The sequence below is a fragment of the Podarcis raffonei genome, chromosome 15, assembly GCF_027172205.1.
Source record: "Podarcis raffonei isolate rPodRaf1 chromosome 15, rPodRaf1.pri, whole genome shotgun sequence".
NCBI lineage: Eukaryota > Metazoa > Chordata > Lepidosauria > Squamata > Lacertidae > Podarcis > Podarcis raffonei.
In genome coordinates, this window is record NC_070616.1 from 13,447,581 (window position 1) to 13,562,327 (window position 114,747).

General features: G+C 47.6%; 2 protein-coding genes across 3 annotated transcripts; one reads left to right on the plus strand and one right to left on the minus strand.

Moving 5' to 3' along the window:
• Positions 1-8,216: 8,216 nt before the first annotated feature.
• On the minus strand, positions 8,217-114,371 carry SRRM3 (serine/arginine repetitive matrix 3). 2 transcript variants are annotated; one of them, XM_053367813.1, is made up of 16 exons: positions 114,041-114,371; positions 81,699-81,819; positions 65,109-65,380; positions 49,598-49,699; positions 45,006-45,140; positions 43,895-43,975; positions 39,252-39,281; positions 38,441-38,509; positions 37,133-37,168; positions 35,751-35,819; positions 34,322-34,426; positions 31,248-31,425; positions 15,626-15,975; positions 14,714-14,929; positions 13,481-13,618; positions 8,217-9,341 (listed from the first exon to the last, which is right to left on the minus strand). In XM_053367813.1, exons 3-16 carry the CDS (start codon positions 65,330-65,332, stop codon positions 9,152-9,154), a joined length of 1,923 nt encoding a protein of 640 aa, XP_053223788.1. In that variant the 5' UTR covers positions 65,333-65,380; positions 81,699-81,819; positions 114,041-114,371; the 3' UTR covers positions 8,217-9,151. The 2 variants fall into 2 exon arrangements, with proteins under 2 accessions (XP_053223788.1, XP_053223789.1); XM_053367814.1 differs by having other exon boundaries at positions 35,751-35,801; positions 114,041-114,370.
• On the plus strand, positions 73,794-79,578 carry LOC128403154 (kelch-like protein 4). The gene is made up of 4 exons (XM_053367815.1): positions 73,794-73,942; positions 75,510-75,588; positions 77,126-77,353; positions 78,058-79,578. Exons 1-4 carry the CDS (start codon positions 73,849-73,851, stop codon positions 79,517-79,519), a joined length of 1,863 nt encoding a protein of 620 aa, XP_053223790.1. The 5' UTR covers positions 73,794-73,848; the 3' UTR covers positions 79,520-79,578.
• Positions 114,372-114,747: the final 376 nt, after the last annotated feature.

Below are 114,747 nucleotides of genomic sequence, written 5' to 3' on the forward strand. Positions count from 1 at the left end.
AACCTGAAGCATATGTAACCCGAGGTACCACTGTATTCACATCCCAGATGGCTCAGGAGTCGCTGGCCTTCCCTCCTCTGCCTTACTTATAAGAGGCAGAGAATCTTGGAAACCTGAGGGCTAAATCCAGCCTGCCAAGCCTCTCATAACCATAGAATCATAGAATTGTAGAGGTGGAAGGGACTCCAAAGGCCATCTAGTCTAGCCCCCTGCGTTGCAGGAATATTTTGCCTGATGTGAGGCTTGAATCCATAGCCCTGAGATTAAGAGCCTCATGCTCTACCGACTGAGCTAAAAGGTAAAGGTAAAGGGACCCCTGACCATTAGGTCCAGTCGTGACTCTGGGATTGTGGCGCTCATCTCGCTTTATTGGCCGAGGGAGCCGGCGTACAGCTTCCGGGTCATGTGGCCAGCATGACTAAGCCGCTTCTGGCGAACCAGAGCAGCACACGGAAACACCGTTTACCTTCCCGCCGGAGCGGCCCCTATGTATCTACTTGCACTTTGACGTGCTTTCGAACTGCTAGGTTGGCAGGAGCTGGGACCGAGCAACGGGAATTCACCCCGTCACGGGGATTCGAACCGCCGACCGTCTGATCAGCAAAGTCCTAGGCTCTGTGGTTTAACCCACAGCGCCACCCGCAACCAACTGAACTAAAAGCCATCAATAGCCTTTTCCTCCATGAATTTCTCTCATCCTCTTTTGAAGCCATCGCTGCCTCCTGTGGGAGGGAGTTCCATAGTTTAACTGCCCTGCATAAAAGGAGGACTTTGTTTTACCTGGCTTCAATCTTCCAGTGTTCACCTTCATCTTCCAAAGTTGGTTCTTGCAACTCTCTACAAGCCACACCCCTCTGTGCAGGCCACACCCCTTAGTGGTTCTAGAGCATCTCTGCCTCCTTCTCTCCCTCCCTGGTGCTTTGAGTGGTTCAACAGTACCTTTCCAGCTTCTGGGAGTCCTTGGAAAGACCATTTCCCCAGAGTACCTGAGTCTTTCGTATGTATGTCATAGGGAGCTGCCTTAGACCAAGTCAGAGCAGGGGTTCCTCTGGCTCAGTGCTGTTTACACTGGCTGGCAGCTGCTTTCTAGCATTTCAGGCAAGGATGTTATGAGTTTGTGGGAGCCAGTCACCTATATTCCTATATATTCCCTGTATGTATTTCTGACCCATGTAGGACCAGTCTCGAAAGTTAGCCTTGGTGAAGACTTGACGTTATCATCCCCCCAAAAGTTTTTGATTTGAGTTTCCATTGAAATGAGGCTATATTTTAATCTTGTTTTTAAGTTGTATTTCAATCAATTTGTTTTTATATTGGGTGTTAGTCACCCTGAGCCCGGTCTTGGCTGGGGGAGGGCGGGGTATAAATAGAAATTATTATTATTATTATTATTATTATTATTATTATTATTATTATTATGTGTTAGAAGCAAATCAAGCCTGGCTAGCTTCCTGTGTTTGGGTGATCACCTGGGCGATGGGCCATTAAGAAAGCAAACGAGAGGCGGCTCTGTGCCAGGTGGCAAATGGGTGAGGCCCTTCCCTCAACTCCCAAATAGCAAGAAGGGCAATGCCTGAGTTGGAGAGCAGAGTTTGCTGTTATGGAAGCTGGAGAACAAACCAGCAAGCAGACAGGCAGAGAGCAAGGCTTTGATTTCTGCTTGAACCCAAGGCTGCAGCTATGGAAGAAGAAACTGGACCTTGGAATGCTGTTAACCTCTCCATCCTAGGCTCAGATTGCATATATGTATCCAATACACCATACATCCTAAAGACACCACAGTTTCCACTGTGCCACATTTCCAAAGGGAAACACGAACTCTGGGGAAGTGCCTGGAAACCTTAGAATCTCTCATCGCTTGGAGATAGCAGGCAACACAAGAGATGTCATAGGAAGCTGCCTAAGAACAAGTCAGATTATTGCTCCGTCTGGCTCAGGGTTGTTCACACTGACTGGAAGCAGTTTAAAGAAGCCCTTTCTTTTATCTGTCCTGAATTTCCCAACATTCGGCTTCATCAGATCTCTACCAGTTGGAGTGAAAGGAGAGAGGGAGAAAAAAAACCCAACTCACATTCTCCATCATTTGGTACCTTCCCATCAAGGCCTTGCCACTTGCCTTCCAGGAATTGCAGACTCCAACTCCCATCATTCCCAGCCAGCCTGATGAATGGCCAGGGAAGATGGGAGTGCATTTGAGCACAGTGGTACCTTGGTTCGAAAACCAAGGCATAGCTTCCGATTAGCTGCAGGAGCTTCCTGCACTCAAGCGGAAGCCACATTGGATGTTTGAAAAACGTTCGCAAACCAGAACATTGACTTCCGGGTTTGCAGCGTTCGGGAGCCGATTTGTTTGACAACTAAGCAGTTCAGGAACCAAGGTACCACTGTCGTGGGATGGCTGCGAGGCAGAATCAAGGCAGCTGGTGAGGAGAAGGTGACCGAGAGAAAGATCTTTCTCTTTCTCGCTGTCTCGGCGACGATGAGTCAGCGAGGGAAAGCAACTGCTTGAAGATTATGAAGAGGCCCACCCCCCGCAGCCCACCCTGAAGTTGTAGTCATCCTTGGCCACAGGCCAGAATAACCCCTGGAGGTTCTGAGAGTCTCCAGAACATTTTTTGGCCTTGACACCTGACACCCAAAAAAAGACACGGAGAGAGAGCAGAGAAACATTTCCTAAGCAGAGCTCATTTTCCCCTCTCTCACCCAGGCTGGCCGGAGGGAAGTCCACTTCGGCCACATTCATGGCAGAGCAAGGCAAAGTGTGTGACTTCACTTGAGTGACCACGGAGGCAGGGAATTCTATAGGCTTGTATTGTTTCATTAGATTTTTAACAATGTATTTCTCATTTTGTATTTCATTGGTGTATAGAGCTTTGGAGAGAGCCGGTGTAGAGTTGTGAGTGCTGGCCTAGGATCTGGGAGAGACCAGCGTTCAAATCCTCCCCTCCCCGCCGCCCCCAGTTTGTCTTGAAGCTGGCTGGGTGACTACGCGCTGCTAATTCACTCTCAGCCCAACCTACCTCACAGGGTTCTCGTGAGGATAAAATGGGACGGAGAAGAAAGGTTTCGAAATGAGTAAATAAATTAAGTGTGGTTGTGGTGGTTAGAAAGTCAACAGCAAGGCCTGAGAGGTCAAGGGTTCAGATCCCCACTCATCCTTCTCAGCCTAACCTTCCTTAGAGGGCTGTTGTGGGGATTAAATGAGGAGCTGGAAAACTATGTCTGCCACCTTGAGCTTCTGGGATAAAAAATGGGGAATCAATCAATCAATCAAACAAACAAACAAACACAAGTAATGCTTGGTGTTTAGTTGTGTTTTTATACTATGTCAAATGAGCGGGATAATTAATAATAATAATAATAATAATAATAATAATAATAATAATTCCATTTTCTCTGCTCAAAGGCCTCCCAAGTTGTATGCTAGTTGCATTCATTCTAGTTGCAGTCTACATATTTTTTTATCTCTTGTATTATATTGCATTTTAAATGTTTGCTTGTTTGATTCTTTGCAACACACTGTATTTTGAGTGTGTGTTTTAATGCTCACGTCTTACTCCCTGCATGCCCTGTTTTAGCAGGTCTGTGACCGTATAATACATAACAATAGTGGCGAAATATTAAGGGGAGGAGGAGGACATAGGCGCTCCTGCAACAGAAAGGACGGCAAGGTCAAAAGCAAGGCGAAGTGGCCATGGCTGTGCGTTCCTTCCACCCGTGCTGGCTGCAGGATCCCAGGCTCAGCGCAGAGCCAAAGGCCGGGCTGAGCAGACAGCCGGGCAATAAATATCTCTCTTGTCTCAATTACTGGAGATTGACGGGCCCCATCTGCTCTGCTGCGTGCCCGGATCCCCCAGCTGCAAGGATAATGGAGCATGATGAGAAGGGCTGATTGCGCAGGGGAAGAGGGAGGGCGAAGCATCCGGAAGACTCCCTCCAGATTCCCATTCCTCCTGGCCGGGCGTCCGACAGGCCAGGGAAAAGCTACCCTCCAGCTCCTCCTGCTGGCCAGATGCTTGTGCTACAATGGGGAAAGGGGAAACGGCAAATGGAGCTCCCTACCTTCCCCCCAGGAACGTAAAAATACAATGTTATGGGTTGTTGTTTTTTTGTGCAGTCTGGATGATGCCCTGTGCCTGTTCCAAGCCTGTGATCCTGTGGTAAGGAACCCGTTCCTTTGTTAAGGTAAGGGAATGGCTTTGGCTGGTTAGGTACCACAATTTACACATCCAATGAAGTCGCTCTGGTCTGTAGAACAAATGGGTGGGCCTTTCACCTCACACCCCTCGCCCAGCTGCCACATAGGATAAAAACCGAGAGCCAGTGTGAGGAAGTGGTGAGAGTGTCAGACTACAAGCTGGGATGGGAGAGACCTGGACGACTTTGGGCTGCCTCTCAGCATAACCTACTTTGCAGAGTTGTGGGGATTCCATGAGGAGGGGAGAGACCTAGTGCTATTTTTATAGAAACAGAGGCACCAGAACTCATCCCAAATGCCTCCCTTGTTCTCTTATAAAGGCAAGGGTGCCCACCTGAGAGGTGCTGGAACTGAGTTCTGGTGGGTTCCAGTTGAAAACAAAACAAAAGCCCTGGAGAGACCCACATACTCTGCCTTCATCTCCTCAGAGAAAAATATGGGATATAAATACAATCAATCAATCAATCAATCAACAAACAAACACACACACAGAGAGAGAGAGAGAGAGAGAGAGAGAAGAAAAGAGGATTGGACAGATTTCCTGAGGCATAAGGCTCTCAATGGCTGTGTTGTCCCTCTACTGTCGGGAGACAGCGTACCTCTGAAAACCCGTTGCTGGGAATCACAGGTGAGAAGAGGTGCTACTGCATTCAGATCCTGCGGGGGGGGGGCGTTTCCAGTTGGCCAACTGGGTGAGAACAGGATGCTGGACTAGGATGCGGATCCAGGCTCTTCTTGTATTCATTACAAATATTAGCTTACATTGTGTTAGGGAGGTTACATAGATAACAGCTCCACCTCATTGTTCTACGACAAAGTGAGACCCCAAATATATTTGCACATAAGAGGTGTCTGCATAATCCGAAATGAACTGGGTCACCCTGAAGTGCTAATAAAGAGAGTAAGTCCATGGCAGAGAGTAGAGGTTTGTGGGCTCCTTTGCCTGCCCAGACCAGGGAAGTAGGTTTCGCCTATGTAAGAGGATGAACCCTTTTCCAATCTTGTATTCCAGCATGCTTTTGTGATTTTTATTATCATGTCCTTACGTTGGTTTTTAAATTGCTTTGAGGCTTTTGTAGCGCAACATGGGAATATAATAACCCAAACCGAATCCTAATCTGGCTCAGCTCTCTAGGGATGGGCAAATCTGAGAAAAGGGCAACATCTGGAAAGATGTACAATTGCAAACACATTGATGCAGCTTCAACTCCAGAGCCACATCTTTTCAGCTCTGGCCTCTCTCCCACTGAGACGTGGCCCTTGACAGATAACCTTGATGCACTTAAAAAATAAATAAATCTTGCCCACCCTCCAGCTGCACTGACTGACAATGACTCTTTCGGTTTTCAGGCAAGGGATATTCCCAGCCTGCCCTCCCTGGAGTTGCCATTGGGGAATGAACCCATGACCTTTTGCATGCAAAGTCAGATGCTCTCCCACTCAGCTAGCCCCCCGCACCGCCCTCAAAAATAGGCTCTACTTCAGGAAGATTCCATTACAATATATATATTGTATATTTTATTATCATTGAACCAGCTCACTGAATCTACAGCTCAACTTCACAATTCAGAGAAAGAGAGAAAGAGAGATTAAATTTTTTTTCCTCTAGAGAATGGTTTGTTCTGGTTTGCTAACGGCTGCAGAGACTATGCAAGGATGCTAGGAAGACTGGACATGTTTTTCCCTGATAATGCCATCTTTCTACACTTGCTGCTGCTTGGAATTGGAAGGGAATCCCAAAAGCATCTCAACACTGCAGTCCTTTGGAGACCTTCCTTTGGAGACTGATGCACCACTAAACCGCCGTTTGCTGGCACGGAGTCATAGATCTGTAGAACTGGAAGGGACCACAGGGGTCATCTGGTCCAACCGCCTGCAATGCAGGAATCTTTTGCCCAGTGTGGGGCTTGAACCCACAACCCTGAGAATAAGTCTCTTGCTCTACTGACTGAGCTTCCCCAGCTGTCCATCATCTTTGGAGAGCCCCACAGAACCAGTATTTGCTGTTGCTCAGTCGTCTTCGGAGAGCCCAGGCAGCACCCTGGCGGCGACTGTGTTTCAGGTGTGAACTAATAGGAGGAAGATACTTTGGCTCTGCCTGCTGCCAGTGTGAGCTTTCAGCAACTGGTAGGGATGTAAAAAAACCAACAACCAACACCTGGATATAGGTTAGGGGTTTCTTCTGCAATACCAGGGTCCAACAGTATAACCTTTGGGCGGACTAAATTAGAAGCCTAGTCTTCCCTCCTTCCTTGATCCTAGTAGGACCTATTGCCTAGATTTAGACTAGAGTTCACTCTGGAAGCTCTTGCTCCAAAGACCTCCAAGGGTTCTTGATTGTCACGTCCAATTGCCAGCTGCCTGGGACTGTGGAGCTGAAGGGAGGCATACTATGGTCTCTGCCGCTAGGATGGGGAGGGAGGGGCATGCACCTCCCAGGAAGAACCTCACGGTCAGGGGAGGGCATCTTGGCCCCATCTCTCAGCTAGTAAGGAGCAGCTTGCTTTCCTCTTCCCTCCCCATCCCCTTTTTCCTTTTGTGTTGTGTCCATTCTGCTGCAAGACCACAGGCAGGGACTCTCTCAGCTTTTAATATATGACGGTGCTTAGAAAACATTAGGTGCTTTATAAGTGTTAAATAAAGATCGTAATATCTGGATCCACAATCACAACTCAGCAACAGGCAGGTGTCATTTTGCTTCAAAAGCCTCCCAAATCCAAATTTGCCAAGTAAGTCACGGACTGTGGATCTCCATAGTTTAAACGTGTCACTGGAAGAACTGGGTGGATCTAATGTCAGATGTCCCTAAAAAGAATTGTCCTTCATTCCTCTCTCTCTTTCTCTTTCCCTCCCTCTCTGCCTCACCTGCAACATGGCCACACAGAGATCCAACGCACTGCTTCTTCTGAATCCAGTTTTTCACATATGGCCAACAAACCACAGAATTCATGTATGGAGTCTCAATCCAAAGAATCGGGAGGGTGTCTACAGCATCTGAATTTGAATGGTGGGGCTTAAATAATATGTGGGTGGCACCTCTGCAGAACCAGGAGGTTTTCTTCCAAAGGTGTTGTGGCTTCTCTATTTTGTTCATGCTACGCTAATTGGAGAATGATGTCCAATGGGCGATGCTCCTCCTTACCCAGTGCATTTTCTGCCCTTCTAGCACAGGCCATGTCAGGATGCTAGTCCTTTGTGAGTTTTACATCTTTACATTTGACATCTGATAGAAGGAGATTTGGACACTCAGACTGATTTTTGGAGGTTTCATGGGCTTGCCAAGGGAGATCTGATTCACAACTTCCTCTCTCTCTTCCTCTCTCCCTTGGTTTGAGGCAAAGGTCTGATCAGGTGGTGTCCCTGAACTTGCTCTATTTATTTTTCCCCCCACCTCATATATGCAAGGGAAACTGATCCGGTTGTGCTATCTGGTTATACAGAAAGGGCGCTAAGTGACGTGACCCTCGCCTGGCTGACCTTTGCTCTCTTGCAGAAAGCAAAATACCCCTTTGTGCTAAGATACGTCAGGGGTCATCCTGCAAAGCCGGGGGCTGGAAGCACCTCACTCTCTCTGCAAGCTTCCATACAGCCTGGGGCGCATAGATGTACGTTTATATGAAAGTGCTGCCTTAGACCAAGTCAGGCTGATGGTCCGCCCAACTTGGCAAACCAGCCCACGGCATTTGAGCCCCATCAGGTGTCCCTCTTGTCTTATCAACTGCTTGTCCATCAAGCCTAGAAGCATCAAAGTTGAACAACAACTGCTCTCCAGGGTCTCACGCAGAGATGGGGCTTTGCTATTACCTGCCGTGGAACCAGATGGACATGTTGTCAGGCAGGGGTTGATTCTGGGGCCTTTCCTAGGTCGTTGCATCCTCCAGGAAGTGCTCTCTGTGTGTGTCTTCATTGGTGGCAAATGCTGTTTGTACCCACAAACTTCTGAACACCAATCCTGTGCGCTGGGTTCTAGCGTTGAGTTGAGGTCCTTTCCTGGGACGCAGATTAGTTCTGCATTAGTTCTGCTCTGAAGTAGTCAATCCAGTAGTCATCTTTGCAACTTTTTGGAAGTGATCAGCTTCTATCTGCCTTCCTTCCTTCCATCCATCCATCCATCCATCCATCTCCATCCATTTCCTGGGTTTTACACAACCCTCCAAACTCCCAAGTAAGCTTTCTTTCGGAATTTCTCCGTCTGGAAATTAACAGAGTTGTGCTCCCCTGCCACCCACCCATCTCCTTTCTGCCTCCTAAAATAAATTAAACATTAACCTCTCCAGGCTGCTGGAGTCGAAATAAATAAACACTACAAATAAATTAGGGGGTGGACAACAACAACAACCCTCAAACTCCCCTCGAGGAAGAATCTTCTGTGAGCTGTTTGTTCGAGGCTGGGTGCGATCAAATAGCGAGGACTCCTATGTTCTAGAGCCCAAAGTTCAGTGGTGGGTTTTGGTGTTTGTTCATATGCTCTGTGCGTGATCCTGAACCCTGGAGGCGTTATTCCCCGGGAGACCCTCCCTACCCTTTTGTCAGTAGAAACTAGCTTTTTTAAAAAAACAACAACAAAGCAAAACGGAGTCCACCATCAGGCCTCTTGTCCGTGTGAGCAGCCAGACGATTGGGGTCCTTGCCCACAAAACCTCAATCCTTTTGCAACCCCGAACTTCCAGCGAGTGTCTGGCCTCCTCCGCCACGATGCTGCGTTCTAACAGGTGACTCGGCAGTTCTCTCCCCCACCGACAAGATTTCCTGACTCCCCGGTTAATGGCTGGGCCAGCTCCCAGCTCCTCGCTGGCTGGACGCACCCAGCAACTCCAGAGTCACGAGGAAGGAAGAAGGAGCGGAGGCTGGCGCTGGTTGAGGAATTAAAACTGGGCATGCCTTGGAGGGGTGGGCGGGTGGGGAGGGCAGCTGGGCAGGGCCAGCTCACTCCGGCAACCGGGCAGCTGGCCCTCAAAACCCAGCGCTCTCAGAACTGCTCCGGCTGTTGTAGCTTGGGCTGCGGCTCTGGGTGCGAGTCCGGCTGCGGCTGCTGCTGTAGCTGTCGTAGCTGCGGCTGCGGCTGCGGCTGTAGGAGTAGCTCGTCAGGGAGCTGGAAGAGGACGGGCTGGGCCGGTAGTAGGGGATCGGGCGCTTGCGGGCACTGGAAGAGAAGGAAGACATTTTTAGTGCCTTTAGGCAGAAGCAGAGCGGACTGAACTGGATTTGATTAGGAAGAGGGCATTGGCTTCGGCACTGAGGGCCAAGAAACACCTGTTTTCTTTTTTCTTTTAAATACAGAGCTGAGTGAAAACCAAGTTTGCAAGGAAGTATGAAGACGGAATCTTAGAACGTTGAACACTGCTGGGATAGCTCAGTTGGTAGAGTGTGAGACTCTTAATCTCGGGGTCGTGGGTTCGAGCCCCGCGTTGGGTGAAAGATTCCTGCATTGCTGGGGGTTGGACTAGATAACCGTCGGATCCCTTCTAATGCTACGGATCTGTGATCCTAGAAATAGAGTTGGAAGGGGTCCTCATCTGGTCCAACCCAACCTAAATTCTACACTTAAAGGACAGGAGGGATGTATGCTCAATATCAGGAGCGGGGAAACGTGGCGCTCCAGATGTGGCTAGACTCCAGCTCAGATCAGCCTTAGCCAGCAAAGCCAATGGTCAAGGATAATAGGCTTTGTAGTCCAACAACATCTGGACATGCCTCAACCAATCAGGGATCTCATAATAAGTACACTTTCAGAGGAGAGGTTGGGAAGCCTGTGGCCTTCCAGTCGCTTGCTAGATCACAACTCCCATCAGTCCCAGCCAGCAGAGCTGGTGGTCAGGGATGATGGAAGTTGGAGCCCAACAACATCTGGAGGGTCAGAGCCACTGTCAATTTCTTTGTACAAAGCATTTCCCACAAATAAGCAGTACATTATACTGGTTAACTTAAGAATCTTGCTTTCCCCCTCTTCTGTCTCTGTCCTGCTTTCCTTTTGTGCTGTGTCTTTCAGATTATAAGCCTACAGGAAGTGACTGTCTTGTTTTCATTGGTTGTATGCTCAAGGAACCTTTTTGACTGAAGACCTGGGTCCAAATGTACTAAAAAAAAAACCCATAACTAATCTGTTGCAGCTGAAATCTCAGCTTTTGGGCTTGCTCTTTTATTATTATTTAAATGAGCTCTGAGGAACACAGTCACTCCCAAACAAAATTCTTCCCAGCAGCCTTGCCTTCTTGCATAAGTTTGACATTTTCAGTTCAAAGCAGAACATTCACAAATTCTAAATTTTCAGTTCAATATTGGTTTTCGCTCCGCATAAAGGGAATGCCGTCAATTTGGAATCTTGCAAACATGACCCAAGTTCATGGGTACAAGCTTGGACAACCCAGCCAGATGGTTGGAGTAAAAATAATAAACTTGTTGTTCTGCCCCACCCCAAGCACCTCCCTCCAAACCTGGAGCCCTCAGTGCCAAAGCTGTTGCCTCTCCAGTCGTTAGTCCTGGATTAGCCAGCTAAAACAACCGAGCATGAAAGGGTTAACAGCGCTTGTGTGTTTTTGCTCCAGACACTGGAGAATTAAAGCTGCAGGAAAACAGAGATTAGGTGTTAGTTGGAGGGCACACTTTGCCTCGGAGGCAGCCCACACACCCCATCAAGAGCTATTGTAATTTCTTGCCAAAGTACCAAAACCAACCACCTCCATACCAATGCACCCCCAGCCAACCATTTCAGACATTATGTTTCTTGCTGTTTAAGCAACCTAGCTGTGATGGTGGGCCCGTTTATGCTTCCTCTTCCCTCTCTGTCCCTTCTTCCTCTTGTTCCGTGCCTTTTAGGCTGTAAGCCTGTGGGCAGCGACGGCCTCGATTCAAGCGTTTGTGAACTGCTCTGAGAGCCCTTTCTGAGGGGCCGATGATCAGGATTTGGGGAGCTGCAGTATGTCAAGGAGACCCTCCTATTCCCCTCCCAGAGCGATAATCCTTAGAGTTCCCTGCAAACAGGGAATGACTTACGAAACCCATCTAGGAATTGCAGTTCTGTGAGGGGAACTGGAGTCTTCTTATCAATTCTCTGCTACTTTAGAAAACTACAGCTCCCAGAATGCTTTGGGAGAAGCCATGGCTATCTAAAGCAGTATTGCGGTGTTTTAAATGGATGGTGTGAAGCTGGCCTGAAGCTGTTGTGGAGAAGGGAAGAGAAGAGAAGTATTCAGGGAGGTGCATGATAAATACCGTATTTTTCGCTCTATTACACGCACCAGACCATAACACGCACATAGTTTTTAGAGGAGGAAAACAGGGAAAAAAATATTCTAAACGAAACAGTGGATGTATGATTTTTGTGGCTCATGCTGTGGCCACAGACATGTGATCTGACAGTGAGTTTGGGGTAGCCCAATGCAAAAATCCTGAGGATCCATGTGGATCCATGCTTTGTAAGCGGCTCCTCTCCTCTCCTGCTTTGCTCCTTTAAAGCAAGCAGGCTCTCTGTCCCTCTCTCCTCCCCACTCAGCGGCTCTTCTCCCGCTTTGCTGTTTCAAAGCGAGCCACGGAGGAGGGAAGGAAGGGGAACCATGGATCCTCTGCTCACGACTGCAGCAGATCCCCCCCCCGCCACCCATAGGCATTCCCTCCATAACACGCACAGACATTTCCCCTTACTTTCTAGGAGGAAAAAAGTGAGTGTTATGGAGCAAAAAATACGGTATTTTGGAGGTAATGGGGAGGAATTGGCTTGCTCAGCCATCTCTGAGGTACCTGTCCCCCTTTCAAGAGTCACCGGCCTCACCATTGACCCACCAAACACACCCACCCAGCCTCCAATTTATTATCTTCCTTGTTAGCGAGACTGACAGAGAGGGAGAGAGAGAGACACGACAAGAGAGACGCAGTTTAGTTCCACAAGGCCTCACAGAGTGGCGGATTCAAGGAGATGCACAGCGGGGTCCTGATGGGAGGCAAGGTTACCATGGTAACCCGGCCCTGCAGCTAGAGGCTTCTGCTTGATGTGTCTCCAGGAGGAACCTTGAGACGGGGTGGGAAAAGGGAGAAATTTGCATCATTAACGGAGGAGGAGGAATAGGCAGGCGGAGGAAATGGACAGAGAAGCCCAAACACACAGGAAATAGAGGAGCAGCTTACATATATGGCTTCCTTTGCCACCTTAGAGATTTGGCTGGTGTTCCTCATTGGGGTGAGGAGACATGACCATCAGCCCCTCTGGCAGTGGACTGAGGCAGCTGAGGGCCAATCATTTCGGAAGCGAAAAACACTTGAAAAACAAGGTGGCGGCTTCTGCATATAATGAAGATGTTCTAGGACAGGCATCCCCAACCTTCGGCCCTCCAGATGTTTTGAACTACAATTCCCATCATCCCTGACCACTGGTCCTGTTAGCTAGGGATCATGGGAGTTGTAGGCCAAAACATCTGGAGGGCCGCAGGTTGGGGATGCCTGTTCTAGGACATGGCTGGGCAGAGTATTTTGTGTGTGAGAGAGAGAGACAGAAAGAGAGGGAGGGAGGGAGAGAGAGAGAACCACACTAAATAAACTAAAAACAACTAAAATTAACAAGGCAGCAGTGGAACTTCTGTAAAATAAAACAACAGTTAAATTCAGTTAAAACTGAAGTCAACAGAACTCAGAGGTTTAGTTTACATCCTTCAAAATAATGATAATAATATTTTTTTAAAAATCCTGTTCTAAACCACAGGTGTAGGCATTACATGTAGAAACAGAACAATGCCTAAGCCTTAAACAGTAAGTCTGCAACTTATCCGCATTTAACTTGTGTGCATTCAGCTTTAAAAGGTAAAGGTACCCCTGCCCGTACGAGCCAGTCTTGCCAGACTCTAGGGTTGTGCGCTCATCTCGCTCTATAGGCCGGGAGCCAGCGCTGTCCGCAGACACTTCCGGGTCACGTGGCCAGCGTGACAAGCTGCATCTGGCGAGCCAGCGCAGCACACGGAACGCCGTTTACCTTCCCGCTATAAAGCGGTACCTATTTATCTACTTGCACCCGGGGGTGCTTTCGAACTGCTAGGTGGGCAGGCGGCATTCAGCTTTACAAGCATTTAAATGTAAAAGGGTGCAGAAAGGGGCTGAGGTTCCGGGGGAAATGATTTTGGCAAGCCCACCCACCCTTGCACCCAATGGGTTTTGATTATACCAGCAATCACGCTGTAGTATTCTGTACTAGCTGCAGCTTTTGGATCGAGTGCCTGGGCAGCTCCACAAAGAGCGCATTGCGCCAATCCAATATCGAACGCACCAATGCGTGAACTCCTGTGGCCAAGTTTTTACCTGGTGATTCTTCTGGGCTCCATGAAGCTTGGGGAGTCACGCCTTCTCTTTCGGATGGGGGAGTAGCTCCGGGAGCGACGCCGGGCACGTGTGGGTTCTGTGTCGCTGTGGCGCGTGCGCGGCTCATTGTCCTTCTCTCTGGATGAAAACAACAACAACAACCACAGCAGCCCTGTGGTCTCATTTCCACACACATTGTGAGAGTCTCCAAAGCGCAACTGGGAATCTGGGTCTTGGGAACTACAGTTGGCTGTGTGAACCAGCTGCAGCGCCCCCTTCAGGCATCAGAAGACAATGGCGGCTTTTGACACCGGCCCCTGGGATTGAAAGGCAGCAAACCCCTATCTTGCAAACACTGAGGGACATAGGAATCTGCCTTGTATAGAATCAAACCATTAGTCCATCTAGCTCAACCTTCATAGTATAGGTCTCCATGGTTGTGGGGTAAGGGGGTGGGATCAAGACACTTTGTGCTGATTGGAGCCAATCAGGGTGAAAGGAGGCGAGTCAGTCACTGGGGACGAGCTCCTAGGGTCACTCTGTGTCAGGGAATGGCTGGGTGACAAAGAGCGGTGGGAGGCACCAGCCCAAGAACCCCCCAGGGATGACACAGAGAAAGAAGACTTAGACCCAGGTCAGTGTGTCAAGGAGCTGTCAGGCAAGCACAGGTCATCCACAGGGCAGGAAGAATGTGAGGCACGAGATGCAATTAGCTTTTATTCACAGAAAGTAACATCACAGCAGAATTACTGTGGCTTGACTCATTCAGCTTGTGCTGAAACTGACTACGGGCACCGCCCTTCCCCTCTAGCCTGTCACTCATCCCTCCCAAGCAGACAAAGGCTGCAGAAATGGGGTGGGCTCCTCCTCTGGGCCTGTGTGGCCCAGTGCTCAGCAACGTGCAGGACTCTCCTCGATCGGGGTGTCAGAGCGGGAGGAGAGCCAGCTGTACCGGGACTTCCCTGGTGCTGTGTAGCAGGGGAATCTCTGACTCCTCTCTATCCGAGTCTGCGCTCACACTGCAACTCTCAGCCTCCAGCCCTGTCCTGGAGGGGCCTCTTTCTTTTGACCCCCTCCCTTGATTGCCCAAATCTCCTGCTTCCAGCACCTCCCACCTTGTCCCTTACCCAGCCTGCTTTCCAGTGTCCCACAACCACGATCTGGGGTCTAAGTCACCGTCTTCTATGCTGCTGCTGCCCCCAGTGTAAGAACTGGGGATTACAAGCCCCTTACCTGCTGCTTGTTATTTTTTTCTGGGATCCAGACCGGGTCCTGCTGCGTGCAGATCTCTTCTCCCGGGATCGGGACCGAGATTTCGACGGGGACCGGCTGGAGCTCCAGGAGCTGCTCCGAGACAGGCTCTTCCTTCGCTCCGACTTGTGCCTGGAGTGTTTGGCTGGGGCTGGAGAGCAACTGCCCAGCCTACCGCGGTGGTGCCTCTCCTTTGCCCTGAAACATGCAGTGGGCGGAGATTAGCAGGGCCAATCAGAGCGCAGAGGGGGAAGCAACAGAGGGGGGCATTTGGTGTGGGCGTCAGGTTCAGACAATGGTTAATTCAGGGGGATTTGATTTCACCCTGCCAACAAAGGTCCGTATAGTTAAAGCTATGGTTTTCCCAGTACTGATGTATGGAAGTGAGAGCTGGACCATAAAGAAGGCTGATTGCTGAAGAATTGATGCTTTTGAAATATGGTGCTGGAGGAACTCTTGAGAGTCCCATGGACTGCAAGAAGATCAAACCTCTCCATTCTGAAGGAAATTAGCCCTGAGTGCTCACTGGAAGGACAGATCCTGAAGCTGAGGCTCCAATACTTTGGCCACCTCATGAGAAGAGAAGACTCCCTGGAAAAGACCCTGATGTTGGGAAAGATGGAGGGCACAAGGAGAAGGGAACAACAGAGGACAAAATGGTTGGACAGTGTTCTCGAAGCTACCAGCATGAGTTTGACCAAACTGCGGGAGGCAGTGGAAGACAGGAGTGCCTGGTGTGCTCTGGTCCATGGGGTCACGAAGAGTCGGACATGACTAAACGACTAAACAGCACAGCAACGGGTTGTTTTTCTGCACATTGGACCAAACCTGGGCCCTGTTGGAGGGTATGGTATATGGGCCACTCCCAAGCATGCACCCCATTCTGGTTCTTACGTTTTTAGGTGCACCCCATGGTTCTTTTCTGTCCCGGCCACGGTGTGGTAAGGGTGCGAGCAGGTGGACCCTTCTGAGTCACTGCTGTAGCCTGTGTGGCTGACAGATCGCGGGGACTCCTTGGCGGCTGAGAGCTTGGCCCTGCCACGCCCTTTGTGCTTGTGGGTTGACATGGACCTCGCATGGCGCCTGTGGAAGCGCTTATCTCCACCCGAGCATCTCCCTGGAGGTGAGGCGGACCGGCGTGAGGCCTTGACGCCATATTTGCTGCACCGGCCTTCCTTGGAGTGGGGCGACGGGGCTTCGGACTTGACGTGGGCCCTCGTGGAAGGAGACGTGGAATCCAGCCTCTAGCAGAATGAAAGACGCGGAGGGACGGGGAGAGATACAGAGAGAGGGAGGGTGGGGCGAAAAGAGAGAAAGAAGGAAAGGAGAGGGTTTTTTAAAACAACAAAGAGAGACCCCTCACCAGCAGGAAAAAGCTGCAATTTCACAACAGCGATGCACAATGATTTGAATAAAGGCAGGCTACACAGATACTACTCTGCACCTCTCTCCCCTGTTCAACCTCTCGACCTTAAACGATGCAGCTCATGCAAAATCTCTGGCATGCAAAAACAGGAAATAAACCAAAATGAAAAAATGAAACAGGGAAGGGGAGGCGGAGAGTTTCAAACGGGGCGGGAGGGAGAGGGTCACCTTGGAAAAATGAAAAGTATATAATATGTGCATGTGTATGTGTATGTGTGTGTTCTTTTAAAAGAAAAGAAAGAAGACCCCAAAATTATATTTTGTTGGAAAAAACCAAAGAGAGAGAAAGAGAGAAAGAAAAGGGAGGGTGCTCATATCGGTGGAAGAGGGGGTACATTATGGGATGGTGGGGGGGAAAGGATAAGAAGCCAGGGATCGGGTGGGGTGGGGTTTGGATAGAAATGGATTTCTTTGTGGGGAGCTTGATCAAGGCATGTAGAAGAGAAGAGAGAGCTATGTGTAGGTGATGGGGATTGGAACAGGGGCTGGGTTGGGGATGGAGAAAATAAAATCTTAAACCAAAAGAAAACTCCACAAATGTCATCAGTACTGGAAAAAAAAAAGGATATTAAAAAAAAGTTTCTGAACTCTTCCTGGGTTTTGAAAATTTGTGCAGAGTCTCCACCAGCGTTCTATTCTCTTCCCTTTTTTATTTTATTTTATGTTATTTATTTTTGTTAAATTTCCACTTTTTTTTTTTTAAGTCCGTCCTGGTTAACGTCCACTTACCAAGAAAGTGGTATTTCCTCCTTTAGTAGGTAAGGTATGAAGAGAAGGGAAAAGTTGGGCAATATAAGTGAATCATTAGATTGACAAAAAATGCAAGAGAGATCGAGAGAGAGAGAGAGGAAGAGAGAAAGAAAGAAAGAACGAGAGAGAGAGAGATAGAAAGGAGAGGAATAAAAAACCAAACCACCCTGGTCTCCTAAGCTCTTGCAACACACAGCCATGAGGCGGACCCTGTGTGCAGTCCCCTCTTTTGTTTTTAGAACAAACGGAATGCCATTTGGATTTCCCTAAAATTAGTGGAAATGACAGGGTGGGTTTTCTTTTAAGACGGACATCCTCTCAAGGCTGCGGGAGCCCAAAGTAGGTTTGCCAACTCATTGGAGTTTAGCTTGCCCCTCTTTGGGACTAGTGTTTTCCCACCAGTACTGGGATCTCAAAAGCAGCCATCTTTGCCCAGGCACCAACCACAACCCTTAACCCTCTGATTGTGGCCTGTTTCTGCCCCTTACCCCAGAGATTCTAATCTGGTTCCATGCTCATCCTGAGTATTCTGTCCTGAATCTGCTTCTAACTGATCAGATTCTTCTAGGTCAGTGTTGAGGCCCTCCCAATGGTGTTAGACTACAACACCCATTGTCCATGGCTACTGTTGGGCATGGGAGTCCAAAAGATTCCCTCCCCACCTCTCCTCATTTAGTTCTGTCCAGGATCTATCTGCTCCATCTCTCTCAGACCCACACAAAGGCCCAGTTTTACGGAAATTAAATTTAAGACAGTGGGAAGATTGTAGGGGGAAACGAGCCGTGTCCTTCCTGTGGACTTTTCCCAAAAGTCCATGATGGGAATTGTTCCCATATTTGGTGATATGCAGGAAGCTGCCCTATGCCCAGCCAGGCTGTGATGGGTCCTTGTACTTCAATATAGTCAAGTTGGCTGTTCTCCAAGCTTTCTGGAGAAGAGACATCTTTGTCCTCACCTGTGACTTAATCCTGTTGCTCACTGCAGATGCTTCTGCAGGCCCTGGACTACTGAGCTATGCCTTTCCTGCAAGGGGCACACAGTTGTGTAGGACAGCCCCATAAGAGAATCATTCAACATGGAATTGTTCTTATACAGAAGGAGGCTGAAACAATTCTCTCGGCGGAGGCAGAACACTGATGGATTGGTGGATTTAGGGCTGACCATGTGACAGACATAGATCAGCTTTATAACCCTTGCAACTTCTCTCCACGTGCCCAGAATCCAGCCTGTGGGCCAAACATAGCCCACCAGATGTTCAAATTTGGACTGCAGGCTGTTTCCTCAAACCATGCCCACCTGCCCCACACCTATGCCATGTCATGTGTGGGGCAGGTGGAGATACAGCTGAGAGTGAAAATCAGAAGCCTTAAAGGGTGCTGTGGGAGCTAGTTCCCCACGGGAACCCAACTCCTCCACTGTACTACAACTCCCAGGATTCCTTGAGAAGGCCAAATGACTGCTCCAGTTCAAATCTCCCTTGAAGAGATGCCCATAAGCAAGGCAGGTGAACATTTGGGCAACAGGCGGCTTTGAAAAGGCAACAGAGGGTGTATCTACTGTGCAACCTCTGGGCTGAGTGAGAGCTGGGGACTTTAGCTGAGCCTTCTCCATCTTCTGGTACCCTCCCGATGTGGCTGATGGGTGGAAGAGTCCCACAACATCTGGAGGGCCACTGATCCATTGCATAGCTTCCCTCCACCTGCTACCTTCCAGATATTCTACTCGCATCATCCTTGACCATTGCCAGCTGAGACTGATAGTAGCCCAGAACATCTGGAGGGCACCTGATTGTAGAAGGCTGCCTTAGACACAGAGAAAAGGAAGGAACCAAAGACACCCAAAATCAGCAGCTAGGCTGGCATCTTAAACGTCCCACGTCAAAAAAGCTATGGGGATCAAATGTAGTGGGAAAAAATGTCTCCCCCCACCCCCTCCAAAAAGGGTAAAAGGTGTTTGAGTAAGACAGGCATCACAGTCTGTAAAAACATTTACTTCTCTTAGCTGGGTGGGTACATGGGTGCATGTGCCATATGATGGTCATGGCCTTTATACTCTGGCCTGATCTATTTGCCTGAAGAAGAAGAAACCCTTTAAACTCTGGGTCTGCTAGTTCTCACAAAACCCACCTATTTTAGGAAAAGGAAGTGAGCTGAGAGGAAGTGGGGTCTGCAACAAAATGTTGCAGTGCGGGGTGTGCTCCTGTTTAGTGTTCAACCCATCCATCCAGCCCTGCCTACTTTCAGAACACTCTGTTCCATTCTGCTCCCCTGCCCATCAATTTTTGGCATCTCTGGCATTTGGTCATTCATTCTGTAGCTACTGGGCATGGTCAGTCTTCGTTGGATTGGGTTTTTTTGAGGGGGGGGGATTTGCTTCCTTAGGTCTCCCTGACCAGTGAATATTTATCTACTTTTGCAAAACTTTCCCAACTACTCTAATTCCACCCCACCAAAAAACCAAAACAAAACCCCACCCTGTTCTATGGCATTCAAGGTCAGTACAGTGGTACCTCGGGTTAAGTACTTAATTCGTTCCGGAGGTCCGTTCTTAACCTGAAACTATTCCTAACCTGAAGCACCACTTTAGCAAATGGGGCGTCCTTCTGCCGCTGTGCCACCGCTGCACGATTTCTGTTCTCATCCTGAAGCAAAGTTCTTAACCCGAGGTACTATTTCTGGGTTAGCGGAGTCTGTAACCTGAAGCGTATGTAACCTGAAGCGTATGTAATCCGAGGTACCACTGTATTAAAATACAATGAAAAAGAGGAAGGGTTCCTTCCTACCCAGGTGTGAGCTTGTTCCAAGCTTTCAGGGCTAGCACAGGAGAGGGTTAGGTCTTAGGCCTCTCCCCTTTGCTGACATTTAAACCAACCCCCTTTTTTTCTGGTTCGCTACTCTCAGTTCATTCCGCTCTTGCTTTCAGTAAGAAAGAGTGACTCAGAAGAGAACTGGCAATAAGAATGTGAGAAAAAGCCTCCTGGATCAGGCCCGTGGCCCGTCCAGCCCAGCACCCTGTTCTCACAGTCGCCAACCAGATGCCCCAAAGGGAAACTTGTATTCAGGGTTCAAAACATCCTCGCTGTCAAATTTTGTGTGTGCAGTTTCATTTCCTTTCAGGGGTGCTGGTGTGGGATGGGGGGCAGCCCTCTCTTTCTCCCCTTTCCTATTTGATCAAAATAAATACCACCAAACACTCTCCAACTTCTCGCAGGTGAAAACAGCAGGGTCAGCCTTGGATTTTGTAAAATCCCACCCCTAGTTCTCACAAAGAGCATCACTTCCTGAGATTCTCTCCCATACTAAAGACTTCCCCCTGCCTGGTACACAATTTTAGACCTGTGTGCCTGCCTCTTGACATCCTGTATTCACCGAATTTTCGAGTTGGAAGGGACTCTGAGGGTCACCTAGTCCAACCCCCTGCAATGCAGGAATCTCAACTAGATCTTTCATGACAGATGGACATCCAAACTGTGCTTAAAAACCTCCAATGAAGGAGAGTCCACTACCTTCCAAGGGAGCTCATTCCACTGTCAAACAGCTCTTACCATTAGAAAGTTCTCCCTGCTGTTTAGTCAGAATCTCCTTTCCTGACATCTGAAGCCATTGGTTCAAGCCCTACCCTCTGGAGCAGCTCTGCCTTCCATGTGACAGCCCTTCAGGTATTTGAAGACAGCTATCATATCACCTCTTAGTCTTCTCTTCTCCAAGCCAAACATACCCAACTCCCTCAACCGTTCCTCAAAATGCTTGGTTTCCAGACCCTTGATCATCTTGGTCACCCTCTTCTGCCCACCTTCCAGCTTATCAATATTAGGGTTGCCATAGGTCTGGAAATTCCCAAACATAGCTGGAAATAGGCCGTTGGAAACTTTGGCTCAACAACTTTGGCCAAAAAACGCTCAACAACTTTTCTGTCTGGATTTTCACTTTTTGAAATATGCCAACTCTAATCAATATTCTTCTTAAATTGTGGTGTTCAGAACTGGACACAGTTCTCCAGGTAGGGTCTGACAAAGGCAGAATAGTGTGGTGCTATTACTTCCCTTGATCTGGACACTATGCTTCTGTTGACCTGGCCTAAAAAGGTAAAGGTAAAGGGACCCCTGACCATTAGGTCCAGTCGTGGCTGACTCTGGGGTTACGGCGCTCATCTCGCTTTATTGGCTGAGGGAGCCGGCCAGGAATAGCATTAAATATTTTTTGCTGCTACATCACACTGTTGATTCTGCTTCTGGGCAGAGAAACTGAGGGGATGGTGATGAATTTCTCCAGGGGGAAGAGAAATTATCCAACTATTTCTTGGGTATTGAGGGTCACCATTAGCAGGAACACAACTCCCCTCCCATCAAAGCTTTTGTCGCTGCAAGCGATGACAGCAGCAACTGCATGGATAGCCTAGCAATCATCTTGCATCCTCCACAATGCCCCAGAGACCTGACATAGTTCTGGTGTGTGTGTGTGTGTGTGTGTGTTTGAGACAGAGAGAGAGAAATGGTGACTACCACTTACATGCACACAAAAATGGTGGGGAATATTTGGAGAAAATTTTGCAAGTGACCTTCTTTGTCTAAGCAGGTGTGAAAAATAAAAATCTCTCAGGGGGAAAAAGTATTGTCAGCTCTGATCCCTTTCCTTTCTTTTTGAAAAGATGTCACCATATTTAACCTCACGGTGGGTCTGGTTATACACACAGTTGCTATTCATTTGTCAACATTTAAGACAGGAAGTCATAGCTGGGTAAAGGCAGAAAGGTTCGAAGTGGACCTCTCCAGCTGCTGTATACTCAGTGTTCCACTTCCAGGTGTACAATTACCTACGTATACCCTAGAATTAAGATGCCTCCCCTCCTTCATTGGCAGAATTAACTTCTAGAGACCTGGAAAAGAGACCTTGAGCTCTGACCCAGGGCAACTTTGATGCATGTGTGTACATAACTATTTTTTGAAGGCATCTCCCCCTACATAGACTGCAAGAAAATGCCAAACCATGGCACTCATTTACCTTAGATGGGAGACAGAAAACCAGAACTGACCCTGGTAAACAGGGATAACTGGAATATATGGGGCCAGAGCATTGGAAGAAGGGTGGATCGGGGTTCCCTCAGGCACCTTGGGCAGGATATGGAAACACCCCCTGTTAAAACTGAAATGGACTTTCCCTGCCCATGCGTCCAGAAAATATTATCCCCTTGCAAGAAACGGTTGCTGATTTTCTGCAGCTTTCTTGAGGTGTACAGTGGGTAAGCAACATCTCTGAAATTTTCAGGAGGGAGTTGGTGGTTTCCTTAGAAAGTACAGCTAGCGGGAAGCAGTGGGGAGAGCCTCAGGCTACTTCCTGCCAGCAGCACTTCCCAGAATGCCTTGGGTATCCCATGAGGGCAGCCATGAAGTGTGGCAGTCGAGGAGCTATGGGGAGAGCTTTGCGCTGCCATGTGTGTTTTAGTGCTTAAAAATAAAAAGCAAGGGGGAAAATGGGAAACTGTTGGCCAGCTTGTTAGCAAGGGGGCCCCTCCTGAAAATGCCAGAGAAATGCCTTCATTTTCACCCACACAACAAACGGTCAAGAATATTGTTTTGGTATTTTCTGCCATCAACCCAGGAAAGTCCAGACCACTTGAATTCTGTATACACTGGAACAAAACCATTTCAGATCTTGAGATTTGCCTTTGAACAGCATGAATCACACAGAGCAACACATTGAAGGTTTGTCTTTTGCCTTGTGGGTGGCCACGAGGCCAATTGCAAGGGCGTTGGGTCAACCGCAAGGGATTTGAGGCTGCTGGTGGTCAGGGGCAGAGCCTCTGGGTCTCTGCCCAGATGCAAACAGTGGCCAGTCTTGCCCGTTCAAAGCATGCCCAGCTAAATCTGAAGAGAGTTAGTAATCCTTCTAGATACACATATACCTACCAGCGAGAGACCCTATGGAGGCTTCAGCATGAATAAGAAAACAAAAGGAAATCAGTATTTCGGTCTAAAATGTTAACATTCCCCACCTTCACCAAAGCACCTAGCAGAGTTACCACCGTGGCCTTAGGGAGCAGCACCCATCATCATAGTCCCTTTAAGTGGAGGTAATTATTGGATTTTCGGGTGGGGGGAGATGGTGAGAAAAAAGGGGTCTGATTCACACCAGGGAGAATGGAAGGACAACCAGAACCGGGGTCTTCTACACAAAAGGCAATGCACTTGAATCCTGGTGTTACCATTAACCCCAGTGTTCCTTTACAAGGGAAGAGTTGACTGATGGATTTGGCTCACGTTCCAGGCCTAACTGGTCTGTCTTGGTCAAGCAGTGATGCCCAAACTGATCAAGGAGGTGATGGGCACATCACCCACCTCTGAACTATGATGGGATTACCTGCACACCCACCCAGAGTCCATCACCTGACACTCCCCAGGTTCTTTTACAAACAGGCTTGATTTCAAATCATTTCCATGCTTCCATTTGAGACCTTGCAGGTCAGGGGTCCCCAAAGTGACTGGTAATGCCCCCAGGGGGCAGTAGGATTACTGGTGGGGGGGCACTGGAGGTATACCTAAATGACTACCAGGCTTTGAAAAGCTGGTATCACTGAGTCAAGTTCATCAGATGTGCTGAATTAGTTAAATTAGGTAGTTTTAACTGAATTTTGAATCAATGGTGCAATTAATTGTTGATGTTGGTGAACAGATTTGCCAGAATTGGAGCCCCCCAGTCAATGTCTCTCTTGAGTAACTCTGGGTTGGAGGACATAATCACAGCCTGGGGCCTGACCCAATTAATTTGGTTTACCAGGTCAATTACCTCAAGAGACAGGGACAGGGGACCATTCAGGTAAAGGATTTCATTTTATCCTATTTCATCCTAATAGACACATCTGGATAATGCCTCTTATTTTGCCTCTTTAACGCTGGTTGTTGACCCTAAAGATTTGATTTGGAATCAGTGGTGACCTTTTTTTGCACGTTTTCTGACATGGACAGAGGACTCCATATGGTACATTTTGTGGGAGATCTTAAATGAATGACTACAGTTCCAGAGCTACAATTCCCAGAGTCCCATGCAAAGTGGGACTGGTTGTGAACCTGTAGCTCTGTGAATTCCTTGGGGGAAAGCCACAATTGTTCAAATTGGAATCATAATGCTTTAGGGCACATAAAACTGCTAGCACATTTGCAAAGCTAAGCAGGGTCCAGTATGGTTTCAAATTGGATGAGGGAGCTATGTGTTGAGACCCCTGCATTGCAGGGGGTTAGACTAGATGACCCTTGGGGTCCCTTCCAAATCTATGGTTCTAAGTCTAAACGCATGGGATGAATGTGGTCTGGAAGCATTGTGCGGCTTGTAAGTCTTATGGAAGCTGCAGAGCGTCTGGGAACTTTTAGGGTTGCACCAATACCAGGAACAGATTTCTGAAATCCATTGTACAAAGTCCAGTGTTGGGCAGTGAGTTGCGGGATACACTCACATGTCAGTTTATTCCATTTTCCTGCTGTTTTCCTAACTGTTAAATTACGCATTATGTCTGAGCTTCTACACAACATTTTATTCCACATGACATAAAGACACTTTCTGGAATATAGCCAGTTTGCAAATAACACAGTCCCAGTGGTGGAAGGTCACTGGAATTAGGCAGAGTCACTCTCCAGGTGGCCCTTCTGAGGATAGGGGGAGCTTTCATTATTTCTTTCGATGTCTTTTGCGTTACACACTACCAGTTTCCTCACTTTGCAGAGGTAAGGAAAGGGGGCTGCCTGATCTTCTTCTAATAAGTCCTCATAAGTTCTTCCTGCTCTTTGTGGAATCTCCACAGTAGCCACAAATCTCAAAACTCAGTGACTCCCACTTCCCAGATTATGTACAGTACAATCACATCTTATGTGGGTGTTCGGATGCATGGATTCCACATATATGCAAAAGTGCATATAAAACTGCTTCTGAAAGAGTGTCCAGTGGCTTCCACAGCTGGTGTACTCAGAGGGCCTTGCAAAGAGCTTGTAAGATCTCTGTCTTGCATGCATTTAACTTTCAACTAAAGACCTCCAACTTCGTATGGTTGAAATCACGCAAGTTAGACGTCTGTAAGATGTGATCGTACTGTACTGCAAACCAACACCACCCCCTGCCTTAGATTGTATATATTCAATGTCATTTTAAACATCTTTTCACTTCTGTCGAAATCCCCTTGGATGTTGTTGCCTATAGATAAAGGCTCCATGTATATACAGTCGTACCTTGGAAGTCGAATGCTTTGCGAGATGAACGGTTTGGCTCTTAAATGCTGCGAACCTGGAAGTGATTGTTCTGGTTTGTGAATGTTCTTTGGAACCTGAACGTTCGTTGCAGCTTCCTATTGGCTGCAAGAGCAATTGGAAGCCGCGCCTTGGTTCCCGAACGTTTTAGAAGTCAAACAGACTTCTGGAACAGCTTCTGTTCAGCTTCTGAGGTATGACTGTATAGAGAGAGAGGATTTTGCTGCCAAAATTCAGTGACCACTGTAACTGGAACTGTCTTTTTAACACCATCTACAAAACTCATAACCACCCATGTGATCAAGGTAGAGAAAGGATAATTCCAATTGTATGGAGAGTCTCCCTCAGCTTTAGTGATTTTACTTTGGCAATAACAATTAAATGGCTTGCATAGTAAGCCGTCTTAATAATAATAATAATAATAATAATAATAATAATAATAATAATATCACAAAAAGGAAATCAAATCAGCTGGATATGACTGTACCATTTATGGAAACAAACACAAGATTGAAGAGCAGAAAAAACACACAGAAATGCATTCTAACAACAGAACGAGGATTATTATTTTTAAAGAAATTAAATAAATTTCCATGGGGGGAAAAAAGGATAAGAGAAGCATGACTTTGTAGCTAATTGTAAGAAAATAAATAAAAATTGTACAGAGCCACCAAAAATAGACAAGCATTAGGAGATAGACAGAGAGAGAAAGAGGAAGAGAGAGAGAGGAAGAAAGAGAGAGAGAAGATAGAAAAAAATCACATTTAATCAAACTACGGTGCTTTTCAACAGGCTGATCTGTAGAAGTGAACGTGCGGAGGGAGAGAAATACCTACCTTCGGAGTGGTGAGGAATGCAATAATAAAAAAAGAAATGGTAATCTCCACATTTGGAGGGCAGAATGGGGAAAAAGACAACGACTCTTTAGTAACGTGCTTCAGACCCCTTTTGCTAATCAACTTTTGCTTTGCTTTGACCACACTTTGGATTTCAGGCCCCATTCACACCATAAATTTAAAGCACTATGGTACCAATTCAAAGACTTATGGTTTTCCCCAAAGCATTCTGGGAGCTGCAGTTCATTAGGGGCTGCTGAGAGTGTACTATGGTACCATTTTAAACAGTCATGGCTCCCCGCAAGGAATTCTGGGAGCTGTATTTTGTTAAGGGCTGTCTGGGAGCCCCTCCGTTCACCTCACAGAGCTACTGTTTCCAGAGAAGTCAAACAATCAATCCCTCTTCACAGGGAACTCTGGGAATTGTAGCCCTGTGAGGGGAACAGGGGTCTCCTAAAAACGCCCATCACCTTTAACCAACACCTACAGTTCCCAGAATCCTTTGGGGGAAGCCACAACCATTCCGAGTGGTGTGATAGTTGCTTTAAATTTATGGTGCAAACGTGGCCTTGGTCAATTCAGGCAGCCATCATTCTTCATTATTTTTTAAATAAAAAAAATTATATGCATATGGATAACCAGTAGTTGTCTAAATAGCGGCAGCCATTGGAAAATGAAACAATTTAAAAAGTTTCTCTGTAACATTTAAATATTTTTGAAAGGAAAAAAAAAGTCCCAAAGATCATGCAAGAAAGGAAGCGGATGAAGGCAGAAAATGTCAAGTTGGGGGGTGGGGGTGGGGACGGGAATCTGTTTGTATTGGGATAAGCTAGAAGGGGCCCCGTTGAAAGAGGGAGAAATTGTAAAGTGTGTACATGAGAGGGCGAGGAGGAGGAGGAAAGAGAAGCTGAGAAACAGAGAGAGAGAAATATAGAGAGAGAGAGAAATAGATATAGAGTACCACCAAGGAAGCCCACCGGCATGAAAATATGGCATGAAAATTGAAACCACCTTTTTAAAAGGGAAGTCAACTTCATTTGAGTTTGATTCTACTCAGGGATAACTAAAAATATTTTGAAGCAGAGAAGCAAATGCTGCCCACCCGTTGCCAGACCCTGTGAGCATCACCTAAGGCCCTTCTGCAAGTACCTCCTACATGGGAGGTCTGGAGGGTGGCAACACGAAAAAAAGGCCTTTTTGGTGGTGGCTCCCCTGTTTGTGCAATACTGTCCTCAGGGAGGCTCTCCTGGTGCCATCATTGGCCTCATCAAGTGGGTGGGATGTTTTAATCCTGCCTTTTAAAAGTAGTATTGTCTTTTAGATACGCCTTCATTGTGTGATAAGTCACTCTGCATGACTTTTGTAAAAACAAACAAACAACCCAACTAATAAAGTTAATTTATTGATATCATTATTATTATATACAATAATTAAATATCAATAAGAAGAAGTCAAAGTCAAGGTATCAAGGCCAGCAGAGTTATTTTGGGAGCTGCGACAGAATATCCCACTAGCATCCCCCCTGATTACCTGGCAGTAAAAATAGAAGAAGAAAATAGTGAACAACTGGCAATTTGCTGCCTTTTCATGACACCAATCTGCTGCCTGAGGTGCCTGCCTCACTCTGCTCAATGGTAGAGCTGGCCTTGATACTATTTCTTTCCCCCCTGCATCCTAGCCTGCAGAATTTATTTCCTATGGACCCGGGGAATGGGATGTATGAGGAGGTAAAAACCCTGCTTGAAACCATGGAAACTTGCTGCCAATACCCATCGATGATACTGAGCTATGTGGACCAATGGTCTGGTTCAATATGAGGCAGCTTCCTGTGTTCCTAGGAGACAGAGGTTCCAGCTTGCGATTGGAGGAGCCATCATCACATGTGCAATATCCCGACGTCATGAGTGTGACATCAGAACGTTGGGAGGAGCCGAATGCGGCTCCTCCTCTTCCTCTCTTGGCACTGCCACCGGTTGGAAGCTACTTCGACCCTCCTTCCTTCTGCGGCTGGAGGAGGACTACGATCAGTTCCACTCTTCAGTTCCATGTTTTTAGGGCATGGGGGGCAGCCCCTACCCCCAAAATATAGGGGGGATCCAAAAGGGATTGGCCCCTAGGAGCCGGCGCCCCTGCTAGGAGAAGTTCTCTGTTTTCTGCCACACAAGAGGAAAACCCTTGTCTTACATCAGGGATGGGGAACCTGCGGTCCTCCGGAAGTCGCTGGACTCTAAACATGAACCCTAACCTGGCTCCCATCAACTCTGGCTGTTGGGGTTGATGGGAATTGTAGTCTAGATACATCTACCATCCCGTCGTACATGTTGCTAACCACCTGGGCTTTACTAAGAGTACTGAGATTAAAAAATAATGATAATTTAAGCCTTCTGATGGATTAATTGGGGGCAACAAATACTCCTTTTTAATCTAAATAGTTGGTTGACTAAAATGTGGTGGCTGGCACAAGTAAATAATAATTACGATAACCAGGGATCCCCCCCCCCCCAGTTCTGGCACCTCTCAGGTGGGCACCATTATAAGAGAACCAGGGAGGCGTTCATGGTGAGTTCTGACACCTGTTTTTCTAGCAAAAATAGCACAGATGATAATGATTCTAGTATCAAACTGGCCTGATAATTTTCTCATTTTCTTTACAGGCATAGCACCAGATTCGTTTAGGGGTTTCATTTGAGCCACCTCAAACCCACCACTTTCTGTGGGAGAGGGAAATGGTTTCTGCTTTGCCTCAGATAATATTTAAAAAAGGAATAGGATACACAGTTATCTTCCCTTTTAAATGTGAAATTTAAACAGACAACAGAGTTCAATGGTTGTAAAGAACTAAAGAAAGACGTCTGTGCATTTCTTAATTGGCCGGGAGGGTTCCACACTTACACACACAAAGAAACGAAACGGAAGGGGGAAATTGTAATAATAATAATAATGATAATAACAGAAGAAATAATATTTATTTTCTAGATCCACATGACAACAATGGAAGAAAAAGAAAAAGAGAAAGATATAGTTTGCATTTCTGTACATTACAAAAAGGGAAGAAAACAAGAAAGAAAATGCAGGAATCCGAAAGGCACACCCCAGTCACCCTCCCGCCCAGTCCCCTGATTTCTGCCGAGCAAGAAATTGAACTTTTATATTACCACATTTCGAACGGGAGGCTAAAGAAAAACACAGATTGGGATTAAAAATGAAAAATAAAATAAAAGTTGCACAGGACAGCAGGAGCCGCAATTGACAACCAAAGGAAACGTGTGTTGACTCGAGTATTATCAGGGAATTTGGAGAAAAGCTGGCTCTATTATTCATTTCCCGAAGCATTAAAATACATTCTGCTTTGTTTCCCACACTTCTGAGACATGAAGCACACTGTATGACTAGTTTTAGAGTGTGAGAGAGGAAACAACCCCTGTTCACAAGAGTGCTCATCTCTGATGCCTCTGTGTGAGTTGCTGTTCTGGGAGTGAATTTTCAGAGGACACAATTGTGCTGATGGATCCAGTCACACATGTAAGCCCGGAGTCATAACTGACTCCAAAGTCAGTTTGGGAAAAATGAGTCCGAGGGAAGGGGAAATGATCCACCCAACACCAGAACGGTGACTCATGCAGAGACCCAGGCAACCTCTGCAACCAACTCCTTGGTGTCTTTCACATTCTTCCCTGGCACACTGTATGGCAATCCCTGGATTAGGAAACTTTGTGCAGGGATGCATGCAGCCCTCCTCCAGATGTTGTTGAGCTACAATTCCCATCAGCCCCAGCCAGCATGGCCAGTGGTCAGGGATGGTGGGAGTTAGAATCCATCAACACCCTTGGGGGGGGGTCACAGAGCCCTCACCTTTCATTTAATGCCATCTTTTTCTGAACTGGGGCAGGGCAGGGGGAAAGGCTCACATAGAGATGAATAATGGAATAAACAAACTACAGTGATTTGGGGTGTGTGGGAAAAAGAGGTAGAATCACATGGTTAGGAAAATAAATAAAAATGTGTATATATGTTGTTTATAATTTCTTTTTAAAAAAGAGGGAGAAAGAGACGGATGAGCAGAAAGAGACAATGGAATGGATAAACTTAGAGTGGATTGGTCTAGTAAACTCTCTGGGGAAGACTGTACCAGGAATTCCTTCCTTTCAAGATGCTCAGAAATTTGGAGGTAAAATGGTAGGGGGAGGAGGAGGGGAATGGAGAGAGGTAATCCTAATGGAGAATGCTTAAACTGAAAGAACTCATCTTGTTTTGAAGCATTTTTATCATGGGGAGGGCTGCTTTCAGGGTGGGGAAGCCTGGAATTGGCTGTAGGTGATCTTGCATTAAAACACAAACTGAATCCATTCCTTCCCCATCTCTGCTCTTTAAAGGCACGGCGCTGTTGTCAAGCTAAGCCATGGAGGGCATCGCTTCCTAGTCATAGGAAGCTGCCTTAAACCGAGTGTGACCTTGATCCATCTAGCTAAATATTGCCCACACTGACTGGCAGCAGCTCTCCAGCAGGGTCTCCAGCAGGCATCTTTGAGACGCCAGGGATTCAGCCTGTGATGGCCTGTTCAAAATGTGTGCTCTACCACCGAACTGCAGCCTGTTCCTGCCTTCAGACAGCTTACATGTGGGTAAAAGGAGGCAAAAAGACTCCCAGCAATAGCCAGGATCGGGACCTTTCCTGCGGACCACAAATAGGCAGTGAGAGGTGGTGATAAAAGCATGGAGAGAAGAGAAGTATGGAAACCTTTGGCGTACAGACCCAAATCCTCGGACCTGAAAACATTTGGCGATGGATTTTTGCCTCATTGCTACTCCTCAAAAAGATCTCAGCAAAGTACTTCCTGGACTCACGGAACTTCAGAATTGGAAGGGACCCAAAGGGTAATCTAGCCCAAATTCTACCACCGAGTTACCCCAATGCAGATGTAGCACATGAGTGTCTGATGAGAGGAGAAAGAGACGGAGAAGGAGGGAGGGAGAGAAGTTCCAGAGCAACCCCCCAGCCCTCCGGATGCTGTGGGGCTGCAGGTCCCATCGTCCCCAACCATTGGCCATGCTGGCTATTGGGAGTTGGAGTCCAGCAGCACCTGAAAGCCTGGCTTGGAGGAACATCTTCTCCTTAAGCCTTCCCCATCCGCCATGCTTTGAGCAAAATGCCTAAGAGGAGGGAGCAACGTGAGATGGGGCAGAGCCGATCTGGGGAGGGAAGGGGGGGGGGCGGCAGCTGGGGAAGGTGGGGTTGGATTGAACCCTGAGAAAAGCAAACCCAAAAGGTCCATACCTCCTGTTTCTTCTCCAAGAGGGCGCCGTGGCTATGGCGGCCGTTCTGGGCACCGCCCTTGTGCCCGTTTTGGTGAGGCGTGGCCGATCGGCTGTGGCCGGTACAGGAGGAGGAGGGGCTCTGGCTGGACTGGTGGCTGCTGCCCTTCTGGGCATCCTCTCTGTACTTGGGACTCAGTCTGCAAACAAAGGGGAGGACAGAAAGGGTTGGTCAGCAGCTATGTAGGCCTCCATGAGATTGTTGCTATATTTCTTAGAAGGATTTATAGATCCCCTTTTATTTCAAGGAGAAATAGCAAGGCAGTTCCCAAACAAATAAAGGACAACAGCAATCGAAGAAGAAGAACCTCTATTAGGAACATAAGAAGAATCTGCTGGATCAGGCCACCAGCCCATCTGATCCACCATCCTCTACTCAAAGTGGCCAACCAACTGCTCTAACAGAAGCCAGCAAGCAAGTTGATTGGAAGCATATAGGGTAAGGCCACCAGGTAGGTTTTGCTGCAGAAGGATGTAATACAGCTAGATAGAACCCAGACTTAACTATCCTTTTTTTAAAAAAAATAATATTTACTAAAGTTTCAAAAAAGTTACAAAAATGAAAAGAGAAAAAAGAAAGAAAGAAAAAATACAAAATACAGAAAAATAGAACCAATTAAAAACAAATCAGTCTTTCCATGTCTTGTCTTTCATTTACTTGTTTCCCTGACCTCCTCACACCTCCCTTTTTTGTATTCTAGTTCAATAGTTGTTTCAGCAAATCCTTACCATTTTTGCTTTTATCTTAATAATTTATCTTAATATATTATAACTTTACATTCTCACCTGTTAACAATCCATTTTTACATACCCCTTTGTAGCATTACTGCTAAAACCACATAACTTCATTCCAACATCCTTCTAACATTCCTTAATTTTACAGTATTTCTGTAGATAGTCTTTTAATTTCTTCCAATCTTCTTCTACCGACTCTTCTCCCTGGTCTCGGATGCAAGAGTTCACTGGGAAAGGCAGGCTGGTTGTTTCAGCACCAAGGAGAGCTCCCACTGAGGAACTTGTGCCAATATAAGAACATAAGAGCCTCTTGCATCAGGCCAGTGGCCCACCTGGACCAGCATCCTGTTCTCACAGTGGCCAACCAGTAGGAAGCCCTGACGCAGGATCCGAGCACCAGAGCCCTCTCCCCTCCTGCAGTTTCCAGGAACTGGTATTCAGAAGCATAGCCGCCTCTAACTGTGGAGGCAGAGCTAGCCTTATCCTCCTCCATGAATTTATCTAATCCTCCTTTGAAGCCCCCCCCCCAAAAAATTGGTGGCCATCACTGCCTCCTGCAGGAGGAATGTCCATAGTCCTTCTTTTTATCTTCCAACATTCAACTTCATTGGATGTCCAGAAGGTCTATTAAAGAAATACGGCTACCCATTAATTGGTTACTTCAAAACTGGAATCCTGCAATGTGCTGTATCGGTGCTTTCCTTGCACTTGATCTGGAAGCTGCAGAATGCTGCAGGATGATTGCTGACAGGAATGAGACCCTCTCACCATAGAAAACCTTTGCTCAAGGATGTGCACTAGCTGCCAGTTTGCTACTGGGCCAGGTTCAAGGTGTTACTTACAACTAAAAAGTCCTAAACAACTTGGGAGTAGCATACCTGTGAGATCACATTACCCTCATATATACCGACTGGACTGCTTTCATCTGTGGAACTGGCACTGTTACGGGTGCCACAAAATACCTCTTCCACATTTGTAAGCAGTCAACCTTTTAGTGTGGCATCACTTATACTTTGGAACACACTGCCTCTTGACATCAGCCAGGTGCCTTTATTGAACTCTCTGTGGCGCCTGCTAAATGCATTTTTGTTTAGACAAGCCTACCTAGATATGTTGGCATGTGTTTTGATCTGGTTTTTGCCTATCCCTTATTCTATTTTAAAAAACTGCTTCCACCAATGATTTCTTGCTTTATTCTTCTTTGTAGACTGCTTTAAGTCCCCCCGCTTTTTTTACAATCGAGCCATATATAAACATTATGAAACATGAATAAAAACAAAATCCAATAATAAAAATACAGCTACCCGTTCTTAAAATACACAGTAAAACACTGAAACACCCATAATTAAAATATATAATAAGAACGTTCATTACAACAACATCCGTGTTAAAACAGATGTACCATTTGACATCATAGACACTGTGTTGTTGTTTAGTCGTTTAGTCGTGTCCGATTCTTCGTGACCCCATGGACCAGAGCACGCCAGGCACTCCTGTCTTCCACTGCCTCCCGCAGTTTGGTCAAACTCATGCTGGTAGCTTCGAGAACACTGTCCCACCATCTCGTCCTCTGTCGTCCCCTTCTCCTTGTGCCCTCCATCTTTCCCAACATCAGGGTCTTTTCCAGGGAGTCTTCTCTTCTCATGAGGTGGCCAAAGTATTGGAGCCTCAGCTTCAGGATTTGTCCTTCCAGTGAGCACTCAGGGCTGATTTCCTTCAGAATGGATAGGTTTGATCTTCTTGCAGTCCATGGGACTCTCAAGAGTCTCCTCCAACACCATAATTCAAAAGCATCAATTCTTCAGCGATCAGCCTTCTTTATGGTCCAGCTTTCACTTCCATACATCACTACTGGGAAAACCATAGCTTTAACTATACGGACGTTTGTTGGCAATGTGATGTCTCTGGTTTTTAAGATGCTATCTAGGTTTGTCATTGCTTTCCTCCCAAGAAGCAGGCGTCTTTTAATTTCGTGACTGCTGTCACCATCTGCAGTGATCATGGAGCCCAAGAAAGTAAAATCTCTCACTGCCTCCATTTCTTCCCCTTCTATTTGCCAGGAGGTGATGGGACCAGTGGCCATGATCTTCATTTTTTTGATGTTGAGACACTAAGCAGGATCAACTCCAAACAAATGCACAATGGATAATATGTGACACTTGTAACACCACAAAGCTCTGCATGTATGTTCTTTGAGTGAAAAAACCATCCACAACCGGTCCCATTTAAAGAGCTCCCCCCCCCAAGCTGTGCCTCCCTACCCCTAAACCTGGGGCCAGACCAGGTGTAAGCCCAGCCTACCTGCTTGCCAATTTGCAGTCGCTGTAATCCGAGGAGAGCGAGGCGCTCCGGGAACTGCAGCTGCTGCGCCTGTGGGACCTCCGAGTGGACGACTCGCTGTGTGACCTGGGAGAGCATGGGGAGAAGCGGAAGGGTGAGGCAGAACCCGGCGCTCCACCAGCCTGGCTGTCAGGAGCGAGCCAGCAGTAAATCACACTGTGCAAATTGGAGTTAACTCTTTGTTGGTGAAAACACGATCTGCACAGACTTGGATGAGCACAACAGCTTATCCCTGGTAGGTCTTGCCCCATGGAGCAGTTACTGAGACTAAAGGTCCTCGCCTCCCCATAGCTGCCCAAGTGCTCTCTTCTCCAGCGTTTCCTCCAAGCAATCAGAGACTGCACCTACACACAGCTAATCACTCCTCTGCCCTTTTCATGCCTCTCCTGGTTCTAGATGACAAGGTGGGAGGGGAGCTTGTCGTGGCAGGAAGGGGAGGCACACATGACTCTGCACCAGCCTGACTCCTCTCTGCCTCTTGGCCTCCCTCCTCTCCTGCTTCAGCTTCTGCCTCTGATTCTGGGCTTCTCTGCCACAGACTCCCCCAGCTCACTAAGCCCTGTTGCTCCTTCAGCTTCTGACACCTTCTTCCAGTCCTCTCCCTCTTATTCCACCCCATTGTCCCACTACCACTCCGCTGGTTCTCAGCCTTCTTCTCCTGGGGGTTCTCAGCTGGTTCCCCTGACTATTCTTCTGTGTCCAATTAGTCCATGACTGTGGCTCAGGAGGAGTTCTGGGACTGCCCCCATCATGACCCAGACCCTGATTGACAGCTAGGACTTTGGCACAAAGGAAGGACCAGCTGGTGCAAGCTACAGAGGGGCTGAATTTGGATCCAGGCCTGGATGCTGAGCCTAACCATGGGTCTGGGTTCAGGAGTCTGACGGGACCTTGAGTCACCAGTTCTGAAAGCATCGCACTGGCTGCTGGTGAGCTACCGGACCAAATTCAAGGTGTTAGTCCTAGAAGCACAGAGTTGTAAGGGACCACCAATGGTCATCTTGTCCAACCCTCTGTAATTCAGGAATCACAACGAAAGAATCCCTCACAGGTGGTCATCCAACCTCTGTTGGAAATCCTCCAGCAAGTGAGTGTCCACCACCTTCCAAAGGAGGCTGTTCTGCTGTCAAACAGCTCTTACCATTGGAAAGCTCTTCCTAATGTTTAGTCAGAAATTCCTTTCTTGTAATCTGAATCCATTGGTTTGGGTCCTGCCCTCTGGAGAAGCAGGAAACAAGCTTGCTTCATCTTCCATGAGTTATTTCAAGATGGTTAATTCCCATTTTATTTGCTTCCGGGGGGAAATTTCACTTGCAAGTAACATGGGAATAAGCATTCAACTTGTGCTGTTTTCTTCTGCGGATGGGGTGCAATCCATTCTGATCCTCACCTTTTTCTGTCTTTGTTCTTCTCTTTCCTTTTGCTCTTGAGACTTCTGGACCTATGAGACAGCAGAAAACTGAACGCACATGAAAAGGGAGAGGCAGAGAGAGAGACAGAGAGAGAGAGAGGAGGAGGGAAACCAGACATGGGCACAGGGAGCACCAGGCTCAGCAGCCAGTTTTTCCTTCTAGAATATTTCATGGAACAGCTTCCCCAGGTGCCAAAGTGCCAAACCTGTGGCCTGCTTATCAGCCTCTCCATGGGGAATCGACTCTTAGGCGGAGGGTCCAGAATCAGAGGGGCAGGCTATTTTCTGACGGTCTAGAGAACGTTTTGCAAGTCATGACATCTCACCTCACCATGACCCACTGCTTTATCTGCACCTTCAAATCAGCTTCCTGTGCTGAAATGAACAGGGAGGCTGTTGCAGATGAGGAGAGCTCTGTGTGCCTGCACTGAAAGCTCTTGCAGTTCCATTGTTATCACTAAGTGATTATAATGTTGGTGCATTTTACGCCTTATTATATAAATTTTGGCCACCACACCCTCCCCAGCTTGCAGAGAACAGCTCTAGAGACTGTACTTCATGTAAGAACATAAGATGAGCCCTGCTGGATCAGACCGAGAGCTCACCTAACTAATCTTTGCCATGGCCGGCTCTACCATTAGACAAAGTGAGGTAGCCGCCTCCAATGGCAGATTCTGGGTGACGTGTTTCACAGAGCTGGCAACCGTTGCCTCTATGAATCCCATAAGCAGGGCAGGGGTGCAGTTACTTTCTCCTGCTGTTGTTCTGGTATTCAGAGGTATGTTTTCTATGACTAGTAGTCATTGATAGCTTTTCCTTCCATAAATCTGTTCGACTCCACCTTTAAATGCCTTTGAAATTGGTAACCATCACAACATCTTTCCATGGCAGATTCCAGAAGTAACCCCTGCACCCATCTGGATGTCCAAGGCTGGACTTCCTTGGTGGTGGCCCCATCATTATGGAGCAAACTCCTCTAGGAGTTCCTGGTAGGTGAAATCTTGGTGACGCCCTCCCAGGCAAGTCAAGTGACCTTCCTTGTTCCCTGCAAGCCTTTGAACCCGGATCCTTTGGCCTTTTCATGCCTGGCTATGATGGCCTTTATGGAGCTACTTTCATGGCCCTGGACCAATGTGGTTTCTTCTGAGCTTGGCCGGAAGAGACCTTGAGCCCGACAAGGGGGCAAGTGGTGAATTTGTTGTAGAAAGAGGATCAAATGTGGTCTTTGGCCACTAGAGGGCAGTGCATAGTTTGCCTTGCTGGTCCCGGCTGAGGTGGGGGAGGAGGTGAGGAATGTGGATGTGGGATTAGGGGAGACAAGGTGTCCGGTGGGGGGAGGAATCTACACCATTAACCCTCACCTGTGCCTCCTCTTCTTACGAGAGCCAGACGCAGACCTGATGGGCAACCGGCAAGAACAGGAACAAAGAGAGGAAAGGAGAGACACTGGTTGAGATGGTCCAGGAGAAAGAGGGAGGAGCGCATAGCCAAATATCTCTTTCCTTGCATAAGAGCCACACCAAAGATGCAGCACCCAGATTACCCTATTCCTGAATTTTAAATTGCTGTAACCAGCCCTGAGACCTGCTGATGAAGGGTGAGCAATAAATTTAATAATAATAAATAAACTGCTCATCCAGACCATCTTAGTCCAGAATGTGGGGCTGTGCAGACAACAGATAGATTGACCATGGCCTTTACTGACAGAACCTGCAGCAACTTGTCTCTATGTAACACAGCCATGTTGCCCTGTCGATGTCACTGGACTCCAATCCACAGCATCCTGCCAGAGCTGATGGGAGCTGGAGGCTGCAACAATCTATAGCCTCTGTTAGTTCTGGTCCATTCAGCCCAGTTCTAACCTGGTGTGACTGGCAGTGGCACACCTCAATTTCCTGAAAAGAAAGGTCTCTTCCAATCCAGGGGCCTCCATTTAACTGGAAATGCTAGGTGGGTCAGATCTGGGACCTTTTGCTTAAAAAAAGTTTGTACTCTCCTATCAACGAGAGATTGTCTAGCGGAAGAGACAGATGAGAACAAAGGAAGCTGTGTTAGACTACTGAACCACTTAGCCCAGTAGTGTCTATACCGACCAGCAGTGGTGCCCTAGGGCCCAAGCCAGGGATGTCGGGGATCGAATATAATAAAAATGGAAGGGTGTTGTCATGCTGCAGTTTGCTTGGCTGTCAACAGGTGGCGCTGCTGACTGGTGACTACAGCATGCTGACTAGTGGTGGATGGGCAGCACAGATAAGCCATGGAGGGCAGACTGGACAGGTTGCACCAGTCCCCCAGCTGCTCTGCCTCCTCTACCTACCAGCCTGAGGGCAATTGCCTCCAGGGTCCAAATCCCTAGGCCAGCTGGCAGTGCTACTGGCCAGCTTTGGAACTGGCTGCTTGCCCAGAAGTACCCATACAAGTTTCCAAAATCCTGTCACAGTCCAGCGTGACCAGAAAATGGAAGCCAGGTTCTGGCTCTGTTAGTGAAGCATTTGAGATGCAAAGAGATGCTGGCAGGATTTTCAGTGCCTTCCCCCACCCCTCCCCAGAGATGCCCCTGGGGATTGAACGGGGGCACCTTCTGCGTGAAAAGCAGATGTTCTGCCAGTGAGCTATGGACCTTCCCATTGTTAGGGGGAGATGAAAAGGGGGAGCCCTGAGTCCTTTACCTGTCTCTCCGATGTTTTTTCCCTGTCTTCTTCTTCTTCTCCTTCCGTACCGGGGAAGAGCTATCCCCGCTGAAATGCGAAAAAAGGACTATGTCAGTTTGTCAGGAGGAAATGGAGCTGAATCAGCATGAGGGAATGTCGTAAGAAAAGCCTGCTGGATCAAGCCAATGGCCCATCTAGTCCAGCTTCCTGTTTTCACAGAGGCCAACTAGATCATGGGTAGGCAAACTAAGGCCTGGGGGCCGGATCCGGCCCAATCGCCTTCTCAGTCCAGCCCATGGACAGTCCAGGAAGCAGCGTGTTTTTACATGAGTAGAATGTGTCCTTTTATTTAAAATGCATTTCTGGGTTATTTGTGGGGCACAGGAATTCGTTCATTATTATTTATTTCAAAATATAGTCCGGCCCCCCACAAGGTCTGAGGGACAGTGGACTGGCCCCCTGCTGAAAATGTTTGCTGACCCCTGAACTAGATGCTTTATATGGGGAATCTGCAAGCAGGACCTGACCACAATATCTCTACCCTCCTATGGTTTCTAGCAACTGGGAAGCAGAAGGTGGGCTGCCTTCAACTGTAGAGGCAGAGCCCTCCCCTCTACGAATTTGTCCAATTCTCTTTTGAAGCCATCCAAGGGTTAAAGGCATCCAGATAAATTAGCCCCCTTACTTTATGGGGCTGCTTTTTAGGTAGCTGGGGAAACCTTGTGGGGAAAGCCGTAAAAAACCAGACACCTTGGATGGGTTTCTATAAATATATGGGAAATTATAGGTAATAGATCATGTGGATGATGCGAATTCCGTTGGCACTCACCTGCGTTCAGATCCAGGTTTCCTTTTTTTGCTGAGATTGCAAGACAGGAAACAGACAAAGGAGAGGTTAAGGAGTGTCTCTCTGAAAAGAGCGGAGGATTTGTAGAACAAGGTAGACTTCTGAAATCAGGACTGGGCTGGACAAGTGTCAGACCTGGCATATTTTTAAAACCAGTAAGTAAATTACACAGGCCACATCTATCAGGACTGTGTGTGTTTTTGTGACCCTGCGCAAACACAGAAAGGGTTCAATTTGACACCCAAAGAATCTCAGCTTTTTTGAGCAAGTTGCTAGTCCCTGTGGAGGTGAAAGCAGGCATCAGAACTTGTGGGGTTCAGAAGCATTGCCAGGTATTTGGGGTTGGAGAACTCTTGTTCCATCTGCCAAATTTGTAAAAAAAACCCCACACTTTTTTTCCTCCAAGTAGCTCAGGGCTTTCCAGTTTTATCCACACTACAGCCCTTTGAGGTAGGTCAGACCAAGAGAGAACAACATTCCTCAGACTTATACAATTTTGCATTTGTATCACAAACCTTTTTATGTTTCATGTGTCTGTTGCTTTAATTTAGCCCTACTTAGGTGGCATTATGGGTAAGACCCACCCCAGCAGGGAGTTGGGGTGATGCTGGGTAGCAGCCCCCCCCCAATTTCATATGTTCCAATTTCATTATTTAAGGAATGGCATCTGCTGTGGTCATCACCCCCACTTTTTTAACTTGTTAAATTTCACCACCTGTTACGGGGTGGTAGTAAGAAAGGGGGGACTGACTCTACTGAGTTCACATTTAAAGACAAACTTTACTTAATCCACACTTGCGGAAACAATATGCAAACTAAACACAGACACCCTTCAAAATCCACACTTCTCCCAATTTTGCAATGCACTTCTCCAGCCAAGTAATGTGTGCCAAAATGTATTCACTTGGGTAATGTGTGCATAAAATGCATATACTGCAATTTTCACACCACCATATAATCTTGCTTTGTTCCCTTAAGACCACGCTTTTGCTATGAGGACATCCTTCCAATAATTCTTAAAGCAATTCATAACATTTCATTTATGCAGCCGACAATTTAATGATTTCAATTTGATGCCCCTCTCCCCTGCCCCACTTGTTGAGACATTTCTGGGGAGGGGTTTGTGGGTTGGCATATGCTATTTTTATTTGCTTAATGGAGGTATAATAATAGAATCACAGAACTGTAGAGCTGGAAGGTGCCACGAGGGCCATCTAGTTCAACCCCCTAAAATGCAAGTATACGTTTGCCCAATGTGGGGTTCAAACCCATGAACCTGGGATTAAGAGTCTCATGCTCTACTGACTGAGTTATCCTGGGTAAAAGGTAAAGGGACCCCTGACCATTAGGTCCAGTCGCAGACGACTCTGGGGTTGTGGCGCTCATCTTGCTTTATTGGCCGAGGGAGCCGACGTACAGCTTCCGGGTCATGTGGCCAGCATGACTAAGCCGCTTCTGGCGAACCAGAGCAGCGCTTGGAAAAGCCGTTTATCTTCCCGCCGGAGGGGTACCTATTTATCTACTTGCACTTTGACGTGCTTTCGAACTGCTAGGTTGGCAGGAGCAGGGACCGAGCAACGGGAGCTCACCCCGTCGTGGGGATTCGAACCGCTGACCTTCTGATCAGCAAGTCCTAGGCTCTGTGGTTTAACCCACAGTGCCACCAGCGTAATCCTGGGTAGTAGGTTGCTATTATTAATACCAGGAGTTCCTGGAGGATATATGTGATCAGGATCCATCTCAAGTAGTGTTCAGGTGTGGTTTGGGGACTGAATTAGCCATAGTCAGCCTAATGGATGAACTCTCTTGAGAGTGGGCAGTGGGATTCTGTTTCTGCTTCTTGATCTCAGCAGCTTTAGATACCATTGGCCATGGTGCCCTCCCCACCTTTTGGCTGAAAGCAGAGGCAAGAGGAAGACCTGTGGCCCTCCAGGACCCATTGCCGGACTACAATTCCTATCACCCCTGACCACTGACAGAGGCAGACGGGAGGGGAAGCCAAATGCACCTGAAGGAGGGCCGCCACATTCCCCACCCCTGCATCAAATAAGCAGCCGCTGCTGAATTGCTAACGTTTTCTATCGTACTGCGTTATAATTATAGTGATTGTCTGTAAATTATCGACGCGCGGAACCACTTGGGAGCACAGTGTATTTGCAGGAAATGCAGCGTGCGAGGAGACTGGCGGTGACTTTGTAACGTATTGTTACAAAGTACTGTTCTTACAGCATGGTCATCTCAAGAGGGGCTTGTTCTTCACAGCACTGAAATGTAAGGCATCTCCCAGACCCTCAAAGTGTCCCTATTTCCCAGGACAGTCACAGATTTACAGAAGCTGTCCTGGTTTCTGATTTGATCTCAGAATGTCCCGCTTTTCCTTAGGACGTCCCTATTTTTACTGGAGAAATGTTGCGGGGTATGGAGTTATGTGACACACACCCCCGCCATAGCTGTCAATGTTTTCCTTTTTTTAAAGGGAAATTCCCTTATTCCGAAGAAAAGGGAAAAGTTGACAGCTATGCCCCCGCCCCAAGGCAAGGAGATACAACCTTTAGAAGCCATCTGAAGGCAGCCCTGTAGAGGGAAGTTTTTTAATGTTTTATTATGTTTTTATATATGTTGGAAGCTGCCTGGAGTGGCTGTGGCAACCCAGTCAGATGGGCAAGGTATAACTAATAACATCATCATCATCATCATCATCATCATTATTATTATGGTACCTCGGGTTAAGAACTTAATTTGTTCCGGAGGTCCGTTCTTAACCTGAAACTGTTCTTAACCTGAAGCACCACTTTAGCTAATGGGGCCTCCCGCTGCCGCGGCGCCGTGGCACAATTTCTGTTCTCATCCTGAAGCAAAGTTCTTAACCCGAGCTACTATTTCTGGGTTAGCGGAGTCTGTAACCTGAAGAGTCTGTAACCTGAAGCGTCTGTAACCCGAGGTAAAGGTAAAGGTAAAGGTACCCCTGCCCATACGGGCCAGTCTTGACAGACTCTAGGGTTGTGCGCCCATCTCACTCTATAGGCCGGGGGCCAGCGCTGTCCGAAGACACTTCCGGGTCACGTGGCCAGCGTGACAAGCTGCATCTGGTGAGCCAGCGCAGCACACGGAACGCCGTTTACCTTCCCGCTGGTAAGCGGTCCCCATTTATCTACTTGCACCCGGGGGTGCTTTCGAACTGCTAGGTTGGCAGGCACTGGGACCGAGCAGCGGGAGCGCACCCCGCCGCGGGGATTCGAACCGCCGACCTTTCGATCGGCAAGCCCTAGGCGCTGAGGCTTTTACCCACAGCGCCACCCGCGTCCCTGTAACCCGAGGTACTACTGTATTATTGTTATTGAATAGGGCATCCCTATTCTCATTGGAGAAATGCTGGAGGCTGTGATCTCCCCCAGCCTGCCATTAGCAAGCCTGCCAAAATGGTTTTCTTTCTCTTTAGCTATCCCAAGCCTCATGCCAAAGGCCCCCAAATCCCCCTGTGACATCACTTCCTGTGCCCAGTTACCCAGGCAACCTTCCAAATCTTCTGTCCCCTGGGTTAAGGCTTCAAAGGATTTTTTATTTTTGATTGAGCCCCCATAGGGTGGTCCTCTGGGATGAACCCTCTCAGCCCTATGGGGAATTTATACATATACCTATACATTATACCTATACATCATCATCTGGTTCAAGGGAGGAGACAGCGCCGCTCTCGCCTGGTTCCCCCCCCTTCTGCTACTTTCCTCATTAGTTTCATTTCCCCCTGGCCTGGTTTAAGAAAGCCACACTCATTAAAATGTTAGCTGAGCTCTGAGGAGGAAATCATTAGCGGAGGGATCTGAAATCAGGACGGTTGGGGGGGAGAGAACTGGAGGCGAAGAACGGCTGAGACCCCCGCCCTCCCCTTTCTACACTTAGTACATCAAGGAATGGATGCATTTCAGAGTCAGGCATGGAATACTGGCACAGCGAAGCATCGAGAAGTGTCTCTGTGCCGGGGGACGCAGAGCCGGTCTCTGGGTTAGGCAGAAGAAACTGGCAACGCCAACCACAGGGAAGGTGTGCTGAGCCCAGAGTTCAGCGGGTTATGTTGCAGGCAGGAATGGGGGCTGCACAAAGGCCTGGGAGAAATCTAAAACATGGAATCATAAGAGTTGGAAGGGCGCCTGAGGGTCATCCAGTCCAACTGCCTGCAACACAGGAAATATGTGGGGATCGAACCTGCAACCTTGTCATTATCAACACCACGCTCTAACCAACTGAAATAGCATTCCTGGTGCAATCCGATAGGCTTCCCCTTTATCTGCACTTAACAGAAACAGATGACGCCATCTTGGTTCCGGCAGGATAAAATGGTCTTTACCACTTGTTTGGGTTTCAGCCCTGTTTCAAATGTGTTGGTTGTCTTTGTCCTTTTAACTGTTTTGGGTTATTTATTTATTTTTGCAGATTGCGGCTTAGAGGGCTATGAATAAATTCATTGCAGTAGCAGCGGTGACATCTGGAGAGCCAAAGGTCCCCACATCCTTGGTTTAGGACTTGCTCAAAGCTCAGCATTCTGGCTGGATTGAAGAGTCCCTGGCCCGGGTCATATCCACTTGTTTGCCCTTCCAACCCAACATCAGCGCCACTGGGGGGTGACTCACCGGCTCCGGCGATGACCTGATTTCTTTTTCTTTTTCTTCTTGGGTGGGGGGGAGGTGGAGCTGCTTGATCGTCTCTTCAGCCTGTAGAGGAGAAGGAAGAGGATTTTAGGATAGGCACTTGCTGGTTTACAGGGGTCACCAACACAAGACACTCCATAAGTTAATAAGACTCCAACTCCCATCAGCCCCCAGGTGACATTGCTAAGAGCCAGGGATGGTGGGAGTTGTAGTCCATCCACCTCTGAAGGACACAACATTGATGAACCCTGCTGTAAGCCAATTTAGTGGTTCTCTAACATTTTTGGGGCACAGCCCCACTGGTTCCATAAACTCACCCTCAGTTTTCCCTACCCTATTAAAAACATCATTCAGAATTGCAGTTTGCCGCCCAGTGGCTGGGGTGTCCCAGTCAGATGGGTGGCATATTAACAACAACAGCAACAACAATTTCAGAACAGTAGCATTTAATTAAAATCCACTCGAAACCTTCTGTCTGGTTAATTCAACAAAACTGATCCAGTGGCACCAGACGTTGCATGAAAAATATTTTCACTGACAAAGACGCAAGGGCGATGGACATTTATAGCATGAGCTATTTATGTAGAACTCCTTACCAGGCATGAACAAACCTTCGCTTACCGCAGACCTATGGTAGCTAATTTATAAGAAAAATCAATGGCTATCTGCAATAACTGGCTATCTTGTGACAGGAACCGTAAATACAAACCAACGTGGCAAATTAAATAGCTTTGTAAGTGATCAAGAGCAGTAAAACTTTAAATACGAAGCGAGGAAGGTGTTTCGCTCTAGGCACTAAACTGGTCAATGGTAAATAAGCGATCAATGGGTTCAGGGCAGCCCACCTACAGTGCCCCACTACCGCCCCCTCACTTCTTAGCATCCCCCCACTGCCACCCCCTGGCCTCTATGTCCTCCTGCCTCCTGCTTGCCTCTTAGAACCCCCCCCCAAGTAATGCCACATCAGCTAGGGGGCAGTACTGCCCAAGGGTTTGTTTCTCACCATCAGAGCATGAAGAAGTCCCCACACCTTTTCACAGAGACCCTTCTTGTAACCGTGGGAAATGACCTGTGTTCTTCACAAGAGACTCACCTGTATTCGCGGTGACTGCTGTCGTCTTGGTAGCAATCGGTGGTGCAGTCGCACTGCAAAGGGCATCCCTTCCCGTACTCCGGGTACTGCATCATGTATTCTTCACCATCCACCATGTGATGGTTCTCGATCACTCTGCATCAAAGAAAAAAGGAGGAGGGGGACGTTGCAGAAGTGGAGTGTATGGATCTGGGCTCTGCAAGGATTCGGGCCTGGAATAGGCCTGAGCAGTGGGGTAGCAAGGTTAGGTGGTACCCAGTGAGGAAAATTTCTTGTCACCCCCCCAAAACATTGAAATCTAGTTGGACTCCCAAGAGACTGCAATCTACTCATAGTATAAAAAGACTGGCTGTGATCTACCCATTGTCATTGCCAGGGGTTGTTGAACGTTTTTAGAGAAGGATTGGCCAAAGCTGTTGAGCTTTTCTGGGGGTTGCAGGGTTTGGGTCCTGAGTTGATAGAGCTTCAGCTTCTCTCCTTCCCTCCACCCTTCACTTGTTTGTTCGCCTGCCTCCTTGGTGCTGACCTTTAAAGCCCTAAACGGCCTCAGTCCAGTATACCTGAAGGAGCGTCTCCACCCCCATCGTTCTGCCCGGAGACTGAGGTCCAGCGCTGAGGGCCTTCTGGCGGTTCCCTCCCTGCGAGAAGCCAAGTTACAGGGAACCAGGCAGAGGGCCTTCTTGGTAGTGGCACCCTCCCACCAGATGTCAAAGAGAAAAACAACTATCAGACTTTTAGAAGACATCTGAAGGCAGCCCTGTTTAGGGAAGCTTTTAATGTTTAATAGATTATTGTATTTTAATATTCTGTTGGAAGCTGCCCAGAGTGACTGGGGAACCCCAGCCAGATGGGTGGGGTATAAATAAATAAATAAATAAATAAATAAATAAATAAATAATTCCCATCCTCTCCCTGCCTGCCTGCCTGCATGCCTCCTCCAGCAGCCGGGGAGTGCGGAGCTGTCAAAACGAAGCGCTGAAAAGCGGTGCAACTACCCCCCTTCCCCTGACGGCTCAGGGCAGGCGAGAGTCGTGGGTGGCCAACGGGAATGAATGTCACCCCTCTTGGTGATGACACCCAGGGTGGACCGCCCCCACTTGTCCCACTCCCTTCCCAGGAAAAAACCTCTCTTTAGCTTACATCAGAACAAACAGCCATCTGTGGGAAATTGCTGTTTTCTCCGATTGAGCACTAAAGAACGATTTTCCCCAGGGGAAAACAGCAAGACAAAGGGAAATACGGATAAACTCCAAGAGTATAAAAAGAAAGAGAGAGTCAGCCTGAAAGTGGGAGAAAAGGTGAAAGAGTGAAGGAAGTATGGAATGTTTCAAGTTTTTGACCTGTGATGTTGTTTTCCTGTGCCCCCCCCCCGCAAAGCCAATTTATTGTGGTTTCTTATTAACCAGGTTGTGACAACTTTATCATCCCTATAAAATTTGCATGACCTATTGATTAGCTCAGAGAAGAGTCTGGCTGATGGGGGTGTTCTCCAATGCAATTGCCTTGTCTTAATAAACAGAGTCTTGAGCAGACCTTTCCCCCAATCACAGTGAGAGGGCTTGATTTCCATTTCACAATGTGCAAATCCACACTCTCCTTTTCTTATGCAAGGAACTCAGAGCAATATAGGAACCAGCACGATGAGAACAACACAAAGCCAACTCAGAGTGAGGGCAATGCATTTTGTCCCCTCTCACTCTGAATGGGTGTACATTTACCCTGCTGCCATTTATAAAGCCCCCCCCCCCTTTGAGCCCCAACATGTGCTATTCACAGCCATCTAATTTGCACTCCAGTTACCAGAGGCAAAAGCCACGAATAGGCTTTTCCGTGACAGCCACGCTTCCTTCCCTGCTTCTCCAGCCCACTGATGTCTCTGTTGTATTTTGTGAGCCAAAACATCCTGGGGTTCATTTCCCTTAAAGCAGCCAATTATTCACTCGGTTTGTAATTGGGTTAAGCTCCCTTAGCGACAGAGATTTATGCTTCCTGGGCTGTGTCTGCAGGCTGCTGTGGCCTCCCCTTATAATTCCCCCCTTTCAGCTTTTTCCCTGGGGATGCCAGGCAAAAGAGGAGTGAGTCAGTTCCTCAAAACCATTTGCCAGCCTTGATATTTATAAGCGCTTACAATTTTGCAAAGGCAGACACACAAAGGCAGAGGGCATGGGACTCCCATGTTTTTCCACGATACGGTTTTGCTGGGGCTGCAACAAACTAATCGATTATTGAGTGAGTTCCCTAACCCAATCCAGAAATAATGTGGAAAGATGAACAAAAGAAGGGCCTGCTGGATCAGGCCAATGGCCCATCTAGTCCAAACATCCTGTTCTGACAATAGCCAACCAGATGACTACAGGGAACATTACTGCCTCCAGCTGTGGAGACAGAGCAGAGCCATCATGGCTAGTAGACACTGATAGCTGTCTCCTCCATGAATTTATCCAATTCTCTTTTAATGCCATCCAAGTTGGTGATGAAATTTAAAAAAAAAAGGTCTTAAATATACCGTATTTTTCGCTCTATAACACGCACCCGACCATAACACGCACATAGTTTTTAGAGGAGGAAAATCCGTAGGCATGCCACCCGTACGCATTCCCTCCATAACACGCACAGACATTTCCCCTTACTTTCTAGGAGGAAAAAAGTGAGTGTTATGGTGCAAAAAATACGGTATATAATAAATGTTCATGGATTTGCCAGGCAAACACGTATATAAATGTATGGGCCACATGTCTGAGGCAGCACAGGAGGGGAGGGCAGTCCTGGAGCCATTTTGGTTCCCAAGCTGACCAAATGTTTTCTCTGCAAGGTCAAAGGAAAATGGAAAAGCCTCCCCATTGCCTTTTCATTCACAAAACCTGTCTTAAGGGTATATCTGTGTATGAATAGGGTGAGCCTGTGACCTGGCTCAGGAACTAAGTATTTGTCACTACAAAAGACTGGCCAGGCTCCCCAATCAAGTAAGCATTCACAGGTAATCTGCCAGACAGGAGATAAACGACACACTTAGATTTCTGTTGTAGACCGCCCTTTCTGTGTTGTGGGTATGAAGTGTCTGGGGGGTGGTCTTGAGCTACACCCCTTCTGTGATGTATGTATAATGTTTCTGGGGGTGGTCTTGGACTCCAAAGCGGGCAATTTAAAATGTCTATATAAGGGTGGGCACACCTGGGTTCTGGGTCCTCCTCCTGCGTGTGAAGGGGGCACCCTGTTGCAACAGTTCAATAAAGATCAGGCTTACTAGCTCCTTTGCTTCTCAATATTCTCTGGTTGGCCTCTATTCTTTTCTCCGACCAATGGAGAACCTGCAAAGGACTCTATAAGGGCTCTTGTGTCCCCCGTAAGGGAATAAGGGCAGATTTCCGTTTATTACAGAGAACATCACTGCCTCCTGGGGAAGTGAGTTCCATAGTTCAACTACGTGCTAAGAGGAAGGCACGCTTGGCAAATCCACACCGTGATCAACTCCCGCCCGGAAACCAATGTCCCCACTATGGAAGGACATGTGGATCCAGAACTGGCCTCCACAGTCACTTACAGACTCATTGTTAAAACCGTGTTTATGGAAGACACTCAGCTATGAGTGATTGCCAAAGAAGAAGAAGTTGTCTTCAGACAGCCATTCAACATTCAGCTTCATGAGAAATAGTGTTTTCAGAGAGCGAGAAAAACATTTCCTCTATCCACTTTATCCATGCCACGCATAATTTTGTAATACTAATATTTATTTAAATGCCACCTGTCTGACTGGGTTACCTGGTTTTTGGGCACCACACAAGAACTCACCCCAAATGCACATTTTTGGGGCGAGAACAAGGTGTAGGGCATATGACTCTCCCAGCAGCACAACCCGGAAACTACATATCCCGGTTTTGCATTGGAAAAAGTTGGAAGGTATGGTTAAAGTGATACGATACCCTGGACCGCACAAGCTGCTCTACCTTTTGCCCAGGTTCCCCGTCCTCCCCAGTTCCCCCACCCAAACGAGGCCTTCTTGTGCAATGAATCAGCAAGCTCTATTCCTGTGCTCTTCACTGACCTGGTTTCTTCTACGCCCTCCCCCAGTGCTGGCTAATGGATTATAATATGCGCTTTGCCGGCACGCCAGCTAAGTCACTATCCATCCTGGGAAAGCTCAGAAGCATTACTGATGGAGAGGGCCTCTCAAGTGGGGGCAGGGAGGCCAAGCCATGGTCCGTGAGGGCAATCAGTCCATCAGGAAGGGAACCAACCAGCTTGGCTGCACCTTGCTGTGTTCGAGGGCAGGGGAAAGCAGTCTGCAAGGACAGCGAAAATGAGCCGCTGGGTTGCCTGACCTGGAAGCTTTCAAACCCAACTTTCTAGTTTTCTACATGCAAGGAATTTTTTTGGGGGGGGGAATCCTTTGCCCTGACACGTTAGTTTTCTAAATGCAAGGAGTTCAGGGGAAACTAGGCTCTGTTGGCTCAGGCACACTGGAAACCAGGAGAGAGATATGAAAACAGGCAGAGTTTGCAATCAGGATCCCAGCACCTATACAGATATATAACAACAGGTGTATTCACATAGGCCAGGCAAGCTATTGGTACATGCCATCCCTTCCTACTCACATTTGCCGACCATGTTGGTCCTCGCGGGTGAGAACACCCTCTTTTTCCATCAGCATTTGCCGGAAGGTCCCCACTTTCTGACGGATCTCCTCTTCGGAATACCTGCCGTAACAGACAAAGCAAAGAACATGGGGGACAGAGTTAGTCAGGAATACTCATGGTTTCATCCTCCCACCATTGCCCATTATTCAGCTGTGATTCCTGGCTGGTCATAGCTGTCAGCTTTTCCCTTTTCTTGCAAGGAATCCTATTCGGAATAAGGGAATTTCCCTTTAAAAAAGGGAAATGTTGACAGCTATGTGCCTGGTAGCGGGGTGGACTTGATGATGCTTAGGGTCCCTTCTAACTCTAAGGTTCTATGATTCGATGAATTTATTTTTAAAAAATTCATGCACTTGTAGCCCTCCAATTTTCTCCAAGGAGCTCAAGGAGGCGTACAGAGTTCTCCCCCTCTACATTTAATCTCAACAACAACCCGGTGAGGAAGGTTAGTCTGAGAGAGACAGTGACTGGCCTGCCAAGGTCACCCAGTGAGCTTCACAGTCAAGTGAGAATTTGATTTTGGCTTTTTTGTGGCATCATCATCATCATCATCATCTCATTGCATTTCTTACCTGCCCTTCACTTCAGCGTCCCAGGACAGATCAGAACATTATAAAAATAGAGTCATGTAAGGTAGCTAAATCTTTCTGGGAAATGATCTATAATGAGTTGGGGAAAATGCTAAAGATAACTTTTTTAAAAAACCAGAAGCTTTTCTTTTAGGTAGAATTGGTGAAGAGGTGCCCAAAGAACAGAACCCCCCCCCCCTATTTATGTACTCTGCTATGGCTGCTCGAATGATTTACGCCCAGAGATGGAAAGAAGAAACAAGTCCAATGAAGGAAGATTGGCAACTAAAATTTATGGACTGCGCTGAAATGGCAAAACTTACCTGGAGAATAAGAAACCAAGAAGAGAGACTTTTTAATACAGAATGGGGGAAATGTATGGACTATTTGAAGATGTAAACAACTTAGAACATTAGCAGGATTCACATAAAAAGGTGCAGTAAGAATAACTTAAAGGGGATACAAAAGGAAAATTAGTAAATAAGTTTGAATTCGATATGCATTGGTAAAAGATATAAAATAAGTACGGTAACCACAGAAAGGTGGGGAGGGGGTCGAGGAGGATGTGGCATTGTAGATGGATTGTGTAAATATTCTTTTCTTTTCGTTAAAATATTTGCAAAATGAGAAAATGATTTTTTTAAAAGAATATTATAAAAATAGAACATTAAACTCAATTAAAACAATTTAACATCCATAAAAACGAGGTGGCACGCCAGGCACTCCTGTCTTCCGCTGCCTCCCACAGTTTGGTCAGACTCATGTTTGTGGCTTTGAGAACACTGTCCAACCATCTCGTCCTCTGTCGTCCCCTTCTCCTTGTGCCCTCCATCTTTCCCAGCATCAGGGTCTTTTCCAGGGAGTCTTTTCTTCTCATGAGGTGGCCAAAGTATTGGAGCCTCAGCTTCAGGATCTGTCCTTCCAGTGAGCACTCAGGGCTGATTTCGTTAAGAATGGATAGATTTGATCTTCTTGCAGTCCATGGGACTCTCAAGAGTCTCCTCCAACACCATAATTCAGAAGCATCAATTCTTCGGCAATCAGCCTTCTTTATGGTCCAGCTCTCACTTCCATACATCACTACTGGGAAAACCATGGCTTTAACTATACGGACCTTTGTTGGCAGAGGTGGGGTAGGGAAGCAAATCTGATCAGGCACCTAGCATCCAAGGAGGGTTTTGTACTCATTCACATGGTGCATAGTTAAACTATGGAACTCTCTCCCACTGGAGGCAGCGATGACCACCAACTTGGATGGCTTTACAGGAGGACCGGACAAAGTCATGGAACAGAAGGCTATTGATGGCGACTAGCCGTGACAGCTCTGCTCTGCCTCTGCGGTTGGAGGCAGAGATGCTTCTGAATAACACTTACTGGAAACTTCAAGAGGATGGGGGGTTCTTGTGCTCTGAGAAGAGGATGCTGGAGTGAGTGGGCCATTGGCCTGAGACAGAAAGAGAGGGGGGGGGAAATATAGCCAGGGCAAACAGGTCTCCCTGCCCAGGTGCTGCTTTTTATCTCTGACGTTTGGCCTCTGTGCGAAAAGGGCCCCTTTGTTTTTCCTTCCCAATTGACTTAAGAGGCCCGGCCGAGTATTTATTGGGTGATTCAGCCTGGCTTCCACAGCTTTCATGGCCCATTAACTCTGAGTTACGGGCCAGCCAAAGGAGCTGGACACTGCTCTCTGCTCGCAACCAGAGGCCCCCACTCTCCGGCTGCCAGGCCTCAAGAGTCAGTGGGTCGATAGCTCAATGATTTATAGCATCGGGTGAAACATCCTGGAGAGGCGGGGAGAAGAGGAGATTGGGGGGGGGGGCGCTTCCCTTTGTTTCCTTTGTGCTCTCGAAGCAGCGAAAACGCCCAGCAGCTCAGCAGGAGCTTTGCCAACCCCCTTAAAAAGAAACAGGATTCTGGCCATGCCCATTGCTGTACTGAGTAGCTCTGTATAAGCCCAGCACCACAATCCTGTCTATATTGCAGTCCAGGCTCTCTATTAGGGGAGGAGGAAGGGGAGGTCAATGAAACAGCCACTGCTTTGCATGCAGAAGGTCCCAGATTCAATTGCCAGGTATTATTCTCATTACCATTAACAGCATTATCATTTTATTCTGAGCTTTTTTCCTTGTCTTGTGCCTCCTTCCCTGAGCCCGGGAAGCTTCTGCCCAGCTTAGGGAGGGAGGAGAGATGCTCTGAGAGCCCTCCCTTGTGTGTTAAGTACAGGCACCTTTCCCCCCCAGAAAAAAAGCACTCATTTTATTATTATTTATAGGTATTGAGGTAAGGAAGGGGAAAGCTGCTGCCAGTCAGTGTAGACAATACAGAGCTAGATGGACCAGTGGTGTGTCTCAGGGCTCACCCACACTTACTTTGTCCTGTGCTTTCTAGGCAGAGGTTGAGTTTTGTTCTGTTCTGGTGCTTTCCCCGGAAAAATCCATGTTTTACTGCTGAATCGAAGCAAATGGAAGTCTGTAGAAAACTCAATTGCCCTTTAGGTTTTCCCAGGGAAATTGCTGGGACAGAAAACAAACAAAACCCAATGGAAATCCTAGATTTGCACCTAGAAACATGACATGGAAGGAGGAGCAGGTGAGTCCTCAGCATAAGGCAGCTTACTGTGTTCCATCTTCACACCCCTATGGGGTGAAATCAGCACAGCTGAGGACATTGAAATCCCAAGTCCTCACATATCAGATAGACTGCTCCTGCTCGGAAGCTCTTGTGCAGCTATCAGTTCCGCCAGAGATGTTATGGTGTGGGTGCCAAAGGGGTTCCAGAGAGGGAACTTCTAGGGACGTCTAGGTAAAGGTAAAGGGACCCCTGACCGTTAGGTCCAGTCGCGGACGACTCTGGAGTTGTGGCGCTCATCTCGCTTTATTGGCCAAGGGAGCCGGCGTACAGCTTCCAGGTCATGTGGCCAGCAGGACTAAGCCACTTCTGGCGAACCAGAGCAGCACACAGAAACACCGTTTACCTTCCCGCCAGAGCGGTACCTATTTATCTACTTGCATTCTGACGTGCTTTCGAACTGCTATGTTGGCTGGAGCAGGGACCAAGCAATGGGAGCTCACCCCATCGCAGGGATTCGAATTGCCGACCTTCTGATCGGCAAGCCCTAGGCTCTGTGGTTTAGACCACAGCACCACCTGCGTCTAGGGATGTCTACTCCCCAGTAATCCCCACTGAGTAATTTGGAGCTTACTCCCAAGGATGTGTGGGTATAGAGGATGGCTGCTGCAATAGATTCCTGTTATTTCATTCAAGAGCAGGGCTGGTATATCCCTACTGAAGCTGGACCGCTGTTATCCAGATTTCTCTTCCACTTCCCATCAGTGAATGCACTTTCCTGTGTTAGGCTGTAGACACAGGGCCCACGAGAAGCTGCAATAACAGGGTCACCCACCCACTTGCGCCCACCCACAAGTAAATGTGCCTTTGGGTAATGCTTAGAGCCTGATCCTACGTGATGCTGAGCATTCCTTCTCATTTCTCGCCCCGTGGCAGCACCCTGGGGTTCCCCCCATTCAGGCAGAAGCTTGGGTAATGAGGCCATCAATAATTCTCCTTCATCTGCCTTCAAGGGATGCAAAGCATCCCGTTGGGAAGATATCGTGGTGACTCAGCTACGCTCAGTAGGGTATGTGGGCATGTCAGGCTGGGAGGTGAGCAGAGCTGGAGCCAGAAAGGTGGTGTTAGTACAGAAGTGCAATTTTTGCACACCTCTGAAATTTCGCGACGTTTCAGAATCCACACCTTTGCCTTCTAGAATGTGCCCAGGGGAAAAACCGGTTGCTCCCGAGAGCTCAGATGTGGCAGCTCATGTGTGGATTCACTTAACAGGCTCAGCTCCAAATCTAAAAGCCCCCTAGTTTGCTGCCCAAAATGAATGTTGCTGGGTATTTTTGATGATGCAAATGCAGATGCATTTGTTGAAAGAATTGGCTTTATATATAATCTTGGCAGCTTAATTAGTAATTGCAACTCAGTGGAAAACAGCCCCAAATCTTACACTGGATGCTTGGTTCCACTCACTCTGTAATATATCTGCAATGGAGAAAATTATGCCTCATTTCACCCTTGACACTGGCTTTTGACACCTGAAGTGTATAATTTTAGGACCCACCTTGTTTTTATGATTGCCAATTATTTCGAACTGTTTTAAATGCTGTATTTTAATGTGTAACACACCCTGGGACCTCAATGTGAAGGGAGGGTTAATCATCATCATCATCACCTGACATGTTGACAAAGGACTGGAAGCTCCAGACATTTTTTTATATCCTTTGTGACATATACAGAAAAGGCACCATTTTCAAGACAACCTTCATCACACGCCTGGCAAATCTGGAACTACACTTGACAATCAAATGAGACAAATATTCATTCTTTATGTGAAGATAACTTTTATTCCTGCTTTTCACGTTCATTGACTTGGACTTTGTCACTTAACCCGTATGTAATTGTACTTTATGTGCCCATTTTAGGGTTTGCTTTTTCGTCTTTTAATTTTCTCTCTGTTTTATATGCAGGTAGGTAGTTGTGTTGGTCTGCCGTAGTCAAAACAAGACAAAATAATTCCTTCCAGTAGCACCTTAGAGACCAACTAATTTTGTTATTGGTATGAGCTTTCGTGTGATTGCACACTTCTTCAGATATGCGGAAACAGAAGTCACCAGACCCTTATATATAGTGAGAGGGTGGGGAGGGATATTACTCAAAAGGGTGGTGGGAATGGGTGATTGGCTGATAGGTGTGGTAAACCTGTTGATGACTTCTAACGACTGCAATTGGTCTTACAGGAAAAAGCAAGGGGTGAGATGGCTAAAAACAGCTTTATCGTGTATAATGAGATAAGAATCCAATGTCTCTATTCAGACCAGACCTTATACGCAGTATGTTATCAAAGGATATAAAAGATCTTTACAAAGAGGAGGAAGAAGGAGGAAGTAAGCTGCCTAGTTCAAATATTGATCCAGCTGAGTGACCTCATATCCCCAAATGAACAGACCCAGGGCCTCAGATCATCATTAGAAGCTTTTTCTCTGTGTGCCTCTTCCAAAGGAAGCGGGTAGTCAGGGCCTTTTCTAGTGGTGACCCCTCGGCCACAGAATGTTTCTCTCCTAGAAGGCTTGCTTGGTGCCAATATTGCCTGCTTTCAGGCACTAGGCAAAGACATCCTCATTCTCCTATGCTTTTGGATTTTCACTTGCAGTATCGGGAAATTTATTTAACGTCTGATGTTTTACAATTTTCATATGTAAGGTCCTCTTTACGCATGCTCAGAGGCACCCTTCTCTTCATCTGTCTCCAGTGCATGTCTGGCCTCTTTCTGTTCACAGGAGCGATACTCTGGCTTTGCAGTTGAAGGCAGTGATGCTTCTGAATACCAATTGCTGGGAATCGCAGGTGTGAAGAGCGCCATTGCACTCAAGTCCTGCTTGTGGGTTTCCCACGGGCATCTGGTTGGCCACTGCCAGAACAGGATGCTAGACTAGATGAGCCCCCTTTGGCCTGATCCAGCCTTCATACGTTCTGCCTTGCACCCACCCAAAGGATGCCCCACTTTTCCTCCTGCTTGTTGGAGCGGAGGAACAAACTGATCTGAAAAGGGGCAGCTCCCATTCATTCTCCCCTCAGGCGAAAGCCCTGTGTGGGCTCAGCTTGGCATCCGAGGGCTCTTGAATATTTCATGGTCTCCAGACGTGCTCCGCCGTTCAATAATTGAGCAGTTCACCTTGAGTGTCGGAGCTCAGGTAGTGCGGAAGAGACAGCCAGCTCCTTCCCCGACACACAAACACCGCTACCTATTTTGCCTTGTTTGCTGTTACATTGGGTAGTTTCCCCACCCCCACCCCTTTCTTGGGAGGAGCACTGCATCATTGCAACGCACAAAGCCCAGCTCTTGGTTTCTGCGTAAATTTCCAACGTGCGATGCAAAGAAACAGAGGAAGCCGTTTCGGACCATTGCAGCCTACCCAACTCAAGATTGTACCAACAGGTATGATATGATAGGGACGCGGGTGGCGCTGTGGGTTAAACCACAGAGCCTAGGACTTGCCGATCAGAAGGTCGGCGGTTTGAATCCCCGCAGCGGGGTGAGCTCCCGTTGCTCAGTCCCTGCTCCTGCCAACCTCGCAGTTCGAAAGCACATTAAAGTGCAAGTAGATAAATAGGTACCACTCCGGTGGGAAGGTAAACGGCGTTTCTGTGCGCTGCTCTGGTTCGCCAGAAGCGGCTTAGTCATGCTGGCCACATGACCCAGAAGCTGTATGCTAGCTCCCTTGGCCAATGAAGCGAGATGAGTGCCGCAACCCCAGAGTCGGCCACGACTGGACCTAATGGTCAGGGGTCCTTTACCTTTACCTTATGATATGATAACCATCTTCAAATATCTAAAGGGCTGTCACAAGGAAGATGGAGCGAGCTTGTTTTCTGGAACATAGGACTCAAACCACTGGCTTGTAGTTACAAGAAAGGAGTTTTTGAGTAAACATCAAGAAGTGCTTTCTGGCAGCTGATTGACAGTGGAATGCATTCCCTCATGAGCTGGTGGTAAAGCAGAGGCTGGATGGCCATCTGTCATGGAGGCTTTAGCTGAGATTCCTGCATTGCAGCAGGTTGGACTAGATGACCCTCGGGGTCCCTTCCAACTCTACAATTCCATGATTCTATGATTCTGTTTTATGGTTTCAGGTAGGAGAAATCCCCAGTCCTACCTGGAGATGCCAGGGACTGAACTGAAGACCTTCTGTCCGCAAAGCAGATGCTACAGCCCTTCCTAAAATGTAAACACCTGGAGCACAGGAACATAAGACATTGCCTTATACAGAGTCAGACCGTGGGCCCGTCTCACTCAGTATTGTCTACACAGACTGGCAGCGTCTCCCTAGGGTTTCAGGCAGGGGACATTCCCAGCCCTAAATAATAATAATAACAACAACAACAACAACAACAACAACAACAACAACAACAACAACAATAATGATTTATTTATACCCCGGGCACTCTGGGCGGCTTCCAATAAAGTATTAAAATACAGTGGTCTGTTAAACATTAAAAGCTTCCCTAAACAGGGCTGCCTTCAGATGTCTTCTAAAAATCTGGTAGTTGTTGTTCTCTTTGACATCTGGTGGGAGGGCGTTCCACAGGGCGGGTGGATGCGGAGGAATGAGAAGAGCCAAAGGCCACCAATCCCAGCATTGACCCACAAGATACCTATAGGAAGCCTGCAGGTGGAATATGAGCATAACAACTCTCCCTTGCACATGATCCCCAGCATCCTGCCTCTGATGGTGGAGGGAGGACACAGCCATCCTGGCTTGTAGCCACTGATAGCCTTCCCTATCAACTTGCCCGAGCCTCTTCCAGAAGCCACTAAGCTGGTTTCTGCTGCATCCAAAGCGATGGAATGATCCAGGGAAATCGACTATATGGAAATGGCTGAGATGACTGGCAGAATCCGAGACCAGGGAGAAGAGTTGGTGGAAGAAGATTGGAGGAAATTTAAAATTTATTTACAGAAGTATTGTAAAATGTATGAATGCTGATGACATTGAAATGAAATGAAGGGGTTTTAGTGACGAGAGTAAAAGTTTGAAATTATAAATTTGGGAGGTAGGATACTTAAGGACAAAGTGGTAGGATATGAATTTGCTGAACCAACTGTCAAAAAGGGATACAAAAAAGGGAGACGTGAGGAAGTCAGGAAAATAAGTTAATCAATGTTGAATAATTAGAAAAGAGTGATTTGTGTTTTTTCTTATTTTACTTTTGTGTGTTGACTGGTGTTTTTTTTCCCTTCTTTTCTTTTTTTCTTTTTTAGGTTAAATGGTTGTATTTTATGTATTTTATGTATTGTGAAATCTTGGTTTTGTGCTTTTATTGTCCTTTGTTTGGTGATGTCTTTCCTTATTGTTAAACTTAATAAAATATTATTATAAAAAAAAAGATCCAGGGACATCAGCCGGGTAGCGTTCCCCCTTGCCTGTCTCCCAGCACACATCGCCCTGTTCCAAAACCAGGCTGGAACGGACTCAGATCTGGGGCTCACGTGTTACCTGAGCACAGAGTTGCATCATTTTCCCTGTCTCCGAAAGCACACACATTCTGAGCCACAACAGAGGTTGGAATCAATCTCGGGGGGGGGGAAGGATGAAGTCTGTGTCATCTTGCACATCTGGTCAGATCCGGCGTTGATGTTCTGAAACTGACTCTCCTGTGTTTCCGCTATTGGTTTGCACAGAGAATTGGAAGTCCCAGATCCCACCAGCAAAGCTAGAAGTATAGCATATGTGCTGATATAGATTTGTAAGATCACAAGAAGCTCCATGTCAGATCCAGGGCTAGACTAAAGCTTTTTGAGGCAAAGGATAAGATGCCCCCCCACCCAACTCAATTCCTGTTCTATGTACAGGAGCTGACTGGACTAGCAGGTGGATTTTATTTCAACACTGGTAGGATATAGGTGGACCAACAGGTTAATTTCAATTTCTCCCTTTTCACTTCATTTTGCTGATTTTCCAGATCAGTTTTTTATTTATTTTTTCTTTTAAAAAAAGTCCTCATCAGCCTTTAAGATTCATTTCTGCTAATACATACACATTTGACTTTTATTTTGCCCAATATGTTTTTTTTCCATTTTCCCCTAATATAATAATGATAATTTGTTGTATTTATTATTGCTACGTAAAATGTCTCAAAGAGGCTTACAGTTATAAAAGCATACAAAGCGCAAAATTTAAAATACATCAAAAAAAGAGAGATATCAACTAATTATCATCCTGCAAAAATATTTAGAAGGATCAACCCTTCCCTGCCCTCTCCCTGGGGCCTCACTTCTTGCAGTGAGGGAACTGCCAAAAGGCCCTCGGAGCTGGACCTCAGTGTCTGGGATGAATGATGGGGGTGGAGATGCTCCTTCAGGTATATTGGCCCTTCCCTGTTCGCCCCCCCCTCCCCAGCACCTGAAATTCTCAGATAGACTGCCATTAAATATGGCAGCTCCATTTAGTTCTCATGGTTAGCAGCTGTCGACAGTTCTAGCCTCAATGCATTTGTCTGCTCTCATCCGGGCTGGCAATTACGGTGACAAAGTGGCAGGGAGAGAGACGCGTTTGCCACGGCACACGGCTTGAATGAGTAAAGGCTTTTTGTGCTGGTCCACCAGCTTTCTGGCGCCCACCCCCCTTTCCCATCTCTCTGAAGTCCCACGACATGAAAACAGTCTGTGGCTTCGAGATGCTTCAGGACGGTTGTCAGATGAAAGGGAGCCGGCAAGGCGAGTGGCAGAGAGAGAAAGCAGGAACCAACAGACTCGTTAAATCATTGCCTTTTGAAATATACATCAAAATTCAACAGCGGAAAGTAAAATTCAAAGGAAGGCAGATACAAAGGAACAGACGCACTGTCAGTCCCTGAGCAGCGGAGAGTCTGGAGGTATCAAGAAGGCCTGGGCTTTTAGAAGCTGGTGTGGTGCGCAATGTGAGTTATGAGCCCAGAAGACCTGCATTCGAATCTTACCACGACCACAGATGCACTGGATTACCCTAATCAAGGCTTGGAAGCAAGGTGGGAACCTGGATACACAGAGACCTGCTTGTTCTGTGCTGGATCCAAAGCTGTGACTACTGGAGAAGCAGGAAGGTTGGGGAGTTAATACTGTGAGCCCCTCCATCCACTGCTCAGGTTGTATATCTGTATAAATAAAACCATGTATCCTAAAGACACCACAGTCTCCGCTGACCTTCCTTCCGAGGAAACTGAACCTGGGCAGATGCCTGAAACCTCTGGAGTCTCTCGCCACTCAGAGATTGGGGTGGCACGTGACACTCACAGCCCCACTGATTGTGGGGGTCAGGCAGTGTGTGTGGCGCTGGGAACTCCCGTTTCAGAATTTGCTGTGTTGCCACAGGTAACCAAATCAATCTTTCTACGTATATTTTTGAAACAACAGTCCTTCCAGCTGCTGCAGTTTTAAGGGGGACACTGAATGGGGGGGAGGGCTATATAGGCCAACCCCAAAATTTTGTATAACAATTTTGTGGCGTGTCCGCTGGGAGGGTCCCTAGGCCCCACCAAGAGTCACAAAGGAAGTAATTCCTTTCTTTGTTTCCGATTCAGGGTTGTTTCCTTCCCGCCCTCAAAAAAACCAAAAGCCTCCCTCTGCAAAATAAAAAAAAAAACAGCTAATGAGAATCAAGGGGGCCATCTGCTGTCTCCAGCATGGCCCAATCCTCTGACGCCCAAGACCATGCCATGAATAATGCTCCACTGCAAATATTTGTCTTCTCCAGCAGGCTCTCCCATCCAAAGGCAGGCTGCTTGTTTTTCATTTTCACAGAGCTCTCAGTGGGGGGGGGGAGGGGAGGAGGCCTGTTTCTTATGGGGCTCTGTCTGGGGCTGGATTAATCATTACGGGAAGGGAGGGACGGTGCAGGATTAGGATTGTTTAGAGCTTCCTTTTGTGCCAAGGAGGCCCCTGCCATGGTACAGTGGTACCTCGGGTTAAGTACTTAATTCGTTCCGGAGGTCCGTTCTTAACCTGAAACTGTTCTTAACCTGAAGCACCACTTTAGCTAATGGGGCCTCCTGCTGCCGCTGCGCCACTGGAGCACGATTTCTGTTCTCATCCTGCAGCAAAGTTCTTAACCTGAAGCACTATTTCTGGGTTAGCGGAGTCTGTAACCTGAAGTATAACCTGAGGTACCACTGTATGTCCTTCAAACTGTTCAATGCTGTTGGGTGTGTGGGACAATCGTCCCAGGTATTTGGGGGTGTCCATGAAAGAGCAGGGCAAAAATTCTTCAAATAAATACATAAGGTGCATACAGAAAATAAAATACGTATTTTAGGAAACCTCCCAACTGGCCCTTCTAGTCTAGCATCCTCTTCTCACAATGGCTAAAAGGGTAGTGGCTTTTCCACTAAACATGAGGACACAGTTTTATGGCAAGGAATTGGGTATGAAGCAGAAAGGAAAGCTAGCATTTATCTGGGACCAAATGCTTTAGCCTACAAGGTCCTGTTATTTTATTGCTGGATTTCCAGTTATATTTAAAAATAAACCACCAGGGAGACAGGAAGGGACTTTTGCACAGTGGTTGACTCCGTAGGAGGTCCTGACCGGATGGGTTTCCCTTCGGGAAGCTTGCCTTTGGTTTATAAAAAGTCCCCAGAAAAATTCTTGTATGCCATATTTCACCTGACTGGAATGGAACCAAGGCCTCCACATGAGGTGTAAAAGGTAAAGGTAAAGGGACCCCTGACCGTTAGATCCAGTCGTGACCGACTCTGGGGTTGCGGTGCTCATCTCGCTTTATTGGCTGAGGGAGCCGGCGTACAACTTCCGGGTCATATGGCCAGCATGACTGGCGAACCAGAGCAGCGCACGGAAACGCCGTTTACCTTCCCACCAGAGCGGTACCTATTTATCTACTTGCACTTTGATGTGCTTTCAAACTGCTAGGTTGGCAGGAGCAGGGACCAAGCAACGGGAGCTCACCTCATTGTGGGGATTCGAACCACCGACCTTCTGATCGGCAAGTCCTAGGCTCTGTGGTTTAACCCACAGCACCACCCACGTCCCACATAAGGTGTAGCAAAGAGTTATTTGCTCTGATTTCAAAGTGAATCAACCTGGATTTGGAAGCGTATGCAAGTCTCCAGATCTTGCAAGGTAGATTTGTTTTAAAAACACACACACAAGCATATTTTACAAACAAGCATATTTTAGGGGGAAATCCAAGGACAAGTGTAAAAATGTGTATTTTAATGGGGGAAATATTTATTTTCAGAAAAATAATCTCCACAGGATAATCTTCCTGAATATTAGTTGATTTGATGGCACAACTTTACAATACTTTAATGCAATGTGTATAATACAGAATTTTAGGCATTTTAGAAGAATTTATTAAAATGCGTACAGTAAAAAATGCTTTTTTTTTTAATCTGCAAAAATAATGGGATGGGTCAGACCCGTGATTAAGGGCACACAAAACAGACCTAGATCTATCCACTCCTAGCTTCTTCAGGGATCCTGTCACTGCAGAGGAAGTGAAACTGACTGGACCAGCCCACCAGAGATCGCTGCTAGAGTCAGAGTCTGAGTCACAGACCAGCTGGGTGACCTGGGACCAGCTGCTTCTCTTTGTCAGAAAGAAGGATCTTACGTCACGCTATCGCTGCCGCCTTCTGCTATCCAACCCCCCCGCATGGAAATCCCTATGAGTCATCCATCCCTTGAAGTACCAACAGATCAGGAGACAGAACCACCTGGGGACTTGAGCTTCCATCGCTAGGGAGCAGACCGTCATCCATTCTGACCCTCTGATGACCCTGCTTTCTTGGCTGCCCTCACAGGGTCGAAATTCACCATCAAATAGGATCGCACCCTGCAGTAAATGTAAGCCATACAAGGCTATGGCCCATCTAGCTTGAATGGTGGGTTGGCAAGCACTTCAAACGCATTCGGGGAGCGATTCGAGAATGATCAAAATGGCAGATGGTCCAGTCCTTGGGGGACCATATCGTCTCAGACGTGCATGTTTTACCAGCAATCAAACCGTACCTTATTCCCATGATTATACACACACACACACACACACACACACACAGAGGGAGGGGACTAATTTAAGCATGCAAAATTTAAGCACCATTACCACTTCAGACTACAGCCAGAGGATGTTCTCTGGACACAATCCTCTATCTGGCTTAGAGGGACAGGAGACATTACCACTCGGGGTGATGAGAGGGGCGGGGAGCTGGTACAAATTACTGGGACCTGGTGGTCTAGAAGGGGACTCAGGACCCGACTATCTTGAGTATGTTTTACAGGCATCTCGCCACTTACGTGTGGTCGTGTATACGTGGATAGCCTGGAAAGCAATCACTCAATCACTCAATTCAAATCTGGAAATGGCAGGAGAGAGCTGGAAAGTCCTTGTGGCTCACGAGACAATCCCCAGAGCCCTAAGAGGATGCCAGTGAGCCCAAAGTCCAGAAATAAAGGTTTAAAAGGCTTTTTAAAAAAGAACCTGTGGGTTCCAAAATGGCGCACAGAGTTTTTACGGCTACAGCAGTATCTCACTCAGCAGCTGTGGGGCGGGAAGCTGTATTGCTTGGTTGCACTGTTGCCTGCCCTTAAAGTAAAGGTAAAGGGACTCCTGACCATTAGGTCCAGTCATGGCCAACTCTGGGGTTGCGGCGCTCATCTCGCTTTATTGGCTGAGGGAGCTGGCGTACACCTTCCGGGTCTTGTGGCCAGCATGACTAAGCCGCTTCTGGCGAACCAGAGCAGCACACGGAAATGCCGTTTACCTTCCCGCCGGAGCGGTACCTATTTATCTACTTGAGTGCAGTATAAAATAAAAATGTGTGTCCAATGCCTCTTAAATCGCCCTAGTTCCCCTCTCTGATGAGGCTCCCCACTTAAGTGCATTTCGCTGATGTGCCCAGGTGCCCAGAATGTAACCCCAGCTTAAGTCGGGAGTCGCCTATCTATAATTCTTTTAAAATATGCACTTCATATTCAATACATGTACAACTCTGAACAGCAGCCTGTGAACCTATGCCGTGAGCCGAACATTTCTGAGTATTTCCGAGTCTCTACGAATATTCGCTCCTGCACATTGACAGTATGACAGCTCAGTCTCAACTTGTTATACGTAATCACATTTGTAGGTTGTGCGATACACATAATACCACTGTGGTTAGTTCAGCAACAATCATGCTGGTGCTTAGATTATTGTTGTTAGTCATTGGGTTGCAATATTGTCAACAGGTACAAATATTAACATATTTCTAATTAACAAAAATAAGACTGCACATTTATAAAAATAAATGTGTAAAGATTTTTCACTAGTTGGCCCTTGTTGAGAGGCCCCCCAAAAATGTTTACCGGGTCCGAACTCTCTCACACTGCACCAAACTCACCATCCGGGCCAGAAGGTGTTACCCTATCAGGACTCATCCAACTGAGAAGACATTTCTCCAATTCATCACCTCCGCAAAGCGGAAACTAGCCATTACAGAACAGGGCAAAAGAGCAGTCAACTCCTTAGAGCAGGTGGGGTGAATAAGAGGTTCAGGCCGGCCAGCCCTCAAAAGGCCTCAGCATGTCACTGGGGCAATTGCAAGTCCCCAGCCAATCCCAGAAAGCACGGGCTTCCAAGAGCCCTCTGGGGTCTGGTCCTTGCCAGCTGGCCTGGTGTCCACTTGGCCTCCCCTGGAACTGTAAGCCAGAAGGAGACAGGACAAGCAGAGGCTGGTGGTTTTATACTCTCTCCTATGTAGCTCATATTCAAAACGGAGGCACGTCCTGACTCTAGCAAAATGATTCCAATTGTCTCAGAGCTGTGCACTGAATGTATGCAAGTGTGGGTTCAGATGCACATCTCACAACACTGGTGTTGACGGCGATAATTAGAATGATATGCTTTTGTGCTGCTGTTTTACCGGTCTTGGGTTGTATTTTTGCTTTGAGGATATTGTTTGCTTTTATATTAGAGGTTTTCAAAACGTTAAGAGGTTTACAAATGTTCTAAACGAAGTCAGTAAATAGAATTGGAATAATAATAATAATAATAATAATAATAATAATAATAATAATAGCAGCAGCAGCCAGCAGTAACATAGTGGTTAGAGTGCTGGACAAGGACCTGGTAGAGACCAGGGTTCAAATCAATGAATCTCACTGGGTGACCTTGGGCCCAGCATTCACTCTTAGCCTAGCCTACCTCACAGGGCTGTTAGGAGGATAAAATGAGGAGAACTATACATGCCACTTTGAGCTCCATGGAGGAAAGATGGGATATAAATGTAGTGGTGGTGGTGGTGGTGGTGGTGGTAGTAGTAGTAGTAGTAGTAGTAGTAGTAGTAAATGCATAGTAAATGAATGCTGAGCTCACCCTTGCTCCTCCATCATCTCCTGCAACTCCATGCATTTCAGCTCCACCCGCCGCTTCCTCTCGTGGTCCAGGATCTCCCGGTGAGCCTTCTTCACCAAACCGGCCTCCACCAGCCTCACCTCGTCCTCTGGCTTGTGCCATGTGCCCGAGGCCCCCGCCTGGGGGAAGCCATTGGAGGCCTCCTGTGGAGAAGGCATCCTGGCACCGTTGTTGTAGAGAGCCATGAATGCCGGGTGTGTATTTGGGTGGGTGGGTGGGGCCTTCTGTAGACCCTGTTGAGATTGAGGAAAGGGAGAAAGAAAAAACATGTTTATTTCTGCATCCTAAAACACAGCAGGAGCTAAGCGAAAGGCCAGTTGCTCTCTTACTCAGAGGCTCTGGGAGAGCAGCATGCTAGGGACCAGTGAAGTTTCTCAGGAGGCTCACTTTTCCCTCCTCCCTCCTCCTCCTTTTTTCTTGTGTGACTTGTCCCTTTTTTTTTAAGATTGTGAGCCAGTGGGCAGGGGAGTGCCTTAGGATTGCTTTTCATAAGCTGCTTTGAGAGCCTTTTTGGCTAAAAGGAGAGGTACAGGTGATGTGAACAAATAAACAGGGAAACATCTGGAGAAGAAGGGTGTGTGATATGAGGAGTCCCAAGGGACAGACAGAAAAGCCTAGAGGACCACATGTGGCACTTGGGCCTGAGGTTCCTCATCCCTGCCTTTCACAAGCCCATTCAGCCCGGAGCATAAAATAACCCAACTTCACCACTGAGGAGCCTGAGGTTCTACTGAAGCCCCATTGAGGCCTGAGATCCACCAAGGCTCCATTGAGGCCTGAAGTTCCATTGAGGCTCCACCAAATCCTGAGGGTCCTCTAAGGGCTCCATTGAGACCCAAAGCTCCACCAAGGCTCCACTGAAACTTGAGGCTCCATTGAGGCCTGAAGTTCCATTGAGGCTCCACCAAAGCCTGAGGGTCCTCTGAGGCTCAATTGAGACCTGAGGCTCCACTGAGGTTCTACTGGGCCCTGAGGCTGCTAGTCCCCATCCTTTCACCACTGGCTCAGACTCTTATTCTGCAGCCAGACTGTAGTGGCTGGATTGGCGGCCTGTCTCCCACCGCAGTGGCCATCCACGGCATTGCTGATTAAAGGACTTGAGCAATTGGAGCAGCTCCTAATCAGAGGAAAATTAGGCTGGTGTGTGTGTGTTTTCTCTCCCCAGTTCCCAGACCTTGATCAGGATTCCTGTCCAGATATCAGAATATTTAATGCCAGTCCTGGCTTGAAAGTGCAAGCAGCTGGGATACCCCGGGGGAGTTTGCCCTGGCGTTTGATGAGCCTCTTATTAGGGGCAGCGTAATTGCTTGTATCTTTCTTATGCGTGGCACACACACACACACACACACACCGCTCTGGACTCTGCAAAAGACAAGTTGCCTCATTTTCCTCCTCTTCTGCTTTTGCACAATCAAGATGCTAATTTGCCAGCTCCATCTTCCTGCGTGCAAAAGTATTGGTGGCAGCACTGGGGTGCGGGAGAGAGCAAGAGAGAGCGGGAGAAGAGAAATGCCCAATAAATAAGCGTATGCACCGGAGGGACTGGCGGCTTTTAACGCGACGAAAAACACCAATTAGGCGGGAAAGGAGTGACCCAAACAGTGTGTGGCTTGCAAGTGAAAGAGGATCTGAGAATATAACTACCACCACCCCGGTTCTATTTTTAATCTGGAACATTGCTCCATAGCTCCCACTTCCCTGCAGATCGGTAGCTTTTGACAGGGTCAGCTTTGGCAAGAGGAAGGAAGGGCTTAGCTCAGGGATAGAGTATCTGCTTTGCAATGCATCTCCAGGTAAGGCTAGGAGAAAAGGCTGCCTGGCATCCTGGGGAGCCGCTCCTGATCAGTGTGGATGTTACTGAGATAAATAATTCCACTGAACATAGGAAGAGCCCTGCTGGATCAGACCAATGACCCATCTAGTCCAGCATCCTGTTCTCAGAACAGCCAACCAGGTGCAGGAGTGGACTTTGGCCTTTCAAATTTCAGTAGAGCCAAAATCCAGCACCTTCCGTTCTGTGCATGCACTACGTCATGGGTCTGCAAACTAAGGCCCGTGGGCCAGATCAGGTCCAACTGCCTTCTGGATCCGGCCCGTGGATGGTCTGGGAATCGCCACGTGGATCTCACGTTCTTTCCCTCTCTCACACATGGCACCGCCACTGCCGCTTCCTCCCTCCCTCCTCCTGGCTTCTCCCTCCCTCCTCCTGGCTTCTCCCTGCCCTGCCTAGAGGAGGAAGGGGGCTGGGCTTTGTTGGTGCCAGCAGCAGCAGTGCTCAAGTATCCGCCATTTTAAGCAGCTGCTCTCCGGAGCCCTTTTGCAAGCCACTCATCATCCTGCCGCTTCTGCTGCCAGCCCCCGCCACTTGCAAGACACAGGTAAGCAGCCACTGGGGCTCGTGGTGCTCTTGCATCATTTATTTATTTTTTCAAAATATAGTCTGGCCCCCACAAGGTCTGAGGGACAGTGGACCAGCCCCCTACTAAAAAAGTTTGCTGACCCCTGCACTATGTCATAGTTGTGGTGCCCTGCAGCACCCCCTTGGCTCAACGCCCGGTGTGGGGGAACCGGCCATGCTGCCCTAAATCTGCCAGATCCTGCAAAGGGAAACCCACAAGCAGGATTCGAGCACAAGCACATTCTCCCCTCCTGCAGTTTCTAGCAATGGGTATTCCGAAGCATTCCTGCCTCTGGCTGTAGAGGCAGAGCTCAGCCATCACAGCTAGTAGCCATCAGCTGCCCTCTCCGCCATGAATTTGTCCAGTCCTCTTTTAAAGGCATCCAAGTTGGTTGCCCTCATTGTCTCCTGGAGGGGTGAGTTCCATAGTTCAACTACTGTATGTGCTGCACAAAGAAGTCCTTTCTTTTATTTGTCCCCTGAATCTTCCGACCTTCACTGGATGTCCTCGAGTTGGTCTGACTCAGTGTAAAGAAAGGTCCTATTTTCCGACGAGCGGTTTATTCTCTTTCCGTACCTGTTAGTGTCTGCATTATGTTTGCGTTTTCACACAACTTAAAAGCCAGTTCCGGGAATATGTAGCAGAATATAGCCCAGGTTTAGCATTCATTTCCATGCTACTTGCAAATGGATTGTTTCTGGAAGCAGTGATGTAGAAACGAGCGCTAAACTTGTGCCATATTCTGCTATATTACTGGAAGTCGCTTTTCTGTGGAGTGAAAGTTCAATCAACTCCCGCCCGGGAACTAATGTCCCCACTGTGGAAGGACGCGTGGATCCAGAATTGGCCTCCACAGTCACTTACGGACTCATTGTTAAAACCGTGTTTATGGAAGACAATCTTACTCGGCTACGAGTGATCGCCAAAGAAGAATAATGCAGAAATAAACAGGTAGGGAATCGCCGGGGAGATGGAATAAACTGCTGTGTGAATGCAACTGGGCAAAGAGACTGTGCAGGCAAAGTTCTAAGCCCCAACCAGGAAGACTTTATAGCTGGACTGTTCTGGCTAAGGCAAATGCAGAACTACGCTATTAATAGTCTCCAGGTTTGCCTGGTCCCCTGCAGGTGGCAGCGGGAGGGCTGGAATCTCCAGGTGAGGGAGAGTCCCTTTAATAATAATTTTTAAAAAAAAAATTTAAAAATTATTGACTATTTTCACATAACAAATTATTTCATCAATTGTATTTTCCCCTCCCATCTTTCCCACATACCCCCTCCCCCCTACAACTTCCCTCAGTTTCTCTTTCTGATTTATTAACACATATTATTCTCTGCATGTTCTAAAAATGTAAAAATCTCTAAGTTATCCGTCTATTATATTAACAAATAAATTTGTGTCTGTTTATTCAAAACCTGCCAAGGAGCCCAATTCATTTTGTTGTTTCTTTAAGTACTTTGTAAAAGGTTCCCATTATTCTTTGAAGTCACAGTGGTCCTTATCGCGCAGTTTGTACGTCAATTTTGCCAATTCCGCATGGTCCATCAATTTCTCTTGCCGCTGTTCTTTTGTCGGGGTTAATCATTAAAAAAAAATATTAATAAGAAAGCTGCAAGCTTCAACCTGGCAGGTGCTGGTTGCAAATTACAGCATAGACACACTGAGCTGTCCTGCTCTCCTCTGTTCCCTCCTCCCAATTAACCTCCATCGCCAGGATCCACCCCTGTGACATGACTCAGCAAAGTTGGCCCATGAATGAGGCGGCCCGTTAGGAAGAACTTTCTGAGGGTTAGGAGTGTTTAACCAGAGGTTGGATGGGTGGCCATCTGTCAGGGCTTCTGTAGCTGGGATTCCTTCATTCCTCAGGGTCCCTTCCAACTCTTCAATTCTATGGGATATTTGGAGTAGCCTGAACCATAAAGAAGGCTGATAGCCGAAGAATTGATGCTTTTGAATTATGGTGCTGGAGGAGACTCTGGAGAGTCCCATGGACTGCAAGAAGATCAAACCTCTCCATTCTGAAGGAAATCAGCCCTGAGTGCTGACTGGAAGGACGGATCGTGAAGCTGAGGCTCCAATACTTTCATGAGAAGAGAAGACTCCCTGGAAAAGACCCTGATGTTGGGAAAGATGGAGGGCGCAAGGAAAGGGGACGACAGAGGACGAGATGGTTGGACAGTGTTCTCGAAGCTACCAGCATGAGTTTGACCAAACTGCGGGAGGCAGTGGAAGACAGGAGTGCTTGGTGTGCTCTGGTCCAAGGGGTCACGAAGAGTCGGACACGACTAAACAACTAAACAACAACAACAGCCTCCTTCTAGTTGGAATACGGTCTTCAGGCTGAACGAGATTCCTCGCTCCCCTTGCAAGGGACTGCCTCGTGCCTCCATTGGCAATTCCGCCCACGTCGATGGCATATTACTGGCAGTGGGCATTTGTGGCACAACACAGCCCGGGAGTGCTTTTCAGCTAATTCTGAAGGAGCGCTCAAACACCAAGCAGAAATATAAATACAGCTGTCTAACCCTGTTGGCCGTGGAATTGACTAGAGACGGTTGCTGGCTGCTAGCGAGGAACAGAAGGGAATGAGGGCAGAATAGAGGCTTGTAATTAAGCAATCAGCCACTTAATGGAGGTGGATTCGGCAGGAGATAAGAATGATTGTGCAGGAATTACTGGAGGAGAGGTGGAGCACCGCGTCTGTGTGAAAACAGCCGTCTCACTCAGGCAAGCCTGAAAATGTGCTGGAAGCAGACGCCCTCTTCTAGAAGTCGTAACACATCCCCGTCCCCTTGCATTCTCCTCTGCAGAGGTTGACCTTGACTGTTCACTGGGTATTCTCTGAATGTTTGCACATTTACTGGATCTTCATTCAGCAGCTCACATTTGTAATGGACGCCCATTGATTTTTGGTGCCCAACAATGATATGTCCCCCCCCCCTTTTAAAGCAGCATTGTGTTTGGTTTGCTTTTCATGTTGGACAGGGAAGGAGGGGCACTATTGGACAATTTTGAGTCCTCTAGGCGTCTCATTTTTATTTATTTTTGCAATATTCAGTTCTCCACATCAGTTGGTGATTTAAAAACAAAAACACAAGATCTCATGAAAATTCATCAGCCCTTCTGTGTGAATTTCTCCTAATATGTACATTGTTGTATGCAGTCTTCTCTAACAAGCAATTCCCTCTAATATAATGCAAATTCTCTACATCATCTCTATGAATGTATGCATTTTTATTTCACCTTAGTGCTGTGTTTCCCAAAGTGTGGGAAACATACCTGGGGATATATGAAAGGGTTTCAAAAGGTACACAACATCCTTTTCAAATTTTACTTTATTCTAGATAAAATAGTATTATTAAAACTACCCCCCATCACCTTTGTGCAAGAAATGGGGTACGCCATAAAGACTGGACTCTCAAAAAGGGGTTGCAGCTATTGTAAGTTTGGAAAACACTGGTCTATATTGAGAGGCAGTGGCTGTCCCAAGGTCAGTCAGGGAGCTTCATGGCCAGGAGGGAATTCGAACCCTGGTCTCCCAGGTCAAAAACCCAAAACTTTAACTATTAGACCACGCTGGCTCTTCCAAGTGATCCTAGAAGATGCAATGGTTTACACTTCCACCTGTTGTTGCTATAAACCCAGGTAAATTGCCAACCATACTGGTTGGTGAGGAGCGAGGGAGCTTAATGTGTTTCATTTGCTCTAGGCTAAAGTTGCTCAATGTCTGTCCCCCACAGCCCTAAAATAGATTTTGACTGCCCGCTTCTTTTTCGATGATGTTCACAACTCACTTGAGATCCCTAAAGGTCACATCCACACCCTTTAGCACACATTTAAAGCACATGGTTCTTCCCACGAGGAGCTGGGAACTGTCGCTCTGGGAAGAGATATTGTGTGGTGTGGGTGTCACCCAAGGCTCTCACTTCTGCTGGGCCTAAAGGTAGAAGGTATCTGTGCCCTTGTCACCATGGCAACCAGGCCAATGTGTCCCCAGCCCACTGAATCCTGGTTACCCGGGCAACCAAGATGATGCTTCCTCATCACTCCTGTGAGGTAGCTCTCCTCAGCTCACCTGTCTAGCTCTCTCCCCCATGGCTTTGTTGACTCCTCCCCCTGGCCCAGGTATGGTGGTCCTCGTTGCCTACAGTCTGTCTGCATTTGACCACCTCTTTCTTACCTTCTCTCCCTTCCCTCCTCAGTTGCTTCCTGCCCACCAATTAAAGCACAAATTTTAGGCTCCTTGGAGCAAAGGACCCTGCCAGTTTTTGGCATTGCTTTGTGATGTATCATGTATGTTGATAGCACAATATGATTATTTTTTCTAATCCTACTATACAAATACTTAATTCAGCTTAAGAAACCATTTGGGGGGGAGGGGTCAGTGGGGAACATTTGAAATATCTGAAAGGTTACCTCCTTCCCTATAGACAAATTTCCTCCACCCGCAGTGAGGGGTGGCTCAAGGAGAGAGGGCCTTCTCTGTGGTGGCCCCTAAGATGTGGAACTCCCCACAGAGGTGCATCTGGACACCTTCATTATACAGATTTTGGAGAATGCTGACATTGTAATTCTTTGCCCTGATCGTTTGACACTTGAGATGTATGTTTTTTAGGAGCCGCCTTGTTTTTTTGGTTTCAAGTTGTTTTGAATCGTTTCTAATACTGTGTTTTAATGCTTCAATCCACCCTGGGGCCTTATGGTTAAGGGTGGGAAATCGATAAATCGATAAATAATCATAGGCTCATAGAATTGTAGAGTTGACAGGGACCCCAAGGGTCATCTATTCGAACCCTATGCAATGCAGGAAGCGCAACTAAAGCATCCCTGACTGATGGCCATCCAGTTAAGAAGAAGAAGAAGAAAAAGAAGAAGAAGAAGCAGCTCTGATGTTTCTCACCCCTACTAATGCCATCCCCAGCCAGCAAGCTCAATTATCAGGGCTGCTGGGAGTTAGGAGTCCAATGACACCTGCAGGCTCACTGCTTCCCCATCTTGAAATAAGGGTGATAAGGGCAGTATAAAGGTAGACTGCCTCTCAGTGTGAAGGCTCTCCTCAGCTTAATTTCCTCTTTCCTGTTCTTTTATCTGGATTGCATATTTATGGTCAGGGACTATCTTCCTTTTAAAAAAAAACCCTCTTAGAAAATGTGTCAATAATGCTGTCTGATTCTGGATTGTTTTATGCTTTTTAAAAAGGAGTAATGCAGCTGCTTGGGTTTAACTTGACTTCATTATTGTTTTGCTTTGTGTAGTGGTGCTGAAAACACAGCCTATAGATACATCTCTCTCTCTCTCTCTCTCTCTCTCTCTCTCTCTCTCTCTCTCTCTCTCTCTCTGAATGAATGTTGCAGAGTTAGATTAATTGGATCCGGTTCAGTATAAGGCAGCTTCCTATGAGAAGGTCCATATGGCTTAGTGGTTAGGGGATCTGCTTTTCATGCAGAGGGTCCCAGGGTTCAATCCCAGGTATATCTCCAGGTCAGGCCAGAAATGTTCCCCTGCCTGAAGCCCTAGAGAGCCATTACCACTGAGGAGGAGGAGGAGAAGAAGAAGAAGAAGAAGTGTTTGGACTTGATATCCCACCTTTCACTCGCCTTAGGGTGCCTCAAAGCGGCTAACAGTCTCCTTTCCCTTCCTCCCCCACAACAAAAACTCTGTGAGGTGAGTGGGGCTGAGAGACTTCAAAGAAGTGTGACTAGCCCAAGGTCACCCAGCAGCTGCATGTGGAGGAGCGGGGAAGCAAACCCGGTTCACCACTCTTAACCACTGCACCACACTGGCTCTCTAGACAATACTGAGCTAGAGAGACCAAAACCTGACTCAGTATAAGGAAGTTTCCTGCATTCCTATTTACATCAGAACCATGAGGACTGAACTCTTGATTTATTCTTAGGGAAATGGCCCGTAGCTTAGTGGTAGAGCACCTTATCTGCAACAGATGATCCCAGGCTGAATCCCTGGAAACTCTGGGTAGGGCTGAAACCATAGTGAGCTGCTGCCAGTCAGTGCAGACAATACTAAGCTAGATGGACCATGTCAGCTTCTTTGAGCTTCTTCAGGAGGAAAGATGACCAATAAATGCAATTATTATTAGTAGCAGAACAACAAGAGGAAGAACCTTTGAGGTCCCATCCAACTCTATGATTCTATTCTATGATCCTGTGTTTTAAAGGTTGCATTTTTAGGTCTGTGTGAACAGGTTGAAATGAATGCACCCCTTTGAATAACCCCAACATTAAGGACCTAACATTCTGTATCTTTGTTCATGGGGATAACAGTTTCCTCGCCAGACATCCCCAATGGCTAAGACTGCAGAGGCTCCGAGGGAGAAAGAATTGGGGTCAGATGACTCCCAAAGCGGACTACTGTCTTTGAAACACATCATCAAGCAGGGTAAGTGTGATGGCCCTGGAGTCCAGTTGTGGCTGGGACACTGAGTCAGAAGCTACAGAGTTGCAGGCTAAGGAGCCAGAGCGGCTTCATTATTATTATTATTATTATTATTATTATTATTATTATTATTAATTCCTAACAGGGGTGCCAACTTGAATAAAGTATTTTTTTGGGGGGGGGGAATAGCCCCGTCCCACATAATCAATCACATGACATGGTCACACAAACCATTTGAAAGGCAATGGCCATCAACTTTTGGGGCGGCGGCCATTCGAATATTTTATTGGAGGGGCTGAACCCCCCTCGGCCCCTAGGAGTTGGCTCCTATGCTCCCCAATGCTGCCATTTGGAGGGTTCGCCAAACGTGAAGCTGGCTGCCACTAGGAGGCCCCTGAATCAGATCTTGCAGCACCAGGGCTCCCAGAACTGGACCTCATGGGTGCCTTTCCCCTGCGCCCCAGAAAGTGGATAGAGAAAAGTCTATATCCCTTTCTGAAAACGGTAGAACTCAAGGACATGGGGCGCAGCTGAATGTTGAAAGATTCATGACAGTTTCTTTTCAAGAAGCATAGATTGCTCTTTTCGGTACTCTTTTGGCCCCCTGCTAAATACATTTTTGCTTAGGCAAGCCTGTCCACCTGCTTAGAAAGTTGATCCCAGTTTTAATCTGTTTTTAACCTGACGTTATTTTTAATTTGTTGGAAGTCTTCAATTGTTGTTGTTCTTCTTTCTTACTGGTAATGTTATGCTTTCATCTTTTCTTAAAACCACTTTAAGAAGGGTTTTTTAAAAATACAATCAAGTGGTTTATAAATGTTACAAAATAAGTGGTAAATAAATTAAAGGCTTGGCAGGGACTTTCCCTATCCCTGTGTGTTCGATTTTGCATGACAAGCAAGCAGAAGAACTGGGTTGGCTGCAGGAGTCCTGTGCTGGAGCATCCCCACTAGCAATGCTCACTGGGAAAGCAAGTTTGCCTAGAATCCTTCCCTCCTAATCTTAAACGTTTTGTAGCTTCCTATAGGTGTCCAACTATAAAGGAAAGGAACGCTGTACCTTTTCCTTAAAACATTCTGTTCTTTTTTCATTGCTTCTTATGTTCTAGGGCAGAGAAGGGGAACCTTTTTCCTCCAGTGGTTCAGATCTTCATCTCTCTCTATCCCATCCCCTATCCACCAACTTTGACAGGTGGGCAGGACCGCTGCCTCTCAGTCATCTGACATCACAATGATGTCAGGTGATAGGCAGGCAGGTGCTTCTTCCCACCCATCACAGTTGGTGTCAGGGGAGACAGCGAGCAAGCTGGTTTGAGTTCCCCACACATCAGCTGATGCGTGGGGAATTCAATCCTGCTTTTAGCAAGGGCTGGGTGCATTAATTAGCACATGCAAATTTTATGTGCCACCCTGTTGTCCTCTTCATTTTATGCTATTTATTGCAATGTGGCCTGATCCGGCAACCTCATGCTTAACATTTTAATGTACTAGCACTATCACCTGGTGTGTTGAAGCGAAACCTGCTCACTGGCCTCCTTTAACCCCCTCATGTCATCCTCTCACCCCTGCAGGTATCAGGCAGCTGTACCAGGCACAACTGCTCTGTGATGTCACCCTGGTGGCCGAAGGAAGAAAGTTCCCTTGCCACAGGTAAGAAGCCAGCAGTACTCCAAGCCATGCTCTGCTGGGGTGGGACATCTCAGGAGTGGCTTTAAGGAAAAGACGGGGGCCATTTATCAAGTACAGTGGACGCTTGGGTTGCGAATGTGATCCGTGTGGGATGCACGTTCACAACCCGCAGCATCTACAACCCGCAGTGGTGCGTCTGCGCACGCACGAGTTGCGATTCGGTGCTTCTGCACATGCGCAAAGCGCGATTTAGCGTTTCTGCACATGTGCGACCGCCAAAACCCAGAAGTAACCCGTTTTGGCACTTTTGGCAGTCCGCAACCCGAAAAAACGCAACCTGAAGCATCTGTAACCCGAGGTATGACTGTAGGAGTATATGCTGAGGTATTCTAGGAGAAGAAGTGCAAAGTTACTTTGGCTGAGACACACAGAAAGTGGATTTGACCTGCGTCAAGGCGGGGTCAGAAAATTGGAAGCTGCCCTATGCTGTGTCAGACCATTGATCAATCCCGCTCAATGTTATGGAACTATGGAACTACCTGCCACAGGAGGCAGTGATGGCCACCTATTTGGATAGCTTAAACAGAGGATTGGACAAATGCATGGAGGAGGAGAGGGTTATTGATGTCCACAAGCCAAAATGGCTATGCCCTGACTCCACAGTCAGAGTCAGAAATGCTAAAGTTGCTGGAAGCCATGGAGTTGGGAGTTCTCATGCTTGGGTCCTACTTGCGGGTTTGCTGCAGGCATCTGCTTGGCCACTGTGAACACAGGATGCTTGACTAGATGGGCCTGATCCAGCAGGTTCTTCTCATCTTCTTATGTCCTTCTATTGCCTACACTGACTGGCAGTGGCTCTCTGGGATTTCAGACAGGGAGCTCTCCAAGCCCTACCAGAGATGTTGTTGGCTATTGAATCTGGGACCTTTTGCATGTAAAGCAGTTGCTCCACCACTGAGCTACAGCCCTTCTTGCAGAGAGCTGCCTTATACTAAGTGATGTCCACAGAAGCAAGGTTGCGCTTTGCTTCCCTAGTACGCAAAACCTCCTTAGAAACAGAGCCAGAGCGCTCTTCCATCTGGCTGGTGGCGTACTGGCAGGCAGCTGCATGTCAGCCTCTTTCCTCACTCTGCTCCTTAAGCTCCTTTTAACCACAGATGCTGGGGATTTGGCCCAGACGGTCTGCATGCCTGCTCAAGACTTTTTGCTGCCTGAAGCAGGCAGGATCCCCCCACCCCAGTGCATGTATGAAAGCTAACCAGACCGGAAGCTGAAGCTTCTTACTCTCAGACGTCTGATGGGACAGCATACTTAGCTGCTGTCCCATCCACGAATAGCTGGCTAGGTCAGGAGCAGAGGGGAGGACACATGACACAAATGGCCCTGCCCTTCAAATCCTTGCTGTCAATCCCTACCACCCCCACCCCCAGCAACTCCTGCCTGAAGCAGCTGCCTCACTCTTTCTAATGGTAGAATCAGCCCAGGTGCAAAGCATCTTCTCTATCGCCTCTTCTCTCTGTGTGATGCATCCTAGTGCGTCTCTCCTCTTTCTCCCCAGAACACTCTTGGCTTCCATCAGCCTCTACTTCCAGCGAATGTTCACCAGCACCTTCAAGGAATCCCGGGAGGGCGAAATTGTGCTGATGGATTTGACCGCCTCCTCCCTCCAGAGGCTCCTGGATTACATCTATACAGGGGAGCTGCTGCTCCTCTCTGAAGACGTAGAAGATCTGTTCACAGCAGCCAGCAGGCTTCAAATCATGTCTGCGTTGGAAATCATCACCAGGTAATAAGGAAGGGGTAGGTCAGTGCATCAAAAACAGGGAAGGGGAAACTGTGGCTCTTCACATGTTTCCAGACTACAATTCCCCATCACTCCTGACCACTGATGGAGTCCAGAGAGCTGGAAGGCCACAACTTTGCCATTCATCTAAAGACACATCCCTGTGGGGTTACACAGCCAGTTCAGAACCAGCGTGTTCTCTTCAGTCTCCTTATTTTTTGCCATGGCAAATCAACGTGGCTTACAAAAATGACTTACGACAAAAACAATACATAAGACTAGGGAGTGGGATACATTAAAACATCCCATCTAAGGGGTTAAAGGCCAAAGGCCTGTTTAAAAAGGAAGGTTTCTGTCTGGCACCTGAAGATATGTAATGATGGCACCTCCCTGGAGAGAGCATTCCGCAAATAGGAAGCCACCACTGAAAAGGCGCTGTTCTTCTGTTGCCACCATCCCATGGAAAGGGCACATGAAAAAGGGCCTCAAATTATGGTTGCAGGGTTCAGGTTAGTTCATATGGAGAAAGGCAGTCCCTGAGGCACAAGGCTTTGTAGGTCCAAAGCAGCACTTTGAATTGCTCTGCTATGTTCTAATATTGTAAGTTCTGATATTACGAAAGAGGGAGAAAAGCATGTCCCAGTCTACCTATTTTCTCTCCATCATGCCATATATGAGAAAAGTCCTTCCTCCTTTGCTCCTTGCAGATTCCTCATGGAGAGGATTTCCATGGAGAACTGCCTGGGTCTTTACGTGCTGGCGTATTCCCACAACCACCGGCCTCTCCTCCGCCCGGCCTCGCGCTACATTGCCTTCCATTTCGAGCACCTCATCGAGCTCACAGCCTTCCTTGCCCTCGACTTCAGCGTCCTGGTCAGCATCATTGCCTCGGACGGCCTGGAGGTGGACTCAGAACTGACCATCTACAGGGCCATGCGCCGCTGGGTGTACCACAACCCTGACGAGCGCCTCCTGAAGCACGCGGCCCTGATGGACCACATCCGCCTCTCTCTCCTGAGCCCCGAGGAACTGGCCGAGGTCCGGGCCGAGACAGAAGAGTTTTATGAGTGCGTCCGACTGCCGTGGGAGGAACTCAGTGTCCCTGAACGGCTGTGGGCCAGCAGAGGCCTACGGCAAGGCATGTACCACAAGGGTGTTGTGTGCGTGGGGCTCCCCAAATGGAGCAAGATGAGCCTGGGGGCCGAGGAGCTGGATTCTCACGTCCACTTTTTCGACCCGTCCACTGAGCAGTGGGAGCAGCTTCCCGACCTGAAATCGCTGACCTCACCTAGCTGCGTTTCTCTGGGCCACAAGCTCTACATCACCGGCGGGCAGCATTTAGATGGCTCCTACTCCAATAACCTCCTGGTATACGACACTCTTGGGGGCCACTGGTCCAAGCTGCCTCCCATGACCACAGCCCGGGCGTGGCATGCCTTCCTCCTATGCCAGAAAAGGCTGTATGCTGCCGGGGGCTGGGACAGCACTGGGACTCTTGTGTGCGCCGAGAGCTACGACTTGGAGCGTGAGGAGTGGACAGACATCTCCAGCCTCCCCTTTGCCTTGACTTATTTCGCCTCTGTGACACTCAAGAGCAAACTGTACCTCGTCGGCGGGGAAAGGGATGATGCTGAACTCCCCGTCCCTCACAAGGGGTTCCTGGTTTACGACATCAAATCCGGCGCCTGGTCCCAGGTCCCCATGGCCTTTGAATTCTACGAGGCCAGCGCTGTCACCTTGGGCGACTGCATATTTGTGGTCGGGGGGCTTTCCGGGGAGGGCAACGAAGGCTCCCGGTACTTCACCGGCCGTTGCGTTTGCCTGTTGAGCGATGGCACAGTGAACCAAGAACTCTCCATCCCTCTCCTCCCCATCGCCATCTCCTACCCGGGCGTCGTCTGCTGGAGGAAGAGGGTGTATGTCTTTGGGGGCGACAGCAACGACCGCTATTCCAGCGCGATCCATTACTGGGAGCCAGGCCAGCAGAACTGGGTCCAGTGTGGGGCAACTTTACCTGACCCCCACTATGGGGCGTTTGGCTTTGGCTGCATTCCGCTCAACGTCCCGAGAAAAAACATCCTGGCTGTCTTCCACCGGGGATCCACCTTCGAGGTGGAGGAGCAGGAGGAAGACAGCTTGGAACCCTGCCCGGTGGCCAACCTTACTTAGCACATTTTGGGTCCTTGTTATTTTTGATTGGTTTAAAAAGAGAGAGACCTGAAGCCAAATACCCAGTTGTTGTTGCTGTTGTTGTGACTGCTGAACCTACCTTTCGGTAGTGGCCAGTGTGCTGGTGCAGAGCTTTGGAGCTGTCCCAGCACTGGCATCACTGCAACCTACCTAGACGGCTCTGGGATTATGGTGGGGCAGCTCTGAGGCAGCCCTGATCTCCTCACTGCCATGTCCTACCCCAGCAGCAGCAGCAGCAGCAGCAGCCAAATAAGGAGGGCAGCCCCACAGCTCCACCACACACCCACCACTATAGCTCCCTCTGCAGACAAGAGGATACGGTCCCCCTTATCCAATGCGTGTTTTCATCACCTGTCTCTCATTCCTGACTCCTCGAAGCCTCTGATCCTTTGCTTCTGCTCCCAAAGCCCACACCTCAAAGCTCTGTGAGTTTGGTTGTTTTTCTCCCTCGGCCCAACTGACTTTCCATTTCCCTGATTTCTGACATCCTGAAATGGTCATTCGACCGTCGGAATGTTTGTGAATATTCCCTGATGCTCTGAGTTCCTTTCTTTTCCTACCTCAGCCCAACTTGCTTTCCCATTTCCCTCACAGGAACCAACTTGATCTTCAATCTCACTCAGAAGTTGGAATGTTTGTGAACATTCTTTGGCACCCTAGAACATTCAGAGCCAGTAGAGTCCAGCTAGCAGGCAGGCAGTGGCCAGCATTATTGTAGACTGCGCATCATTGGGCCCTAGGAGCATTTCCCTTCACTCACACAATTGCAGGTCGACCTCACAACTGCTTTGTGTTGCACTTTGTAGCACTCTTGACAGGACTACTTACAGACTCCCTCATTTATTTAGAGCATTTCTAAGCTGGGATGTGGGTGGCACTGTGGTCTAAGCCACTGAGCCTCTTGGGCTTGCCGATCAGAAGGTCAGCGGTTCGAATCCCCGGGTGAGCTCCCGCTGCTCGGTCCCAGCTTCTGCCAACCTAGCAGTTCGAAAGCATGCCAGTGCAAGCAGATAAATAGATAACGCTGCGGCGGGAGGGTAAATGGTGTTTCCGTGCGCTCTGGTTTCCGCCACGGTGTCCCGCTGCAGCGGTTTAGTCATGCTGGCCACATGACCCGGAAAACTGTCTGCGGACAAACGCCAGCTCCCTCAGCCTGTAAAGCGAGATGTGCACCACAACCCCAGAGTCGCCTTTGAGTGGACTTAACTGTCAGGGGTCCTTTACCTTTTAAGCTGTGTATGCTAACTGGAGCCCCCAAAGTGGCTTAAAATAATTTTAAAAATGAAGCAAAACATTCAAGATTTACTAGGGAGGGGCAAAGGCACTGATATGCCCCTCCCACTTCAGATGTTCCAGCTGATATTCTGTTTCTGAAGCTCTGGGCTGTGGCGAATCTCAGAGAAAATGGCTGCTGCGGTAACCAGGTGTTGACCTCTTTCATGTGGGCCTACCTAATTCACTTCCCCCAAAACAGTACACCGGGGTGAGGAACCTTTTTCACCCTGAGGATCACATTCCCCTCTGTGTGACCTTCTGAGGCCCACATGTCAGTGGTGGAAGGAGCTGGCAGGCAAAAATGGGTGGAGCAACAGGCACCATATTTACCTTTGTACTGTTTCTAGGTGGGAAGAGTGAAATTTCCCATGCTGCCTAGATAAAAGCAACAGGTCCCTGCTTTGCCTGCAATGCAGTCACGGTTTGAGCTTCCGCCAGAGTCGGACAGAAAGATTTCCACCCAACCCAGCTTCGGTTGTGCATTTTCTATAGAAAGAAGCATTCAGAGCCAGTGTGGTATAGTGGTTAAGAGCAATAGACTCGTAATCTGGGAAACCGGGTTCGCGTCTCCGCTCCTCCACATGCAGCTGCTGGGTGACCTTCGGCTAGTCACACTTCTCTGAAGTCTCTCAGCCCCACTCACCTCACAGAGTGTTTGTTGTGGGGGAGGAAGGGAAAGGAGAATGTTAGCCGCTTTGAGACTCCTTCGGGTAGTGATAAAGCGGGATATCAAATCCAAACTCTTCTTCTTCTTCAGAAGTTCAAGCAACACACTGTTACTGTCATTGGTTTTTTATACTTGCAAACCACTCCTCTTCCTAGCACAGAGATACAGTCCACATCCCTGGAGCAATACCCTTTTCCCATCATCCCGGAAGCTTACCTCTCAAAAGCTGGGATGCATTCCCCTTAGGTGGACGTCACTGAACAGGCTCCAGGCCTTCTCTCCTCAAGAACACATTTCCTCCGGGAACTGGGATCCCCTCTGCTTGATGCTTCAAAGCCTGTGAGAGGATGAAAAGGGAGGAACCTAAATATATTCCCATGCACACCTGCCCCAAACCACCTGGCAAATTGTGAAAAGCCAAGGGAGAGATTTGGAGGTGCAGTCCAAACCACAATTTGCACCAGGCATGGTAGAGTGTGTGGAGATGTTTCCTACCTACTCCAACTGACCAGCGGGCCAGATTAAGTTAACTGCTTGCACCAGTGGAAGCCCACACAAGGACCTGATAGGGCAACAGAGCTTCTCCCCTCTTCTTTGCCCTGATACCCCCTAAATTGGCTTGGGAGAGATCAAGAGAACCCACAGACAATGTGTTGTGGGGAGAGAAGGTAGATCATTCCATTCTACAAGCATTTCTTCTAGATGGAGCAATCTTCTTGGTGCTAGCTTGAATTCGTCCCTTGCTTCTGATGCCAACGTCACAATGCCAGCTAGACCTCCCTTTGCTTCCTACCAAATATATGGGCAGGTAGAAGTACCCACCTGCAGGATCCCCACCAATAGGGAGCCCCAAATAAGACATTCTGGTGGTTGATTCTGGGAGGGACTGAGCTGGCCCAGAATCCCATTGACTCCCACGCCAGCCCCACCAATGTCACATGATGACATCACGCCCAATCCAGGCCTGATGGCACATCAACATACCCACCCTCTCACCTTCCACCTCAGCCTGTGTGTGTGTGTAGCAATTGGGGATAAGATTGTGCCCTCAAAGTCATTTCTTGTGTTAATCCTTCCCAGAGTAGACATAGGCCACATTTGCACCATACATTGAAGGCTCTATGATACCACTTTGAACAGTCATGGCTTCCCCAAAGGATTCTGGGAGCTGGAGCTCATGAAGGGTGCTGAGAGTTATGAGACCCCTATTTCCAGTGCTTTTTTATTAAAAAATGTTTAGGGGTACTCTCATTTTCCTATTCATATTGAAATACTGCCCCTCAATGAGGCCAAACTTAGATTCACAAAATGTTTGGGGGTATGCGTACCCCTGCGTCCCCCCAGAAAAAAAGCACTGCCTGTTCCTCTCATGGAACTACAATTCCCAGAATTCCCTGGGAAAAGAGAATGACTGTTAAACTTCTTTGGGAATGGCAGCTCTGTGAGGGGAATAGAGGGGTCTCCTAAGAAATCTCAGCACCTTCAATGAAATCTCTAAGAAACACAGTAAATAATGACTATGGTGATCATAATAACAAAATGCTATACAGTGGCACCTCAGGTTAAGAACTTAATTCATTCTGGAGGTCTGTTCTTAACCTGAAACACCACTTTAGCTAATGGGGCTTCCCGCTGCCGCCGCGCCACCACCACACGATTTTTGTTCTCATCCTGAAGCAAAGTTCTTAACCTGAGGGACTATTTCTGGGTTAGCGGAGTCTGTAACCTGAAGCATCCGTAACCTGAAGAGTCTGTAACTCGAGGTACCACTGTACAGAAATGCATTCAGAGGAAATGCCTTACATACCTTTATTGTACAGTGGTACCTCGGGTTAAGTACTTAATTCGTTCTGGAGGTCCGTTCTTAACCTGAAACTGTTCTTAACCTAAGGTACCACTTTAGCTAATGGGGCCTCCAGCTGCTGCCGCGCCGCCACCACACAATTTTTGTTCTCATCCTGAAGCAAAGTTCTTAACCTGAGGTACTATTTCTGGGTTAGCGGAGTCTGTAACCTGAAGCATATGTTACCTGCAGTGTATGTAACCCAAGGTACCACTGTATATGTTAGGCAAGACTGTGTATGAACATGTATATTAAGGGAAATGTGAATGGATGCTGATGAATTTCCAGGAGATGTTTAAGACTGGAGAAATGCATAAGCTACACTGATGGATCTGTCTATCGCCTGGTGCAGCCAGACTCCCTGCCACTTTCATCTCTTGACTGAGGAACCAAAATGAGATGAGAGGGCCTGACCTAAAGGCCGACCTGAGTCCCAGAGCTTGTTGATTTTTATTTTTTATTTTTTTAAGAAGAAGAAAGAAACCACGGGCTGGGAAAAACAATTAGCCTCCCTCCAATCCACAGCCACCGTTTTAAAAATAATCTGAATTTCTGGCAGACTTGTGGGAGGGATCCTGGAAAACAGCACCGCTAATGGGCTTCGCTGCCCCTACTCCCCACGGTGCCCACTTTGGACTTTCTGATCCCTTTTCTCCTTTTCAGAATCTCAGTCAGGGGCATTTTATAGGCAAGCCAAGTACAATGCGAGGGAAAGAGGCGGGATGAAATAAAGTCACAGACATGAGTAATAGGACTAATAGCTAATAAAAGCTGGTGCATTACACAGGAGGCATGGATGTGGTGCCGGGCAATGGGAGGGGGGGGTGTAAAGAGATGGCTACGCAGCAAAGAACAATCCTATTATAAATAGCTGCTCCACACACACACACACACACACACACACAAGCTCAGAGGCTCAGCACTAGCAGATTCGCCAACTCTAATCCTAGGAGAGCATAAGCCCTTGAAAGACACCATTCTGGAGAGAGTAAGAGCTGCCTTGTCTCCCTGCCCCATCCAAAAGATGGCAATGGACATTTTCAGAGGTGGGTCAAATTAAGTCACTGGTCTCCAAATTCCCCCAGTGTCATCACCCCCTCAAGGGGAATTTCCCCCACCTCCAGCATCACCCCTCAGATTCAGAATGTGCAATGCTGAATAGCAAAAAAGTCAGAACGCGAGTGCATTCGAATGAACTGGTTATTTGGGTGGGCTCCTTCCAAATCGCTGAGAGCATAGGAGCCAACTCCTAAGGGCTGAAGTCCCTTTGCTCCCCCCCCCCCAAAAAAAATATTTGAAGGGAATGGGGGCCCCCCAAAGTTGATGGGCACTGCCATTCAAATGGTGTGTGAACAATGTGTCTTGTGATTGATTATGCAGCGTTGGGCTTACCTGGGCCCCTCAATATTTTATTCAAGTTGACACCCCTGACCGAGAGCCAGTGTGGTTTTAGTGATGGATGAGGACCTGGGAGACCAGGATTCAAATTCCCACTTGGTCATGATGACACTTGCTAGGTGATCTTGGGCCAGTCACTGTCCTCAGCCTAACCTACCTCACAGGTTGTTGTAAGAAGAACTACGAGGAGGAGGAGAACCATAGCACCACCTTGAGCTCCTTGGAGGAAAGGTGGGTTATAAATGTGATAGATGATAAATAGATAGATAGATGGAGAGATGATAGATAGATAGATAGATAGATAGATAGATAGATAGATAGATTAGATAGATAGATCAAAGAGGTTTTTTCACTTGCAACAGTGTCCATGATTGCAGCTTAAAGACCAGATGGGGAGCACTCCCCTATGAGGAAAGGCTACAGCATTTGGGATGTTGGAGTTTAAAGACGAGAAAGAAGTGTCATGATAGTGGCTTATAACATTATGGAGGGCATGGAGAAAGTTTAGAAAGAAACAATTTCCTCTCCCTCTCCTAATGCTAGAATTTGTGGACATCCAATGAAGCTGGATGTTGGAAGATTCAGGAAAGATAAAGAAGAAAATCCTTCTTCACACAGTGCAGAGTTAATCTATGGAACCTCCTCCCAAGGGAGTACAATGTGGCCACCAACCTCGATGGCTTCAAAAGAAGATTAGACAAATTCAGTGGAGAGGACTGTCAATGGCTACTAACCACGATGGCTCTGCTCTGCCTCCACAGTTGGAAGCAGCAATGCTTGTGAATGGCGGTTGCTGGAAACCAGAAGGGCTCTTGTGCTCAGGTCCTCCTTGATGACTTCCCTTTAGGGCATCTAGTTTGGCCCTGTGAGAACAGGATGCCGGATTAGATGGGCCATTGGCCTGATCCAGGAGGCCCCTTCTTATGTTCTTACTGGAGAGTTACCTCAAGGACCCCGGCTTGGATCCAAGCATAGCCATTTCTCCTTGATACAATATGGAGGGTGTGGGGAGTGATCCACCCCTTGTTTTGAATACAAGGGTGATGACATCTGCCCCCAGTCTTTGGGAACAGGATGAGCCATAAATCTAATTAAGCCAACCCATTTATCCTCCTCCTCCACCATCTGCAGCGCCCCTCAAGCAGTTTCAATCGAGCGAGCAAGAAAAGCATCTAAAATGCAGCAATTATCGTGATCTCCGACTTTCTCTTTCTTAACTGACCCATTTGTCCAAGCACCAGCAGCTTTGGGGGAAAACAGCTTCAGAATTCCCTGTTTTAAAAGTCAAGCGTCTGCTTTGGGCCTTGCGGAGGGGACTCGGTGTGCCCCGATGCTCCCACCAATCTTACGACTCAAGCTTTTCCTTCTGCCATGTAAACATGAGTGAGCCATTTCCCCCAGGAGCAGCCACTGGGCAACAGAGGACTTGGGTGACGTGATGGCCATCCGCCGGCCATCTGAAATGCCCTTGATGTGATGTGAGGCTGCAGTGTGCTGCAAACCATTCTCTTGGTTCTAGTGAGAACATCAAAAGAGTTCTGCAAGATCAGACCAAAGGCCACCCTGCTTCATGCAGTTGTCTCTTGAGGTTCCTTCAGGCCCCAAACCAGGATCTTCTGGGATGTTCTCCCAGGCGAGTCACTTAACCCGCACCTTACTCTCATTCCCCCCCAAAAGCGCTTTTTTCAGGGAAAGATACTGCGTGGCACCCAAAAACGAGTGTGTGTGTGTTTGTGTGTGGCGAGAGTGCAGGATGTGAGTGTGAGAGGCTATCTCACCCAAAATGGCCATGAAAAAACAGGATGTCCCCTTTTCCCCGCAGGGCTCTCGGCAGGGCTAGGTGGGCCTGATCCGGCAGGCTCTCCTTATGTTCTTAGGTTCTAGTTTTTAAAAGAGGGGAAAAAATAGAGAAGGGGAAAGCTCATCTTATTTTTCCAGAAGGCGATTTCTTCTAACTGGCGAAACATGAGGTTGGCAGCGAGGCAAAACAGGAGGCAGCGTCTCCCGCAGCAGCCGGCCAAGGTGGAATCCGGGACGCCTGATAACGCTCCACTTGCCTGCATTAGCATCAAAGCACAAGCCAGGCCCATCCAGAAAGCGCTGCTCTCTCTGGATAAGCCGATTAGCAAGGCAGACACCTGGGGCACGACCGGGCAGGGCAGCGCGGCTTATTCAATGGGAAACCTAGTTAATCACTGATGAATGTGGTTTCCTCCTGTCCTCAAAAGCCAAGGAAGGGGCTTGGCTTTCCTTGGCACTGGCGGACGTGGGCTTTTCTTCTCCAGAAGCTAATTTCAGGGAAAGCAAAATATTTCTCTCTCTCTCTACACACACACGCCTTGCCAGGGTCTGGCTGGAAAGAAGTTGCTGCATTAAGGGGCCATTGAGCAATCGAAGAACATTGATTTGCCTCACCTGCCTTTTTAACCAGAGGAAAGGCTTGTTAGTCAAAAAGATTTTGACAAATCATAGGAGCTGCCTCATGCTGAGTCGGGTCATTGGGTCCTTCTAGCTCAGTACGGGCTGCACTGACCGGCAGCGGTTCTCCCAGGTTTCAAGCAGGGTTCTTTCTCAGTCCTACCTGGAGGTGCTGAGGATTGAACCTGGAAACTTCCGCATCCAAGGCAGATTCTCTACCACTGGGCTACAGCCCTACCCACACTTCACGACTTCGAAAAGAATTGTCAAGCTGGAAGGGGTCTTCAGACGTCCTCCAGCCCAGCCCCCTGAAAGACTGAAGGTTCAGGATGCGACTGCAGCATCTTTGACAAATGGATGGAGGATCGGAATGCAAAGGCTGCAAGCTCTGTTGGTGAAGCAGAACCTCCATGCTGAAAGGCAGTCTAGCTTTCAGTGCTGGATGACAAAACAGCAAGGAGAGGCTTATTCCCTTCAATACTTCTTTGCGGGCTTCCTGGAAATATTCTGATGTTCAGCAGGACACCTAGGAACTAGATGGGCCATTGCTACATATCCCTGCACTGCAGGGGATTGGACTAGATGATTCTCTAGGGTCTGAGAGCCAGTGTGGTGTAGTGGTTAAGAGCGGTAGTCTCGTAATCTGAGGAACCGGGTTCGCTTCCCCGCTCCTCCACATGCAGCTGCTGGGTGACCTTGGGCCAGTCACACTTCTCTGAAGTCTCTCAGCCTCACTCACCTCACAGAGTGTTTGTTGTGGGGGAGGAAGGGGGGAAAGGAGAATGTTAGCTGCTTTGAGACTCCTTAAAGGGAGTGAAAGGTGGGATATCAAATCCAAACTCCTCTTCTTCTTCTTCTTTGCTTCCAACTCTACGATTCTCTGATTTGATAAAGCAGGGCTTTGCATAGGATTCTTTTGACCTCCCACCTGCTGCCTGAAAATGGTACAGTCCACATATACAGATTGGTTCCTTGATGTTTTGGCTCCCCTACCCAATTACCTTGGTTGGTGCCACCATGAAAAGGAGTCTCTCTCTCCCCCCTCCTCTCTCCCTGGGACTGCCCTTCTCAGTGCAAAACAAGGGTTACAGATAGTCTAATTTGGCAGATGGTAATATATATCTCTCCTTTGTCTCCTCGTTTACATGCTTAGGTTTGGTTTTTTTCCGGAAGGGATGATGATGTTTGTTAACAAAAGGGGCGTCAAGGGAGGCAGGAGTGCTGCCTGAATTATTTAGTAACTTGTTCCTTCCACCCGCCATTCCCCGGGGAGTCTGGGATCTGCCAATCACCTGTCCATCTGACCAGCCATCCTGCCACCAGGATGGCCGCAGGGGACTCAGCATCTCCCTGAGAGGTGGCTGGAGGGAAGTTAGCCCTGCCCCCCACCCCCAAACATCCCCAGAGATGCCCCCTGACTCACATTATCCCAGAAATACAATTCAGTAAAAAATGTCAGAGGCCGGCCGGCCAAGGGGCACTTAAGGATTTTATTCGATCCACCTTTTCAGCAAACTGAATGGCTTTCCACTCCTCAGACTAATAACGCAATGCAGATAACCTATAGATCACATGCTCCTTCAAAGCACACCATAGATTCTTTGGCTCAAAAGCTCAAAATGTGCATTTTAGGCTGAACTGAAAGACAGCTGTTCCTTGAAATTTGCATTCATCTGAATTTTGTGAAGCTTTCCTCCAACCAAAAGACGTTAATAATAATAATAATTTATTATTTATACCCCGCCCATCTGGCGGGGTTTCCCCAGCCAATATTCCAACAGAATATTAAAAACACAATAAAACATCAAGTATCAAAAACTTTCCTAAACACGGCTGCCTTCAGATGTCCTCTAAAAGTCAGATAGGGCGTTCCACAGGGTGGGTGCCACTACCAAGAAGGTCCTCTGCCTGGTTCCCTGTAACCTCACATCTCGCAGGGAGGGAACCGCCAAAAGGCCCTTGGAGCTGGACCTCAGTGTCCAGGCTGAACAATGTGGGTGGAGACGTTCCTCCAGGTATACTGGGCTGAGGCCGTAACAAAATTAACAAAAATGTAACACTGTCAAAAATGCATCCATTAGGGGAAATTGTGTATATGTTAGTGAAAATAACACACAAAAATCTTTATATTGGGAGAAATTGCTTGCAAAAAGGTATATATTAGTCAAAAGTGCATTTAAAAATTTGTTTAGGAGAAATTCGCACTAACAATCTATTATTATTATTATTTTTAAAAAACCACAGATCGCTGCAAAGATGTGGAGAAATGAATGTAAGCTTGTAAAAAGAAAAAGTGAGAGAAACGAAACTGGCACTTCACTCCGACTCTGAGCCAGGGATGGGAAATCTGAAGCCCTCCAGATGTTGTTCTGCATCCTCACTAGCTATTAGCTATGCTGGCTGAGGATGATGAGAGTTCAGGTCCAGCAACATCTGGAGGGCCACAGGCTCCCCCGTTCCCCTGATATAGACAATACAGAGCTAGCTGGACCACTGTTCCAACTTTGTATAAGGCAGTTTCGTATGCATCTGGTGGTGCAGGGGCAATCAGGAGTGCTCACCTGCCAATAAAGATGCTATCTCTGGCTTGACTCTTCAGTCTGATCAATGTGTCTCCTAACCACAGGGACACAGGTGGTGCTGTGGTCTAAACCACTGAGCCTCTTGGGCTTGCCAATCAGAAGCTCAGCGGATGGAATCCCCGTGACGGAATGAGCTCCCGTTGCTCTGTCCCAGTTCCTGCCAAGCTAGCAGTTCGAAAGCACACAAGTAGATAAATAGGTACCACTGTGGCGGGAAGGTGAACTGCTTTTCCGTGCATTCTGGCTTACATCACGGTGTTCTGTTGTGCCAGAAGCGGTTTAGTCATGCTGGCCACATGGCCCGGAAAGCTGTCTATGGACAAACACCGGCTCCCTCAGCCTGAAAGTGAGATGAGCGCCATACCTCATAGTCACCTTTGACTGGACTTAACTGTCCAGGAGTCCTTTATCTTTACCTTTATCTCCTAACCACACATTCCTTGACTGCTCTGTTGTTTGTGCTTACTAGCTCTATCCCTCTCCTGGTCACAGTACCCCTGCTGTCCTGCAAGCTGCTCCACTGTTCTGCAGGCTCTTCTGCTTATTCTTTCAACACAAAAGGATATAAATAAGAAACTAAACTACATTCATTCCAAGAGCCGAACATTTGCTTTGCAGCCCCCTCTCCAAAACAGGGCATCAGAAAGATGTGACTTCAGCACAGCATTTCGGTGGCATTCAGTAATCTCTTTCTGCCCCCTCCCCCAGCCCCCTCTGAGCTCGGCAGAGCAAAATTTCCAGCGTTATGAACAACTAAGGATGGGAGCAAATCTCAGCAAGAAAAAAATTAAAACGCTGATTTAAGAGAACTTACGGACCATCAGGGACGGAAGTGTTTGGACTAGATGTCTTAAAGCAGGACAGACATCCAGTTGGTCAGATCTATTTTCTTGGAACCCCAAGATCTACCAAGCAAGGCCAGATGCAAAGGATGTACAAGTAGAATTAAAGAGCAAGAGTGCCTCTGAGCACATTCTGAGTCTAGGCATTTGAACTGAGCTCATAATCCTTTATCTCAAGCTTACTTTGTTTGAGCAGTGTAATTCAGCAAAGGAAGGCAGCTTTTTGAGGTCTCCATCATTAAACAGTGGGAGCCACTAAGAAGTCTTCTCACCCTTTGTGCTGATTGGAGCCAGAGTGAAAGGAGGTGAGTTGGCCACTGAGGACAGGCTCCTGGGGTCACTCTGGAGAAGATGTGTGGAAAGAACACCGTGGAGGAGGGGTTGCTCTGTACGCTTCAAAGCTAAGAATTTAGGGACCCTGAAAACCTAGCAGTTCGAAAGCACATCAAAGTGCAATTAAATAAATAGGTACCACTCCGGCAGGAAGGTAAACGGCGTTTCTGTGTGCTGCTCTGGTTTGCCAGAAGCGGCTTAGTCATGCTGGCCACACGACCCGGAAGTTGTACACCGACTCCCTCGGCCAGTAAAGCGAGATGAGCGCCACAACCCCAGAGTCGGTCACGACTGGACCTAATGGTCAGGGGTCCCTTTACCTTTACCTTTATGGCTAATTTAGAAGTGATTGCTGTGAAAACTCAACTGCCTCTTTTGTTTTAGAGATGGGCTCATTTGCTCCCAAGAGCTGGATCTTCCTGAAGCCTCCTGAATGGCTGGGTCAAGGGTAGCCAGTGTGGTGTGCTCCAGATGTTGGACTACAACTCCCATCATCCCCTCTTTGTAGGCTATGTTGGCTGAGCGTGATGGGAATTGGACTCCAGCACCACCTGGAAGAGCTACCTCTAGGGTAGCTGATAGCTGAAAATGGGGGTAGGGTGCCTGTTTCCTCCCATTGCTAACTAAGGAGGATGTAATCTAGGTCTCTGTGTGTAAAGAAACAATAGACTGCAATTTTACTGGTGCCCACTGGCTCAAAAACATTAGCGGCCCTCCCCTATAATCGGCCTCCAGAAGGAGAAAAAAAGAAAGACGGTGGCTTTGCCATCTCATTAGGCATCAAAATCCACCTGGTGACAATAATCTTGGGCGAGAAGAGGAATAGCTAGATGCTACAAAGGGGTTTCTCCCCCCTCCCACATTCCTTTAATGTCATACTTTGTTTGGCAGAGGAAATATAATTAAGATCAAAGCTCCTCTGGATTGCAGTTGAGCTTGTGCAAGCAAATAAAAATGGGAGTACAGGATTGTGGGTTCCCCCCCTCCCAGTTTATGGTTTGTTTGTTTTTTAAAAAAAATGCATGATTAAAGAAAAGAAATTGGCACAGGACACCCCCCCACTTGCCCCCTTCGTCTGGGTTGTATCCAAGTAAGGTCCCTTAACAACTTAGGACCAGTTTACCTGAGAGGTGGCCTAACCCCATATATGCCCAGTCGACCACTTCGAACTGCAAAACCGGCACTGTTACAGATGCCCCATAATACCCACTGCACAACTGTAAGAAATTGATCTTTTGATGTGGCAGCACCTGCACTTTGGAACTCCCTCCCTATTGATACTGTGAAGGCACCTTCTCTGTACTCTTTTTGGTGCCTGCTAAAAACAGATTTGCTTAAACAAGCCTGCCCAGACATGCAGAACGTCACTATATGTTTTAATCTGTTCTTAGTTTATCACCAATTTTATTTTATGAATGGTGCAGTTAGTTGTTTTTAACAGTTTTTACTGATAATTATATTGCTTTATTCTCTCTGTAAACCACTTTGAGGTGTGTGGTTTTCTTAAACCAAGCAGTGTATAAATTTTATGAAATAAATAAATACTTGGAACTACTGGCATTAATTGATTTAAGTTAGTCACATTCATAAATTTCAACAGGTCTACTCTAGGTACAGGCCTCTATTTTTGGTGGCCACCAAAATAGAATTTCCAGAATTTCCCAGGTGTCTGCTAGCATTCACTTGGTCTCAAAAATTCAGTTGAGAAATCATCCATGGAGAATTATGACCTTGAAAATTTGGCAGGCGATTTTCAGAGCCCAAAGGTAAGAATCATATCTTGGTGCAGGGGTGGAAGAGGCCAGAGGCAATGGTGGGCAGGTGCCAAGGCAAAAACAGGTGGAGAAACAACTTGGCATATAAATTTAATGATTAAGTAAACTATTACTATCTGGAGAGGTTGAAGCAGTTTACAATAGGTTAAAGTACGTAAAGTTATTTATATCCATCTATCTCTATTTATTCCTATATACATAAGAATGTAAGGCTGTTTTCACACTGCAGTTTGTCCCACTGCCAACAGGGGGCCATGAAAACTGCAGCATGATGGCAGGCAGGCTGGCGAGTGAGCAGCATGGGTGTCAGCTGGCCAGGTGAGCTGTTTAATGGAAGGGAGAGGTGCTTCACAAAGTGGCATGGCAAACCACTCTGTGATATAACTGCCTTCCTCTCTCACCCTGCCCTGCCTGTGACCTTGCTCACCACCCATGTGGTTCCTGTAAAGTTGGCCCCTGAGCACATTGGCTGAAAAAGGGTCCCCTACCGTGGCTTAAAAGAACAGTATGTGGGCCCGCACAATGCTGCTCCAGCTGGAAGTGGCACAGTTAGAGAAGAGCCCGAGGATGGCGATGCTCCGGCGAGGGCAGACAAGGCAGCGTCTCAGATATCCAGCTGACGTGAGGCTGTATCTCAGCTGAAAGGCACAGCTTTGTCTGGACAACATCTCGCTTTCCGGAGAGTTATTAATCATTCATGCAGCTCTTTTAATAAGCGTGGCGCTGATCCATCTTGAGCTGCCTCGTCCTCAAAGGCAACTAATGGGGTAAATCACTGTTCTGCCCTCTTTCAGACACTGGAGGTCAATTCACATGTTTGGAGGGAGCTTCAGTTTCTCGGACTGTTTCTTCTGTGTTTGGGGAGGGGCATGTACACGCTAAGTGTGTACTTGGAACTGTCAAGTGTGACATAGTCTGTGTATGAAAAAATGTGGGATCTACATGCACACACGTCTGTGAGCCACAGTTAGCAGTGGCTTGCAGCGGAATGTACATTCAGTAGCAATGATCTTAAGAAGCGCTCATTCTGCCGATCAAAGTGGTTGTGTGGGCATATATGGGGCAAGGCAATCTGGTACGTTTTGCCATGATTGGATGCAATCTATACAGCCAGAGAGAACCCAGACTTAACTGTCCTGCTCTGGTCCAGTGCAAAAGTTCACAGGGTGAGGCAGATTGGTTGTTTCAGCACCACGGAGAGCTCCATTTGGCAACTTGTGCCCATACCAGTACATAAGAGCCTCTTGGATCAGGCCAATGACCCACCTAGTCCAGCATCCTCTTCTCACAGCAGCCAACCAGATGCCTCTGCTGGGAAACCCACAAGCAGGGCCAGGCACAAGGGCACTCTCCCCTCCAATGGTTTCCAACATTACTGCCTCCAACCATTGAGGCAGAAAATAGCCAACAGGGCTAGTAGCCATTGACGGCCTCCTTCTCCTCCATGAATTTGTCTAATCCTTTTTCCAAGCCATCCAGGTTGGGGGCCAACACTGCCTCCTGCAGAAGTGAGTTCCATAGTTTAATGATGTGCTGCATGATGAAGGATGGTTTTTCCTCTGTCCTGAATCTCCCAACATTCAGCTTCATGGCATGTCCATGTGTTCGAGTCTTATGAGAGGGGCAGAAAAACTGTCCTCTGTCCACTTTCTCCATGCCATGCCTAATTTTATAAACTTCTATCATGACACCTCTCACTTGCCTTTTCTCTCAACAAAAAGCCCTGCAACCTTTCCTCATAGGGGGAGGTCACGCCATTGCCTTGATTATTTTGGTGGCCCTTTTCTGAACCTTTTCCTACTCTGAAATGTCCTTTCCGAGGTGATCAGAACTGTCCACAGTAGTCCAGCTGGATCCAGTTGCCCACTCCTGCTACATCCTCTTTTGGGCTATTGTGGGGGGTCCCTGAAGGATTTCCCACCCCTTGAACTTGGGTGGTGTCATTCTGATTACAAAATGAATGGCACGCACAGCCTGAACATCAGAAATGGAAAGAATGAGAAGCATGTCCCCATTTTCATCTGCCAAATGCTAGAGGGTGCAATGTTCTCTCTCTCTCTCTCTCCCCCCCCCTCTCTGTGTATAGGCAAATGTGTCTTCCCTTTCCTTCATTCTGACCTCCTTTGCAGCATGCTCCAGAGCCTGTGTGGTTCACATTTCTGGGTTAACCCAACCGCATTCTCCCGCCCCACTGCTGCTGATGTCGTGCCTGACCTTTCCCTCTGGATTTGCAAATGCCTTTCTGCTCTGCTGCCAATTTAGCACTGACCTAAGTGTGTCTAAATCCGGAAAATGCTGGTGGATCCCTCTGTGTGGCAATGGGGAGATAAGCTACTTGAAGGTTTCATTGGCTGCCTCCCTCCACAACAGCCACCCCACATCAGTGTGCTTCCTACACCGAGCAAATGAGATTCCCTTTGCAAGCTGTGGCCGAATAGATCTTGGACACAAAGAAAATGATATACCTGTATGCAAAGGGATCTTTTTTAAGCATCACAAGAAAAGTCATTGAGTTATATATTCATCCACTAAGGAGTGGAGAGGTCCCATAGCACATATTCACCACCAGTTTAATAGTCATTCTTCATCCACATAGATGGATAAAAGGGTCAGTTTCAACTCCCTGTTTCTCATTTTTCCCATTCTTAAATTCAATTTCCCACAGCAATTTGTGAATTTTCATTACAACAATCCTCATGAAATCCATCAGCACTTTGGTGCAAAGTTTCCCTTAATAAACAACATTGTTATATGCAGTTTTGACTAATGTACACATTTGTGCCAGCATTATTCTCTAATATAATGCTTTTTCTCTCTGTGTTATTTTGTCCGATATATTCATTTTTATACTCACTTCCCTCTAATGTAGTTTGTTAAGGGTGCTGAGAGTCATAAGGAGACTCCTGTTTTCTCCTCACAGAATGACAATTCTCAGAGTTCCCTGGGAAAAGGCATTGACTGTTAAACCACTATAGGAATTGTAGCTCTGTAAGGGTCTCCTAGCAACTCTCAGCCACCCAAGATTATTTGGGGGGTGCCATGACTGTTTGAAGTGGTGCTGTAGTGCTTCCGCGGGACCAGAGCACATCCACCGCCTGTTATGATGACAACATTATCCTCAAAAACAAACATCATCAAACATGCGGCCCTTTTCAAAGGTGGTGATGAGAGGGAAACCCATGTTGTACTTTTGTTAATGGAGATGCACAGCTGGGACAAGGAGAGAGAGGCTGGAATTAAATAATAATAAAAACCCAGGGAAATTAGCTGGGGCACATGTTGGTGACCCCACTCTGAGCAAGGGATTTGACCTCTTTACTTCTCTCAACAGAGTTTAGACAGCATCCCAAGTAAGATCTCCCTTGGAACTGCCTATCGAGGACTCTGCTGACCTGGGTCTGGAATTCTTGCCAAATCTACGGCCAACAGATGTGGTTTAAATTAACTTCCTCCTCCCACCTCAATTATATAATATCCTCCCCCCCCCCCGCTGTTTCCAAAAATATATGCTTGTGGATTCTGCGGAAGGAAAGTCAGGAAGGAGTCCTGTTGCTTAGCAACTGCCTCATTGCTGGACCAGGGAAAGCATCCTCCTGTGTGCGTTTGTTCATCTTCCTCTCTCTCTCTCTCTGTATATATATATATACCCACAATTCATGCCCCTCACCCTGGCTCCTAAGCCCATTTGGAGACAGCCGGGTGAACCCGCAACCAGGTTGCTTAGCAACCAGTGATGGGCGCCAATCAATCTAATAGGAGATGCAATTCCTCCTCTCCCTCCATGCCCTGACATTCCCATTAGTCAGAGTTTGGGAGGGTGGATGGGTGGAAAAGGAAGAGGAACAGAATGAGCCGCCTCTTAGACTCATCTGAAGCTGCTTTAAATTTGCAGAGATGTCATGGGAGCCCTGGAATTCTGAGTTTCTAATGGCATACTTTGCCATCTTCCCCACCACACACAGCACCTCAAACCAGGGCAAGTAAATGTCACTTCGGTGTGCGTGACCTTTGCAGGAATCCCAAAAGGGGCATGTGTCCTTCCATAAATTTATATCCCATCTAGTCTCCAAGGAGCTCAAGGTGGTGTACAGCGGTACCTTGGTTCCTGAACGGCTTAGTTGTCAAACAAATCGGCTCCCGAACGCCGCAAACCCAGAAGTAAGTGTTCCGGTTTGTGAACATTTTTCGGAAATGTTCCTCTTGAGTTCAGGAAGCTCCCGCAGCCAATCGGAAGCTGCACCTTGGTTTTCGAACGGTTTTGGGAGTCGAACAGACTCCTGGAACGGATTAGGTGTGAGAACCAAGGTAAGACTGTACTCACTTCTCCCCCTCCCCATGATATCCCTACGAGAACCTTGCAAGATGAAAGACCTCAAGGCGCAGGCCAGGTATGAAATGAAATGAAACTACAACCTCAATAATAATAAAAGTGTGTGCATCTAATGTATCATACAGCCTCCAGCCTGTTTTCTTGCTACTGCTTTACATCACAAAACCCATCACATTCCCATGGTTTCTAAAGCTCCAGATGTTGGGTGAATGCAGAGCAAAATGAGAGATGCCATCTCATGTGGACAACAGCCATGGCACGATGGAAGAAATGGGGCTGCCCCAGTGCACGTTGAGGTGGGAACTGAGGTATTGCAAGTGAGGTGAAGGGCCACAGCTCAGTGACAGAAAGCACCAGCATTGCATGCGGAACGTCCCAGGTTCAATCCCCAGCATCTCCACATAGGGCTAGAGGTTAAACAGTGTAGACCAGGCATGGCCAAACTTGCCCCCCCAGCTGTTTTGGGACTACATTTCCCATCATCCCTGACTACTGGTCCTATTAGCTGGGGTGATGGGAGTTGTAGTCCCAAAACAGCTGGAGGGCCAATTTTGGCCATGCCTGGTGTAGATAGTACAGAGCTGGAGGAAACCAAAAGTATCTGATTCAATGTAAGGCAGCTTCCTATGTAATTTATGTTCTGGTTTAAATCAGAACCATGAAGACCAGCGACTTATGTTACTTTTAATGGAAGCACCACAGTTCAGAACCTAGTTCAATCCCAGGAGTCTTCAGGTAGGGCTGGGAAAGACCCCTGCCCCAAATCCTGGAAAACTGCTGCCAGCCAGTGCCGACAATATTGAGCTAGATGGACCAATGGCCTGACTTGGTATAAGACAGCTTCTGATGTCTGTTTGCAAAATCGGGGAGAGGAACATGATCTCCAGAGGAAGCTGCTTGCTCCTTTTGAACCTGCTCATTATAAGTGGAGGAAGGTATCAGCAACCTTAATGTCCACAGATAGTAGGCATCTCAGAATCACCTTCTCAAAGGCATCTGGATGTCTATGGATGGATTCCTGTGGCTACAGGCCTCCACCAACAAAGGATGGACAGATTTCTGACCTCCGTCAGTTTTGTACATGCTCTGTCATATGCTTGCTCCATTTCTGTATCCACCTGAAAAAAATCATTTAATCTTATTTTATTTGTAAAATCCACACAGACATTTGAATTGTTTGGGAACGTGTCTCTTCCACAAAATACTCATTTTTGTCTCCATTGTACCCTAAAATATGCATCCCCCCCAAAAAAACTTGCTATCCTAAGCTACGCATCACATACATAAGAAGAGTCTGGCAGCTGGATCAGGCCAATGGCCCATCTAATCCTGCTTCTTGTTCTCACGGTGGCCAACCAGATGCCCGTGAGAAACCCACAGGCAGGACCCGAGCACAAGAGCATCTTCCCCTCCTGTGGTTTCCAGCAGCTGGTGCCCACAAACATTGCTGCCTTTGACTGTGGAGACAGAGCACAGCCGTAGTTCTTTGTATGCATCTTGGAGTTGCTTTTCTTTCCAGATGAAAACCAAATCCCAAAATTTGCAGATGTGCAAAAAGAAGAAGAGAACTTCATTCTGACCCACTTTTTGCCTGGGAAGTGCAGGTTGGGTTAGTGCATTTTTAAAAAAATGGTCCAGATGAGACTCTCCACCGTGTCTACCACCAACGAGGAGTCCTGGATGAGGGGTGATTACTTCTTATTTCCATAGCATCTTATACATATTTAAGTGCTCTCGAAACACTGAATAACAGAGAAGTGCCCAGCGGTAGATGTCCCTCACTTTTTATATAATACCTCCCAGCCATTTATAATTCCACCTAAAATCCTTCTTATATTATTTCCAGCGATGTGCTAAATCCCAGCTTATGATATCTCCCCCCCCCCGAGTGTTTTGATGCTGCCCGCTCCCAACCAGTAGTTATTAAAATCCACTGAATGTCAGAACTTAGCATATGCTACCCCAACACCACACCACACCACCCTCCCATGGCATTTAACTGCCTATTGTAAGTGAACCAGATTTTCATTTTGGGTGGTTCTTTGTTTTTTGTTTTAGAATTGAGCCTGACCAGCTGCAAAATGAGAGAGATAGAGATAGAACTGTCAAACATCTGAATAAAAGAGAATTTTGGCAGGTGCGACTTCTCAAATAGCGGGAGAAACATTGAAGTTGTGCATGCTGTGGTTGACCCGATTTATTAGGGACAGTCCTGATTTTCCTCAGAAGTGATATCCCTTGGTGAATCCTTGTTCTACTTATATCCATATTCTTGTCTTTTATTAATGCCATTTTTTAAAAAACCCACATAATAGTAGTTACTTTCTTGTCATTTTTCAGAGTTCAGCTCCCTCGCTAGAGTGGCCCTAGAGCCATGCTGACCCTTGACCCAATTTCATGTGGATCTAGGATAATTTCATGGGGACAGCAAGGAAGGAGGAAGGGGTAGTGCAGAAAGAGAGAAAGAGAGAGAAAGGGTGCCAGGAAGTAAAAAAGAGAAGAGGGTTGATAGAGGGAGGGAAAGTAGCAGAAAGACAGAAAGATCAAGGGGTGATGGTTTCAAACGTTTGTAACATTTTGCATGTTTTATATTCCATATTCTCTCCCTCCCCCCTTAGTAAATCAATTCCTCTTTCATAAACCTGTGTGGTCTCAGTTTAATGCAAACAGCCTGGTGGCTATAGCCTCCACCCGTGCCACCTACGGAAGCAACAGAGAGACCCCGGGGAATGCTTGGAGCTTGTTTGATAAGCAGCAGCCTGGAAGCTAATTAATCTCCTATCTGGTGGTAGCGAAGATCTCAAGGCAGGGAGAGAGTGGAGGCAAGCGGTGGGGTGCACTCCATCGCAGAGTGCACTCCCTTCCTCAGATGGCATGGGACCCAGTCTAAGCCTACAATTGGATCTGGATCTTTGCTGGAGCAACATTCATTTATAGCTCCACTTGGAGCTGTCCGTGGTGCTGCTCTCCTGCCGGGACCCTCCCTTTGCTTTTCTAATTGTTCCTGTGGATTCTATCTGGAATGAGACAACAGCAGCAAAGCATGAGGTCATAAGCCTCTTGCTATTTCATACCCAGCTACTGAAATCTTGAGTTGATGGGCAGTTTGTTGTTGTGGCTGCTGCTGCTGTTATCTTGGTTTTCTTTGGCACCACAGTTTTCTCAGTTGGTCATGATTTTTCCTTTTCCTTTCTGGTGCTGTTTTAAATTTCTTCCCGATTCCATGCCCATGCTCATATTTTATAGCATTAAGAAAATATCTCTTCCCTACACTGCCTGTATTGTTAACGGAAAGTAATAAAAACATTAAAAATCAAGTATATTTATTTACTTATTGCATTTATATCCCACCCCAGTCTCACAGGGAGCTCAAAGTGATATACTTCCTTCTCTCCCTCCACATTTAATTCCTGCAATAACCCTGTGAGTTAGGCTAGGCTGAGAGGCAGTGACTGGCCCCCAAGGTCATCCAGTGAACATCATGGCTGAGTGGGGATTTGAACCCTGGTCTCCCAGGTCCTAGTTCGACACTCTAATCACTGCACCACATGAAGTGGATGCAACTCTGACCTGTAAATCAGGAAGATTTCTTGCAGAGATAGTGCTTTAAACCCCCTTCATTCCAGGTGTGGAGGAGCACCTGTGACCTTCCAGATGTTTTTGGACCATTGTACCTTGACCTTTGGGGATTGCAGGTGGAGCTGAGTCCAACAACATCTGGAGGCCACAGGTTCCTGGTCATTGCTTTACTGTGAGTGTCAATTCAGAAGTTTGGTTGTTAGAGTGACTGAATGGTGGATTTCAAACCCACCCACCACTTTAATCCTAGTGATCTAGCCACATTAAATGTGAAACTACTGTGAAATTATGATGGACAGGGATAGCCTACTTCTGTTGTCAATGCTCAGGGCCCCAATAGCTCAAGGACTGCCTCTCTCCATAAGAACTGGCCCAGACCCTGAGATTGTCATCTGAGACCCTTCTCTGTGTTCCCCTCCATGGGAGGTCTGGAGCATCGCAACACGAGGATGGGCCTTTTCAGTGGTGGCTCCCCGCGGCTCCCCGCTGGTTGAATGCTCTCCCCAGGGAGACTTGCCTGGCACCATCATTACATATCTTTAGGTGCCCGGCAAAAACATTTCTTTTCCTTCAAACTTTTGGCTGTTGGTTATCTGTTGCCTCCTTAAGCAGGTGGATCCTAAAAATAGGATCATCTTTTAGCTTTTCCTATGTTCTATTTTATGCTGGTTTAAATTTTATTCTTTGTTTGTTTGTTTGCTGTTGTAAGTCACTTTGATATACTTTTGTTTATAAAATTAAACTTAATTAATAAATAATAATCATTATTGCTGTTTTATATACGGCTTATCTATATATCTATCTATCTACCTACCTACTTATCTCATAAAATTTATATACCGCTTGATTGTAGAAAACCTCACAGCAGTTTAAAAAACAATAAAGCAGTATTTGTAAAAACAATTGAAAAGAGTAATAAACTAAACTAAAAATAAAACATCAGCATTCTAAATGAAAACGCTTTTAGCAGGCAGTGACAAAAATACCGTGAAGGCGTCTGTCTCATGTCAAGAGGCAGGGAATTCCAAAGTGCACACTAAAAGATCGATTTCTTTAAAATGCAGAACAGGTATTTTGTGACACTTGTAACACCGACAGATCTATGCCAAAGTGGCTTCTATGTGGGTTTTATAATTCTATTTACAAAATTTATAATCAATGCATAATTAAAACACAAAACAGCAAATCCATCAGGACAGTAAAACAGCCTCATTTAAAATATACAGTGCAACAAATTATTACGCATATTCATTATTTAAAGTGGCATGCCCATGAGCCCTTTGGAGAAGCGACGTAGCTCACTGCTCTCCCTGCCCCCCCCCCGCCGCCCAGGTGCAAGCCCTCCGTCGCTTGCCAAACAGATGCTAGTAAACAGACCCTGACACTCACTTGTGAGAGTCCCCCAGGGGAATCCTGCAAACACGGTGCCTGCCTCTCCCCATGGTAACCTGGCTGCATATCAGCCATTGACTGCAGAATGTAGGGATCATGTTGCTGGAGCAAACAGTGGCCATGTTTACTCTAATACTCCTTCTGTTAACAGTGGTCAGTGGGATGCTTTTAGGAGGCTTATGAAAAGGGCTTTAACACCAACACCAACACCACCTGCCTCATTGCTTAGAATTGCGGAGTTGGAAGGGGTCCCCAGAGCCATCTAGTCCAGCCCCTGGCATTGCAGGAATCACAGCTAAAGAAAGCCAGCCAACCCCTGCTTCACACCCTCCAATGCAGGAGAGTCAATCACCTTATTTAAAACATCTGGGGATCAGAGATATACTGTGCACCAAGGGCAGGCAGACTTCAGGTTTGCAGAATTTATTTTTATTTTATTTTATTTTATTTTTTCTAGACCCTGAGCATCTCAGGAGGGCGGATCTATGCTAAAAATGAAGGCGCAAGGGTGCTTCTCAGCATGTGCTCAGTCTAGGAATTGAAGATCAGTAATGTGCTCAAAGACCCTTCACACAAAAATCCCCTCCCCCTTCCCCTCCCCTCAAAAAAACCCTTTGTTTCAGCAGCCTAATTTAGGAAGGGAAGCATTTCATTTCTTGTAGCTTATGTCAGCAAAGCAGGACTCAGAAAGCAAACTGGCCCATTGTAAATCACCCAGTTCTATCTACAGCTCCTAATTTACCCCATGGAGGTTCCACTCTAAACCATTATGGCCAATGGGACTGTCCCTGGAAAAGAGGGACACTTGGAGGGTCTGATAATGTACACAAGCAGAAGCTCCATCTGGGTAATCACAGTTGAAGCTAGACCATGGTGGGTGGGTGTGCTTAACACATGTGTGTGGAAGCCTTTCCAGAAACATCCTGCAGCAACAAGTTCCACAGTTTCCCCGCCGTAGGGCAGCCCTGGGCTACATAGACCATTGGTCTGGCTCAGCAGAAGGCACCTTCAAATGCTCACATATAAAATGGGGCATCGCTCAGGGGTAGAGAAGCTCCCAGTTTAATCCCCAACATCTCCCACAAAAATGGGTAATGATGAGAAAGTCCCTTTCACAAGGAGCAGCGATGGCCACCAACCTGGAAAGTGGATTAGACAAATTTATGGAGGAAAAGCCTATCAATGGCTCTGCCTCCATGGTTGCTTCTGAATCCTAGTTGCTGGAATCCACAGGTGGGGAGAAGGCTCTTGTGCTCGGATCCTGCCCGCAGGCTTTTCACAGGCTGGCCACTGTGGGAACAGGATGCTGGACTGTGTAGGCAGCTGACCCAACTCAGCGGGTCATTCTAATGTTCACACATTCTAAATTTATTTTCTATTGTTTAACTCCATTTTTAGGCCACTCCTCATCCCTTGGAATTGCAGTCCGGTGAGCACACATTATATGTGCTGAGCAAAAACAAGAGCAGTCCTCCATCTGTGAAACATGAAAATACAGAGTGCCAGGCAGGCAGCAATGTGATAATCCAAGTCTGGAGTGCCAGGTGGCACCAGATTTCCTCCATAACCTACATAGGGAAGCTACCTTATATAGAGTTGCAACACTGGTCCATCTAGCTCAGTATTGTCCGCACTGACTGGCAGCAGCTCTCTGTGTTTCTCTCCCCCCCCCCCCGATGGGAGCATACCTGGAGATGCCAGGGACTGAACCTTCTGAATGCAAAGCGCAACTGCTCTACCCGCCATTTCTCTGAACCATAGTCCCACATCCCCATTATTTTATTCAAGTTGGCACCCCTGATGTGGAGATTAACAGGTAGAGAGAAATGTCAGGGGGAAGGAATAGATTGCCATGTGAATGCAGCCCTAGTCTCTCATAAGAAAAGAGGACCTTGTCTTATGTTGAGTCAGACCAGCTTATAGACATCTAAGAAAGCTGAATGCTAGAAAATTTGGGACAGATAAAAGGAATGACTTTTTAATGCAGTGCCAAGTTAACGCTATGGAACTCACTCCCACAAGAGGCAACAATGGCCACCAACACTGACAGCTTTAAAAGGGGATTGGACAAATTCGTGGAGGATCAAGGCTTATACCTTATACCTACAGGACCGCCTCTCCTGGTATGCCCCGCGGAGGACCTTAAGGTCCACAAATAACAACACTTTGGAGGTCGCGAGCCTCAAGGAGGTTAGATTGGTCTCAACTAGGGCCAGGGCCTTTTCAGCACTGGCCCCGACGTGGTGGAATGCTCTGTCACAAGAGACTAGGGCTATGCGGGACTTGACATCTTTCCGCAGGGCCTGAAAGGCAGAGCTGTTCCGCCTGGCCTTTGGTTTGGACTCGATCTGACCATTATGTTTCCCTCCCCTTATGGCCTTGATTTATCAGCTACTTTAAAATGAGGCTGCATTTTAAGTTGCATTTTAACCTGCATTTTAAATTGGTCCCCCCCTTTCCCCCCATTATGTTTTTACTGTGATTTTATTGGTGTTAGCTGCCCTGAGCCCGGCTCTGGCCGGGGAGGGCGGGGTATAAAAAATTATTATTATTATTATTATTATTATTATTATTATTATTATTATTATTATAGATAGCTACTAGCCATGCTTGTTGTCTTTGTCCATTGAGTTTTCTTGGCAGGGATACTGGAGTGGCTTGCCAGTTCCTCCTCCAGGTGGATCACGTTTGGTCAAAACTCTCCACTATGACCTGTTCATCTTGGGTGCCCTGCTCAGCACAGTTCATAGCTTCTCTGAGTTATTTAAGCCCCTTTGCCATAGTTAAAGGTATGGTTTTCCCAGTAGTGATGTATGGAAGTGAGAGCTGAACCATAAAGGAGGCTGATCGCCAAAGAATTGATGCTTTTGAATTCTGGTGCTGGAGGAGACTCTTGAGAGTCCCATGGACTGCAAGAAAATCAAACCTATCCATTCTGAAGGAAATCAGCCCTGAGTGCTCACTGGAAGGACAGATCCTGAAGCTGTGGCTCCAATATTTTGGCCACCTCATGAGAAGAGAAGACTCTCTGGAAAAGACCCTGATGTTGGGAAAGATGGAGGGCACAAGGAGAAGGGGACGACAGAGGACCAGATGGTTGGACAGTGTTCTCGAAGCTACCAGCATGAGTTTGACCAAACTGCGGGAGGCTGTGGAAAACAGGAGTGCCTGGCGTGCTCTGGTCCATGGGGTCATGAAGAGTCGGACACGACTAAATGACTAAACAACAACAACTAGCCATGCTGGCTGTGCTCTGCCTCCATGGTTGAAGGCAGCAATGCTTCTCAATACCAGTGGCTCGAAACCACAGGAGGGGAGAGTGCTCTTGTTGCTTAATCCCTGCTTGTTGGTTTCCCACTGGAGCATCTTCTTGGCCACTGGAAGAACAGGATTCTGGACCAGATGGGCTATTGGCCTCGTCCAGCAAGCTCTTCTTCTGTTCTAACACTCTTAAGTCTCGGGAGTCAGCAGAGCGCCAGGTAAACAGCTTCAATAAATCTCATCTCTTGGCAGGAATGTGCTGACAGGGCTGCAATGGCTAGAAAAAACATTTTGGCTCTCCCAGCATCAAGGTCCAGCTCTCTTTCTTTCCCTCCGTCTCTCTTCCCCTGTTGTTCTCCCTTTAAGCGTCATAATTCCTAGCAAACAACAGGCAGCGGGGGTTGGTTGTGTCAGCCGCAGTGTTAAAAGCGGGTTTGGGACAGAGCGCCAGCTCAGTTGGCGGTGACACCGTAAGGGTGGGAGAGAGAGAGATCTGATTCAGTTCACCTTTCAAAGCAAACCTCCCACATCTGCACATTCCAAAGCAATGCAGCAACCAAAACGCAGCCGTCCTTCGATACCCACACTTCTTTGAAATTTGCAATGCAGTTCTCCAACCAAATGAGATGTACAAACATGCATTGACTGGGGCAAAGTGTGTTTCGATAAATCCACATATTAGCAAAAAATAATAATAACAGACCCAAATGCATCCTGTGAGAGAAAGCTGCTTTGCAGAAATGGGTGCAAAGTTGCACAGGAACATGTGTTCAGTTGGGGAAAATTCTCATGCAAAAACTGGTGGGTTTTCATGCAATCTTTTCCCCCCGTAAAGAAATTGCAAACTGATCTGGGAATGTGGAAAGCTGATCCCTCGATCCCTAGTGATGTGGGAGTCCTATCACGAGTGGAAACTTTTAAAGGGGTTTATTGCATGGTTGGACCTAGATCTCTTTTTTCTTGTCTGAGGGCATTCCCCATATGAACATGGACGGGAATGTCATCCAAGTCCACATTCATGCCATAGAGAACACCAATAGGACAGAAATCTGATTCAATTCGCACTGAAAGATTCATCCATCAAAACAATCTGAGAACTGAATCACAACTTTCCCTTGAAATCTACACCTATCCGAATTTTGCAAATGCTGTTCCCCAGCCATACTGGATGCATTGGGGGGGGATAACATACAGAAATATATTTTACATTAGGAGAGACTGTTTGCAAAAAGGTGCAAATTACGTAGTCAAATCTGCATAAACAAATGTGTCTTTTAGGAGAAATTTGCATTACGATGCTGATGAATTTTCACAATTTTTTTTTCTTCCAAAAAAAGATAATCGCAAATTGTTGCATAAGGTGGAGAAATGAATTTCCTCTGAAAGGACAAAACCAAAAGGATAGATCTTCTCATCTGTACAAGCAAAAGGCACTCTCATACATCGTTAAACAACCCTATACCGAGCCAGACCTTTAGTCCATCTAACTCAGTATTGTCTACACTGACTGGCAGCATCTCTCAAGGTTTTTGGGCAGCCCTACCTGGAGATACCACAAGGGATTGAACCTGGGACGTTCTGCATGCAAGGCAGGTGCTCTACCACTGAACTATGACCCTTCCGCAATCACAATTCAAGGACACATTATTGGCAGCCAAAAGCACTTTGGTAGACATAGCTGGTGAGGGGTGTGTGCCCTGAGGACATCCACAGCAAAGGCTGAGGATTCACATCTGGCCCAGAGGTTCTCCCCTCCCCAATATGTATGCATAACAAGAACATAGGTGTATCCAGTAGCACTGAGTTCCGTAGTTTAACCCTGTGCTGCATGAATCTGCAGCTGCGGCCAGCATGGCGATGCCTTGCATTTCCTCTGACCCACCTGGCTTATTTTCTGTCTGACGGCTTTCCGTCCCGTCTTGTCTCTCATTGATCACAGTTATATAAGAGAAGCAGCTATTCCTGGGCTGATGGGATTATGTAAGTTGATGTGCCACCTGTCCAGAGAATGGCGACAGCAGTGCGAGGCGGGGGGAGGGGTGGAAAGGGAGGAAAAAATATATCTATAGCTCTGCAAACACTCACGCCAACACACCAATACACCTAAAGTACCCTCTGCCTTGTTTAGCTTCTCTCCTTAAAATGACCTCCTCCAGTATGTGGTATGAAAGCTGGGAAGCTGCCAGACAACATGTATATATGGAGATTGTTTTCTTTTCCTTAGCCAAAAGAAGAAGAAACCTGAACATTATTTTATTTTTTTACCTGAGGGCTGAATTCTGGTCTGGGCAACGTTTTGAGGGCTGCGTGCCATTCTCAGAGGCAAAGATGGGTCCATCAAGGGGTGCCAATTTTGCCTATCCAAAGTCAGCTGGTTTCTTTTTGCACAAACTTCCATCCCATGCCCATAAAAGCAAGATCAGGGTTCAAGGGCACATTCCAGCCAAGGAAAAACACTCAAGGAGAGTGCAAGGCAAAGTCATTGAGGAGCATAGCCAGGGACAGTTTCAAGGGCCAGGCAGAGAGGCTTGAGGCTCACGTCTTCTGACTTTCACCTTCACTGAATGGCCCTAAAACACCCCAGTGGTTTCCTCCACAGCAACTGTGAGCAGGACCAAAGGTGAGGAAGTCCTGAGAGGGTTACATGCCCCATGCAACTACGTCCCTCTCTTTCTGCCACTTGCCCTCCCCCTAATAGAGCATTTAATTTGTTTTGTTGACAAAGTGTTATAACTATATTAATAATATAGTTTTATAAGATGGCCGTTGACAAGCTGCAAGGTGTGCAGAGAAGGGCAATCAAAGATGATCAAGGGTCTGGAAACCAAGCCTCACGAAGAGCGCTTGAAGGAGCTGGGTATGTTTAGCCTGGAAAAGAGGAGACTGGGAGGAGATATGATAGCCTTCTTCAAATATCTGAAGGGTTGAAGTGGAAGGAAGCTGGTTTTCTCCTGCTCTGGAGGGTAGGACTCTAACCAAGTTACGAGAAAGGAGATTCCGTCTAAGCATCAGGAAGAACTTTCTGGCAGTAGGAGCTGTTCAACAGTGGAACAGACTCCCTCAGGGCATTGTGGACTCTCCTTCCTTGGAGGTTTTTAAGCAGAGGTTGGATGGCCACTTGTCAGGTATGATCTCGTTGGGATTCCTGCATTGCAGGGGGTTGGACTAGATGACCCCTGGGGGTCCCTTCCAACTCTATGATTCTACGATTCGAATAATAAAAGGGCATCTAAGCTCCATGTATAAAATATGGTAATATAAAATAGTTATCAGGAAGACATAGGCCGCCTTCGCACCATGCATTAAAAGCACTGTGATACCATTTTAAAAAGTAATATCCTCCCTCAAAGAATTATGGGAGCTGTAGTTTGTTATCAGTCCCCAGAGTTCATTGTAAAGAGGGACTGAGTGTTAAACTACCTTGGGAATTATAGTTCTGGGAGGGGAAACCCAGCCAGATGGGCAGGGTGTAGTTGTTGTAGTTCTTCTTCTTCTTCTTCTTCTTCTTCTTCTTCTTCTTCTTCTTCTTCTTCTTCTTCTTCTTCTTGTCTCTCATCACTCTTAACAAACTACAGCTCCCAGAAGAGCCGGCTGCACCAGGCCAATGGCCCATTCAGACTAGCATCCTGTTCTCACAGAAGCCAGCCAGTTGCCTCGGTGGGAAACCCACAAGCAGGATTTAGCACAAGACATCCCAATATATGAGTCACAGGACAGTGACAGGGAATCTCAGGCCAAAGGTGACTCTCTTGGCTGATCTATCTGGCACTCAGAAATCTCCCCAGGCCATGCTGACTTCTTAGGCCACACCCACTCCACCCGAGCCACACCCACATTCTAGGCCACACCCTTTCCCCTAAGCCACACCCCTCACTGGCCCTTCTTTGCCCGCTCCTTAAGTGTTTTTGCCTAGGTGGGAAGTGCCCCGCCCACTTTCCACCTCCCACTCTGGGAGGAATGTGGCTGTCGAATTGAAAAGCATCCCCCACCTCTGTCCTGGGAAGTGAGGGCATATTTAACAAATCGCTAACCTCAGTGGCAGCTTCATCTACGGGTGGTTCAGTTGTCTAGCTAGACTGGTGTAATCAGGGCTGGGGAGGGCAGATTAAATGTCAGATTCCTTTCTCAGCCACCATGAAGCCCATTGCTCTCATCTTGCCACCTAGCCTACTTTGCAGGACCGATGTGAATTAAAATGGGGGTCATTTGGAGGGTGGGTGGGATATAGCTGTAATCATGGTGATGATATCAACAATAGTTTAATGCTTCCCCCCATTAGAGATACCCTGAAAGCAGAGCTCCAGACCACCACACTACAAAAATAGTATAGTATTATATCTCCCTAGGGCTGTATGGGGTGTTAGGGGAGGGGTAGTACCTCTGGTAGGGACGCGGGTGGCGCTGTGGGTTAAACCACAGAGCCTAGGACTTGCCAATCAGAAGGTCAGTGGTTCGAATCCCCGCGACGGGGTGAGCTCCCGTTGCTCATTCCCTGCTCCTGCCAACCTAGCAGTTTAAAAGCATGAAGTGCAAGTAGATAAATAGCTACCTCTCCAGCGGGAAGGTAAACGGCATTTCCGTGCGCTGCTCTGGTTTGCCAGAAGCGGCTCAGTCATGCTGGCCACATGACCTGGAAGCTGTACGCCGGCTCCCTCGGCCAGTGAAGCGAGATGAGCGCCGCAACCCCAGAGTCGGCCACGACTGGACCTAATGGTCAGGGGTCCCTTTACCTAGTACCTCTGGTGGGGAATACGTCATACCCTTTCTGGGAGAGTTTGTTCCCCTTTGGTCCCCACCCTTCACTCAGCTCTCACCTGTGGCTCCTAGAAGCTGTCAGCATGCAACAGCGGCCACACCCTGGGAACGACTTTGACTGGCCGGCTAAACCAGATGAAGGTAGCCAATGGGTCTCAAACCCTCTGTGAGTTAGGGACTTCCTCTATTTGTGAAGACAGGCTCTGGCGGATTGAGCGGAGGAGGTGGCTTTGGGATGCGATTCAGAAATGAAATGAAGAGGTGCGGCAGCTCATTGGTTGAACAGATGCCCCCTGGCTGGGTTCGATCCATCAAAAGAGGATCTCCAGCAGCATTAAACCTTGGAGAGCCACTGCCAGCCAGGGCAGACCAGGGCTCGTGGTCACCACAGTGCACCTGCAAAAGATAAACAAGCCCTCCAAAAACCGTAATGCGCAGGAGACACTTGGTTCTCAATGGCTACCAGCCACAATCACTACGCTCTGCCTCCACAGTTGGAAGCAGTAATGCTCCTGAATGCCAGTCGCTGGAAGCCACAGGAGGGGAGAGGGCTCTTGTGCTCAGATCCTGCTTGGAAGTTTCCCACAGGCTTGGCCACCGTGATAACAGAATGCGGCACCAGATGGACCATTGGTCTCATTCAGGAGGTCCTTCTTCCTGCTCAGTTCCTGTGTGCATTGGCTTGGTCCCTCCTACCTTGAACACAGCTCCTCAAACATGCCCACGTTTCACTGGATGCCAGGACTGGGCACCCTCTCTCCCTTCTGTTTAGAACAGATGAGATGTGGAAAGAGCATCTCTCCGTCAGCAAGGGAGGAGGTGGGCTCCCCACACGCAATTGATGAAGCGGCTGATTGGCGGGGCATCATTTTGCAGCCCTGCCTCTTTTCCCACTCTTTCCCGAAGTGGCACCCATTTTGCGTTGTGCCACACACACCCCTCTTTGGTGACTGGCACCTATGGCACTTTCTCAAAGTTCCAAACATGCCAGTTGCTGGAGTTGACAATCCTGGGCGAGTTGCTGTAACAGTGGGACACCATCACCGTTATGATGATAATGGGATTCATTAGCTGAAATTCCTGCATTGTAGGGGGTTGGACTAAATGACCCTTGGTGTCCCTTCCAACTCTACTACAACTCAAGGATTCTTTTCTTATTATATCACCTTCTAAACCACCATCTCAAGGCGATTTACGCATAAGATAATTAAAACCGTTAAACACACAAAAACAACCAATACGCTCAAAGCAAGCCTGGATAGCTCAGTTGGTTAGAGCGTGGTGCTGATCACGCCAAGGTTGCAGGTTCGATCCCCAACAGCTGCATATTCCGGCATTGCAGGGGGTTGGACTAGATGATCCTCAGGGTCCCTTCCAACTCTACATGTTTATGTTTCTAAGACTAAAACCCCAATAAGTGGGCACTTATGGTAAACACCTGCTTATGCCATGAGAACAAAGGGGTCTTCAACCATTTCTGGAAAATGCAGATAGTGGCTACCTGTTGTATGTTGTCAGGAATGTTGTTCCATAGAAACAGGGGCAGCCACCTTGAAGGCCCTGCTCTGAGGTCCTGCAGAGAAGGATTCTGAGATCTTTGGAACTCGCAGGAGAAACTCCTCTGCAGTGACCTACTGGGTGTATAAAGGAGGAGGCAACCTCTTAAGTCACCTGGTTCTGAGCTGTATGGAGACTTGTGTTTTAGTAACAACACTTTGAATTTGGCCCAGTAGCAGACTGGCAGCCCATGGAGATCCCACAAGCAAGGTGCTATATACTGGTGGGAGCTTGCCCCCACAAGCAACCAAGCTACTTCATTCTGCAGCAGCTGTAGCCTCCAGACCCACCCCAAGGGCAACAAGGCAGCTTCAGATATGAACCATTGTAACTTCTCTCTATCAGCCAGCCAGGTGACCCTGAGTACCCTCAGGCAGGCATGAAGGTAAGGACTGTACCTTGATTATTTGCCCCTGACACCTGGGACTCCAAGGTGCAATGCCTGTGTCCATGAAGGCTCCATTTAGCTAACATTTACAGTGCATTCACAGGCTTATCCTCCATTTGGGTATAATTATGCTGCTTTGTTGCCACGGCATCTGCCTGAAACTGCCCTTGTTCCTGTAATTATTTGATGCCCCAGGACAACAAAACCAAAGGGGAGCAGCACATTGTCCCTTCTGCCCTTAGTCAGGGCATCAGGGGCCCTGGAAAAGATGTATCCCCTGCATGGCCCCATCCATTGGCCAAAGAAGCAGCAGCAGTAACTTTACTTCCTCCCTGCCTCCTAGGGGGAGCGGAAGACTCCATTTCAACTGTCAGTTGTCCTGGGGCTCCAGAGCAGAAAGGAAGCAGACTGTCCTCTAGCACCAACCAGGGCCACTGAGAGGCTGAAACCCCACCATGATCCCCCAGGAAGAACACCAGGTCAAAGCAAGAAGCAGTCTGGCCTCATCCTCCAGCTAGTGAAGGAGCAGATGTCCCAGTGCTTGCACTCCTCTTCCCTCCTCATTCCTTTTTTCCTTTTGTGTCATGTCTATTAGGTTGTGAGCCAGTGGGTGGGGACTGCTCACCTTTCAACATATGCACAGCACTTTAAAAATGCCAAGCGTGAGATAAATGTTAGATAATAGCTATTACTGTTATTATAATTATTATTAAGAATAATTTCATACAAAACCCTTGACTGCTTCCTTAAATGTTGACAAAGTTTGTGAGGGTTCCCTCTCCTCTCCATATTCTTGTATGTCAACTCACATTCAATACACAAAACTTTGATTTACTGTGCAAATCCCCACATGCCCAGATATATAAATATAGATATATGCACACACACCTCCACCAAAAAAACAGTCACATCCCTATTATCAGAAGAGCAGTTCTTCCAGTGATCTAATACCAACTGAAACCCACCGCCCTCCCAGCAACGCCCCTTCAAATTTACAGCTCAGAATTTCCTGGGAATCCTTCCAAGCCCTCCACGATGAATAATTCAGAGGTTGCACACCATCCTCAAATTGAGCAAACTTCTCCCGGCTACCTTGGGTCAAAATTGCATCGATGAGATATCGCCTCCTGAGCTTGGAGGACATCTGAGAGACCCCCGAGGAAACCCTTCCATCGCCTCTCCTTTAAGAACGGCATTTCTCTCCCCTGGAAAACTTTCCCCTCTTTTGCTCCTGGCTAGAGAAACCTAGCCAGGATATAAACCTAGAGAAACCTAGCCAGTTGATATAAACCTAGAGAAACCTAGCCAGGATATAAACCTAGAGAAAAAAACCCGTTTGGGGAAAAAAGACCCAACATTTTTTGGGGGAGGGGTAGGGAACCAAAGCGACTCTTTTGCCTCTGACATCCCAGCATCCACTATCCGTGTCCCTAGACAACTAAGCTCAGCTAGTCAAGGAGAAGACCCGTGTCTGTCCTTTTCCCCACCAGCCTCTGAAGGAGAGCTGTCAAATTACTGTAGTTCAGTGTCCCCTCCATCTGTCTCCCTCTTCCTCTCCCCCCTCTCTCTGTGAGTATTGCTCCCCCTTTTCTATCCTAGAAAACTGAGGTCTTGGGCGTGTGTTGTTGGGGAGAGGCATGGCACCCCCCCCGCCTCCCTTTGCATCGACCCAACCTCAACCAGAGTCTCATCCCGTCCAGCCTAGCTTATTTGTTTTCCAACGCATGCAGGAGAACAGGGTTGTTGGGAGAGGCCAGCCTTCTCTAAGCCTTCGCCTCCCGGGAGACACAACGGCGGACAATCCTCCCCACCCCCAGCCCTTGCATGGTGCCTTCCCCCCCCCTCCCCACCTGCTCTTTGCAAAGAAATATCAAGCACACAGCAGATGGGACTGCAGCCAAGATACCTCCTGCTAGCTCTGCTCCCTCCCTCCGCCCCAGACGCTGACACCAAAACTGCTGTGTCTTCTAACAAGCCTTTGAGATCTGTAATGGTTCCCCCCCCCTTCTTCCTCCCACTTCCCCAGCAGACGCAGGCAGAGCGCACACCTTCAGCCCCCCAACCCCCAGCCAGGATTTCCCCCGCCCCACATCTCCTTTCCCTACCTTGCTGGAGAAGGAAGCGCAATCTTGTGTCCGTGCCAATAACTGCAGATGGGGTTTGGCCTCGCTCTTGCCAGCCTCGTTCTCCTTGGTTCCGCTGGAGCTCAGTCCTCCTGGCTCCCTGGGCCCTCCAGCCCAGGGCCAACCAGCCCTGGGACACCCCACCCTGTTCTTGCACCCTCCCCAAAGCCCACCCTCTCCGCTCCCGAGCGCACCCAGCTCCCCTCAAGGCTCTTTCGGGCTCCCTCTTTGCAGCATTCTCCACTACTGAGCTTCGCCTCCTGAAGTGCTGGACAGCTCCGTGCCATAGAGCCGGCCCTGGCTTGGTGCAAGAAGGGACGGCCTCCTCCCCGATCCACAGAGCCCCCTAGAGGAGAAGAGCGGGAGGCGCAGGAGAAGGGGGGGGAATCACGCTGGATTCTGGAGAAGAATCTGAGAGCTTCTCGGTTTATTGCACTCGGCGCCGTTGGCTTTGAAAGCCGCTCCGAAAGTATTCGACAGGGAAAGGGCAAAGGGAAATGTTAAAAAGGGAAATGCCAAATAAACCGCAGGAATCATAGAGAACCTCTTTGGAAATCGACGTTTGGTCGATACAGAAGTTTTTCCATATTTTCCATATTTTCGTAGGTGCATTTTCTCATTTTATAGTTTTTCCAAAAGGGGAGGGGGAGGAATAGTGAGAAAAGGCTAGTGGGAGGGCAGCCTGATAG

Bases quoted from the DNA above. Each gene is read 5' to 3' on its own strand.
- SRRM3 (XM_053367813.1), bottom strand. From the start codon at position 65,332: ATGGCTCTCTACAACAACGGTGCCAGGATGCCTTCTCCACAGGAGGCC. The intron at 38,510-39,251 runs GTGAGTGCCAAC...TTCGCATTTCAG, and splicing joins AAACCTGGATCTGAACGCAG to CGGGGATAGCTCTTCCCCGG. The intron at 15,976-31,247 runs GTATGGACCTTT...TCATTCTGCTAG, and splicing joins TCTTGGAGAAGAAACAGGAG to AGGCTGGATTCCACGTCTCC.
- LOC128403154 (XM_053367815.1), top strand. From the start codon at position 73,849: ATGGCTAAGACTGCAGAGGCTCCGAGGGAGAAAGAATTGGGGTCAGAT. The intron at 73,943-75,509 runs GTAAGTGTGATG...TCACCCCTGCAG, and splicing joins GAAACACATCATCAAGCAGG to GTATCAGGCAGCTGTACCAG. The intron at 75,589-77,125 runs GTAAGAAGCCAG...CTTTCTCCCCAG, and splicing joins AGAAAGTTCCCTTGCCACAG to AACACTCTTGGCTTCCATCA.